Source organism: Oryctolagus cuniculus, chromosome 2, assembly GCF_964237555.1.
Source record: "Oryctolagus cuniculus chromosome 2, mOryCun1.1, whole genome shotgun sequence".
NCBI classification, from domain to species: Eukaryota; Metazoa; Chordata; class Mammalia; order Lagomorpha; family Leporidae; genus Oryctolagus; species Oryctolagus cuniculus.
The window spans coordinates 41,107,807-41,242,662 of NC_091433.1; the positions used below are offsets into that span (position 1 = coordinate 41,107,807).

Genomic DNA, 134,856 nt, shown 5'->3' on the forward strand with positions numbered 1-134,856 from the left:
CACAAGGAGGTTTGAATTCTCTCTCACATACTTGGCCACATGAATGAGGCACGAGCCAAGGGTCTAATGGTGGGTCTTCGACTTTTCCACAATAACAATAATATCTACTAGGGGTTTCCGATCGTTTGTATTCAAACCTACATTTTGGGCTACAAAGAAGAATGAAATTAGTAAACCTAATTTAAGGTTTAAAAGCAACATGAGATACAGGAAAATAAATTAAGTATACCTAGTAACATACTGTATTGTGCTCAATTAATTTTATGTTAAACAACTGTACTCCATCTTTATACTAGTAAAAAACAAAGCCTTACTAAAATAATTTCCAACCATCTAGAACAGCTTTATACAATATAATTTCCCAGGTCAGCGCCATGGTTCACTTAGTTAATCCTCCGCCTGCGGCACCAGCATCCCAGATGGGAGCCGGGTTCTAGTCCCGGTTGTTCCTCTTCCAGTCCAGCTCTCTGCTGTGGCCTGGGAGTGCAGTGGATGATGACCCAAGTGCTTGGGTCCCTGCACCTGCATGGGAGGCCAGGAGGAAGCACCTGGCTCCTGGCTTCGGATCGGTGCAGCGCCGTCCGTAGTGGCCATTTAGGGGTGAACCAACGGAAGGGAGACCTTTCTCTAACTGTCAAATAAAAAAAAATAAAAATAAAAAGCAATATAATTTCCTAAGGTGGGTGTTTTATACCTGCACTCTCCAACACAGTAGCCAGCAGCCACACATGACTAGTAAGCACCTGAAAGGTAGCTAGTGGTTATAACTAAGGAAGGAACAGAATTTTTTATAATATTTAAAAATTTAAACAGTCAAATGTGGCTAGTTGCTACACACACCTAGGATATAGCTACAAAAAGAAAGCAGTATTAGCATCATGCTAACCATTTCAACTTTATTCTTGAGGTATTCATCCCAATTTTTATAAAGCTCAATTTTTCAAAAGTTTGGTTCTATGGTTCACAAATAAATAAAACATATTAGCAAGAGTAAACAAAAGAGAGAAGACAGGTTTTAAGCAGGCAACCAGCAGCAAGGAGCATGATCAAAATACAGAACACTAAGCGGGGAATGACCTTAAAATAAAGAATATAACAATTCTCAACATTTAATATATATATATTCCAAATGTGCCAAAGCTATTCATGTTCTTGGCTAAAGCTTAAAGATACTTAACCTACAACATAAAGTAAGTTTTGATACTGGAAGCGTTAACATTCAGCTCTGGCTGAAAAGCCCATGAGAGTATTACAGGCATGGAAAGCCAAAACACTCTGGCAAAAACAAAAAAAAAAAACAAAAAAAAAAACCCTACATGAAAGATCTCCACGAGTGAGATCCCAATGAAAAGAACAGGTCATCAAAGAAGGAGGTACCTTTCTCTGAAGGGAGGAGAGAACTTCCACTTTGACCACGACCTTGTCTAAATATGATCAGAGTTGGTGAACTCAAAAGGCTTCCATAGCCTTGGCAACTCATGACAAGAGCCTAGGGTGATTACTGATGCCATAAACAAGAGTGTCAATTTGTTAAGTCAACGACAGGAGTCACTGTGCACTTACTCCTCATGTAGGATCTCTGTCCTTAGTGTGCTGTACATTGAGATTTAATGCTATAACTAGTACTCAAACAGTATTTTTCACTTTGTGTTTCTATGTGGGTGCAAACTGTTGAAATCTTTACTTAATATATGCTAAACTAATCTTCTGTATATAAAAAGAATTGAAAATGAATCTTGATGTGAATGGAAGGGGGGAGGGAGAGGGAAAGGGGAGGGTTGCGGGTGGGAGGGAAGTTATGGGGGGGGGAGCCATTGTAATCCATAAGCTGTACTTTGGAAATTTATATTCATTAAATAAAAGTTAAAAAAAAATAAAATTAATTTAATTAAGCAAAAAAAAAATTCAGCTCTATCAAAAATTCACTTGAAGATCAAAATAGATCACTTCATTCTCAAAAGATGCTGTGATCTTTTTTTTCCCTCAAAAATAATTATGTTAGTATGCTATACAAGTTTTACATCATCACTTAAATTTCTTTGATATCATAGGCAACATATTTTCAACATCCTGAGAACATGTTCTATTTCTAAAAACCACATAAATATCCAAAATAAGCAAAAGATATTCCTACTTGTAATTAAAAATCAAAAACAAAATATGTCTTATCTGGAATGAATAACTGACATTTTGTTTTAAGAGTCAAAATTCCTTTACTAAAGGAAAAACATCCACCATTCCTTTCAGCTAGTGTGGAGAGGGATTTGGACCTTGAATAAGTTATGGATGGCTAACAAGGAACTCACAACACCTTAACACGGTCCGTAAGGACTGAGACTGAACTGCTCTCGTGAGGGCCTTATGTGCAAATAGATGAGTTTTATTTAAGATAATGTAATGCCAGCTGGTGCCGTGGCTCACTAGGCTAATCTTTCGACTGCGGCGCCGGCACACCGAGTTCTAGTCCTGGTTGGGGAGCCGGATTCTGTCCCGGTTGCCCCTCTTCCAGGCCAGTTCTCTGCTGTGGCCCTGGAAGGCAGTGGAGGATGGCCCAAGTCCTTGGGCCCTGCACCCACATGGGAGCCCAGGAGGAAGCACCTGGCTCCTGGCTTTGGATCGGTGCAGCGCGGTGGTCACAACATGCTGACCATAGCGGCCACTTGCGGGGTGAAGCAACGGAAGGAAGACCTTTCTCTCTGTCTCTCTCTTACTAACTCTGCCAGTCAAAAAAAAACGATAATGTAATGCCAACAATGATATGTTGTACTGTGCTGTATCTTTTTCATAAGCAAACTATCTTAGAAGAAATATCCAGTTTTAATTTATTTCCATAAAACACCTAATTTAAAACCATAAGAATTCTAGTTTTATCTGCATAAGAATTAAACAAAAATGAGTTCTCAATCAGAAGATTAATTTACTTTCTTTCTTTAAAAATATGAAATACAGAACAAAAAGGATACTGCAAAGTTTATTAATCTTCTTCCTTTTAGATTTAGGAGAGTAGCAGTTCATTATTCTCTTTAATTGCTACTTCCCTCATCCATCGAAAAGTGGCTACTTAAAAAAGTGAGAAGAGCAAAGGTGAGAAAACATATGTGAGGTTTAAATGTCTAAAGTCAACTAGTCAGAATATTTGGTTTAATTCAGTACTAATAAACACTAAGATTCCCTCCACCAAAAGTAATATGCTTAGCAAAATCAATACGGGGGTGGGGGGGAGACTGGTACTGTGGAACAGTGGGTAAAGCTGCCACCTGCAGTGCTGGCATCCCATATGATAGTCAGATCAAGTCTCGGATGTTACACTATATTTCAAATTCTGGCTCTGTCACTTAAGAGTCAGCAAAGCCTGAACCCATTTTCAATATCCTCACTAGTAACAGGACTAGATTCTCTCAGACAGCTGAAAATTATTTTTACCAACTAGTACATTTAAAATGTCTTTAAAAACTACAGCACCACAATTTTACAAATATGTCAATATTTATGGTAATAAGAGGAAAGCCTGACATGGATCCAGGTTATGTAAGGCCTGATTCTTATACAATTTGGGGACTTTTTGTTAAGAAAAGGAATGCAGGGGCTGGCGCTGTCGCACAACAGGTTAAAGCCCCAGCCTGCAGAGCTGGCATCCCATATATGCACCAGTTAGAGACCGCGCTGCTCCACTTCCCATTCAGCTCTCTGCTATGGCCTGGGAAAGCACAGGAGAATAGCCCAAGTCCTTGCGCCCCTGCACACACATGAGAGACCCAGAAGAAGCTCCTGGTTCCTGGCTTCAGATTGGCTCAGCTCCAGCTGTTGCAGCCATGTGGGGAGTGAACCAGCCCATGGAAGACCTTTCTCTCTCTAGTCTCTCTCTAACTCTTTCAAATAAAGAGTTTTTTTTTTTTTTTTAAAAAGGAATGCAAATAAAATTACAATATTAGTTAAAAAAATTACAAAATGTGAACCCAAAGCACCTGAAGCTTATGCCTCATTACCTTGACAATCAATCTACCCCTGTGGGCTGCAAAGATGAAAAAATTTCTTACTGTTTTATTTACCACAGATATAAAATTTCTACTCTCCAACTCTTTCTGTAAATTTAACAGAAGTTTAACATCAAATAGCCACCAATAATAAGCAAAAGTAATTAAATACAAAAAAAACTAATGGAATCATATAACATACATCAAAAGGAGTTACTAGATAGGGCATCAGATACAGATATTCACAGGCCCTTATCTCTCAGTGTCCTCCCTTAAAATTTCTTTGTCCTACTGTGATGATTGCGAATCAACCTCTTACTGAAGACTAACTCAATGAGTTGAGGAAGTGGTGCCTTAGGGTAAGCTCTCCACACAGAGTCCCATATAACAAGACTCAGATGCCATTCATCTCCTATAAAGGTAACATCTTGATGTCAGGCCCAATCCTCAGGGCTTTTTGCCCTCAGATGAACCCAAATCCCTGAGCAAAAAGTAATAACCACCCGCGCCTAGCCTCCAGTCAGACTGGTGCTCACTTTACCATCACCAAAATTCCCAAAAGAATACATGGTTGGCCTATCGCAGACCAATCAAAGCAGGTCACGAGCACTGCAGATCAATGAGACCTGCACACAAACTGAACACACATCTTTCAACTCAAACTCAAACTATGAGATTTCTTATGTTTACTCTCTGCGGAAGTCAGGAACTAAGCACTTGCTCTGCACTTTGCAATAACAAATACCTATTTTCTTCTACCACCCTGGTGTCACTGATTGTCTCTTGGCGTGTCAAGTGAGCAGACCCAGATTTTAGAATTCTGCAACACTAGTAGTCTTGACACTTCAAGAACAAAACTGGGGTGAAATATTTAGATGAAAATATTAGATGATTCTTTTTTTTTTTTTTTAATTTATTTAATAAGCATAAATTTCCAAAGTACAGCTTATGGACCACAATAGCCTCCTCCCCCCACCCCGTGTCTTCCCTCCCATCCACAACACTCCCCTCTCCCACTCCCTCTTCCCTTCCCCTTCACATCATAATTAATTTTCAATTATCTTTATATACAGAAGATCAATTTACCGTATGTTAAGTAAAGATTACCACATTTTGCTCCCACACAGAAACATAAAGTGTAAAATACTATTTGAGTACTAGTTATAGCATTAATTAAACACCTAAGAGTAATTGTGTATTAATTACAGAGCTCAACCAATAGTTTTAAGTAGAATATAAATGATTCTTATACAGAGTGATACTAAAAGACATTCGAGAAGAGAAGTACCAGAATTATGAATGACTCTCAGTCACAAAGAAAAGAAACACAGTCCTTTGGGGCAACCATTTGGTACAGTACTTAAGACACTGCATGCCTTGGAGCTGACACTGGCATGGTGGGCTAAGCCTCTGCCTGCAGCACCTGCATCCCACGTGGGCACCAGTTCGTGTCCTGGCTGCTCCACTTCCCATCCAGCTCTCTGCTGTGCCCAGGAAAGCAGAAGATGATGGCCCATATGCTAGGGCCCCAGGGCACGTGTGGGAGACCCAGAAGACCCTGGCTCCTGGCTTCGGATCAGCTCAGCTCTAGACATCGCAGCTATCTGGGGCATCAACCACCGGATGAAAGACCTTTCTCTTTTTCTCTCCCTCTCTCTCTTAACTCTAGTTCTCAAATAAATAAAATCTTAAAAAAAAAAAACCTGCATTCCATAATTAAAGTGCCTAGTTCAAATCCCAGCTCCTTCACTTCTGATTTAGCTTCCTGCTAATGTGTGCCCTGGGAGGCAATATCTGATGGTTCGCCCAAGTGGGAGAAACAGATTGCGTTCTGAGTTCCTAGCGTCAGCCTGGCTCAGCCTTAGCTGTTGTGGGCATCTGGGGAACAAACCAGAGGATAAAAGATCTCTTTTCTCTCTCTCTTCCACATAAAAGGAAAACAAAAATAAAGTCCTTTACAAGAATAATTAAGGAACTGTTCGGCAGGGGAAAAAATTAAGTCTCAATGATTTATTATTTAAAGGAACTAGTAATTATAAAAATTGTGTGAACAAGATCTCATAGCCTCATAAACCAAAAGACTGAAAGCCAAACACAAAACTGGCAAAAGCAACTTACAATATACAATTTTCATTTCTCCTATAATTTATAATCCAACTAATTAGAAAAAGTTGCCAATTTGGGGAGTGAACCAGCAGATGGAAGATCTCTCTTTGTCTCTCCCTCTCCTTCTATAATTCTTTCAAATAAATAAATAAATCTTAAAAAAAAAAGTTACCAAGGCCAGGGATAATCTCTCTTTCCAAAATCATCATCCGTCAAAGAAGATACAAGAAATTGGCTGTCTTTTGCCCACTTCTGGATACAAGGCATGTGAAATATACAGAAACATCCTGAACAGCTCCAAACCTAAGACAAAGGTGCCAGAAATTAACATATATACAATGACTTTTCTTTGTTAATTCCACAATACCAAAAAATGAGCATCACACTAAATTATCTTCAAAAGCTACCTAAAGATTAACAAACAAAACTTTCCTACCAGTGTAACAGTAGAAATGTTCTTGATAAATGTGTATTTAAGAACAGAACACTTTAAAGGGAAAATATAATTAATCAATTAGATTCATTCATCTATAAATAACTATTGCTAATATTCTGGATGATCTGATTTTTATATATTATATGTAATTTACACCTTTAAAAATGAGGTTGTACTACATGACTGATGTGTGTAACTTTCTAGCTTTTCAATATATATTATAAACATTTATCCTTATCAAATATGTTGACGTAACATGGTATTTATAGACATACAGTATAATTGATATATAATTTAACTAATTTCTTATTCTTTGCAAACATAAATAACATTAAACATTAATAAGTACATATATCTATTTAGCTTTCAGTTATATAAAACCTATTCATCTAGAACTGAACAGTGCTAAATGCTAAAAATTGGGTGAGCAAAAAATAAGTATGTAACTGAAAAAGCTTAAGGAGTAATACTAAATTAATTTTTAAAACCTGCTGGTACATTGATATAACTGACAAAAAAAATTTCCCTTTTCCTTATCTTACGACCATGTGATAAATTCAGAAGTGTAGCACACTGCAAAAACTAGCCGACATCATTAAAAAAAAAAAAGAAAGTCAATTTCTTGCTTTGAGTTTCTCCCAAAGCAGTTCCTGAGATAAAAATTGGGTGTAGCACTAAGGGGACAAAATAGGGACAAGAAAAATGCCAATACATTGTTGTGCTGATGACCTCTGAGGGCCACAGAGGCTCAGTCCTGCAGGGTACCCCCTGAGGAATTAAGCAAAACAGGTTTGGATGACCCCAGCTCCACCCCTACCAATTCCCTGGGGGCAGAATGTTCCCTCACAGGGCACTAATTCCCTATGGCTTCTGCAGCACATCTTTGTACTCACTGGATTATTTCCCAAGGGAAAAAGTGTTGAGGTTAAAATAAATAAATAAATAAAATAAAATAAAAGCTCATATGCAGGAGAGTTTAAAGAAGGATGGTGTTTATACAGAGAGACAATTTACCTCTATTCAAAGCAGAGTATGCCAACCAAATGTGACTTTGGGCACCAAAGGCACCTGCCTCTGCTATACTATCCTAACCAATCTGAGCAGGTTACATTTCTGATTCACTCCACATTTAAGGTGGCCTGATTTTCCTTCTGTAGGCTATGCAGCTTTAACAGTGAATTAGAATCTAAGGTCTAAAAGTTCAATCATACGGAGTTGTCACTTCTTAATTGTTCCTTTGCTACCCTTTTTATAGATTACTTCACCACCAGGCCATAGCTCCTCTAACGACATGAGCTATGTCTAAATCTCTTTCCCCAAAGACCTTTGCCACTTCCCATGATGCCATCAATGCAGAAGAAGCTGACTAGAAAACAACAGTCATTGTCAAACTCTACTTCCTTGAAGGCAGGGACCTATGTATCTTTTTTCAAGCCCACTGTAAGTAACGCAATGTAGTATATTTTAACACTTCGTATTTGTGGGAATATACAAGGCACAAATACTAAAAAAGCCTTATCAAAGTGTACATTAAATTGGTGATACCTGCTTCAGATATTAATAATGCAAAAAATACTGGATGCTCATTTAGAGGCAACTTTCTAAAAATTAGTTACAAAATTCAGATAATCCATATAAAAATGCTTAAATTAGACATTTTAAACAAAAATAAGGAAAAGAATAATAAATGGCTAAATATTATAAATACAAAATACGTAGTTTTGAGAGATACCAATATAGATAAGGAAGAAAAACTTACTGCTTGATTTCTCTTCACTGAAGCAATACAAATTAAGCACGTCATTGCCCCTGCTTGGAAAGCTTCATTTACATATTGTTTTGTCCGTTCTAATTCACGTGTATCTCCATCTTGAAATGTCAAAATTGAAAAACTCAAGTTAAGCAATGTCTGAAAATAATACAAATTTACTAATACAAAGATTCTTCACAATGTTTGTAGAAAATGGAATTTTAAAAACATAAGTTTTTTAATAAGCATTTTTCATGAACTTTCTGAAGACCCTTCACAGCACATTGTGTGACAACAAACAATGTCAATTGCTCAAAATATAACCGAAAACCAAAAAGTTTTTTTTTTAAATAAAGTAACCAATGAGCGAGCAGTCAAGAGGTCACAAAGTCTATGCAATAAATGGTAGGTACTTAATTCAAAAACAGCACCTCAGCTTTATCTCAACATATTGCTGCACTTGCTTTTCTTTTGCTGTTACAGTCCTTAACAAATGTGGTGGGAGCAGAGCCATAGGCAAAAGTAGCAGGATATAAAATTATAAGGGAAAGGGGACGGCACTGTGGCATAGCCAGTACAGCTGCCGCCTGCAGTGCTGGCATCCCATATCGGTGCGGACTGGAGTCCCAGCTGCTCTACTTCCAATCCAGCTCTCTGAGGCCTGGGAAAAGAGTAGAAGATGTCCCAAGTCCTTGGGCCTCTGCACCCATGTGGGAGACCCAGAAGGAAGCTCCTGGCTCCTGGCTTTGGATCGGACCAGCTCCAGCCATTGCAGCCAATTGGGGAGTGAACCAGCAGATGGAAGACTTCTCTCTGCCTCTCCTTCTCTCTGTGTAACTCTTTCAAATAAATAATATTTTTAAAAAGTTTAAAAAAATAAAGTTATAAGGAAAAGCACACCAAAACAAGTAAGAAAGGAAATAAAAAGTCACATTAATTAAAGCCATTTAGTATAAGCTCAGGTATTTGCATGTGTATCTATGTGTATATCGGTGTGTGAATTTAGCATATCACATATTCTTAATAAAATTTTGTTGAATGAAAAGACATTGAGGTCATTACAGTGAATAAAACTTTGCATTAAATTATATTTCTGCTAAAAAAAGCAGCATAAACTTTTTAAAAAGAAACTACTAAACTGCACTTTCTTTAACAATTATTGAGGGCTTATTTGCTAGGCATGGCACTTATAGTATTTCTGAAGGATTAAAGGAATTATTATTTTTGCTTTATAGACGAGGAAATTGAAACAGAACAATTAAGTGACCTACCCTCTCTAAACCCAAAGCTATGCTGCAGTTAGAGCTTACTGAAAAAAAAGCCCAAGAAGTAACAGGTAAGAGCAAAATGAAATAGAGAGTAAGAGAAATAGGGCAACATGCCTGTAGTACAACAGATTATTCACAAAAGCTGAGTCTCCATGAAGAGCAGATTAAAAGCATAAACTAACTTAAGTACAGAATGTACCTTGGCAATAATCTGGTTCAAATCAAATTTAATTTATAAAAAGAAAATACACAGGACACTGGATAATTCTTTAGTTTCTAAAATCATCAATGTAAAAATAGCACCTACCAAAAAAGCTTGTCCTGCCGTAATATAAACATAAATGTAATTTACAGTATAAAGCAAGGTACATATGTAAGCACTTCCAAAACTTAAATATTATAGAATTACATAAAACAGTTTAAACATATCCTTAAGGCAGAAAGACCACAGTTAGTGTGCTTATCTGGTTTTCAAAACAGGTGGCTTTAACAAATATATAACATCTTAAATTTTGTCTAATTTAGCAGCTAACTCATATGAAACGAAATTTAAGAACAAGAATGAGCTTTTGTAAAATAAAAAACCTATATGTACAAAATTTATGTGAATTCTTTAAAATTTGTATTAAGTTTTGGCTGAATAAAGTACACAGCCCAGCATGTCACAGTAGAGAGCATAACGTCTGAAGTCATGCATTTTTAAAAAGATCACTCTGGCAACTGAAGACAAAATGATCTCGAGGCAGCCAAGGTTGGAGGCAGGAAGTAAAGTTAAAAGAAAGGAATAGTAATAAAGCAAACTATGACCTGAGGGGTTGGCGCTGTGGCATAGCGGGTAAAGCTGCCGCCAGCAGTGCCGGCATCCCATAGGGGCACCGGTTCTAGTCCTGGCTGTTCCACTTCCGATCCAGCTCTCTGCTATGGCCTGGGAAAAGTAGTAGAATATGGCCCAGGTCCTTGGGCCCCTGCACCCATATGGGAGACCCGAAGAAGCTCCTGGCTCCTGGCTTCGGATTGGTGCAGTTCCAGTCACTGCGGCCAACTGGACAATGAACCAGCGGATAGAAGACCTCTCCCTCTCCCTCTCCCTCTCCCTCTCCCTTTGCCTCTCCTTCTCTCTCTAACTCTGACTTTCAAGTAAAATAAATCTTTATAATTTAAAAAAAAAAAGACCTTGAACAAAGTTATCAAATGTGTCTCAGTTTTCTCATTTGTCAAAACCCTGCAGTCATCATATAGATTTTTAAAAAATTTTTATTAATATAAAGAGAACAGATTTACCTAAACATATTAAAGGGGCAGGCATTGTGGCATAGTGAGTTAAACAGCTGCCTACAAGACCTGCACCCCATGTGAGCACTGGTTGGAGTCCAGGCTATTCCACTTCAGATCCAGCTCCCTGCTAACATGCCTGGGAAAGCAGAGGAAAATGGCCCAAGTCCACTCAGACAATCTGGTATAGTCTCTACATGGTCACATCTGCAAAGTTTCTTTTGTTGCTTAAGGTCATATTCACAGGGCTGGCATTGTGGCACAGTGGGTTAAACTGTTACCCGTTAAACTGTTACCAGTGCTCCCATATGAGCACTGGTTCAAGTCCTGGGTGCTCTACTTGCAATCCAGCTCCCTACTAATGTGTCTGGGGAAGCAGCAGCAGATGCCCAAGTATCTGGGCCCCTACACCCAGAGTGAGAGACTTGGATGGAATTCCAGGCTCATGGCTTCATCCTGGTCCAGCCTTGGCCATTGTAGCCATTTGAGGAATGAACCAGCGAACAGATTTCTGTCTCTGTCTCTTTCTGCTTCTCTAACTCTGCCTTTCAAATAAACAGATCTTAAAAAATAAAATAATAAACAGCTGTATGGGCCTGAACAAGGTAATGATGGTATGCAGGGAGAGGGAGGGCAGATTTAAATTTAATGAACAAAATTTAGGAAGCCTTGGATGGCAATTAGAGTGTTACTTTTAAAAGCTGATGTTCTTGTCAACATGCAGAAATAAAGAGTGCGTGTTCAATGGGTTGTCTGGCAAGGGCAATGTAGGGAGCAATAGTAAATGACGACACTCATGTCATATTCATGGCATTCCTGCTCCCAGAATTCTGACACACACGGTGACTGGGAAAACTGTAGTGCTACCAACTAAGAAAGAGAAAACAGGAGAAGAAATAAGTTATCTTTCAATGTAAGTCTGATGTATCCTTAGGCCAGCAAGACAGAGAAACTCACTGAAGTTGGTCATACAGGTTTGAAATTTGAGAGAAGAATCACAAAAGGGCAAAGGTTGTGCTCAGATGAAAATGTACTCCTTGGGTAAAGACCTGCTGTGTAATTCGGTCGGCAATGTGGCTCACTTGGATAATCTTCCGCCTGCCGCGCCGGCACACCAGGTTCTAGTCCTGGTTGGGGCGCCGGATTCTGTCCTGGTTGCTCCTCTTCCAGTCCAGCTCTCTGCTGTGACCCAGAAAGGCAGTGGAGGATGGCCCAGGTCCTTGGGCCCTGCACCCGCATGGGAGACCAGGAGGAAGCACCTGGCTCCTGGGTTTGGATTGGCGCAGCACAGCACAGGCGTAGCAGCCATTTGGGGAGTGAACCAACGGAAAGAAGACCTTTCTCTCTGTCTCTCTCTTTCTCACTGTCTAACTCTGCCTGTCAAAAGAAAAAAAAAAAAAAAAAAGACCTGCTGTGTAATTCACTAATGTAAGGCAGGAGCCATCTCATTATTCTGGTATTTATTTTTCTTAAAGCAAATGATCAGATTTCTTTCCTTTGGTAAAGTGCAAAACACAAAGGAATGAGATTCAGAATAATAATGGATTTGACACAAACAACATAAGAAAAATGATCTTAACACTTTTAAGATGAAAACCAGATTAAAAATTAAAACTTAACAAATGAGAAGTTTCCTAAATTCTAAAAATATATACTGAGTTACATTACCTTATTTCCTATTTAAAAATAAAATTCTATCTCGAATAGCTTAAATGAGGACCTACGGCAACAGGAAACTTAAGGTAAGTTTCAATCTTAAATTCTAAAAAAGAAGAAACCTCAGAACCCTTCAGTTACTTTTTAATCACCTTTTACCTGGCTCAGCTGGACTTCCTAGCAAAATTTCCTAATTTTAATTATTTAGCAGCTATGGTAAATTCCTTAGAGACCTACTTAACACTCATGAGAATCCTATCAGCATAGGCAACTACCTAATCACCAAGGTCTAGAATGGAGGAAAAGACACAAATTCCATAATTAATTGTCTGCAGTCTTGACTAACTCTCATGCTCTATGAATTGCCCTTATTCCAACTCACGCTAAAACCCTGCTATGATTCTATTCTGCTGTACCAGCAGAATTGTGGCACTGCTTGCCTTACTCTTCTCAAGGAACCACAACACAATAAGCAAGGAACACATCAGTAGGAAGAAGCAAAGCAAGACCAATTGAGTAAAAATAAGAGGTCATTTTTAAAAAATAACAAGAAAAGAGAAGGAGCTATGGTAGAAAATCTCTAGTAATCAAGCTCACAAAAATACACTAAATATAGCAAACAGATGTACAGCACACAGTGTACCTATAGAGATTCATTTCACCCTAACAACTCTAGAGAATTTAATAGCATTATGTCCATTTTACAAAAAAGAAACTGAGACCCTAAAATGTTAAATAGTATGTCAAACTTCATGCAGCCAAGTAAGAGACAAGATTCAGACTTAAGAATCAATGTTCTCAACCACTGTACATGCTGCATTTCTCCACAGATAGGTACAGAGTGCCAGTCCAATCTCTCAGAATATTTCTGGTTTTACATAGAAAATGCTGCTATTCTAGTAACAGTTCAAAATTTTTTTTTTATTATTATTATTTGACAGATAGAGTTAGACAGTAAGAGCAAGACAGAGAGAAAGGTCTTCCTTCCATTGGTTCACCCCCAAATGGCCGCCATGGCCAGAGCTACGCCAATCCGAAGCCAGGAACCAGGTGCTTCCCCTTAGTCTCCCGTGCAGGTGCAGGTGCCCAAGCACTTAGGCCATCCTCCACTATCTTCCTGTGCCACAGCAGAGAGCTGGACCGGAAGAGGAGCAACTGAGACTAGAACCTGGTGCCCATATGGGATGCCAGTGCCACAGGCAGAGGATTAATCTACTGCGCCACAGTGCCGGCCCCCAAATGTTTAAACCTAGCTCTACCGTTTACTAACTGTTTAAGTCTAGGAAAGTCACTTCTCTCTAGAGTTGTTTCCTACAAATTTTCTAAGTTTTCCTCTAGTTCTAACAGGATCCTAATCTGAGAAAAAGAACTGAGCAAGAGTATAAACACATATTACTAATATCACGGCATATAAGTAATATGGTGAATATCTACAAATACATCAACAAATGTTAATAATACCTGCAAAAATGTAAAAATCACTACAAAGCTGAAACTGCAAAAAGTTTAAGAATCCCTGTATTTACATTTAAAATAATCTATTTCCACAACTTCAAGACATATTTAACATGATGAAAAAAAGGGAAAGAAACGCAGACTAGATTGAAAGGGGCATCCAAGTCCTCCAAACTCATCACATCACCGCCAGGGACAATGAGCCCCGGTGGTCTCTCAGGGGCTTTGCAGCCCTCTCCTAGCCTTCCCCGCAAGTGCACAGCAAATGCAGAAGAACTTGGAGGGCTGTGAAAGACTCCCTGCCATTCTATTTTCTTTTGAAAAGATTAAACACGTAACTCACATAGCAAAATGTATAAAAATTCAACTCTACAACAAAAAATGCTCTTTCTTATGATACAATAGCTATCCCATGTGGAGTAAAAGTGTTGTCAAAAAGTGTCAAAATATACACACTTTCATTGATGTCAAAATTTAAAAGATCAGTACCTGTCTGAGTAGTGTATGTTATAAAGGTATTAGCAACTATTTTCCCCTGTTTTCCTTCAAAATCTTCATCTCCTTCTTCTTCAGATGAGGAACTAATATGTTCTTGAACAAGTTTTTTGGCTGCAGCTTGATTAGCCTTCTTGATTTCTTCAAACTTCTTCTGAGACATTAGCTCTATTTGCAAGAAAAACAAACAGTTTGATTCTGCAAAACAATCTCTCACAAAGCAAAAAATGTTGTACTAATATACCGTTGTAAACAAATATCTGAAAGTCATCTTGGGAGCATTCTACCTTACTATACTCCACAGAAAAGTATCTCCAAATTTCTTACTGCACAACTAAAGGGAATACCACAAGAAAAGCTTTCATTTGTGTTATCTGTCCTGTTAAATGCAGTGAACTGCTACACAAAGAGTGACTAACAAATCCGGAAAATACATATATATAAAGAAATGAGAGATATCAAAAACCGCAAAATAAGGACGTTAACAAAAATTAGAACAGGTGTTTTATGAGATCTTGCACACAGTGATTCTGAAGAGGTGAGAGCACACACCTACTGGGAGCACATCAGAATTGGGGACTAGATGCTGCTTCAACTTCTTGTGAACCACAGCCCAACCTACTCCATAGAGTTCACACAGACACTATCCATTGCATACCAACTATATTTATAATCTGCTTCCTATAAAGCTCAATAAGTTTTGCCTTTATGGTGGGCTTTGTGACATTTTTGTGGTGACAAATAATAAATTTATTTAGCATTAATCTGTACAAAATGTTAACACGGAAAACATGCTTCTTACAAATTGATTCCAAAAAACATCAACCAAATTTTTTATTTGTTCTTTCTCCATTCTCTTTAGTACTGTCTGTACTTGTCTCATTTTGTTATTTGGTTAAAGAATAATGCAGAACAGAATATTTCCAGTGAGACTTCAAACTTCTTGAGAGCACGGATCATAGGAATTTTCTTCAAGCATTAAGTGTTAATAATCTCTTAAGGACAGCAACCAATTTAAGGAAGGAAAGGAACCTACTGAATTGGTGTGAATTTATGAGTGCCCAAACTGAAATTAAAATTAGCTTAAACTACTAATTTAAAATCCACTTTATATTAAAACTGAGGAGCCACTACCAAGATAACTCTCTTACTTTAGGTAGTATATTTGTACTTAAAGACATTTTATGTTGGGGCCAGTGTTGAGGTGTAGCAGGTAATATGCCGCCTGTAATGCTGACATCCTATGTGGGTGCCGCCATTTCCAATCCTGCTCCCTGCTAATGGCCAGGAAAAAGCAGCAGCAGATGACCCAAGTGTTTGGGACCCTGCCACCCACAGGGGAGACCTGGGTGAAGCTCCTAGCTTTGGCCTGGCCAGCACTGGCTACTGCAGCCATCTGAGGAGTGAACCAGTGGATGGAAGCTCGCTCTCTCATCGTTCCCTCTCTCTCTCCAATTCTCACTTTCAAAATAAATAAATAAATAAATCTTTTTATATTTTATGTCCCTCATTAAACATGTTCTTTGTCTTAATGTAACCAGTTTGGTTGGGCATTAACAACCAAAACTGTTTGATCATTTCAAGTAAAATTAGAAGGAAATGTTTACAGCGCTTAGATAGGAATCTCTGAGGTAATATCTATAATACACATGACTCAAAACTTGAACAAGAAGAGAGAATAAATGCCATTAATCTACAGAAAATGAGTACTTAAAGATATGCAAGAAAAAAGGTGGACAGAAAATAATGAAGATATTTATAACATGATAAATGTATTTATCCGTGCTCTCAAGAAGTGGGAAGTCTCACTGAAAATATTCTGTTTTGCATTATTCTTTAACCAAATAACAAAATGAGACAAGTACAGACAGTACTAAAGAGAACAGAGGAAGAACAAATCCAAAACTTGGCTGATGTTTTTTGGAATCAATTTGTAAGAAGCACGTTTTCCATGCTAACATTTTGTACAGATTAATATTAAAGAAATAGATTATTTGTCGCCATAAAAATGTCACAACGCCCACCACACAAGCCAAGAGAATACATCCAACTTTAAAACGGCCCAAGAGAAAACTCACTTAGAAGTACAATTCTGCTCACCTCCCTAAAAAACTATTCTGATCATACATTCCAAATACAAAAATACTTCAGAGCTGTGTGTAAGTGTTCTCAGCAGATATATCCAGGACAGGACAGGAGGTGGGCCAACAGGACCCACAGCGGAGGAAGGCACCACCTGCACAAGTACCCTCAAGGTACAAACAATACGGGAAGGCAGTCTGGGAAAGCTGGCTAAGGACAACTGGTCCCAGAAGCAGCGCTAGACCCACTCAGAAGGGCATTTCTGCGACTCCGGCAAGGTGAACGTGGTCACGCACAAAGGTGTTAACACCACAAAATTTTACTTAACCAAAAAAAGTTGTTCGCCAGATTTTTCTGAGATTTTTTTCAAACACAAGCAATCGCTGGCAACCAATTCGGATTTAAAGCACTCTGTTTACCAAAGGACACCATGAACTAATAACCCAGACCAGGGGGCCACAGCGTACTACTTAGGGGAGGCAAAGGAGAGGGGTAGAGTAATAAAAAGAGTAGCACGCCAACCACGATGAAAGTGAGACTCTGCCCAGCACATCGAAATAAAGCGGCTGCCTCCAAGGTTAGACACTCCCCAAGGAAGAGAAGGGCCTGACTTGGGCCAAGGGCCAGGGGAGACACCCAGGTGAGCTGGGGGACGGGCGCCGTTCTCACCGCCGGCCGCCGAAGTCTGCGGCGCCTCCGACCCCGCGGGGCTGTGCCTGCTACCTGCCGCCGCTCCTCCCGGGCTGCAGCCCGAATGGACGGCGCCCACCGACCCCTTCTCGCGGCCTCCGCCGACACCGCGGAGAGGGACTCCATTTCCAGAGGCGGGGGCAGCAGTGGCCCGTCCGCGGGCTCGGCCTCGGCCACCGGCCACCTGGCGCCAGGAAGCTTCCATCCCTGCAGAGAAAGGAGGAGGGAGAACAAGAGGATATAAGGAGCCTGAGTGCTGGGGTTACCGAGGCCGAGAGGAAAGTCGGGGTGAGGCGGGTCCCCGCAGGGCGCGGCCCTGTCCGTCCCGGAGGGCGCGTCCCGCCAAACCCCGGCTCGGGAGATGGACCGAAAAGGAAGAGGACTAGGTAGGGGTATGGACCGCGAGGGCAAGGAGCACTCAGCGCCGGAGAGGGAAAGCCGGGGAGACGGAGAGCGTCTTCTCAGCCTCAGGGCGAGCGCGGAGCGACGAGAGCGGCTGACTGACCCTGCGGCTCCCGCGGGGACCAACTGCTGTAGCAGACCCCACGGAAAGCTACGTCTCCTTACGACGGCGCCCGCCCCCAGCGACTACAACTCCCAGAAGCCCGCGCCCGTGGCCCGCGGAACGCGTGGCAGCCCTGGCCGCTTCCTCATCCGGAAGAGAGCGGGGCTCAGGAGGGCCTGACGCGCGTGCGCAGACCTGGGCCGGCCTCTGGGAACTACGACTCCCGGCGTGCTCTGGGGCGCCGGAGGCGTCGACCTCCGGGAAAAGCACGCGGGGGAGAAGTGGGCGGGCCAGGAGGCGCTCTGGACCCCCGGCTGGCCTGGGGGTTGTAGATGGCTTCCCTGAAGGCGTCGTAGTGTCCGATCCGGTCAGGGTGGCCCCAGTCAGCTCTCCACTGTGTTCAGCTGTGCCTCGGGGCTTGCGGGTGACAGGAGGATCCTCTCGGATGGGAGGAGCGCTTACCTCGAGGAGACTTGAGGGTCCGCAGGAAGGAAAGTGGGGAAGAGTTGTCAGAGAGGCGAGGGAACGAGGCGAGCGAACGCGCCCTTCTGAATTGCTAGAACAGGCTGGAGATAAATCTGAAGCGGTACCTTTGATCTGGCCCCTATGGTAGGTTTTATTAAGGAAAACAGCTGCGAGCCAAGACCTAGTTTTCCAATAAACATAAATATGTAGATTTCAAGAATTCGCTTTGACGTCCATCTGGGATTGAAAAATAAATTGATCGCCGATAGGGATTAGGTAGTCCTCGTACAACTCTTCAGTTTACTTAGTTCCCCCACATTAACTATCAGTAGCTAATACTTAAGTGGCGTTTATTAAGTGTCGTGCTCCATTGAATGTGTTTTACATAATATCTATATTGGCTAATTTGGTACGAGAACCCCATTGGTTATTCTCATTTTACAGCCAGGAGTTCTGAGTCCCCAAAAGGTTAAATAACTTGCTCTTGGTCAGACAGCTAAAAAGTGGTGAAGCCAGCAGTCAAAAGTCACCTGGTACTGGAAACCATGCTTGTAAACTCTTACACCAGAATGCTAGACTAACTATGTTGGCTAGAAGCTAAGAGGTGCGCAGCAACTCACTAAAGATTTATTTATTTATTTATTTATTTATTTATTTTAAAGGCAGAGTTAGAGCGAGCGAGCGAGCGAGAGAATGAATGAATATTTCATCCACTGGTTCACTCCCCAAGAAGCGAAAAGGGCTGGCCGCTGGCCTGAGACAGCAGCTTAACCTGCTGTGCCAGGACGCTTGCCCCAGTAAGTCAATCCGAAGTTGTATATGCACTATTGCTTTAAAGCTTGGAAAGTTTACACCGTCGGAAGTTGGTTTTTCCTACACTGGCGTTTTGAGATGCGGGAAATGAGCTGTAACAGTCTGTGAGAGAATGCAATGATCGTCACGGAGCAATGGCCGGGATACTGAGTGACTACTGATAAGGAAGAGCCTGTTTAGAACCAAGTCATATGTCAAAGATCTGAGCTAGCGTATTGTCAAAATGTCCATGTCAAACCTTCTTGAGAACCAATTTTTCCCATTTTCTTGAAGCCCATCATTCATTAAAATGCTTTTTACAAGGCAGCATGATTCAAGTTCTTTCTTTTATTCATCTAGCCTTCGCCACAACCCATGAAATATTGTCATTGAAACCATTTGTAAAATTGGAAATAAAGACATAGAAAATGTTCTTAGTCACCACCCTAACAGAGCAAGGATTGCATAGGGCACTGTGACTCCTGGCCCGTATGCTTCCCCACCATGCTATGTGATGATGCTGTAAATGTGTCTAATGTTTACCTAGAAATTCCAGAGGGCTTATCTAATCAGAATTTTCCCCTCTCAAATTACACGTGACAATTGATAATCATAAAAATTACTCTGGACTCAAAAAAAAAAATCTTAGGTGCTCTCCTGAGTGAGCAAATATTAGATCATCACTTAAAACTTTTTCAGAGGACAGCCAGTGTCGCTCCCCCATTCGCGGAGGAACGACACAGGACCCTGTGCTGTTCTTTTGTCTGCTCGGCCCTCCCCGGGTTTGCTGCTGGTCCTTCCCGGGTTGACTGCCGACCCCTCCACCTCCGTGGAAGGGCAGCTCCCCCTGCACTTTCCCCGCTTCCGCGGAGGAGCGGCACACCGCCGGCCGGCCGGCTCTCTCGGGGGCTGCACAGGTGTTCCTTCAGATGTTCCTGGTGCATGTTGTCTCTCTCCTCCTTTATAGTCCTCTTCCACCAATCCCAACTCTGCTACCCACACGCCGAGCACGCTGCTCTCCTCCAATCAGGAGCAGGATCAGCTCCTGCAGCTTGTCAAACTGATGAGGCAGCTGCATAGAGGTTGTTTGGTCTCTCTCTCTCAGCTCCATATTGTGGGAGAGCAGATGCATAGAATAAGTCTTAATTCCAGTAACTTAGTCTAGTCTCAGTTGCTCCCCACAAGCCAGTATATATCATAATGCGGAAGCATGTGTATATTGAGAATACATTTTCAAAATCTACCATTGCTGTTATTCTTACTTTCAAATTTCTGAAAACATTTGTGAGAATCAAAGGTCCTTTGTGGACTAAAGACCACAAAATATAGTTTTGCATTTATAATTTATTTTAAAATTACAAGAATAGCTAAGAACAAAAATACCAAATTTGACAAAGGAGTGCAGCAAGGGGAAATTGGTTCAAACACTTAGATTGTTAGACAGTAGCTACTAAAAACATGGTCTACAAGGCCACTGTGACCATGGAATTCCACTTCTGGATATATACCCAAAGGAAATGAATGCATAGCTCCACAAAAAACTCATGTTCATAGAAGGTGTATTCATAAGTGTCAAAAACTAGAAATATCTCTAATGCGATCAAAAGGAAATCAGAAAAATTGTGATATGTTCTTATAATAATAGAGTATTATGCAAAATGGATGAAACTCAGACATAGCATATTAAAGAACAGAAGCCAGAAACAACAAACCTTGTGTTTCTGTTTGTATGAAGTTCTTGAACAAGCACTGGAAGCCAGATTCGTACTTACATCTGGTGAGGTAGGAGAATTTTTAATGGTAATGGAAAATCAAGTGAACTCCTGCATGGTAGAAATATTCTATCTTGATCTGAATCATACCTTCACTGGTATGTGCATATGTAAAAACTCAACAAAAATGCATTTATTATGATTTCACAATTTGCTGTATGTATATTACATCTCAATTTTTGAAAAGAATTCTAAAATAAATGTAGAAAAATATGAAATATCCAAATACTCCTGTTGTCCAGACATTTGAACAATGTGATTTAATTGTATTTATTTGCCCATTACTAACATACTGTCCTGATATGGATTGTTTTTGCCACAGTATGCATATACAACTTCCCAAATACATTTATCCTTGACAAGTACACCTATAGGCAAACACTATACCACTTACCAGTTTATTGCCTCTCCACTCTAATTCACACTTGCACCGGAGTTTATTGCCTCTCCACTCTAATTCACACTTGCACCGGCGTTCTCCGTGGTCATGGGCCCAGACAACTCCACTGAGAGCAAGATGTTGCGTTTCCTCAATGGAGGGCACTAGAGAGACACTGCCAGAGGGCAGGAGCTTTCGCCGTGGCCCAAGTTGAGTCAGCAACTCCACAACCTCCTGCTTGGGGATGGACTTCCCGAGGAGCCTTCTCATTTAGCAGGTGGTCTCGAAGATCCCCTTCTCACATCCACGCCCTGGGCAGCCACTCACTTTGCTGCTGACGTTGATCACCCCACCACCCTCTCCATGCACCTGACCCTGCTCCCGCTGTAGACCTGGACACAGCTCATCTGTACCTCAGCCTGTACTCTCTGCACACCCACCTGTGGGTCAGCAGCCCACTGCTCTGCATGTCTGCACTCCAACAAGGACTGCAACCCAGCTCTGGTCAGAACACCAGGAAGCCTCTGTGCCAAACTACACCTTCTCCAATGATACCTGAACTTTAGCCTTTGGGAAGGGGGCAATCTGTCCTTCCTTGGATAGCTCCCTAGAATATTTTGTACAATTTCCTTAGAATCATGCTTTCATTAAAGTTTAGTTATTTTTTATCTTAGACTTATCCTGCTATGAGGTTTTTATTCCTGAGTGGCCCTGGGCTGATACATGCACTGCATAAATCTTACATCAGTTTTACCATGAAATACTGGTATGATGCAAGTAGACAGTGGGGGGAAGGAGGAATAATGAGGAGTAAAAAGATTAAATACATAGTGTAAATTTACCCTGAAAAATAACTCAAAAAGCTTTCCTGCAATAGGCTGGGCAGAGAAGAACGAGAAAAATTAAATTGATTGATTGATTGATTTTCCCAACCAGACTACAAGTGCATACAACTTCAAAAACTGAATCCTGTTTTGCTATGCTTAGGAATATTCAGAACTGAATAACAATATGTGATGTGAATTTCATGTGAGTAATTTAGCAAAACTGAGCTATCATTTTACATTTTTCAGAGAAAACTTCATGGCAGATAGAAAAAGCAAGCATCTGTGCATATTTACTGTCACTATTTTTTAAATATTCAGTGAAATGACCCGCCAATCAAAAAGTAACTGAGTGTGGCAGCTATCAACACTTTCAGACAGTGGACATAAATACTTAGAGGGAGGAAGGCTCACTGTGAGTAAAATGCAAGGGTGAGGATGAAGAGGTTGTCGGATACTGAAAACAGAATTATTAAGGATGGGTAAGATTTGAATAGGATGGAAAAAAGAATTCTGAATGGTATAGATAGCATGAGCCAAATGGTAAAAGTGAAAATAAGTGTAGCATGTGCTTGTACTAGAAAGGAAAAGAAGATATGGAACCCCCAAGGCAAATGTGATATGATAAACTGGGTTACAAAAGACCTCGAAAACAGAAATGGGAAAATTCGTCCCAATACTGACAGTCAGTAACACTAGGAATTTCAAGACAGGGAAAGTGACATCCAAAAAGCAATGGTTCTCAGAAAAACCAGTGTAGAAATAATATGACAAGGTGGGAAGGATCTCACAGTAGAATGGCCTCCTAGAACTAAAATTGTACAAAGTATGACTCTCAGTTTACAAACTCAGATGTGCAGGTAATCACATTTCAGAAGTCAAAGTCTCAGTCAACTTAAGCTGAGTTTTATTCCCTGGGATAGATTGGGAAATTCACTTGTTTATCAATTCATTCAATAAATATTTATTGAGACATAATATCTCGGGCATTCTCCAGGCACTGGAAATATGCTATTTAATGAAATGAAGTATCTGTCCTCATGGAACTTATGCTTTAGTGGAGGAATCAGGTTACAAGTAAGTAGTGTAGGAGATCAGAAGTCTGAATGAAGGAGCAACATTAGTCACTGGGTCGGGGGGGAATTTCCCAACAGGACCCAGAAGAGGGAACACAGTTGGTATAGTGAAGGAGGCCAATGTGATGAAAAGAGAATGAGTGTGAAGAAGAGAGGTGGGAAATTAAATCAAAGAAATCATCTGGGGCTTTTTAATGTAGGATTATGGAGAGAGGAATTAAGCTTTAATTTTTTTTTTTTTTGACAGGCAGAGTGGACAGTGAGAGAGAGAGAGAGAAAGGTCTTCCTTTTGCCATTGGTTCACCCTCCAATGGCCACCACGGCTGGAGCGCTGCGGCCGGCGCACCGCGCTGATCCGATGGCAGGAGCCAGGTACTTCTCCTGGTCTCCCATGGGGTGCAGGGCCCAAGCACTTGGGCCATCCTCCACTGCACTCCCTGGCCACAGCAGAGAGCTGGCCTGGAAGAGGGGCAACCGGGACAGAATCCGGCGCCCCGACCAGGACTAGAACCTGGTGTGCCGGCGCCACAAGGCGGAGGATTAGCCTAGTGAGCCGTGGCGCCGGCCTAAGCTTTAATTTTAAGCAAGCTGTGGTAAGAAAGAGACATGAACTGATTTTCTTATTCAATAATCGCAGTGGCTGCGATGTGGGATTATAAAATCCAAGCTGAGGCCACTGCAGTAATCCAGGTGAAGGGTGGGGCTTTAGACCAGAATTGGAAAGGGTGAATTACGGCCAGGTTCCGAACACATTTTAAAGATCAAGCAGATGACATCTTCTGACAGATTAGGTAAAGAGTAGGAGACCAAGAGCCAAGAAAAGATGACTCCAAGTTTTCCAGCTGAGAAGCTGAGTCAGTGGTGACAGCCTTTACTGTGAAAGAAAATACTGGCAAAGAAGTAGATGTGAAAAGAAAGTCATTAGTTCTGGGGCCAGAACTAGGGCGTGGTGGGTGGGGCTGCCCTGACAAGAAGTTTCAGTATAGTGATAGTAGAAAAAGGTAGCTCTAGCAAACTCAGTGAAGAAGAATCAGGGAGGAAGTCTACAAGGACAAATTCTACAAAAGTGTTTTACAGGAAAGGAGAGAAGAAAAGCAGGACATCAGCAGGAAGCAGAAACAGGGTCAAACAGTGTTCCTTTAAGATTGGAGCCAGTGCACACCCATGGAGGGTTATCCTACAGAGACGGAAAGAATGGTAACACGTGGGGATGGGAGAAATCATTGCAAGAGCAAAATTCTTGAATTCAAAAGATGGTCTGGGAACTTGGAAAATGCAGACCACAGAAAGGAACTTGCAGAAATTGTCCACTGTAGCATGCTTACCCCACCCTGATGCAACCGGGCAAGTTCCTGATGTAGGGGCTCTAGTTTTCCCCAGGTCCAGTGAGATGCCCTGGAGGAGGCCCTCTGGCTGCTGTCTTTAGAGTGCTGCTGTCTTTAGAGATCTCACGGTTCCTGCAGGTCTACTGGCTCTTTATGCAAGGCCGTGTTTGAGAATCTTTTGCAAACTGAGAAAACCAGGTCAGGAATCCAGCCTTCGCAGTGTCCTTGGCTATATCCCTGGGGTGCTGCCCTGGAACACTAAAGGAACCAACAGAGATTTCCTTCCTCCAAACCCCGAGTAAAAGTATAAGAGAAATATCTGTCTCCTTGCCTTAGTAACAGAATCCCTGGAATTACCTGGGTATGTCTACCACATAATGGATGGGTTATATGCCCCATTATAAAAATCATTTTGTTCCAGCTTCTCTTGCTGTTAGTTGCAGCCACACAAGAAAATGTTTATCCATGGATTATAAATGAAAGTGGGTATGACTTCTGAAAGGTGGTCTGAGAAGGGGGAAGAATGCCTCAGCTCCTGCAAGCCTCTTTCCTAATGTCTAAAATGTGAATGGGATGACAGGAGCTGAATTAGCCATCCCAGACCAGGAAGTGGCCTTGGGGATGGGGGCCAGACATATTGAAGCAACCAGATAGAAGAACTTCTATTCCTGAAGATTTCATCAAGTGAAATGTCATAGTAGCACTCACCTGCCTACCTCTGGACTGTACATGAGAAATAAATACAAAATCTCTCATGTTGGGGCAGGTGCTGTGGCACAGCAGGTAAAGTGCTGCCTGTGGTGCCAGCATCCCATATGGGTATAGATTCAACACCTGGTTGCTGCACTTCTGATCCAGCTCCTTGCTAATGTGCCTGGGAAAGCAGCAGATAATGGCCCAAGTGCTTGGCCCCTGCACCTACATGGGAGATGCAGAAGAAGCTCCTGGTTTCTGGCTTCATCCTGGCGCAGCCTAGGCTGTTGCTGCCATTTGAGGAGTGAACCAGGGAGTGAAAGATTCTCTCTCTCTCTCTCTCTGCCTCCACATCTCCCTATCTGTAACTCTGCCTTTCAAATAAATAAATAAATCTTTAGAAAAAACTATCATATTTAAACCATAATTCTTGATTTTCACTATCTACTGTTATTTTGGATTGTGAACCAATACAATATCCAAATAACCTAGTTTTGAAGAGAAAAGGAAGTTGATAATAAAATTTCAATGAAGTTTGTAATATAGACCTATAATCAAGTTACATTAAAAGAAAAACAAAATTATTCCGCAGAAAATGAGATTGCTGTCAGAGAATAGCTAGCTACTCTCTGCTAACAGACAACTAGAAAGAGGTGATAAATGTTCACTTCTTTGACATTTTCTGTCCCGTCTATTCTGACGGATGCCATACCCCAATAAACATTGCTACCTTGCTTACCACTGGGAAAAAATAGTATACATATGTGGGGAGCAACTGGGAGCAACTCGGACTAGACTAAGTTACTGGAATTAAGACTTATTCTATGCATCTGCTCTCCCACAATATGGCGCTGGGAGAGGAGAAAACAGCTTCTACGCAGCTGCCTCCAGTTCAACCAATAAACTGTAGGACCTACTCCTGATTGGAGGAGAGCAGCGTACTCGGCGTGTGGGCAGCCGAGTTAGGATTGGCGGAGGAGGACTATAAAGGTGGAGAGAGACGGCATGCACCAGGAACATCTAGGGGGAACACCTGTGCAGCCCCCGAGAGAGCCGGCCAGCGGTGTGCCGCTCCCCTGCGGAAGTGGGGAATGTGGCCAGGGGGAACTGCCCTTCCACGGAGGTGGAAGGGACAGTAGCCAACCCGGGAAGAACCAGCAGCAAACCCGGGGAGGGCCGAGCAGACGAAAGAACAGCGCAGGGTCCTGTGTCGTTCCTCCACGAAGAGGGGAAGCGACAGTACATACATGTCATTTTGTCAGGTATTAATCAGGTAAACTCAGCAGTAGTTAACATTACCTCTGAAGATCTTTTCCAGGCTTATTCCTAGTTTGTTCTATTGAGTTTACTTTTGCAGGGTTTGCATCATAACTACGAAGCTAGAAACATGAGAGACCCTAAGATGGGCTGGCAGTGACCCCAAACACTGCCTAACATTCCTAAAGTTATTAGAGGCATTCTTTTCCACAATTAATGTGCTCTCCTCTGGAAGAAATCCTAGTTCTGGGTAAACTCAATGACCTTGTAAAATGCTTTCCATTCATCTGTGATCTAATAAAGGACTAATGCTCTGAACACGTTGAAAGACAATCATCGAAAAGCTAGAAAAGAAACCTCTGTAATTGAGGCTGACATTCAGATATCACCTTAGAAAAACAGAACAAGCTAGGAGCAAGATAATTCAGTAGTAGGTTATAGCATCAAGAAATACTGGGGCCGGTGTCATGGCGCACTAGGTTAATCCTCCTCCTGCGGCACCAGCATCCCATATGGGCACCAGTTCTAGTCCTGGCCACTCCTCTTCCAGTTAGCTCTCTGCTGTGGCCTGGGAGGGCAGTGAAGGATGGCCCAACTCCTTGGACCCTGCACCCACATGGGAGATCAGGAGGAAGCTCCTGGCTCCTGGCCATTTGGGGAGTGAACCAACGGAAGGAAGACCTTTCTCTCTGTCTCTCTCTCTTACTGTCTGTAACTCTACCTGTCAAATAAATAAATAAAATATTTTTTAAAAAATAGTAGGAAATTACTCCAAATAAGGTGTGTTTCATTCCTAGTGCCAGCACTGTGATCAACTATCATCCTCATGCTTACATGAGGACACTTCTAGAAACCCTACTGTTGTGCATTATCCACTCCTCTCCCATGTTACATAACTTTTCTCATCTCCTATACGGGTTAAATTGAATTATTTTTTCTTTCCTGGGCAATTTTATTTCCTGTTCTCTGGAAGGGTTTTTTTTAATTGCTTATATTAACCCTATTAATTAATCATGTAATTAATTTAGTGGTTTGAAGGAAGCACTTTTCTTTAATCAAAATAAAATTGAAGAAAAAAATAGAAAGTTCCCTAGGACACGACATGTTATAAAAGAAAGAATTCTTTTGTGAAGGGCTTGTTACAGCTGTGTGTTTTCTGCATTTTTACTGTGGGTCCTAATTCAGGAAGTTGGAATGAGACTGCCCTAGGAAGAGTTCCTCTTGTTATGTTTTCAGTTCTCAGAATCATTTAGGCCCGGGTAAGGACAGCTTTCCTGGAGTTTCTGTATCACAGTATCCGCTGTGTGTCTTACAACTGCAGCATACACTAGGCAGAGTCCCAACAGTAAAGCAAATTTCGGAGTACGTGGATCACTCTACGTGTAGCCCCCAATTTGACTTCTGTACTAGATGAGTTTTCCGGTCTCTCTCTCTCTCTCTCTCTTTTTTTTTTTTTTTTTAAGATTTATTTATTTCTTTGAAAGTCAGTTACAGAGAGAGGAGAGGCAGAGAGGAGAGGTCTTCTATCCGATGGTTCATTCCCCAGTTGGCTGTAACAGCCAGAGCTGCTCTGATCCGAAGCCAGGAGCCAGGAGCTTCCTCCAGGTCTCCCACATGGGTGTAGGGGCCCAAGCACTTGGGCCATCTTCTACTGCTTTCCCATGCCATAGCAGATAGGAAGTGGAGCAGCCAGGTCCCGAACCAGCACTCATATGGGATGCCGGCCTTCAGGCCAGGGCGTTAACCCCCTGTGCCACAGCACCTGCCCCAGGGTTCTCTTTCTAATGTGAGATTTGGAATTCCTTTCCTTTTGATTATCAAAGATAGATCTGGAGTTTTCCAGCTTCCAAGAGAACTTTGTAGGGGCCAGTGTTGAAGGGTAGAGGGCAAAGACACAGCCTGCAACACTCGCATCCCATATGGGTGCTGGTTCAAGTCCCCAATACTCCACTTCCAATCCAGCTCCCTGCTAATGGCTTGGGAAAAGCAGTGGGAGATGGCCCAAGTGGTAGGCCCCGTACCCACGGAGATCGGGAAGCAGCTTCGGCCTGGCCCAGCTCCAGTCGTTGTGGCCATCTAGGGAGTGAACAAGCAGAGGGACATTCTCTCTCTGTCTCTCCCCCTCTCTCTGTAACTCTGACTTTCAAAAATAAGTAAGTCTTAGAACAAGAGCAGGAGCAAGCAAGTGAGCAAGAGAGAACTTTGTAGAGGGAGGCTCAGAGGATGTGGAGAACTAGTGAATGTTGTCTTTCCATTCTGTTAATAATGGTCTAAGTTTACTTGTGTTTTCCATTGGTTGATGTTGTTTATTTTTAAGCACTTTTTTTTTACAGTGTTTGCAGACTGGAGTCCCATGTCTGCTCTCCTGCTACCACGTGTTCCCTGTGGCAACTCTATCGGCCTAGCAGGCATTCTTTAGACCCTCTGATAAAATAATATTTGAAGGTCAGGAAACAAAACATACAATTTTCTAAGTTCAGGTGCTCCACAATTCTCTACTTAGGCAGGAAAACGTTTTCTTCCTAATGAAACCCTGTCTTTTTGTGACCTTTTTGTAATTTCTCCTTGTGAAATTACAAGCTGCCAAAGACCTCATGCAGGCCTCAGCTGCATTTGATTGTTTGGAGTCAATCATTTTAGAAGAATGATTTGAATTATGCTACCCAATTCCACCCCAGAGGAAATTATCCATAATGAATTTATGCAAGGGAGCTTTTCCCTACTGAATCTCAACCACTGATTTTAAAATCATGTTTTAAGATGCCAAGTGTGGGAGGTTGGCACTGTAGCATAGTGGGTAAAGCCACCGTCTTCAGTGCCAGCATCCCATATGGGCACCAGTTCAAGTCCCAGCTGTTCAACTTCTGATCCAGCTCTCTGCTAGAGCCTGGGAAAGCAGTGCAAGATGGTCCAAGTCCTTAGGCCCCTGTATCCACATGGGAGACCCGGAAGAAGCTCCTGGCTCCTGGCTTCAGATCGGCACAGCTCTGGCCGTTGCAGCCATTTGGGGAGTGAACCAGCAGATGGAAGACCTCTCTCTCTCTCTCTCTCTCTCTCTCTCTCTCTCTTTACCTCTGCCCCTCTGTAACTCTGCCTTTCAAATAAATAAATCTTAAAAAAATTTAAAAAGATGTCAAGTATGACCATTGCCACTGGAGTTAATACATACAGAATATATTTAAACTTACTATTTATTTATGATACCTGTACCTATATAAAGTTTGAAAATTCATCATCATCATATTTAGTCTCTTTCAAAGATTAAATAACAATGTTTACTAATATCCTTTTGTCTACAAGTCTAGTTACTGCTGAATTGATTATGAGGGATATTCAAAAAGTTAATGGAAAATGTGTAATAGGAAAAAACTATGCATGGATTTCAGAAAACTTTTGCATCAAAATAAACTTCTTTTCAGTCCATTTTCCACAAACTTTTGGAAACCACCTCCTCTTCTTCATGGCATCCTGTTTAAGAGAGTTGTACAATTTGAGGGGAGCCATCCGTGGCAGGATTCAGGGAGCAACTTCTCCACTCACCTTGCCCACATCCATGACATATACTGACATAAGTGTTTGAAGTGGTTCATCTATGTTATGTACTTTTATAAATTTTTTATTTATGCTTAACTGTTTTCTCTAAATTGTAAAAAAATTTCAAATTTCTTGATTAGTATGGAGGCCTGAGGAGCAGGCCCTCTCTTGAGGTAAAAGATGGAAATTAGGCTAGGTCCACAATGTTAAATCAAGAGATCTATATTAATAGGGTTAGTGTCAAAATCCAAATAGTTTTCTTTTTAAAAGAAGAAATACCCATTATTTCAGTTCAGTAAAAATCAATTCTTAGTTTTTCATCACCAAAGGATCATGTTCTTCTTTCATCAATGAATTGCAAATTCTCAATGGCTTTAAATATAAAAATAAAAGGAACATAATAAAAGCAAATTTTACATTGGTTTATTGTGAAATGCTTCTTTGGTAATTTATGCATTCTGTGCTCTTTGGGCATTGTCAATTTACATCTGAATGAAGCAATAGAAATACCTGCAATGTAGACCTAGTAAATATCAGCATTTTTTCACCAACTAATTAGCTGTGAGTGACTTAGAACATTTTAAAAGGAGTGAGAAAAATTACACTTCTATCCTAGAGGACTCTACAAATGATAGGCCAATGTTCATCCTTTCAACGGCATGAGCGGCTCTAACATTTTTTCTGCAGAGTAAGCAGCGAGTTCCCTGCAGGAACTCAGGGAACACCATGGATTTCTGTGCCAGGAAGCAGGCCCTTGCTCTCTGAACTAACCCAAGTAGCTTCTTGGACCAAATCCAATTGGCTGGAGCTCAATCCAGATAAAAACAAAAATGAACCTAATTGAAAAGAAGAGAATTGGCAATCTGACAAGAAATCCAATATCAACTCTTTACGAGCCAGCATTGTCAGGCTGATGAGTAATTTTGTGGCAAATTGTTATTTTCAGAATCCCATGGGGATGCAATGGTGAAAAATGCATTCATTCCCCTCTAGCCAGTCAGGAAACCCAGAGCCAGACATGAGCTGTAATTCTAGAAAGCATTGTCTCAAATTTACTCAATATGCAATCTGACTAGCTTAAAGTGGAAACATACAGATAACAGGCATGTTATCATCAAGCAGAACCCCATAAAGCACTCAACTTGGTCCATGTAGAAGGCAATCAAATATAGTCTCAAAGCAAAGTTAACACTGAACGAAGGGCCAAAAGTTCAGGCTTTGTCAATAAACCAGCTCTGTGAATTTATACTAAACTCTGCCACCATTTCTTCTTCTATTTCTGAAGTAGTTTAAATATAAAAAGAATTCTGTAGAGCAAGATACATGTGTCTGTACCCAGCTTTGTTAAATCTTAACATTTGGACTCATTTGCCTCAGATGGCTGGGTAAGTTGTCAAAGAGTGCAGACAGGGGAGGTCCTGAGTATTTCCCATCCTCCCTCCCTCCTCATTGTCCTGCATCCCCCACAGAAGTAACCACTACCCTCTTTTCTGGCACCTATCACTCCCCTGGCTGTCATTAAATTTTTCCATCACAGATACAGACCAATAAACACAGTACAAAACTGTCCTATATGTTTGCAAATTGTGTAGAGCTGATATTATGTGCACAGACAAAAGTCAGCTCAGGTGAAGAAGTAAAGATCAGAGATAACGAAGCCAAACTGTCTGGCTTCAGATAGCAGCCATGCTACTTCCTTCCGGTGGACTTTGGAAACATTACTTAAACTCTCTGCTGCTCCATGTCCTCATCTGGTAAGCAGGGAGTGTAATAGAACCTACCTTAGAAGTTGTCTTGAGGATGAATGGATTATACCTGAAGAACACCAGGGAAAATGCCTGGCACAAATGAAGTACTATGTGTTATCAGTTACTGTTGAAATGTTTTATAGTTTTCCACGGTAAAATATATTTAAATCTACTTATTTAGTCTTCTTTTGATGAACATTTAGTTGTTTCCATTTTTTTTAATATAACACATTCCTGAATATGTCTCCTTGTGCCTATAAGGCAGATTTTCTCCAGTGATTACACTAAGGACAAAATTGCTGGGTGTCAGGTCAGCCCAATCTTGGTGCTAGCAGATCTCAGCATGTTGCTCTCCAAACATGGTGAAAGTTCCTACACTCACTCAGAGTTGTTTTGCTTAATTTGAATTTGTTTATTTTAGTTTTATTTGAAATATAGAAAGAGATTAAGATAGAGATCTTCTATCCACTGGTCCATTTCCCAATGCCTGCAACAGCCAGGAATGAGCCAGGCTGAAGCCAGTGGTCTGGAACTCAATCCAGGTTATTCATGTGGGTGCCAGGGACTCAAGTATGTAATCTAGCACCTGCTGCCTCCCAGTGCATTTTCAGGAAGCTGGATTGGCAATGGAGTAACCAGGACTCAAACTAGGAACCAAAATAGGGGATGAAGCTGTCCAGTGGTGACTTCACTGATGCACCAAATGCCTGCCAAAATCCTTAACACTGTACATACTCGCCAAGTTTAGTGTTGCCCATCTTCTATACGAACAAAATGACCTCCAGTCTTTTGGCATTTTCCACGTTCTCTTTCCTTTCCTTTCCTTGAATTTCTCACTTCTTTCCTTCTCCTCTAGAGATCAACTAGTCCAGTGAGTATCTAACTATTTCATCTGAATCTAGAAGCCTGCTATTTGGCATTTTGCATTTTGAACAGTCTACACACATGGACTTACCATAATACCATTTCAGTAATCATAAAGAAGATTTTACTTAAAATGGCAATATCCTATTCAGGCTCACTTCCAATTCTGTTAAAGCAAATCAGCAGTTTCCAAAGTTTTTAAAGCAATGAACATTTTTTTAAAATGAAAATATAAATTGGCATTTAACTTAAGTGTTGTTTGCTCCTTTCCCCTATTTTTTCTTTAACATGTCTTACATGTTGGTAAGAAAAGTTTCTTGCAATTATAGTTATTCCCTTGGTAAACTTCCTGAAATGCAGAATATTTAAATACTTACATTGATCCCGTTATTTATCCATTAAAGTTACATTTTAAATTTTATTTGATCTTATTTTCATTTTACTCTGATGTATATTGATATACTAAAGTCTCTTGGAGGTATTCACATTAGAAAAAATTACCTTTTATTGCCAAAGAGCACTATAATTTCTATGGAGAAAAATATAGAGCAACCGGTGTTGAAGGTTATGATCATAGAACAACATTGACACCTACTGGTAAGAAGCTTAATTGCATAGAATTTTAAGCTATTTTAAGGTATTTTTTTAAAAATGTATGCAAAATCATGCAGCAATCTTCCTACATGACGTTACATTATAATAGAGTTGGAGAGGCAGGGTGAACCCCCATTAGACACACTGGCGAGACTAGAAGATTGGGTTTCCTTACTATTATTGTTTGAAAGGCAGAAAGAGGAAGAGTCAGAAACAAAAGAGAGATCTCCCATCCCCTGATTCTCTCTCCTCAATTGCCCACAATAGCCAGGACAGGACAGGCCAAAGCCAGGAGCCCAGAACTCAAGCTGGGTCTTCCATGAGGGTGGCAGGGGCCCAATACTTGAGCCATCACCTGCTGCCTGGAAAGGTGTGTACTAGCAGGAAGCTGGAGTGAGAAGCAGAGACAAAGCTGGGACTTCAACCCAGGCGCTCCTATATTAGATACTGGCGACCCAAGTAGCAGCTTAACCACTGTGCCAAATGCCTGTTCCCCGAGACTGGGTGTATACTCTCTCATGCCCGCCCCTTCAGAGCTCTCTCAGATAAACGTATTAAGGATCTTAGCTCCTCTCCTCCCTCTCTGTCCTTATGCCAAGCCTGCTCTTGTCCTAATGTGTAAAGATGCCTTTTTGGGCAACCAATGATAGTCTAGAATCAGCTTGAAAAATGGCTGATTTATGGATTGCTAAATGATATGATATGCCGCTTTGATATCCTCATGTACCCACTTCAACACTCTTGCTATGGGTTCCTCAAAGTCACCTTTCCCCTCCTAAAAAAATTCCCTTATAGTACTGGAACCCACCCATGGACCTCTGCATTGCACTCCAGGTATCTAAGTTGGAACTCTCAGAGTCCTTTACCTATAGGAATCATGAGAAAGGAACTAGCTACACACTCCTTACCGCAAATCTTTGAACCAAGCTTCTGCCACCTACCCAATGTAAGCATCAGAAAGAGCTACAGAGCTTTGGGCCAGAGGTCAGAGAATCAGAACCCTTGTCTTCTGTGTCTCTAACCCAGATCAGACCCAAAGCACTCACTTGCCCCTGGATGCCGGGACTGAGGTAGATGCTTCTTGGGGGCCAGCCCTGAGCCAGATGCGTATCCTACACTCATTCCTCTCTTTACCAAATCTGCCTGATATGAACACCAGTAAGCCACCTGACAGTGTCTTAGAGGATTTTATATCAGGCAAGAAAGAGCACAAAGAAAAGAAACAGTACAAATGAAAGAGAATAAATACAAAGAAAAGGAGCACTTGTCCCAGGAAGACATCACATTACATACCACACACAACACACCACTCATAGACTCCACCTCTATAGCAAAGAAATGCTTGCTGGCTGATCGTGAATGGATAGGTAAAATGCAAAAGGAAAATATAGGATGGAAAAGACACACTGTACAGTTCAATGGATACTCTCTGGGGCAGCACAGAATAAATTATGACATTGACACACTGTTCAAGGTCTGTATAAATATATGAAATGCTGCATTAAGAAGCCATGTTTGCTCATGTCCTGATAAGGATATAAATCTTATATCAATAGTGACCTGTGTTAAGAAGGATTAATTTGAACCATACCTGGGTTCAGCAGTAGAGTTGTGTGGCTGATTAACAACGTCTTCACCAGCCACACACTTACCAGATAGTTCCCTATTCTTTTCTGGAACCAACCTCCCATGACCTCTTCCTGCTTTGCAAGCTTCACTGTGGAAAGCAATCCCTCAGGAGTCTCACTGAAATGCAGATTCTGATGCCATCGATCTGGGATGGAGTCTGGGATTTTGCATGTTCCAAGAGTTGCCCATGCTGGTCCACATTACTTTCAAGTCTTGTTTTCTAACATTATGACCAATTCCCTTGACAACTGCCAATAATATTACTACCTTTATTCCTTTATCTTACTGCTGGCCAGGCAGAAACAGGAGAGTAGCTACTCTAAGTATCAGAGAATCTAAAAAATGTAACCAAAGGGATTGTACACCATTTTATAATTTTTCAGTGTTCAATTTTACACACTTCAGTCTTTATGTGTATGTGTACAAGTCATATAGTAAAGTCTGATTTATCAATTCTTCATAAGCTGTTTCTCCCACTCTCCCTGAGTCCTACATTAAAACAATGGTTATGTCCTTAAGGTGACCCTGAAGCTCTACAAGACCATGAACTCCCTACTAAGTACTCAAATAAACCACATTTCCAATAGTTGCATAATCATGTTTACTTTATTGTATTCTAATTCTTTTTAAGATTGTATCCAAACACAACGTACATGATAGTTCCCTGTTAGTCTTAATATATCTTAGTCCTCAACAGTGCAAATAGTCTGAAGGTGAGATATACTTGTGCTTTTATAAAGATTATTGCATACAAGGAACATGTGGAAAAATTGGAAGATACAGATGCAGACAGATTGATCAGTTATATCTTTTCCCATATCCATTATGAAAAATCCCACAATAGGATTGTTCTTGCATTCCAGTACCCCACAGAGAGTGTGTAGGCCTTGTGCAGTGCACCAAAGCACATGCTGCTTTTGAGAAAAATTCCTAGCTGTGTCTTCATCTTCTTCCAAATGACAGTAAACTTTACTCACATGATTAAAAGGATAATGAGACATAGCCCTGTCAGTGACAAGCTCTTCAATCCTGTGTAGAGTCTGTGGGCCCACTTTCTACTCCAGCTCCTTCAAGAGATGAAAATTCTGTCTCAATAAGTGGTTTCAGAAATTTCTCCACCTTGGTCAATCTTTGCTTCAGTTTCCGCTGCATGGACTCATACTCAGCCAGGATCCGGGCAAACCTCGTTTGCATGAGATCTACCGAGCCCTCCATTCGAGCAACCTTCTCTTCGAGATCTTTAGGGTCACTGCCAGCGTTTGCAATGTTCACATCCAGCAGGCCGTCCTTCATCAAGATCTGCTTCCCTTTCTCTTCCAGCATTTTTTTGGCATCCGGGTACTCAGTTAGAGCCTCCATGAGGTCATCTTTTGAGAGACAGAACAGGTCTGAATAGCCAATACTTTTAATATTGGCTGTTCTTCGATTGCCAGCTTTGCTGCCTTTAATGTTAAGAATGCTGATCTCACCAAAGTAGCTGCCATCACTCAGCACCACAAACTGAGTGATTCCATCATCTGCCACCACAGCGAGTTTGCCTTCCTTGATGATGTACATCTCTCGTCCAATATCCCCTTTCTTGCAAATATAATCTCCAGGACTATAGACTTGGGGCTGTAACTTCAAGACCAATTCCACCAACAGACCTGCTTCACAGTCAGCAAAAATGCGCACCTTTTTTAATGTGTCTAAGTGAACATTGATGGCGATTTCTGCTCTCAGTTTATCAGGTAGATACTTCAAGACTTCTTTTTCATCAACTGTCTTTTTGTTGGTCCACAGATAGTCAAACCACTTAATAACTCTCTTTTCCATATCCTTGCTTACGTTGCGGAAATTCATGTATTGCTTGATAGCGTCGACTCTTGCCTGAAATTCTGCCCTAGCTGCGTTCATGTTGGAAATCATAGAACCTATATTACCAACAATGGTAGCAAAAATTAACACTCCAATTAAGAAGTCAACCACCACAAAGACATACTCAGAATCCAGCACAGGAGGTGGTGTTTCACCAATGGTAGTCAGAGTCAGTGTAGACCAATACAGACTGTAGACATATTTTCTAGCCAAACGACCAAATTCAGGATCATTAACGTCAGGGTATACCCATGCATCATTTCCAAATCCAATAGCTTTCGAAATAGAGTAGTACACACATGCATTCCAGTGGATAATGATGACAATATACATGACAAGATTAGAAATTCTGAAGATGTTTGGGTAGTTTGTCCTCGTTTCTGTTCTCTGAAAGAACTCAAACATACGAGAGATCCTTAACAGCCTGTTTAATCTGATTTCTGGATAGTTCCACCCCAACTTAAAATACAGCAGATCAGTTGGTACCACTGACAGAACATCAAGTTTAAACTGCAAATTCGATTTATATTTTTCTATGAGTTTGCGCTCTTCCTTCACCAGCAGTCCTTGTTCTAGGTAACCTAAAACACAAGGAAAAAAATCAATCTAACGATTCTCGTTTTAATGTCATTATGAACTTCTCTAAAACAATTCTCAATTAACTTTGTTGAGTTCAAACCAAGAATTTATTTTCACTAAGTATGATGTTAGCAGTGTAATAAGATATTAGTACCAACCAACATAAGACTGGGAAAATATTCTGTGGTAGAAATAGAAAGTAGGGGCTGGCACCATGGCTCACTTGGTTAATCCTCCGCCTGCGGTGCCAGCATCCCATAGGGGCACCAGGTTCTAGTCCCGGTTGCTCCTCTTCCAGTCCAGCTCTCTGCTGTGGCCTGGGAGGGCAGTGGAGGATGGCCCAAGTGCTTGAGCGCCTGCACCCACGTGGAAGACCAGGAGGAAGCACCTGGCTCCTGGCTTTGGATCGGCACAGCGCTGGCCGTAGCGGCCATTTGGGGTGGGGGGAGGTGAACCAATGGAAGGAAGACCTTTATCTCTGTCTCTCTTTCTCACTGTTTATAACTCTACCTGTCAAATTTTTAAAAAAAAAAGATAAAAAATAAAACTTTGGAAGTGTAAAAATGAGAAGTTTGTATGCATACACGGATCTATTGCAAAGTCTTGTGTGTCTATTCAAATCTGTGCACAGCCAGCATCCCCAGACAGGTGAAGCCATTCCTTCGGTGGAATACTGATCACGTGATCCTGTGATATACATGTATCAAGAAGGCCTCTGTACTAATTTTCCAGGACAGAGCTCTTAAAATCTTCAGTTTTCCAAACGTTATGGGTACTAGGTGCAGGTTTTGTTCTAATGTCTGACCTTTGACCACAATCCCTGACACAGAGCTCCTAATCCCCTGCAGTTTCCCGGGTTATAAGAGTGTCTTTTGCTCCAATGAGGCCACTCTTGGTGGACTCCTGGATGGAGGCTAGTCTTAGAAAGACTAAGCCATAGGTAGAAGCTAGGAACCTTCAACCAATCCTTAGGAGATGGGGCAGGATATTGAGTCAAGAGTCTATGATGTCTACGTGATGAAGCCTTCTCTAAAAATCCCTGAACTATGGGGCTGGGAGAGTTTTTAGGCTGGCAAACATCCACATGCCAGGAAGGTGCTGAGCACCTGAATTCCACAGGGACATAGCTCCTGCTCTCATGTCCCTTCTAGACTTTGTCCTATGCGTGCATCTCTTCATCTGAGTAATCTTCTATATCCTTTATTAACCCTTTATTAATACAATACACTGAGAAATGTGCTTCCCTGAGTTCTATGAGCCATGGCAGCAAATTACTGAACCTGAGGAAGGTGTTGTGGGAACACTGATTTATAGACAGACTGTCAGAAGCCCAGGTCACAGTCTGGGGCTTATGATTGCATCTGAAGTGAGGAATGGCCTTGTGTCAATGAGTCCTTAACCTGTGAAGTCTGTACTACCTTGGGCTAGTGTCAGAATTGAGTTAACACCAGGATACACACCTGGCGTTGCAGAATTCTTTGGTGCATATCCTGCTGCCTATTTTTCATATCAATGTTTACCCCTTCAATGTGAAGCATAAGTACATCTATTTCCTTTACCCCAGTCTTTATTATTCACCTGGGATTTCCCTTCTGCACGGTCACCATGAGCCTTGGGTTTTGAACCCAGAAATTTATCACTCAGATACATGATGTTAGGGGAAGAATTTGCTTCCCCTCCTCGCTTGCTAGCTATCAAAGCTGCAAAGAGGGCACTGCCCCTAGAGCATTTCTCCAGAGCACTAACGTTTAGAGAAAGTTTGGATTTCACACAATGATTCTTAAAAAAAAAAAAAATGTTCCTACTTTGTGTGCACTAGTCTTATTGACACAAGTACAACTGTGTAGAAACTATGAGGTTATAACTACTTAATAAGAATACCTCAAATAGGATGCTATCAAATGCTTCTCCCTGGATAATTAATGCCATCCCAGGAGCCACTAAGTTAACTTAAGAGTGTTTTCTTTTAAAATTCCTAGTTTGGTTCTGCTGGATACAATGACATTTTCCCCCAGACCTCTTTAAGATATCTTCCTATTAGGTAGCAATTACCCTTTCCCCACAGAGCTGGCAGAATATTCCTGAACTTGCTATTTCTGTCGCTTAGCATGTACCTAGGGAGCAGGGTAACGGAGGAAAACCACCGACCCACATTCTCAAGGTTGCCTAGTAACGTTCTTCTGAATAAAGTGGCCCAAGCCCACTCATGGGTTTTTCTGAACCTATTTTGAAGAACACTTGAATTTGAAAATTTCAAATTATATGATGGAGATAAAAGCAAGAAATTTTAAAATATCAAAGCTGAACATATTTACCTGTCCGTGTTCGTACAAACATGTCAACAAGATAGACTATATCTGACAAGTAGTCACAAATGAGCCAATATTCTAGGTAATCAGATTGAAGTTCATCAAAACAGGCTCTGTAAAGGAAAAAGGGAATAAATAAAATGAAATGGGGCTCGATTTAAGTAAAAGTCCTCTTGGTATAATTTCTATCAGATGAAAAATACAACAAACTAAGGCTAGCAAGCATCCTTGGAATTCATTTCGGACAGAAAAATAGCAGAAGAAACGTTGAGGAAGTACATTCCCGGGGAGAGTTGGAGAGAAATCTGCAGTGGAAATTCAACAGAAGGAAGAGGGGCGCTGTGGATCAGGATGGAAGGCGCAGACACGCAGCCATGAGTGCGGCCACCATACACAACCCCGCAGCTGAAAGCTGGAGGGTACGCCAGCTTTGGAGAGCCAACTGAGAGCAGACTGCGGCAGCCTGTGCCACAGGTGATATTACCAGAGGGAGAGCCTTGTGGACCACACTGTCTTCAAGTCCAGCCTGAAGCCCTAACGGGGTGGAGGGGGTCAGAGTACCTGCCTACCCCAGCGAAAGAAAAGCACATTTCTTTCTCCCTATCATCCCGCAAGGGCACCCACAACTGGTGGGGAGAAGGCACCATTTTGACACAAGTAGAGGCTGCAGCAGCTCTCCCTCTTGCAAAAGGGATTTTAGCAGAGGGAAAAATCTGTGTTCCCAACTGGCTTTAAGTCTGGCTGGGAGGGTTGATAGGCGGCTGTACACCCACATAGGATTGTGAGGGACCCCCATCCTCTCAACATATCCCAGGCTCTGGGGCTCAAACTGCCAAGGCACAGCACCCACAGGAAGCTGGCTCTAGGAATATGTCTGCTGTCCCTGTGGATTGGACAGGCTAGTAGGCAGAGCCGATCCTCTGCATCCCATGATTATGGGAGGCTTGAGTGCTACAATGGTGGGAACTCTGACTGCACGATATGGCACAGGTGAAGTCGGGTCTCTGGGCAATCACTGTGGCACCAGAGGCTCAGAACTCCCTGACTGCCTGGGGTGGGTCCCTGCACAGGGACCCCTCCTCACACTGACAACTACACAGATCCTTTCTGTGGTTCACGTGGCAGCGCAGGTGCCTAGAGGAGATCTATCACACCCAACTTGGGTGTCACCCTGGATACTCGCCCCACACTGGAGCACTGACCAGAGCTCTCTGGCCATACCCAGAACACACCTCTGGGTATTCAATGAAAGATCAAACACTACACCAAGCCACAGAGGCACAGTTCAAAGATAAAATCTATCAGAGCGGGGCTGGCACTGTGGCACAGTCAGTTAAAACCCCAGCCTGCAGTGACAGTATCCCATATGGGTACCAGTTCAAGTCCTAGCTGCTCCACTTCTGATCTAGCTCCCTGCTAATGTGCCTGGGAAAACAGTGGAGTAAGACTCAAGTGCTTGGGTATCTGCACCCATGTGGGAGACTCAGAGAAAGCTCCTGTCTCCTGGCTTTGGATCAGCTCAGCTCCAGCCATTGCGGCCATCTGGGGAGTGAACCGGTGGATGGAAGACCTCTCTCTCTGTCTCTTCATCTCTCTGTAATTCTTTCAAGTAGTAAGTAAGATCTTTTTAAAAAAAAAAAATCCATCAGAGAAAACCAACAATTATTTCCACAAATGCCTAAGATTAAATGCAGAAGTTCAAGAAACAAAAATAAGGAAGACAACATGACTCCCACAAAGGGACACAACAACCCTTCAATATTAGAATGTGAAGATGAAGAGACTGATGAAACCCCTGAAATGGAATTCAAAAGAGTGATCATAGAATTGCTCAAAAGCAATGAGGAGCAAATTCATGAGTTAAACAAATTCATACGTGACGTGGAGGAAAAATTTTCCCATGAGATTGAGATTTTGAAGAGAAATCAAACTGAAATATTAGAAATGAAGAATTCAATATGTCAAATAAAAAATGCAGTGGGAAGCCTTAACAACAGACTTGGTGAGGCAGAAGAAAGAACACCTGAGATAGAGTGCAAATATTTGGAAACACATCACTCAGACCAAAAAAAAAATGAAGAAGAAATTATAAAAATTAAAAATACTGTTATAGATTTATTGGATACTATCAAATGACCCAACATATGGGTATTACAAGCTCTTGTAGGTGTGGAAAGAGATAATGGATTACAGGGCCTATTCAGTGGAAAAATTACAGAAAACTTTCTTAAATTGGAGAAAAAAAAAGACTTCCAAATACATGAGTCACACAGAACTTGTAATAGATATGACCAGAAAAGATCTTCACCACAACACTTTATAGTCAAACTTTCAACAGTAAAACATAAAAATTCTAAAGTGTGCATAAGAGAAATGCCAAATTACATTCAGAGGATCTCCAAATAGACTCACAGCTGATTTCTCTTCAGAAACCTGACAGGCCAGGAGAGAATGGAGAGACAGAGTTCAAGTCTTAAAAATAAGCATGAGGCCGGCGCCACGGCTCACTAGGCTAATCCTCTGCCTTGCGGCGCCGGCACACCGGGTTCTAGTCCCAGTTGGGACGCCGGATTCTGTCCCGGTTGCCCCTCTTCCAGGCCAGCTCTCTGCTGTGGCCAGGGAGTGCAGTGGAGGATGGCCCAAGTGCTTGGGCCCTGCACCCCATGGGAGACCAGGAGAAGTACCTGGCTCCTGCCATCGGATCAGCGCAGTGCGCCAGCCACAGGCGCGCCAGCCACAGCGGCCACTGGAGGGTGAACCAATGGCAAAGGAAGACCTTTCTCTCTGTCTCTCTCTCTCTCATTGTCCACTCTGCCTGTCAAAAAAAAAAAAAAAAAAAAAAAAGTAAGCATGAAACAAGTCCCCTACCTTACACTTTATACAAAAATCAACTCACAGTGGATCAAGAACCTAAATCTACAACCTGATATAACTAAATTACTAGAATAGAACATTGGGGAAACTGTGCAAGATATTAGCATAGGCAAAAACTTCTTGGAAAAGAACCTAGAAGCACAGGCAATCAAACCCAAAATAGACAAATGGGATTACATCAAGCTAAGAAGATTCTGCACTGCAAAGGAAACACTCAGCAAAGAAGACAATATTTGCAAACTATGCAACTGATAAAGGATTAATATCCAGAATCTATGAAGAGCTTAAGAAACTCAACAACAAAATAAATAATCCAGTTAAGAAATGGGCAAAGGTCTTGAACAGGCATTTTTCAAAAGAGGAAATTAAGATGGCCAGCAGACACATGAAAAATTGCTCAGCATCACTAGCCATCAGGGAAATGCAAATCAAACCTACAATGTAGTTTCTCCTCATCCCAGTTAAAATGGCTCACATACAGAAATCAACAAGTGCTGACGAGGATGTGGGGGAAAAGGTATGCTTTTTTAGGTAACTGAGATGTTTACACCCTTGGTGGTAATGTAAACTAGTACAGCCATTGTGGAAGACAGTATGGAGATATCTCAGAAAGCTGAACAGAGATACACCATTTAATTCAGTCAGCCACTCCTGGGAATTTACTCAAGGGAAATGAGATCAGCATATGAAAGATATACCTGTAACCTCATGTTTATTGCAGCTCAATTCACAATAGCTAAGATATGGAATCAACCCAGATGCCCATCAACTGATGACTGTATAAAGAAATTGTGAGATATATATATATATATATATATATATATATATATAATACTACTCAGCCATAGAAAAGAATGAAATTCTGTCTTTTGCAACAAAATGGATGCAACTGGAAACCATTATATTTAGAGAAATAAACCAGTCTCAAGAAGACAAAGACTATATGTTTTCTCTGATCTGTCATAATTAATAGAGTACAAAAAAAAGTGATGCATAGGAGTGAAATCGACACTTGAGATTTGATGGTTGTTTATAGCCCTTGTCTTTTCTGTTAAGAAACAGTGGGTTTTTTTTCCTTACAAGAAACAAAAAGAATTCAGTTCCTCAATCTTGGCTTTCCCAAATCTTTCTCTGAATAGTTGGTTTTTATTTATTCATACTTCTGAATTCTAACATTCTTTCCCATTATACCAGTTGGCTTTATAAAAACATGAACTAAGAATAAATGGCCACAAGCTAAAGCCAGAATATGTTGGATGAAACACATTAATCACCAAGTTCATATTAACTATCTGTACCCAAAGCACTTCAGGAAATTGTACTTGGTATTAGGTAACTGAGATGTTTACAATCTAAAAGATACCAAATCCTTGATCTTCTCCTATATTATCAGCATTTTTTGTTGTAGGCTGAAGAAAACACAAAGTATCTGCCTATACTTTAATTATATGAACAATAAAAACTTTTAATGTATTCCCCCTCCTGCTCCCCCTTCCTCCCAATACTGAAGATCCAAGTATACAAAGAATTAAGACATCTCTTTGGGGCCAGCGCTGTGGCACAGCAGGTTAAAGCTCTGGCCTAAAGTGCCAGCATCCTATATGGGCGCCGGTTCTAGTCCCAGCTGCTCTACTTCCTATTCAGCTTTCTGCTATGACCTGGGAAAGTAGTAGAAGATGGCCCAAATCCTTGGGCCCCCGCACCCACGTGGGAGACCTGGAAGAAGCTCTGGCTGTTGCGGCCATTTGGGGAGTGAACCAGTGGATGGAAGACCTTTCTCTTTCTCTAACTCTCTCTGTAACTCTGTCTTTCAAATAAATAAAATAAATTTAAAAAAAGATATCTCTTCTTGACCTCAGGAAAACACACTGAGAATAACTTAACTGCTCTTTATAATCTGTGATAGAGATGTGAGGTATGTTCTGAAGAGCTATGGTTCAAAATTTTTAATAACTTGGAAACTAAAAAGTAGGGATGATATCCACAAACAAATAGATACCTTGCAATAATCATAGTCCAGTTGTACATCACAGGTAAAGTGATACAAAACAGCCAGTTGTAATATGTGTTTCCTGAGGGATCAATAATCATGACTTCTTTCTTCTCCCTAGCAGCAATTAGAAATAAAAAGGAAGGTTACCAAGAGACAAAAATTTTTTATACCATATCAAATATGATGATGACTGCTACCCACAATTAATGACACAGAAGTAAACTGGATAAGCTCACTCTGCAGTGGGAAGATTAGCATGGCATAAGTGCATGAGCCATAAGACATTGGTGAGTGAAGGGACAATTAAATGACCAGTTCTACATTCAACTGTGTTAAACTTTCACAAAAGCCCTAGGGTTCCTACAAGGCAGCAGCACTTCTATGCCCTAGGCACTGACAGAGAATGACAGCATAGATCACAAAAAACTGTAACTACTCCATAGACCCTTTGGAAGGTTGTGGGTGGTAGGATAGTGATTTTGCCACTCCTCATCAAGTACAAAGTCACCAGGAACTACACTGTGAGGGAGAACTCATGGCTTCTTTCTCATCTGTAGGGAAAGAAGGATATTCTGACACTATATAATACGAAGCCCTAATAAGAATATAAGCATATATAAAGGATTCTTTAAGAGAGGCAATAGAGAGTAAGAGATAGGAATGAAGAAAATATGGTCAAATGGAAATTTTTTTTAATATTCTGGTATCAAGCCAATATTTTTAAAAACTTTTCTTCTCACACAAATTTCAAAAACTTTCAAAACAGGCAGAAATAATTGAATCTCATGTCTGAAAAAGGATTATGTTGGGGCCAGCACTGTGGCTTAGTGAGCTAAGCCTCCGCTTGTTACACCAGCATCCCATGTGTGCCCCTGTTCTAGTCCCAGCTGTACCTCTTCCAATCTAGCTCTCTGCTATGGCCTAGGAATGCAGTAAAGGATGGCCCAAGTGCTTGGGCCCCTGCACTCACATAGGAGACCTGGAGGAAGCTCCTGGCTCCTGGCTTCAGAACTGTCCACCTCTGACCATTGTGGCCATTTGGGATGGAGGACCTCCCTCTCTGTCTCTTCCACTCTCTATATGTAACTCTACCTCTCAAATAAATAAATAAAAATATTTATTAAAAAAGAATTATGTTAAGTAAATTCAGAAAACAATTTCCCTTTAATAAAAAGTAAAGGAGCATTACATGTGCCATTGGGTCTAACTCTTGTGAAATCCTAGCTCTCAAATGTTTGTTTCAAAAAGAATAGTTGGGACAAATATTTGTCCTAACAGGTCACCAGTGTCCCAAACTGGAGTGCCTAGGTTCAATCCCCCGACTCCACATTCCTTCTAATATGGACCCTCAGAAGCAGAGGTGATGGTTCAAGTACCTGGGTTCTTGCCACCCACATGGGAGATCTGGATTGAGTTCTTGGCTTCAACCCCCAGCCATTGTAGGCATTTAGAGATTGATCCAGAAGTTGTGAGTGCTCTCCTTTTCTCTGTCTCTTTTTCCCTCCCCCAGAAATAAATAAATTTTTTTAAGATTTATTTTATTTATTTGAAAGAGTTACAGAGAGATAGAGCACTTCCACCTGTTGGTTCACTCCTCAAATAGCTGCAATGGCAGGGGCTTCTTCCAGGTCTCCCAGTGGTCCAAACATTTTGACCATCTTCCACTGCTTTCCCAGGTGCATCAGCAGAAAGCTGGATTGGAAGTGGAGCAGCCGGGACTCGAACCAGCACCCATATAGAACACCAGCATCTCAGGCAGCAGCATTACCTGCTACATCAAAACGCCAGCCCTAACAAATAAACTTTCTTAAAAAATAATGCTTCAGGAGGCTGATATCTTGTTGACATTCATACCGCTCTCAAAATTAGTCACGGCTTTTACAATGAGGCCTTTTTTTCTTTGCAGTATTTGCCATATAATTTTCATTAGTCAAAATAAAATTTAAAAAATTGGATCTGTGTAGGTTGAACAAGTTGGAATACAGTATTTAGTTAACAAGCTTATTACATTTTTATTTGTTTTTAAAAATTAATAGTAATATGGTAGGAATCCAATTTTCTTTGGAATCTATTTCCCAGTGATAACTTTTACTTCCTCAATGCTTGGGGAAGAAAATTACCATACTAGTGAAAATAATTGGTGAGAAATAACTCTTGATTTTAGGGAAATTATAACAAAATTTTAATATACATTTTGCAAGAACTCGTTTAAATGTTTATCTTATACTTTTGGTTGTTTTTATTATTTGAGAGGCAGAGAGAGACACAGAGCTTCCACCTGCTGGTTCACTCTCCAAATGCCTACACTGACCTTTGGTGGGCCAGCCTAAATCACAGACTGGGAACTTAATCCAGGTCTCTTTCATAGATGGCAGGAACCCAATTCCATGAGCTATCATATGCCACCTTCAGAAAGCTGCAATCAGAAGCTGGGCCAGGACTCAAATCCAGGGGCTCCATATGGGACACAGATATCTTAACCAGTTTTGTAACTACCAGGCCAAACATCTACCACTAAATGTCTATTTTAAAATGTTCCAAAATATTTAGTCTTTACACAAGGTCTTGTTACAATAAAGCTTTTTCTTACTTCACATCATGAGAAATTAGGCTTGCAACTAAAACTCAATACAAATCCATTTCTAATTGGAATGCTAGTAAAAATACTTAACTCTTCTTTCTTTTCTTTCTTTGTCTCCTCTTTCTTTTTCTTCTCTTTCTCTTTTTCCTTCTTCTTTTTCTTCTCTGAATCCTTTTTATTTTCATTTTTATCATCTGATTTGCTGAAAAAGTTGAGTTTGTAATATTAAAATATGAAAATATTACAAGTAGAAAAACTTGGGGTCACTCGTGCCAAAGTCTAACTTACCTCTTCTTTTCTTTTTTCTTTTTCTTTTTTTCTTTTTGTTCTCTAGAGAAGAAACAATATCTCCGTCACATAATCACATTTTACTCTGACTTCCACTCTTATTTGCTTGCCTCTCCACCGAGCAAGAATTCTCAGCCTTGCATTTCTAGAGAGGCCTCAGTGCTTAGAAACACAGTACTCTAGTCTCCTAGGGGAGATGTCTGCCAGAAATGGACAATTATCCAGTTAATAAAAGAAACAAAAATACCTGGGTTAATAGACGTGGAAAACTGAAGAAAATGGAGATAAATAAAGGCATAAACCCAATGAGAGAAATTTAGCAACAAGAGACCCAAAAAAGTATGCTTCCAAAATGACAATGTATAAAAAAAGTTACTTAAAATTTAAATGTCTTGACCTCATTTATGTTTATGCTTGAATAAAAGCATCATGAATTTCAAGAAGATGCTAATCAATCTTTTCTTGAGATTTTCAAATTTTCCTGAGTAGTCAAAAAGCTCTGTAGTAATATAGTAGAATCCTAATTCCCATTATTAGAATCATTCACTAGATTTAAGACCACCTTTTTCTATGTACAATTTCCTCTTGGGAAGAGATTATGTGGTTAGAGGCTTTTTCTACAATTTTCTACAATTAGCTTTCTCTTTCAGAAGAATGGAGTCTGGAGTCAGACAGACCTAGGGCCACAATTTGTTATCCTTGTCAGCTAAGAGTTCTCAGGAAAAATTCATTATTCGGGGGTGAATGAACAGTCTGTCTCACTGCCACTAGGCTAGTCAGAGAAGGCTGTTAAAGAGAGACAGTCACAGATCTGAACCTAGGCCTCTAAATAGGGGTAAAAGTTGAGAAGAGGCAGGTTATTAAACGGAGGGATATTCTGAGTGCAAATGGAATTAGTGCGTAAGAATGACCCTGCAGAATTGGAAATCTAATGTTGAGAGGAGGGAGATAAGCCTGGGGAGGGAGATGGGGCTTGGTGTCGAGTTCCTGGAGGAGGTCTTTCCACACCAGGTGAGTTTTCTAAATGAAGAAAGTAAAGCTGAGTGATGCCCTGTGTGGATCCGGCAGAGCACAGGACCCAGGCACTCATTCCCTACCTGCCAGGAGTGTGCTTGCTGACAGCGAATAGCTGTCCCTCTCCCTTGGCTGGCCTTGGCTTATAGAAACCACCTCACTCACGTTTATGCCCCCACTTTCTAGGGCCAGCCCTTAGCCAATGACTGTGCATGGGCACAAAGGCCCAGCCCTGTTACCTATTTATGGGAAAACTCCAAACGCTGTCCTATAAGTTCTGAAGCTCAACATTGGATATCAGTTCTATTCCCTACCCAATCCTGCCCCTCCACCCACCCAGCTCCTTCCTAGAAATTGTTCCTGAGAGCATGCTCAATAAACCTCTGCACACAGACCTCTACCTCAGAGACAGTCTCCCTGGGAACTTGAATTAGAAAGCATTGGCTCAGACCAACCTCTCTCAAGTTTTTTTGTGGGAGCAGGGCTGGGGTAGGGACTAGGATTTTAATTATATTTTAATTTTGAATTAGTTTTTAACAGATTCAATTTCCTTTGCAGATACAATTCTAAGAATATAATGATATTTCCTTCCTACCTCCTCCTTTTCTACCCTCTTTCCCTCCCACCCTTATTCCTTTGCCTTTTTTTAAAGTTTTTGAGATAACATATTTTACATTACAGTAAAAAGGCATAATCCTTTAATGAAAAAGAAGCTTAACAAATAAAAAGCAAAAAGTCCCGTTTAGTGGAAAATAGAAAGTGACTATAAATAATAATTAAATAGAAAAATGACCACTTGATCCATATATAGTAATTTTTAAAGTATAATTAAAACTATAGTAGTACAATATTCTTTTTTTTTTTTCTTTTTGACAGACAGAGTTAGACAGAGAGAGAGAGAAACAGACAGACAGACAGAGAGACAGAGAGAAAGGTCTTCCTTTGCCATCGATTTACCCTCCAATGGCCGCCGCAGCCGGCGCGCCGCGCTGATCCGAAGCCAGGAGCCATGTGCTTCTCCTGGTCCCCCATGCGGGTGCAGGACCCAAGCACTTGGGCCATCCTCCACTGCCTTCCCGGGCCACAGCAGAGAGCTGGCCTGGAAGAGGGGCAACCGGGACAGAATCCGGTGCCCCGACCGGGACTAGAACCCGGTGTGCCGGCGCCGCAGGTGGAGGATTAGCCTATTGAGCCGCTGTGCCGGCCTTAACAAAGGTACTTTTAATATGGGTAGCCGCATTGTTCATCTATAAATAACCAAACAACAAAATAACAGAATATCATTGCCACTGAGTTTACCAAATGTGAGGGTACTTCAAACCATTCCTGGAAAATGGAATCAAACGATAAGTTTATCTTGGGACAAACATTTTGAAATCCATTTATATATTTTTTATAATATGCATTTTCCATTTTTTGAAAACCCGTCTAATCTGTTCCATAACAAGTTTATCCAACCTTTTTACTGGATTTCTTTAAAAAGTAAAGCTTTGGCTTTCTGTACTACATATACTTACTGGTCCTTGTTACTGCTGTTGTTAATGTTGAAAAGTGCCATGGTACCCGGCAAGTACTGCTGCCTGGGAACGAAAAACACCGCGTGAAATCACAACAGTCACAAGCTGCAGAATGTCCCTGGCAGTCTGAACAAATTCTTTTCGGCCTCATTACTAATGATTGCCCAGATGATTTTTGAAAATACAGATTCCCCCGTGAATCCTGAATTGCCAAATAAAGTACCTTAAACCAAAGTGGTTAGTAAATACCTATTGATTAAGGTTCACATTTAGCTTCCTCTTTAGCCTTGACGGAAGCAACCTGGGTATGCTAACTCCTACCCAGAGACTTAACACTGTCAGGGAGGATAAGAAAGAAGACAAGAGAAGATGAATAAAAATAGCAGGAAGGCAGGAGGTGGCTGGTGAGAAGAAAAAAAAAAGCAGGGGGATGGGGGAGGGGACGGGGAAGTAAATAAATAAACCAAAAGTGACTGTGTCCCATAGGACAGGAGCCTGTGACCCACACCTGTGCCACACTCCTGCACACCCTCAGAGCCCCACGTCTGAAGTTTCCATAACCGCTTTTTTTTCCTGCTAAGGATTGACAGCACTTCTCTTCCAGCTACTCATCCTAGCGCTCTATTTCCTGGAAGTAGGGTCAAATGGGATCAGAGCTTCAGAGAATAATTGCCTCAGGACCCAGAAAGAAGAATCAGACAGGAGCAGGGAAGAAGAGGAGCTGGGCCATAAATGTCCTAAAGGACAGACACAGGTCTCCAGGAAAATGATCAGCGAGAGTGGGTATGACTTGGAACCCCAAGCCCATGAATAAACTCCAGGCAGAGGCAGTGTCCCAGGAGAGGGAATGAGTCAGGAACACGGGAAGCAAGCTATCCCCAAGACTGCATAGTGCAGAATAGCAGGAGCACTTACCAGCCCACACTGTGGACGGAGAAGACCTAGCACCTAAGCAACTGTTTAAAAACAGGTTCTGAGGGATAGAGGGCACCGCTCACCTCTGCGGTGGTCCTTCCCTTCTGTGTGAGTTATCTCCAAAGGAACCCCTTGTGTGCAGGCTTTCATTTTCTGACTCTTCAGATACAGAGGCACTGTCATCATCTTCAGAAAAGGAGCTACAGTCCAATAGGAGGCAAGGATGAATTAGATCTCATTGTGGAGGAGTAGCCTTGTTCACTAGGGCCGCCACTGCCTCATCTCTCTTCTTTCCCTCTCAGACTAACCCATTCAACAATTCTTAATTACAGTAAGTTGAGAACTGTACAGAACGCATAGAATTATATAGAACACAAGCACATTTGAGTAAAACACGTTTAACCAAGAAACTATTTTCTAGGACTGCCACTTTCTTATCGGTTGGTGTTAATATTTACCAAACAGAAGATGTAATATCTGGGTTTTTAAGTTGTATTACAGAGTTGTATAAAGGAACTTACTGCCTAACAAATATTTCCTTCCATTAAAAAGAAATTCAACCACATTTACACATATCCTATCTATTTATAGGGTAACCACTTTAAATTACATTTTTAATTTTTAGCATAGCATTTCGTAGCCTATGGACTTTTTCACATTTGTCTATCACGATGTCACCCCTTTAGGTCTGAAATGTCCCATGAAGAATGGCCCTGCCAGCAACTGAAGAAGTATTTGGCAAGGGTGCCCAGGAGGTACTTCCAAAACAATGACAATAGTAATATTACATCCATTTGTTAGAACAGTTATGCTGTTCCAAAGTAAACATCAACTCACTCAAACTCATTGCAAAGTCCAAGAATATAAATCATGAAGTTAAATTGAAATTAAGCCCAGTTAATGGAACAACTCTGGCCAGCACTACAAACAAAGATTTACCTGCATGCTCCATTTTCCATCCTTCTTATTTCCTTTTCAATATCTGGAGCAATCACATTGGGAATGTTTATAAAGGTGCGCCGTGTATTGATAATATTTGGCTTCATGGTTAGTTTAGTATCTGAGAAGAAAGCAGCCTTATTAATGGAAAGTTTAATTTTATTACATATATCATCAAAGTTTCACTCTAACATTCTTCTCAACCCGTGATAACACTCAATTCCAGTCACACACAGAAATTACTCTTTGGTAGAATAAGATATGAGACACATACAAATTAAAAATAAATATTAAAAAAAATGGAAATGGAGGGTGGCCATTTGGCTTAGCAGCAAAGATGGCGCCTGGGAAGACTGTATCCCCATTATCAGAATGCCTGGGCTCCATTTTTGGTCTTGGCTCCTGACTCCAGCTTCTCACCAATGCAGACCCTGGGAGGCTGCAATGATTCCTGGAGCCTGCAATTATTCGACTGACTGGGTCTCTGCTGCTTCTGACTTTGGCTCTGGCCCATTGTATGTATCTGAAGAGTAAACCAGCAAATGGAAGTATATGGGAGTGTTCTCTTTCTCTCTCTAATAAATAAAAACCAAGATAAAATGGGATGGTGTGTTCTAGTTAAACAGAAAATTGGAAAGTCACATAAAGAAATTTTCATTCTTGGGCTATGCCATGAAAACAGGTTATTACTAAGGCATAAAATGATGTCTTGGCTGCAGCTCTCTGGACCATGCTGTGTCACACTTCAGTGCCTCTGCTTGTGCACTCCTTTAGGATGGAAAACACATCTCCCCTGAGTCCAAACAGGTGCCACCTATCATTCAAGTCTAAGCCACTGACTCCACATCCTTGATCAAACTTCCTTCTCTATTCTCTACTCTGCCACTGAATTGTGAGCATTTCACAATTACATTTCCCTATGCTAAATTGCTGTGTATTCTGTCTTTACAACGAGGCAACAACCTTTTCTAGGGTGAAGGTTATTGTAACCATAGTAGATTTCCAGCACATAATAGGTCCTCAAGAAATGTGTACTGAGTGAAAAAAACTTGTTCTTATGTTTTAAAAACTGCACTCACATGGATTTTCATCAGAAGTTATGAAAAGTCATTGAATTTACAATGATTTTGAAATGCTTCTTAAGGTGGTAGGTATATTGGATTGGCCCACAAAATCCTTCATTCTCTCCTTCTAACATGATTTTAGGATCTGCAAAAACTGGAAGAGCTCAAAATCCTTCATTTCTCAGACTCCTTTTCAGCTGAGATTCTTGTTGTCACTTAGATTCAGTCAATCGAATGCACTTGTACAAGAGTTAGAAAGTGGAAGTGAGGTGAAGATAACAGTTCTTCCAACAAGAACAGGCGGGAACACATTAAATTTTCTGAGAGAGCAATCCCTGCTCAGTTACTGCCTTTTGGGCGCCGAAGGCAAGGCATCCTGTATCTCCTGGAATGAATCTGCTCTCAGGTACAGTGGGGAGGAATTCCTGATCCCTGGCTCCCAGTTAAGGTAATGCATTCATGAATGAACAGTTCTAGTGTGAGCTTCCTCACTGCCCAAATTCCAGGCTGTGAAAGAAAAGGAAACTTTCATGAGGGCCAGTGCTAGTATAGCGTTCTGGGATCGTACCTGGCCCTGAGCCTGTCAGCCCTAATCTTCCAATGCCTGCTAGTTCCTGGTTCCCAAAATTAAACCTCTTGCTATGTAGAAGAGCCAGTTTCTGTTAATGAAGAGGTTCTTTTCCTTATTTTCAGTGCATGGGACACTGCAGAACATAGAAAATGATGATCAACAGGAGAAAAAGGAAGGGAAGAGAAACGTGAGAGGAGAAAAAGAAAAGGGAAAGAGGGTGGCAGAGCACGTTACGCAGACTTCTTGTTATTGGTGGCAGTATTGTTGTCTGGTGTTCTTTCTTTTTTTACTGGCATTTAAAGATCCATGTATAATAAATTCCAGAATTTACTACAAATGTTTACATTAGTTTAACTTTTCAAGACAATGACAATATTGCTTATTTAACTATATTCATGAATTTGTTGCTGAAGAGAGTGGAAATCACTGTTATGCATGCCCCAACTCATAAGCACTAGCGGAAATTTAAAAAAAAGATAAGTTAAACAATGAATGACACAGAAAAATCTTTGGGATATTTTAGGAACCTCTCACCAGATGTAGAACTGACCTGTCTAGATATAAATAATACTAAAGTTTCTCAAAATTTAAAAACTTCAATTAGCTTTGGCCATTCCCTTATGCTGTGAACATGGATAGCTTATCAGGCAGATGTGTTTGTGGTTTGTATGCACATCTTTGTTTAACCATTACTTTGTTCATGATCCCTTTACAAGGAATTTCTGACCTGCTTTTTTCTTCCAGGGAAAGTCGTATTTGTCCTTCAAAAATCAGCTCATATATCACCTCTGTGAAGACTCCAGTGATTAGTAGGGCAAAAGAATTTATCAAACTTTGCTTTGTGTTCCCATAGTTCTATGTCTACTTCTTTACACACTGGTCAACACATAGACAGTGACAGCATTGGATCAAGCTCCTGACTCCAGCCTCCCACCAGTACAGACCCTGCAAGGCAGCAGGTAATGGCTCAAGCAATTGGGTTCCTGCTACCCACATGGGAGACTTGAATTGTGTGCTCAGTTCTTGAGTCCATTTTCTGTGAGATTTATATTGATTGCTTAAAAAGAAATTTATAACATAAAAAAGAAATTGCCTGTAAAGAAGATGGTATGCAGTCAATCAATAAATAAATGAAACGTGAAGATTTTAAGAAAGATCCAGAAGCTAGAGAGAATGAGCAGTATACAGGTTACTAGGAAGAGGTAGGGGCAACCATGAGTGCTGACACCTGACAGCCTGTGCTGCCTCCTCACAAAACCTGTCTTTCCTAATGAAAGACTAAGGGAATACAGATAGAAAAGATAAAGAAATGAGAAATCAGGCTGGCACCATAGCTCAATAGGCTAATCCTCCGCCTGTGGCGCTGGCACACCGGGTTCTAGTCCCGGTCGGGGCGCTGGATTCTGTCCCAGTTGCCCCTCTTCCAGGCCAGCTCTCTGCTGTGGCCCGGGAGTGCAGTGGAGGATAGCCCAAGTGCTTGGGCCCTGCACCCGCATGGGAGACCAGAAGGAAGCACTGGCTCCTGGCTTCTGATCAGTGCAGTGCCCGCCATAGCAGCCATTTGGGGGGTGACCCAACAGAAGGAAGACCTTTCTCTCTGGCTCTCTCTCTGTCACTGTCCACTCTGCCTGTCAAAAAATAAATAAAAGAGAAATCAGCAACAACAGTTAATGACTCACACTCATCAGGGAGTAGTTGTCCTACGAAGAAAATTTCAGATTCAATTACTTCCATACTCCACTTTGGGAATTTGAGAATACTGTGGTTTGAGTGTTCATATAAGGAAAACTCTAATTTTAAATAGACTTTGCGAAAAGAAAAGCAAATCTCCATCCCTACTTCACATCAACGCAAAAATCAACCCCAGATGGACCCTAAACTCAAAGCAAAAATAACAAACTATGTTAAATCTGTTAAAAAAAAATTAAAAATTAAAAATTTAAAAAGCAGTGGTACAGTCGTAAAGGTATAAAATATTTTTAAGAATAAACAAAAATATAATGTTTTGTAAGGGAACAGTTTATTCAGGGAATCTTGGATGGTTTGCTATGAAATCATTGGTGAGCTATAAAATGACACATGTAGGTAGAAAAAAATCACGAAACACCTACAAGAAAACATGAGTGAATATCCTCATGTGCTTGGAGCAGGAAAGATGTCTTACAGAGGGCAGAGAAAAGGCTCTAAGTCCAAAAAGTTTGGGTGAATTGGATATCATCAAAATTCTAAATTTTTTAATATCAAAAAATAAGAAAATATAGAGGTAGGTCACAGACAAGCATATTCACAGCAAATTTATCTGGCAAGACTTATATGCAGACCATACTAGCTATTTATATAAATCAACAAGGAAAAGAGAAACAATCCAATAAATGTGGACCAAAAAATTCTTCGTAAAATATGCAAAAGTAGTCAATAAGTATAAGGAAATGCACCTAATACCACTAGTCATAATTTTTTTATAGACGATAAAAATTATAAACAGAATGAGATGCCATTTGACACCCAGTACAAGTTCAGGACCGACAGCTCTTAATGGTGGAAGTGAAGATCCTACAACTTCTTTGTCAAACTGTTTGGCAATTCCCTAAAAAGACAAACACACACCTGCTCTAGTAATGATTCCACTAGAGGTATTTATTCAATAAAATTAAATCATATATACAAAACACACTTGTACAATAATCCTCTTGACAGCTATATTCACAGAAGATCCACACTGGAAGCAATGCATGTTTCCTCAATAGGACAAGGAGAAACAGGCTGGTTTCCACAGTGAAATGCTTCTCAGCGGTAAGTAGAAATGAACTCCTGGTGCCTAAAACAACGTGGGTGAATCTCAGAAACACCCCGACGTGAAAGAGGCTGGATACTAGAGAACATGCTGTATGATTTCATTTATACAAAACTCGAGAATATACAAATAACTCTTTGGTGGCAGAAATCAAAGTAGCAGATGTCTAAGGGGAATGAGATTTAACTACAATCGGGCAGGTGAGAATTGTCTGGAATGAATGTGGAAGGATTACATGAGTGATCAAAAGTCACCAAAGTGTACCCTTAATATATGTGGTTTTCTGTACTTATGCAATTTTTACTTCAACTTTTTAAATGCAAAAATTAAATAGAATTTCAAGTATAAAAACTGGCCGGTATTGTGGCGTAGCTAGTTAAGCCATTGCCTGTGAGACCGACATCCTATATGGCAGGTTGAGTCCCAGCTACTCCACTTCCCATCCAGCTCCCTGCTGATGGTACTGGGAAAGTAGCAGAAGATAGTTCAAATGCTTTGGTGCCTGCACCCATGTGGGAGACCAGAGGAAGTTGGGCCTGACCCAGCCCCAGCCGTTGAGGCCATCTGGGGAGTGAACCAGCAGATGGAAAATTTGTCTCCCTTTCTATCTATAACTATGTCTTTCAAATAAATAATTTAAAAATTAGCACCCAGAAGAAATTAGAAGTTTAAAAATTAAGTATATGTAATACGATGACATTATTCTTTAATGTTATAACAAAAGTAACAATTTACCGAGTTCTTACTGTGTGCCAGGCATGAAACTTCCTATAATACTCACTATGAACTGTGAAGTATTATTCTCTGGTTCTCACAGTAGGAAACCTAAAATTCAGGAATGGCTTAATTTGTCAGAAACATATAGCCAGAAAGTACAACAAATAAATTTTCCATGTGAGCCACATACATGGTACCCAAAATCTATGCTTTTAACAACCATGTTACATTGATTCTGAATTTCTCAAAAACCTTTTGCACTGAGACACAAAAAATGTATTTAAATTTTAATAGTATAATCTTTATAATCTTAGTATATTATTTCTTTTTATTTTATTTATTTTGAATGGTAGAGAGGCGAAGAGAGAGAGAGAGAGAGAGAGAGAGAGAGAGAGAGGGAGAGAGAGAGAGAGAAAGATCTTCCATTCTCTGGTTCACTTCCCAAATTCCTGCAGCAGCTGAGGCCAGTCCAGGCCAAAGCCAGGTGCCCAGAAGTCAATGTGGGTTTTCTATGTGAGTAGTAGGGACCCAGGTAATCGAGCCATCACTGCTATTTCCCAAAGGGGGCATTAGCAGGAAGCTGGAATCGGAAACAGAGCCAGGACTCCAACCAGTGCTCTCCAATATGGAATACATACATCCCAAGCAACATCTTAACTGCTATGCCAAACACCCATCCCAGTATTCTTTTTCAATAACTTTTTAAATTTGAGGACACTGAATCTCAATGAAAAGCAAAGACATATTCTCTCTCTCTCTCTCTCTCTCTCTCTCTCTCTCTCTCTCTCTCTCTCCACACACACACACACACATACACACACACAAACAATACTAATTTAAAATCAAGAGACTTTTTGGTGCTTTTTGGCTTAGCTCCCAAGATATGAAGGCTTCTACAGGGTAGAATCATGGACCTAGAAGTCCATCACTTCAAAAGTCACTGTAACCAACCTCCCACCCAAGTCAGGAATGCCTCTGTGGCATTCCTGATAAGTTTTCACCTAATGTCTCTTTGAACATTTCTGGTTATGGAAATCTGCCTTAGGAGCAACTCACTCCATTACTGGGTGGGCAGCTTTGTTCCAGGAGATTCTTCTCACTTTCCTGAATGACATTTGCTTTGCACACTGCTGTGAGGACTGAATGAGCAAACTGCTTAGCATTATGCCTAGCACACAGCAAGAGCCAGGAAAGGGTCACTTTTTTCATAGGTTTAATGACTATAATCAATAAACACATCACAGTAGCAAATACTGTTGAGTTACAGGGAACTGCCTGTGACTCCAACCACTTGAACTTGCCCTAAGGGATTCAAGAGCAGGAATGCCCTCATCTGTCCTCAGAACTTTTCATGTCCATTCACAGGACTTTAACTTAAATGAAAGAAAGATGTGGGAAACCCGTGTAAAACATACCTAACTCTTAAAGGTAAAATCATGATTTAATAAAATGTTAAACTTCAAGTGGATAACATAGGTAATGCTTTTTATCTCACCCCAGAATTCAACAATAACTAGCAAGCTTTAGCAATAAATAGTAAATAGAGAATTTTTGTTGTGCTTCCTAATGAAAATGTTGCCCATATTTCCTTTATAATTTTTAAAAAGCTTCTACTATAGACTCTGTTTTTTATAAATTCTAGGTGCTTTCTATTGGTGTTCCTATTATTACAAAATTTTTCCCTTGACATATTGTAACTCGTGTCTTTGCTATATCAGAAAATTATTATATTCAAACCAGTTTCCTTATTGACCTTTACAAAAATTATTCCTAATCATTTTCCTTTAAATTGTTTTCAGCAATGTACTAATATTATGCAAAACAGATTCTTTTTAAAACTGTTTATTTTTATTTATTTGAAAGGCAGAGTGGCCGGCGCCGCGGCTCAGTAGGCTAATCCTCCGCCTTGCAGTGCTGGCACACTGGGTTCTAGTCCTGGTCGGGGCGCCAGATTCTGTCCCGGTTGCCCCTCTTCCAGGCCAGCTCTCTGCTGTGGCCCAGGAGTGCAGTGGAGGATGGCCCAAGTGCTTGGGTCCTGCACCCCATGGGAGACCAGGAGAAGCACCTGGCTCCTGCCTTCGGATAGGCGTGGTGCACTGGCCGCAGTGCGCCGGCCGCGGCAGCCATTGGAGGGTGAACCAAAGGCAAAGGAAGACCTTTCTCTCTGTCTCTCTCTCTCGCTGTCCACTCTGCCTGTCAAAAAAAAAAAAAAAAAAAAAAGAAAGAAAGAAAGAAAAAGAAAAAAAGAAAGAAAGGCAGAGTGACAGAGAGATCTTCACAACAGCCAGGGCTGCACCAGGTGAAGCTTGGAGCCAGGAGCTCCACCACAGTGTCCCATGTGAGTGGCAGGGACTACAGTAGCTGAGCTATAACCTGCTGCCTACCAGGGTGCGCATTAGCAGGAAGCTAGATGGAAGCAGAGCCAGGACTCAAACCCAGGCAGTCTGATACGGGATGCAGGTGTCCTAGGTGGCAGCCAACCCCTTGCACCACAATGCCTGCTTCCTTTCTGAAAGAAGCATTTAGCTCTGATGCCTAATACCCTTCGTTAAACTTCTGGAAGATAATAAATAATACTGTTGATATCCTGCTGTTAAAAAGTATCTTAATAGGTATCTACTATGGTTCTTGGCCTTATGAGAGTGATTTAGAGTTTTACTCTTTTTTAAAAAATTTTTTATTTATTTATTTGAGAGGTAGAGTTACAGACAGTGAGAGTGAGAGTGAAGAGAGAGAGAGAGAGAGAGAAAGAGAAAGGTCTTCCATCCACTGTTTCACTCCCCAAATGGCTGCCAATGGCCAGAGCTGAGCCAATCCAAAGCCAATGAAGTATCAGTGGAGTGAAGTATTTTCTTGTTCTACTTAGTACCATTGGTTGAACTCTTTACTTAATACATAATTATTTTAAGGCATTTAAATCCAGTTGAAAATTGATCCCTATTAAAAGTAATTGTGGGAATAAGAGAGGGAGGAGATGTACAGTTTGGCACACATTCCCTCGGACTTACCCCTAAGGGTAAAGCTAAAAACTTGCCGTGGGACTCCAAATCCCATTAAGTTGGCAGGTACCAATGCCATCTTACTAGTTAAAGTGATCAGTTTAAGTGCATAACTGATCATAAAGATATGAATAAGTGTCAAAAGGATCACATTAATAAGACCACATGTCTGCTAATAATAATTGATAGAATTAAAAAGGAGAGAATGATCCAACATGGGAAGCAGGCCACACAGCAGACTCATGGAATGGCAAATACCCTAAATATCACCCTGGCCTCAGAATCAGCCCTTAAGGCATTCGAATCTGGCTAGAAAGCCCATGAGAGAATTTCAGGCATGGAAAACCAAGACACTGTGACAAAAAAAATGACCTACATGAAAGATCTAGGTGAGTGAGATTTCAGTGGAAAGAAGGGGCCATCAAAGAAAGAGGTACCTTTCTCTGAAGGGAGGTGAAAACTTCTACTTTGATTATGGCCTTGTCTAAGTAATGTCGGAGTTTGTGGATTCAAGAGGCTTCCATAGCCTTGGCAGCTCATGCCAAGAGCCTCGGATGATCACTGATGTCACAAATAAGAGTGTCAATTGTTAAATCAACCACAGGAGTCACTGTGCACTTGCTTCCCCATGTCCTCTGTCCTTAATGAGTTGTACTATGAGAATTAACAGTAAATCTTATCTTCAAACAGTACTTTATACTTTGTGTGTCCGTGTGGGTGAAAAATCTTGAAATCTTTACTTAATATAGAGTTGATCTTCTGTATATAAAGATAATTAAAAATGAATCTTAATGAAGAATGGGATGGGAGAGGGAGTAGGAAGTGGGACGGGAGTTGGGGGTGGGAGGGCAGATATGGGGGGAAGAATCACTATAATCTGAAAGCTGTACCTATGAAATTCATATTTATTAAATAAAAGCTTTCTAAAAAATGGTTGATAAAATATTATGGATCACTGATGTATCATTTAAATGGAATGTGAATCTTGAATACCTGCAAGCAGTATATTCTACTGACTGAAACCATGCTTTAGCTTGGATGCACATCATGACACTACTGCTTACTGAATCAACTCAACTGAGTTTTTCAGTATCATGGAAAGTCAGTTTTCATATCTGCAAACAAAATAATATCATCTCATTTAATTGGAAAAAACTGATGTACACATGGAAAAGACTAAAACTTGGGCCCATCTCTTAGAAAAATAAACTGAAAATAGAGCAAAGACCAAAATGTAAGACATGAAACTACTGAAAGAAAACAGGGAAAACGTTTCAAGGCATGATTTTTTGGATAATACCCAAAAAACCACAGGCAACTAAAGCAAAAATAGAGCTTTTGCATAACAAATAAAACACTCAACAGAGTGAAGAGACAACCTATAGAATGAGATAAAATATTTGAAAGTTATCTATCTAAAAAACAAGTAATACCCAGCATATAGGAACAATTCAAAAACTTAACAACAATAACAGAAACCAAATTTAAAAATGGTCAAATGATCTGGATAGACATCTCTCAAAAGAAGAAATACAAGTGACCAATAAATACATCAAAATGTGCTTAATATTATTGACCATCAGGGAAATGCAAATCAAAACCACAATGAGATATCACCTCACCCCAGTTGCAATGGCTATTTTTTTTAAAGATTTATTTATTTTTATTTGAAAGTCAGAGTTACAGAGAGAGAGGAAAGGCAGAGAGAGAGAGAGAGAGAGAGAGAGGTCTTCCATCCGATGGTTTACTCCCCAATTGGCCACAATGGCCAGAGCTGCACCGATCCAAAGCCAGGAGCTGGGAGCTTCTTAAAGGTCTCTCACATGGGTGCAGGGGCCCAAGAACTTGGGCCATCTTCTACTGCTTTCCCAGGCCATAGCAGAGAGCTGGATTGGAAGTGGAGCAGCTTGGTCTGGAACTGGCATCCATATGGGATGCCGGTGCTTCAAGCCAGGGCATTAACTCACTGCGCCACAGCGCTGGCCCCAGAATGGCTAATTTTCAAACAGACAAAAATACTGGGTAAGTGTTGGATCTAGAAGTTAAGTAATCACTTGGGATGCTTGCATCCCATGTTAGACTGCTTGGGTTCAAGCCCCGATTCCAGCTTCCTGCTAACATACAGCATGACAGGCAGCAGATGATGACTCAAGTACTTGGGTCCCTGCCACCCATGTGGGAGACCTGGACTGCAAAACCAATTCCTGGCTCTGGCCCTGACCCAGCTGCAGCAGGGATTTGGGGAGTGAACTAGTGGATGGGAACTCACTTTATCTGTCTCTGTTTCTCTACCTCTCAAGTAAAATAAAAACAAATTTAAATTTTTATAGAGATAAAAATAACAAATGCTGATGAAGATGGGGAGAAAACTTACACACTATTGGGCGGAGAGAGGATATGTAACTGAGTGTAGCCATTGTAGAAAACAGTATTGAGATGCTCCAAAAAACTAAAACTACCATTTGAACTGACTATCTCATACCTGGGTATTCATTCAAGGGAAATGAAATCAGCATATCAAAGAAATACCTCCACTATCATATTTATCAAAGCATGATTCACAATAGCCAAGATACAGAATCATCCTAGATGACCATCAGTGGATGAACAGATCAAGAACATGTGGTTAAAGGTACTTCAAAGGGCTTGTGGAAAAATAAGATTGAAATGTAATGCATTTTCCATGAGATTCTTTTGAAGATCCATCATATATACATGGAATATCATTCAATCAGAGAAAAAGAATAAAATCCTCTCATTTGCAGCAAAATGGATGGAACTGGGGACATCGAAAAACAACTACTCACATAAAAATGTGTTCTCTCTCAAATGTGAAAACTAGGGGCCAGTGCTGTGGCATAGTAGGTAAAGCCATCGCCTGCAGTGCCAGCATCCCATATGGGCGCCAGTTCAAGTACCAGCTGCTCCACTTCTGATTCAGCTGTCTGCTACAGCCTGGGAAAGCAGTAGAAGATGGCCCAAGTCCTTGGGCCCCTGCACCCATGTGAGAGTCCCAGAAGAAGCTCCTGGCTCCTGCCTTCGGATCTGTCGCTCCCCCTCTTCGTGGAGGAACAACACAGGACCCTGCGCTGTTCTTTCGTCTGCTCGGCCCTTCCCGGGTTTGCTGCTGGTCCTTCCCGGGTTGGCTGCCGATCCCTCCAACCTCCGTGGAAGGGCGGCTCCCCCTGCCACTTTCCCCACTTCCACGGGGGAGCGGCACACCGCCAGCCGGCTCTCTCGGGGGCTGCTCAGATGTTCCTTCAGATAGATGTTCCTGGTGCATGTTCTCTCTCTCCTCCTTTATAGTCCTCCTCCATCAATCCCAACTCTGCTACCCACACACCGAGCACACTGCTCTCCTCCAATCAGGAGCAGGATCAGCTTCTGCAGGTCATCGCTCAAGTTGGCGAGAAGCAGCTGCGTAGAAGTTGTTTACTCCCTTCTCAGTGCCATATTGTGGGAGAGCAGATGCATAGAATAAGTCTTAATTCGAGTAACTTAGTCTAGTCCGAGTTGCTCCCCACACGGATCAGTGCAGCTCTGGTCATTGCGGCCAACTGGGGAGTGAACCAGTGAATGGAAGACCTCTCTCTCTCTGGCTTCTCTGTGTAACTCTGACTTTCAAATAAATAAGAAAATAAATCTTAAAAAAAAGTGAAAGCTTTCAAAAGATTATTTGAACATAGAACAGTGATAACTAGAGGCTGAAAGAACACAGAAAACAGGAGCTAGAAGGTGGCCGGATAAAAAGCACAAAACTAAGTTTGAAGGAATAAGTTACAGTGTTCTACAGCACAGCTTCCAACAGCCTACTGTGTATTTCATGAAAAACCAACATAAAGAAATGATAAGGAGATGGAGATGCTAATTACCCTGATTTGTTCAATAGATTCTGTATACATATGTTGAAATATTACAGTGTACCCCATAAATACATACAATTATTATATGTTAGCAAAAAATAATACAAATGAGTTTCTGTGCTTTTTGAAAAAGTAAAAATGGTCTTTATATCAAAGGGTAGAAATATATGACATGCACATACATGTACACACACAAACCCACATTTAAAATGTAGATGCTGTTCTTCAAATTTAGGGTGAATGAAAGCTCTGCAGCTTGTTTTAAATGCAGACTCCAGACTCTGTTCTCAGAATGAATGAGGTATGGTGGGGGCACATGAATCTACACTTTTACTGAGCACCATAAGTAAATCTGTGGCAAGAGGTTCCTGAATGACATTTAGAGAAACAGTACTCCAGGTTACTGGCCTTTGGTGCCTGTTAGTCTTCTCTGAATACCACAGTGGAAGGAATAAAATAATGGTCAGGAGAGGCTCCAAGGTTGCTGTCACCTCTCTGACCTATAACATTTCACACTAAAAATCTGAAATCTTTAAGCTCAATTTTTGCAAACAAAATTCACAAGCAGATATTATAACTTATAACATAAGCAACCTCATAACTTAAAATGAGAAATAGGGTTCTAGTTCTGGTCAGGGGGCCAGATTCTGTCCCGGTTGCCCCTCTTCCAGGCCAGCTCTCTGCTGTGGCCCGGGAGTGCAGTGGAGGATGGCCCAAGTCCTTGGGCCCTGCACCCCATGGGAGACCAGGAGAAGTACCTGGCTCCTGCCATCGGATCAGTGCGGTGCGCCGGCCACAGCGCGCCGGCCGCGGCGGCCATTGGAGGGTGAACCAACGGCAAAGGAAGACCTTTTTCTCTGTCTCTCTCCATCACTTTCCACTCTGCCTGTCCAAATAAATAAATAAATAAATAAATAAATAAAAATACACATGGCAAGTGAACAAAGTCTGCTGATTCAATAAAGTGAGTGTGTACCATGTGTAAAATCTTCTGCCAGGTAGATAAGGAACAATCCAAAGACAAATATGCCCCCCATAAAAGGCCTACAATTAGTAATGGGGAACAAGACAAGAGCACTAAACTGAACAAGTAGTTTAGAATTGACAAAAGAAATTAAAATAATTATTTATAAATGACAGCCATCCCTTCCCCAATTATATTTTGTTTCAAAATTAGTGAATATTTTTATGTCATATTATGAGAAAATTTTGATAGTTGGAACAGATGATATTTTGTAAATTTTAGAGAAAATTTAAAAGATAGTTTTTCTTTAAAAAAAAGCAAAAAGATCCTAGTTTAATGGGAATACATACAATGACTATAAACAACAATTGAATGGAATAATGATCATTTCAGCTATAAACAGTAAATATTTTTTTTTTTTTTTTTTTTTTTTTTTTTTATCTTTTTCTTTTATTTAATGAATATAAATTTCCAAAGTACGTCTCATGGGTTACAATGGCTTTCCCCCCCATACCGTCCCTCCCACCCACCACCCTCCCCTTTCCCACTCCCTCTCCCCTTCCATTCACATCAAGATTCATTTTCGATTATCTTAGTATACAGAAGATCAGCTTAGTATACCTTAAGTAAGGATTTCAACAGTTTGTTCCCACACAGAAACATAAAGTGAAAAATAATAGATGATTTTTTTTTAAATGATGATGAAATCAGATCAGACCTATTGTCATGTTTAATCCCAGTGAGAGTCAAGTTGGGAATTGATAGTTTCTTTTCTTTTTTTTTTTTTTTTAACAGAAGATCAGTTTAGTGTACATTAAGTAAAGATTTCAACAGTTTGCACCCCCATAGAAACACAAAGTGAAATATACTGTTTGAGTACTCGTTATAGCATTAAGCCTCAGTGTACAGCACATTAAGGACAGAGATCCTACATGAGGAGTAAGTGCACAGTGACTCCTGTTGTTGACTTTACAAATTTACACTCCTGTTTATGGCATCAGTAATCTCCCTATGCACCAGTCATGAGTTTCCAAGGCTATGGAAGCCCCTTGAGTTCTCCGACTCTTATCTTGTTTAGACAAGGTCATAGTCAAAGTGGAGGTTCTCTCCTCCCTTCAGAGAAAGGCACCTCCCTCTTTGAAGACCTAAACAGTAAATATTAAAATAATCATAGATCATTGAAACTACAGTAGTGTAACATTCTTAGTCATTGCTTTGACAAAGGTATAAAACTAAATTCTTACAAACTATATTTTCAGTAATACTGATACACACAGACATTTCCTTATTTTTCTTTTCTTTTTTTTTTTTTAATTTTAGCTCCCACATGCAAGGGAGAACAAAAAGCATGGTCTTTCAATCAGGATCCAGTTCGAAAAATGGCTTGGTTTAGCTCTACTAACACCTTTGTTACCAACTCAATAGAGGGAATGTAATACAAAGAATCAGTGGCAAAAGGGCTCCTAAAGAGAGGAAAGAACAGAAACCCAGAAATTAGCAATAGCAGAACAATCTACTGCTCCAAGAGAAGGAAGCATAGATGGAAGAGGCTGCTTATTAAACGCAAAGTCAGGGCTTCCTGGAGCACTCAGACCACAGTGAGAGGCTATCAGTTAGAAGGTGGAACCACCATGGGAGATGCCTCCCGTGCCAGAGAGTGAGGGGGACAGAGGCCCTGGCTTTACCCTTCTTGCCTCTATCTTCTCCCAGGGACTCCCATTGGCTGAATTTAAAGGGAAACCAGTTGGCAAGGGAGCCTGGAAAACACAGATGGCAGGATTAACACCGGATTAACACAGCAGGTAGGAGTGGGAATGGGTCTGACAGCAAATAGAAGATGAGGGGTATGAGTGGGTAGGATTTCTCAGGAGAAAATGCAGTAGGGAAAAATAAAAACCTTCCTCTCTGGGTTCATGGGAATTCATGAATAAAGGCATTTGGGTGGGAGGCAGGAAGCCCATCTGGAGAACAGAAGAAATTAATCTGGCTTAATTGCTTTACACGAAGAAGCAGTAAAAAACAGGTCTGTGGAAGTAAGAGCATTTTGTCAAAACAGGGACTCATTTTTCTTGCTACAGGAAATGAGATGTCCTAGAGGATTTCAAGGTAAGAGGACGACGTTATCCCAAGTGTACTTCAGGAAGGTTCATGTGGTTGTGTGCAGGAGACGGTGGAACAGATGCCCCAGGAGCACGTGTTAGGGAGCCTCAGGTTGGCCCTTAGTGTTGCTCATGACCCCTCTTCCAATATCTACAGGAGCTGACCCAAGCCTCCTCTTAGTCTCAGACCTCACTCCCATCTCTTTCACCAGGAGACACACCCTGCTTTACTAAGCTTTAGCCACACTAGTCCCTTCCTTGAGAAAAATTTCAGGAGAAATGAACCAAGTACCCTCACAGCACCTAGTGAAGTGACTTGCACAGAGAAGAAACACAGAGGAAAGTTCCTGATCTGATTTGGAGACTGGAAGAAGAGTCAGTCATTTGGAAACCAAACTCAAACAAAAGGGCATGCATTTGGCATAGTGGTTACAACACTACTTGGGATGCCCACATCCCATATTGGAGGGCCTGGTTCAAGTCCTGGCTCCTCCACTTCTCATCCAGCTTCTTGCTAATGAGCACACTGACAGGCATCAGGAAATTGTTCAAATAACTGGCCTCCCCATGGGAGATCAAGACGGAGTTCCCAGCTCCTAGTTTTGCCTTGGCTCAACCTCAGCAGTTACAGGCATCTGGGGATTGAATCATTGTATGAAATATCTCTGTGTCTGTCTTTCCTTTCCTCTCCTCCCCTGTCCCCTCCCTCCCTTCCTTGCTCTCTCTCTCGCGCTCTCTCTCCTCTCTCTCTCTTTCTCTCTCTCTCTCCCTGCCTTTCAAATAAAAAATATATTTTAAATAAAGAAAGTTTGTTTTAAAACAAGCAAATAAAAACAGTCAAGAAAACTGCTTGGTGACTCCCATCCTACTATCCTTCTCTCCTTGCATTTTCCCTCCTCTTCATCACCAAAACTATTTATCAACACCTACTAGGAAATGTTTGATGCCTTGAAAACAAAAATAAACAAACATGCTTTCTAGAAACTCATACTATAGTAATGAAGCAATAAAAAAAAAGATATGTAATAGTTAACCTCTTTCGAAGGAGGTTCTCAATCAAGATCCCAATTAAAAACAGAAGCACATGTAAAACTGGGTAATTCCAGAAGAGGCTGTTTCCAAAAAGGCAACATATTTACAAAATGTGAGTAGAAGGGAACCTCAAAGGCTCGTGCATTGGCCTGAGGTTGGACGTAGCTAAGCTGTTACCACCAATAACCTCTGAGAGTAAGAGCTGTAGGCGTCACATCCCTGGAAGGAAAGGGAGCCAAGTAATAACTACCTACGAAGTACAGTGACTTAATGCTGAAGGACACAGCCAGCCCAAGACAGGCCCACAGGAAGGACACAGCAGCTGGAGCACCCAATACCCTTGACCTCACCCTCACACAGGCATGCTGAGCTCCTGCTGGGATTCTACACTGAATGGCCCCAGCGGACACGGCCATAAAACGCAGCTGTCATCTCCCAAGAGCACAGTGAAAAGGGGTAGAAAGGGATCCAGAGAGGGCAAAAGGCCGGGATCCAGCCTTCAGATGTGGGTCAGAGCCAGGGGTGCTCTGTGAGCCGAGATGAGACACATCTAATCCCTGCAGGGAATTTGAGATTAAGCTTCCTGAAAAGGCAAAGCTAGCACAATCTTCACACAGAGCAGATACTTATCCAACCTCACTGTGGATGTGAAACAGGATTCAAGGTAGAAGTAGTTGCAGGTGCAAAGAGGGTCACATCTGAGAGAGCAAGGTGCCTCTGGGTAGCCCCAGTTGATCAGATGGTAAAAGAGTAGGTTTTTGGGAGTAAATGGCAAGAAAAGAGGTGGGGAGGAAGGCAGAGATTAATCACTGGGGTACTGAATTTATGTCATCCAAAAGAAAAGAAAAAGATTGAAGAATTTTAATTGCAGTATCGCCCATTTTCCAATGCAGTGAGAACTTAGGGAGAGAGGCACAGGTATGCAGCAGCCACCAGGGGCAACAGGAGAGAGCACACAGGAAACTGTGCAAGGGTTGCAAGGCATCAGTGGAGCCCAAGTGATGTACCAGGCACACCCTGCTGTGAGCCTGAGTGGTTTAGGTGAGAAAGAGCCTGCCCCAAAAGCAGGTATTTGGAAGGGTTCAGCATTGCTCAGCAGTGCTGACACTGAGGAGAGGCACAGCAGCTGGGATGAAAGGGCAAGGGGGTGCGGGAGATAAGGAGACGGTGAGAGCCTCAAAGGCAAATGACACGTTCTAGGTCACAGGGAGAAGGGAAGGCTGAAAAACAAGAACATAGTGGGAAATTAAAGGTCCAGGGGACAAACAGCTCAAGAAGCTTGAAGAACTGGTCTAGTGGGTGAGTAAGTGCCAGAAGCAGTCGGGGATGAGATGCTGCAGTGAAGGTCATGATCACATGGGTAAAGCATCTCTGAGCCACAAAATCAGGCGATCACAATGGAAAGTAAGAGACGATTGCCAGAGTGGAGCAAGACGAGAATTTCCAAGGCTGAGGGCTCAGCTGTCTCTCGCGCTTCACGTTTCATAGCTGGAGGGCTCGCCCTGCACGACAGGGAGATCAGGAGGAAGGGGACATCTGCGGCACATGCCGGGTTCCTTGATGAATATGGAGCAGCGATGGGACAGCAGCACATGTCCAGGATGAGGAGGAGCACGTGGAGCCAGCGGGGAAAAGAGAAGGTGTAGGGAAGGATTTAGAAGTGGCCCATGCCAACAGACACATGGAAACGTGCTCAGGATCCTTACCATCAGAAAATGCAAATCAAAACCACAACCAGGTTTCACCGCACCCCAGTTGAGAATGGCTTTCCTACAGAAATCAGCAAACAACAAATGCTGGCGAGGATGTGGGGAAAACGGTACCCTAATCCACTGTTTGTGGGAATGCAAACTAGTACATCCACTGTGGAAGATGTGAGGTATGGAGGTACCTCAGAAATCTGCATACAGACCTACCATATCACCCTGCCATTCCACTCCTGGGAATTTACCCAAAGTGACACCAGCATATGAAAGAGTTCTCTGTACCCCCATGCTTATTGCAGCTCAATTCACAATAGCTAAGATGTGGAATCAACCCAGATGCCCATCAACCAATGATTCTATAAAGAAATGTAGTAAATATACACTTTGGAATATTGTTCAGCTGTAAAAAAAAAAAAAAATGAAATCCTGTCTTTCACAACAAAATGGATACAACTGGAAACCATTATACTTAATAAAGTAAGCCAGTCCCAAAAAGACAAATACCATATGTTTTCCCTGATCTGTGATAACTAATAGAGTATAAAAAACATATTGCATAGCAGTAAAATTGACACTTCCATAATTGATTATTGTTTACAGCCCTTGTTTCGACTGTTACGGAATAGTGTTTTTTTTTTTTTTTTACTATTTATTGAATTCTTTACTTAGTAGAGGGTTAATTTTATGATTATAAAATAAGCTGAAACTATGTAATTGTAAAAATTAAATGAAAGAACAAGAGGCCGGCACCGCGGCTCACTAGGCTAATCCTCCACCTGTGGCACCGGCACCCCAGGTTCTAGTCCCGGTCGGGGCGCCGGATTCTGTCCCAGTTGCCCCTCTTCCAGGCCAGCTCTCTGCTGTGGCCTGGGAGTGCAGTGGAGGATGGCCCAAGTCCTTGGGCCCTGCACCCATATAGGAGACGAGGAGAAGCACCTGGCTCCTGCCTTCGGATCGGCACAGTGCACTGGCCGCAGCGGCCATTGGGGGGGTGAACCAACAGAAGGAAGACCTTTCTCTCTGTCTCTCTCGCTGTCCACTCTGCCTGTCAAAAAAAAAAAAAAAAAAAAAAAAACAACTAACAAGAAAGGAAGGAGGAGGAGGAGGAAGGATGGAAGCATGGGTGGGAGAGAGGGTAAGGTGGAAAGTATCACTATGCTCCTAAATCTGTATAAATGAAATGCATTAAATATGTTCACCTTACATAAATAAAACAATGTTTAAAAAAATAGAAGTGGCCAATGGGAGGCAGGAGAGTACCATCCCCTTGCTAAGTGAGTCAAGCACTTCTAGTGTGGGTATCCTCCGAATGTCCCCCAGTGCTAACCAGTGTTGCAGACTGGCAGTGAAGCCTTTCTGACAGCTTCAGGGAGAGTGCTCCTGGAAGCTGCAGTGCGTCCTTTCCACGTGTGGGGCAGATGCAGGCAGTACAGGGATATGCAGGTGAGGAAGAACTTCCAGAACATGGCCGTTCCCTGCACCCAGTGCTCCCTCTGCAGCCTTGATGGCTTCAACTCCCAGGACAAAGACAGAAAGGAAAACAATGTTTATTGAGTGCCCGCCACAGGTCAAGTACTACGTTAGGTACAGGTTAGCACACTGAATCCACACAGGAATCTGAGACGTGGGCTTTATGTTCTCTTTTTCACAGTTCATGATATAAAGCTCAAAGAAGTTAAAAGACTTGCCAAAGGTCACATGACTTTTGTCCTACAGCTGGTGTGTAAAAACAAGCTCTTCAAAGCCCAGGTCCTTTCCATGCTTTCAGAAAAGGCATGGTATGAACTCAGTCACCCATTACCCAAGTGACCATGTTTATCTTTGCCTCATTCCTATCAGCGTGATCTTTTCCACCAAAGCTGGGACTACACCATCTCTTTTGAACTAAGCAACTCTTTACAATGCAGGAACAATCATTCAAAATGTACCTCTTACAACAACAATCAAGCAAAGAGGTGGCCTTGGGGGTTTCACACGCTAATTATATCCTTAAGGATATCCAAGCCACCCCCAAATAAATATACTTTTAGAAAACAGCAGGTGCAGCACTGTGGCACAGCAGGTTAATACCCTGGCCTGAAGTGCCAGCATCCCATATAGGTGCTGGTTTTAGTCCCAGCTGCTCCTCTTCTGTCCCAGCTCTCTGCTATGGCCTGGGATAGCAGTAGAAGATGGCCTAAGTCCTTGGGCCCCTGCACCCACGTAGGAGACCCAGAAGAAGTTCCTTGGTCCTGGCTTCAGATTGGCACAGCTCCAGCCGTTGCAGCCAATTGAGGAGTGAACCAGTGGATGCAAGATCTCTGTCTCTGTCTCTACCTCTCTCTGTAACTGTGTCTTTCAAATAAATAAAATAAATCTTCAAAAGAAAAAAGAAAACAGCAGATTTGGTAAATAATTGGATACATTTAAGATACATTTCTAACCCTCACTTCTAACCAACTGGCTCCTAACTCCATCCTATGCAGAGATTCTGAATCCACTATATTCCTTAGGAAAAACACAACAGATTTTTTATAAGTTCACTAGACTGAGCCCTTTAAGAAAGTAAGTGGTTTTTGTTTGTTTTGTTTTGTGTTTCACTCCTCTCTCCTAAGCATTTGGCACTGTGCTTAGCATCTAGCAAGTACCCGCTCACGTTTGCGGGAGAAAAAATGAATATTCTGAGGCTTGAGCACTGTGGGACTACACGCAGGACCCCAACGCAGACACCGAGTGGAGGGCATCCTGCCCTCAAAGGGGAGTCTGAAAGAGTTGGGAAAGGAGGCGGCGGAGAGGAGGAACAAGTGCTCCAGCAGTCAGTGGTCAGACATATGAAGATACGCCACTGGAAGAACTGGACGGCAATGAAGATGAATTTAATGAAGTGGAAGAATGTGCTATTGAAACGTACAGGCAGCAAAGACTGGCTGAGTGGAGAGCAACTCAAGAAAAGAATAAATTTGAAGAAGTTTTAGAGATTTCAGGAAAAGATTACATCTGAGAAGTTACCAAAGCTGGTGAGGACTTCTGGGTAATCTTGCACCTTTACCAACAAAGGATTCCCCCTGTGCCCTGATAAATCAACACTCTGGTGGACTTGCCAGGAAGTTTCCTGATACGAAGTTTATCAAAACCATCTCAGCACAATTTAAACCCAATTATCCTGATAGGAATCTGCCCACAGTATTCATTTACCTTGAAGGTGAGATCAAGGCTCAGCTTATTGGTCCCCTAGTGTTGGGTGGCATGAACTTGACTCAGATAAGTTGGAGTGGAAACTGGCCGAGTCAGGGGCGATCAAGACGGACCTGCAGGAGAATCCCACGAAGCCAATCAGAGACATGTTGCTGTCCTCAGTGCGGTGTCTATCCCCAGAGCAGGGACAGCGCTTCTGAGGGTGATGGAGGCCGCAACTGCTGTCACTTGAACTTTCTGCATATCACAAATTATTTGGATATTTACTTAAAAAGAAAAGGCAAGAGTGAATCCTTTTGCCTTTTGCCTCTTAGCCTTTTATATTTATGTTTTAAATCTCCTACATTTCAGAAATGATTGTTTCTGGGAGTTTTATTAAATTATTGGGACTATCTTTTTAAATTAATGCCTACTGTTGGTATGGCAAATGTCTGTGTTTTTCTTCACGTATATATTTTAAAGAAGTCATAAAATTATTCACTATGCTTTGACATTCAACTATATAAAAAGGAATTTTTTTTAAAAAAGTTAATACATTATACAATGGAAAGATTGCCCACTAAAAAATGAATATTTTTATATGAAAAAATAGTATAAAATTATATCATCTGTATTTCTACCACCACGGTTAACTTTGACTTTAGTCATATTAGCTCCCAGTCCTTCTCTGTTAAAAAAAAATCTTTACACCTAAAGTTGAAGCTTTTTAACAAACAGCCACCTACCTCACCTCCCTAGAAGCAGCCACCTCTGTAAGTTTGCTGTGTATCTTTCCAAGTCATTCCCCATCCTTTTCATACCTATGTAAGCATCCATAACCAAAGGATAGCTTTGAACATGTCTTTTAGGTTTATGAAGCAGTATCGTCCTAGATAGAGATGTTATTATTATTACTATGGAAATATTCTACAACTTGATTTATTTCATTCAAAATTGTTTTGAAAATTATCTGCACTAATAGAGCTATTTCTTTTTTTTTTGACAGGCAGAGTGGACAGTGAGAGAGAGAGACAGAGAGAAATGTCTTCCTTTTCCGTTGGTTCACCCCACAATGGCCACTGTGGCTGGCGCACCGCGCTTATCAGAAGCCAGGAGCCAGGTACTTATCCTGGTCTCCCATGCGGGTGCAGGGCCCAAGGACTTGGACCATCCTCCACTGTACTCCCGGGCCACAGCAGAGAGCTGGCCTGGAAGAGGAGCAACCAGGATAGAATCTGGACCCTGACCGGGACTAGAACCTGGGGTACCAGTGCAACAGGCAGAGGATTAACCTAGTGAGCTATGGTGCCGGCGAGCTATTTCATTTTATAATATGGTTTGTTAATATTATGTCCTGTACACCATCTTCTCTTCCTTTTCTTTTCATTTATTTGATATGCAGAGTTTCAGAGAGGCAGAGAGAGAGAGAGAGAGAGAGAGATCGAGAAAGTGAACCTCCATCTGCTGATTCACTCCCCAAATGGCTGCAATGGCCAGAGCTGTGTTGATCTGAAGCCAGGAGCCAGGAGCTTCTTCTGGGTCTCCCACGTGGGTGCAGGGGCCCAAGGATTTGGGCCATCTTCTACTGCTTTTCCAGGCCATAGCAGAGAGCCAGATCAGAAGTGGAGCAGCCAGAACTTGAACCATTGCCCGTATGGGATGTCGGTACTGCAGGTGGCAGCTTCACCCGCTACACCACAGCACCGGTCCCTCCTTTTCTATTTTTATCCCCTTTCTATTCATGAATAATTGATTGGGCTGTTGGACCCACACAAGTAAGCATATCATTTTCCCCACATCCTCACCAACATTTTATATTGTCAAATTTTGAAGTTTCTCTCCACCCAAGGAGTGAGAAACTGCTTGCACTCTGGTCTTCAATTTGCATTCACTGGGGAAGGACAAACTCTCCTGTGTGTTAGTCATTTGGATGTCTTCCACTGTGAATTACATGTTTATATTCTTGCTCCATTTTTTTTCAGTTGTATTCTTTCATCTATACAACATTTAGACACACTTAATAAACACCTGCCAGGTGTCAGGCATTATTATCTCACAAGTAACCATGCACCACTGACCCTCTGATTATTAAGTTCATTTTAATTCTACCTTTCTAAAGTATAAAATTCTGCTATTATCACATGTGTACTTTGCTAACCCATCAACCGTGTAGATCGTACAGCACTAAATATTTGCCTACCACTTTATGACTTACATAACATTCTAACTCACATAATCTCATTCATTGTCATCACAATATGTTGTGATTCGGATTTATGAATATAACTCCAAAAGTTAAATGTTTATATGTAAATGTTTGTGTTTTCACCCAAGCAAGGAAACTGAGAACTGTACTAAGGAATCCAGACTGTAAGGCTGGCATCAAACACAGACCTCAAAACATCACCTTAAACAGGGGCAGCAATGTACTTGGTAACTCAGAACAAACATGCTACTTAAGGATTATTTGAAGGTGACCAAAGATGATCAACATCCATAAGGTTTCTTTTATGTTGCTGGTTGCTTGTGTAGTATTCTATGTGGGTGCTCCTACAGATCATTCCAAATGAAACATCTGTTGTGTATTCATTGTTCTTTCAAAATGATACTCTCTGCTCCAGTAGTTCTAACATTTTCTAAAGAAAGGTACTCCAATGCACCAAAGCAAGGGGTAAAACTCAGGCTTCACAGAAAGTGCAGAATAATATGTACTAAACTATAAACAACAGTCAACTCTACAGAGAGCACAACTACATACCTCTGTATGATTCAAATTTTATACAATGAATATGCACTATTCTATAATAAAAGGATGCATTTCAATATTTTTCTTAGAACATTATATAAAAAATGTTGATCTCATTAAGCAGTAAAAAGCACAATGCTAAATAATATTTGTAGTATCACATCACTTTTTTTTTTTTTTTGACAGGCAGAATTAGACAGTGAGAGAGAGAGAGACAGAGAAAAAGGTCTTTCTTTCCATTGGTTCACCCCCCAAATGGCCGCTACAGCCAGCGCCCTGCACCGATCCGAAGCCAGGAGCCAGGTGCTTCTTCCTGGTCTCCCACACAGGTGCAGGGCCCAAGCACCTGGGCCATCCTCCACTGCCCTTCTGGGCCACAACAGAGAGCTGGACTGGAAGAGGAGCAACCAGGACAGAATCCGGTGCCCCAACCGGGACTAGAACCTGGGGTACTGGCGCTGCAGGCAGAGGGTGAACCTAGTGAGCCGTGGTGGCAGCCTCACATCACTTTCTTAAAAACTATACATATATGCACAGAAAGATTAAGCACTTTAATGTTAAATATGTTCTTTGGCAGTGGATTATCAGTATTTTTGCTTTCTTTTTATATTAATCTGTATTTTCTCCATATTTTTTAAATGTTTTGTTACTACTGTATTTATTTGGAAGCTGATCAACAGAGAGACACAGGTAGAGAGGGAGGAAGGGAGGAAGGGAGGAAGGATCAGAGAGGAAGAGAGAGAGAGAAAGAGGGAGAGAGAGAATATGAATCTTCCATTGGCTGGTTTACTTCCCAAATGCCTACAATAGACAAGGGTGGGCCAGGCTGAGTCCGAAGTCAGGAACTCCATCGGGGTCTCCCACAGAGGTGGCTGGGGCCCAAGTACTTAAGCCATCATCTACTGCCTCGCAGGGTGTGCATCAGCAGGAAGCTGGATTGGAAAACAGAGCTGGGACTCTAACTCAGGGCCTCTGACATGGGACACAGGTGTCCCAAGCAGCAGCTTAGCAGCTACACCACAACATTTGCCCCTTAATGTATTTTTTAATAAGAAAATAAAAGTTTTTTTTTAAATGGGATTCTATTTAATAGTGAAAATCATCCACTCAGCATCTTTGCTTTTATTTTATTTTATTTTTTTAATTTATTTGACAGGTAGAGTTATAGACAGAGACAGAGACAGAGAGAAAGGTCTTCCTTCCGTTGGTTCACCCCCTAAATGGCCACTACGGCCAGCGCTGCACCAATCCGAAGCCAGGAGCCAGGTGCCTCCTTCCGGTCTCCCATGCAGGTGCAGGGCCCAAACACTTGGGCCATCCTCCACTGCCTTCCGGGGCCACAGCAGAGAGATGGACTAAAAGAGGAGCAACCAGGGCTAGAACCCGGCGCCCATATGGGATGCTGGTGCCGCAGGCGGAGGATTAACCAAGTGAGCCACGCTGGCCCCGAGCATCTTTGCTTTTAGACAATGCTGACCATTATTGGAAAGGGGACACCTGGGTCAAAGGCTACGAAGTTTCAGTTGGACAGAAGGAGTACCTTTTGGAGCTCTACTGCATAAAAGGGTGAAAATAAATCAATAAGCCATGTTTTCCACTTCTTGCCCAATCTCGGTGTTTAATTGCTAAGTCTGTTTCTTAATGTTTAACAATGCTCAGCATTGTGCAAGCACTGGGACGGGCTCAGCCTGCTCTACAGCAGAGGCAGCCACGGCCTGGGACCTGCCATCACTGCTCAGCAAGGACTCTGTCCAGCCCAGCTCTTCAGCAAGTTGCTGAGAAACCCTGACAGGGAGCTTCCTGCATCTCACTCCTCTTCTGTAAAGGGGAGGTGGAAGCACCTGTCCTGCCTGGTGTAATGAGTCTCAGTGGGGAGATGATGAAACCATACAGGCTGTGAGGTGTTATACAATGCAACTTGATACAGTCATTATATAATCTCAGAGTTCAGGAAGAAACAACCATCAGCTTCCTTAGAACACAGACAAAGAAAGCTAAAACGATTAAAACAATCTTCTTTCTATAATCTCCTCCCTCCAAACTATCACTTTGAGAAGTCAAAATTGTCAAAGCAATTATCAAAGAAAATGAGAATTATCCTTATAGGATCATAAGCCAGCTACAATTCCTTCAAACTCCCCAGAGCAGACAATACCACTGCTATATATGCCCATGCCAAGCACAAGTACTTGTCAAGCTTAAATCAACTGTTACCAATATATGAAGAAAATCCAATACTTTCTCAACAATGAACAACTTTGCCAAAGAGATTATTAGCATCATAGCCATTATCATCTTTACAATCTACAGAAAACATATACAGTATCTATCATAAAACAGAAATCTCAATCAAAAGCCAATTACTAAGTAAGTAAATATTTTTCCAGTACTCCTTTTTAAAACTAAAACATTTTACAAGATCAAAAAATATGACGGCCGGCGCCGCGGCTCAACAGGCTAATCCTCCGCCTAGCAGCACCGGCACACCAGGTTCTAGTCCCGGTCAGGGCGCCGGATTCTGTCCCGGTTGCCCCTCTTCCAGGCCAGCTCTCTGCTATGGCCTGGGAGTGCAGTGGAGGATGGCCCAAGTGCTTGGGCCCTGCACCCCTTGGGAGACCAGGATAAGTACCTGGCTCCTGCCTTTGGATCAGCACAGTGCGCCAGCCGCAGCGTGCCGGCCGCGGCGGCCATTGGAGGGTGAACCAATGGCAAAAGGAAGACCTTTCTCTCTGTCTCTCTCTCTCTCTCTCTCACTGTCCACTCTGTCAAAAAAAGAATTAAAAAAAAAATATGACAGTGTTTTAAGGTCCTGAAAACATAAGCATCATAAGAACAGGAAGTCTGTTTTGTTTACTACCATAGTCCTGGTCTGCAGAACTGGGAATATTTGTTAATAAATGTTTGTTAAATAAATATAAGGAATTGATTACAACAACAAAATAATACCTGTAATTATGACCTTAGACCATCACAAGATCCTTCATCAACAAGGAACATTTTCTTTAAAATCAATGTTGTACTAAGCAAGAGTAAGAACAAAGATCACACAATAGCTGGAGAACTTAATGTGTTATCATTCCCACAACTTCATCTTCAATGGATGAGAAAGTATTCAGAATTCTGAGTATTTGATAACAGAAATTAACAAATTCTGATTATGTAAAGTTTTTCCTGGCTTCTATGTTAGGGTGCTTGACTCCCATATCTGCTCTATAATGAAATTATGGAACAGAAATTCATGCTGCTAACAGGTGTTTTTGGCAAGTCAAGCTCAAGATTCTATCTACTATCAAATCTATTTTGATTTCACTATCTATTTTCTATTTTGCCTGTATTTTAATTCCCTCCTTTGGCACTGGTATGGTTTGAAAGTCACCTCTAAAACTCATATTGCAATTTAATTGCCACTGAAACCATATTAAGGAGTTCATTAAAGGGTCATTAGGTCACCAGGGCTCTACTCCCAAGAATAGATTAATGTCATGATGCCAAGAGTGGCTTAGTTACTGAGAGAGTGGATTCCTGATGAAAAGGGTAAGTCTGGCTCCATTTGCCCACCGCCATCTCACACATGCTTACTTGCTCTCCCTCCATGTTGTGATGCCAGCGCCAGGCTGTAGAATCTTGATATAGCAGCAGGACCCAGGCAATTAGTTATTTGCACAAACATCTATATTTACAGGTGAATGCCCCATTTTCCCAATGTTCTGTAAGCTTCTTGAGGGCAGGGAACTTACTTTGTTTTTCTCTACATCCCTGGTTACGAGCAAATACTCAGAACTCAGCACACAAAGACTGCTGGACACTAACTCCACAGAGATTCTGGTAATCACAGTCAGTACTCAACCATCAAAGTAACTTTTTTTCTACTTCTCTTACTTTATTCCAAAAGGAGTACATTTAAACTGTTGATAGCTTTACTTTCAAACAACTTTCAAGTGACATAAATCAATTGTACTTAGTTGATATTTTTACTTCTCAATATTTGTATTATAAATTCACTATTGTAAAAGCATTCACTACCATAAAAGCAATGCCCTGTAGTTTGCTGAGGAGTGATGGGGAGAAAGCAAAGTAAGAGGGGAGACGTTGCTCAAGACAGGCTTCCAATCCAGGAGTTAATAAGAGAAACCCGAAAATAATAAAAATCCAGCATGATAATACCATGTGTGCATAGGCCAATCCTGTTAGTGCTGGGACAGTCATGCAAAGATTCCCAAAGCAGGGGTTATGTAATTGGATTTTGAAGGGTGAGTAGGAGTTTGCCAGACAATAAAGTAAATAAGAGAAGAGGAGGATGAGGAAGAGGAGGAAGAAGAGAAAGAAGGAGAAGAAGGGCAGGTATTTTCTATGGCTGGTGTTATGAGCTGACTCGTATCCCCTCCAAATTCATTTTTTAAGGCCCTAACCCTTAGTATATCAGTATATGACCATATTTGGAAGTAGGACTTTTAAACAGGTGACAAAGTCAAAGTGAGGCCATTGGGGTGGGCCTAGTCTAATCTGGCAAGTGACTGGATGAGGTCCACCCTAATGCAAGTAGTGGACTCTTTAGCTAGCCTTTCCAAAACACCTAATGTCATTTCAGAACACACAGAGACCCCTGAGGGATGTATGCGCACACAGGAAAGATCATTCAAGGAGAGGGCTAGGCTATGGCCAAGTGTAAGCCAAGACAGAGGTCTCAGAAGAAACCCAACCTGCTGGCGCCTCTACCTGCAACTTGCAGCTTCCAAAACCATGGGAAATAATGCTCTCTTGTTTAAGCTGCTCAGCCTGTGACAGGCTGTTATGGCAGCCCTGGCAGACTAAGACAGCTAGAATTAGGATGGCCACATGCTTGTGACTCCTCCTCAACGTCCACAGAAAGTAGCAAACTCATCACCCATGCACCAACCCATTATGTGATTATGATCCATTCGTGTCAGTGTCTCTCCCACCAGACTTGAAAGGAACTACCAAGGAGCTTTAAATTGTACATTTCCCAGTGCTTGGCTCATAACATTCAACTAACATATTTTCTTTTACTTTGGTTATGTATTTTATTGCACTACTACTATATGTGTATTTCATCAAAATACATACATCTACACTTATCACTTTTATGACTGCATTTAAGTGACCATTTATTCTTATTTAAGAATGACTTGTTTCTATGACAGGACAACATATACATTTATGAATGTGGGTTCCTTTTAGGATAATCTTATCAAATTCCTAAGAAAATTCATAATCTACTATAAAAAAATTTTATTAAATTTATGAATTTGGAAGAATCAACAATGTTAACATAGTAAGTTTTTATCACATGACAAAGGATACTTCTACATTTTTTTAAAGATCTGTTTTTATTTATTTGAAAGGCAGAGTTCCAGAGAGAGAGAGAGAGTGGTAGACACAGAGAGAGATCTTCCCTCTGCTGGTTCACTCCCCAGATGACCACAATGGCCAATTCTGGGCTAGATAAAAACCACTGTGCTAAGAAAGCTTTCTCTTATTACTAATTCACTATTTTATCAAGAAAACATGATAAATTTTATCAATTGTCTTTTCATCAATTAAAGTTAATGAAGTGTTAAAGCTCAGATTGATCTGTACTTTGGAATGGTGACATCTGCAAACTCTAAGATGCAATTTTATGCACCTGTCCCAATCTATAGAGTACCTGTGTTATCATAGTTCAAAATCCTGGTTGTCTTTATGTTTCTGTGTGGGAGCAAACTGTTGAAATCTTTACTTAATGTATGCTAAACTGATCTTCTGTATATAAAGAGAATCGAAAATGAATCTTGATATGAATGGAAGGGGAGAGGGAGTGGGAAAGGGGAGGGTTGCGGGTGGCAGGGACGTTATGGGGGGGAAGCCATTGTAATCCATAAGCTGTACTTTGGAAATTTATATTCATTAAATAAAAGCTAAAAAAAAATCCTGGTTGTCTGCTGCTGGAATGGCACATTACATTTCCCCTTTAAGGATGAGCTGTGGAAAGTCCGGTTAGAGTCATAGCCAAAATTTGAATATGGAAGCCCACTCCCTGCACATGATCACCGGAAGTAAAGGGCAGCAGTACCGTGTGCACTTACTGCTTTCACGTGTTAGTGGGTAGCAACAGGGAAAAGGCCTAGGACACTGTCTGGCATTGTAGTAGGCACTAAAAATGTATTTGTTAGATTAATTACTAAGTAGAAAATATGTACAGTGCAGGGACTTTTTCGCAGGTTGTTCTTGGACACCTGATTCTATATGGTCTGTAATTTTTAGTCAACTTAATTTTTACCTAAGTTCAGACATCTGTCTTTGTAGAAAATGAGCTGTCTCACCCAGGCTTTTTAGTTTTTAGCACACATTTACTTTACAACTTAAAAAAGAGAAAGAGAACTATCTGAAATAACTGTTTTGTTGTTTTTTTCAACTAAAAACCTATTTGAGAAGTGAGTATTTAGCCTAGTGAGTGAGACAACAGGTAAGACTGCCTGTTCCCCTCTGGGAGTATCTGGGTTTGATAGCATGGACTCCATCTTACGTGACAGGGTTCTTGCCACCCACATGGGAGAAGTGAGTTCCTGGCCCAGGCTCTGCTGTTCCTGGAATTTGTGGAGTAAACCAATAGACAGGTACTCTCTGTCTGCCCCTTTCCATCTCTTTGTTTCTCCAAATAAAAACAAAACCAACAACCCTCCTTGAGGTTTCTTTTCCATTCCTTTAAAAAAAAATTTACTTCTAAGGGGTCAATCTTTAATTTATACTTTTCTTGTTAATATCTAACTTTATTTGACTATAGTCTTATAATGCAGCCTATATCCTTTTTGCTCTACTGAATTACTTTATTTATAAATGTTCCCAGAAAGGAGGAAAGAAAGTATATTCTCTATAAGGTACAAAAGATAACTATTAGATGTTTGAATTATATGTACACCCTGATGCTACACTCTTTTGTTTGCCAGCTTGATGTAACAATGGCATAGGTAAACAGTGTTTATGGATGTTAGATGAGTGAAAGAACAAATGTAATAAAACAAATTGATTAAGAGATATATAAATAAAAAGGTCAAATGTAAAAAGCTATTATAAGACCAATCTTTAACAAGAGGAACATTTTTAAAGCTTTATTTAAATATGTCCATCTTCCAATATAGAATGAAATCACTAATATTTAGAAAATGTAATTGTAACATTAAAATTATGAATAGTAACAAACATTTTTCAATTTTTAAAAATTTCTGTTTAACAATTTTACTTATTTGAAAGGCAGAGAGAGAGATCCCATTCACTGATTCATTCCCAAATGCCCACAACAGCCAGAGGCTGGGCCAGGCGGAAAGGAGGGATTGGGAACTCAATCCAGGTCTCCCGTGTGGGTAGCAAGGACTGAATCACTTGAGCTATAATCTACCATATCTGAGAGAGTGCATTAGTAGGAAGCTGGAATCAGGAAAAGAGCCAAGATTCAAGCGCAGGTACTCTAACATGGCACGCACGTGTCCCAGACTGGCTTCTTAACCACTACGCCAAATGCCAACCCATAGTAGTTTTTAAATTTATAAATATAAAACATGACGCTAATTGATAATAGTTTCTAATTAAAATACACGTGCCTTTCACAGAGAATTCAAAGGCATGGTGTTTTACAATCTGGCTCCATCACAGAGCAGTAACATATACAGCCTTGGGTGAGCCACTTCATCTCTTCAGACCACCTATCCATCTTTGAAAAGAGGGATGCAGGTTGCTATAAAAATGCTTACCTTACCACTTAAGAAGTCCCCAGGGAGCTAGAGTTCATATTTTCAGGAGTTAATTAGTTTTATTACAATCTATATGAATGTGTTTTATCTTCAAATAATTTAAGGAGAAAGAAAAAAGTTAATAAAAAACAGAATTGAAAGATAAGCTTATTTTGGTGCCAAAAAGTTGGATAGCCATGCATGTAATGTGTCTATAAAAAGTTCATGGAAGTGAACATGATGAAAAAACTATGCAGGGATTCAAAAAAATGTTTACACCAAGGCAAATTCATCTTGTAATTCCATTTTTCCATGAACTTTTTGAAATGTCCTTGCATACAATGCTTCCTCTGGTGAAAGACACAACTGCTAAAGTCATTGCTTTTGACATCTAAAAATGGAATTAAAATTTTCAGAGGGGCTGGCACAGTGGTATAGTAGGCTAGGCCTCTGCCTGTGGAACCAGCATCCCATATGGACACCAGTTCATGTCCTAGCTGCTCTTCTTCTGATCCAGCTCTCTGCTTATGGCCTAGAAAAGTCATGGAAGATGGCCTAAGTGCTTGGCCTCTTGTACTAGCGTGGGAGACCAGGAGGAATCTCAAGCTCCTGGCTTTGAATCAGCCCAGCTCCGGCCATTGCAGCCATTTGGGGAGTGAACAAGCAGATGGAGGACCTTTCTCTGTCTCTCCCTCTCTCTGTCTGTAACTCTGCTTCTCAAATAAATAAATAAGTAAAATATTTTTTAAAAATTCAGAAAGCAAGCAACATTTATTACAATACCCAGATCAGCAGAATCATAATGCCAGGTATTTATTTATTGTTATTTATAACTAAAATTACATTTTAGTAGAATATTCACTTATCTGCCAAAAATGCAGAAAAGTCAATAAAGACCATCAACAGCATCTAGAAAGCACATAACATGGGAAGCAAAGCAAAACTGAATAATCAATCAAACAGAAGTATAAGCATATGTCAAAATATAACTGCAATTAACCTGGGTTCTTACCTTTGGTTGTTAAAGTGATAATCTGTGTCTTTTAGGAGCAGATGTCAGTGGTATATCCAATACAAACAGGAATATACTGTAAATCTTGACATTGTTGAAATCCAGATTCTAATTTTTTAGATAATAAATATGTTGATTTTTTTGCTTTCCTTACATGGGCACAAATGGCTGGTTTTCCTAGTCATTCCCAGGGAAAGAAACAATTCGTGGCATTGACAAAGGAGGATTTTCATGACTCAGTATTGGATTTACGGATTTATACAAGGATGAAAATAACAGCAACCAAATCATCATTATCCTGTACTTGAACCTGAGCTTATTAATATGTATGAGAGTTGGAGATAAAAGGGGTTTCTCAAAGCTATGCCTTTTAACAAATTTGAAAATAACTAAAGGTCATATTTCTTGGTAAGCTTTATAAAAACTGTACTTCCAATTTTATCCATGGCTTCAATCTTGAAAATACTGTCTAGGTTTTTACAAAGAATAATTAATTTTTAAAAAACTAGTAACATATAGATAGTGCGTACTTCATTACTCACTGATTTTTTAATTGTATATTTTATGGAAAATGACAAATTTTAAACATATCTGATCAATAAGTAAAATAGGATGAAGCTGAACCTCTTTTAAGAATAATTAATTCTTCAGATGTGCAGAAACCATTACGATATGACAGTTAATGTCTAAATGTTACTGGATGACCTAAAAGTTAATTTCCCTAAGAATTTTTTTATAGGACAGTTGACAGCTTAAATACACACATGAAATAAATGCTGTCTGTTTTAATCAAAACTGCCTTTATTTAAATCTATCCGATGCAATAATGGGTCATTCTTTCTCCAGTACTTGCAGTATTTGCCTCCTGATTAACCATTGAAAACCCAGGTTACAGTTATTACCTCAGTTAAATGGAGGCTCTCAAAAAAGAGAAAATGCCCAAAAGAAAATAGAGTGGTACTGAGTACCTTAAGAAATTTGGTTTCTGGGTTCCAGAATTTTAAAAATAGTTTTCTAATTTTAATCACAAAATAAACCAGGCACCATAAAATTTTGATATGATGGAAAGGAAAAAATAAAACTAAAACATAGTTTTACCATTTTGGGATAACTAAAATTGATACCTTTCATATCTACCATTGTATCTTTTTAAATAAAATCATTCTGATTCATACTTCACATATTATGATAATTTTCATATTACTAAGTTTCTATTTAAAGCAATCATTTAAATATTGCATATTTATCATAGTCTATTCTATGACTTGTTGATTGATTTTCCTATTGATTTTTTCTCTGAACAATTTGAAAATTAATTTTCATTTTCAAAAGTCAATATATTCATCTCTGATTATTTAGTGTTTTCTTAGAAATGAGGTTGTTAGAATGCATTAACATTGCCATGACCCTAAATTCATACTGCCAATATAACTCAAAAAAATGTGTGCTTACCTCTGACTTTTATTTTATTGCCTTTTTTCAGCACGCTGATCAATCAATATTCTACGAAATATATCATTTTTTAAAACATGTTATGTCATTTGTATTTAAACACACCCTTTAAGCAGCTAATACAAGTGTTTTTGACAAATCCATCTCTCTGATAAACTTCCCCCAAAAAACCTAGCAATGTAGCCACATGTGTATGCTAAACTGTTACTGTGTCAGTCCCTTTTATTATGTCCTCTCTAAGAAAAGCTACATAATCTACTTTGGAAAATAAGCTCCTGGCCTTGAATGACACGGTAGTATCTCAAACCTGTCTGCATAAAGCTAATTGTATGCATTTCAAAAGGCATGAAATGAGAATACATGTTCTGGGTATTAAGGTAAAAATAAGTAATGAGTAGACACACTGAGAGAAAGCCCCAAGAGAGGAAGGCAGTGTCCCAAAGCCTCAACAGTCGTGCGAGGCACACTGTAGGTTCTTCATTTTTATGGAGGAAGAGAGGCTACAAGCAGAAGTGATCAGCCCAGGGTTACAATGGCATTGTGTCCAAATTAGCTTGAGTTCACACCCAGATAGGGCTGTCAGATGTAACACATGGAAAGTAGGTGTCAAATAGCACATGGAATTCAAGGTTAAATTGGTGTTCTGTGTTTCATCTCACTCGCTATACCCAGGCTTCTCTAACTCTAGAGCACCACCTTTACCAGATGGACAGTAAAACAAGAAAGATTAATTCAAGTCGCCTAGCTCAGCAACAGACCTCTAGTCGTGACACCAAGAATACTGTACGTACTTGAGGAAATGTTGTTTTTCACCGCTGTAATTGCTTCTTCATCTGTAAGTTGGATACACTTGTAATCTCACATAGCACCTGAGCATAAATGCAAAAAATAGTTGCATTATTATTTTTCATAATTTCATTACATGCTTCACATGTAAAAAATTTTCTCCTTGAAATATTTTTAATGTCTCTTAATTACCTGACTTGAATCTTTTTATTATTGAAAGTACTCAGACCATCTGTGGACCTCCTTAATATTTTCAGTTTGATACTTTTTCTTGAAGACTTTGCATTTTCAGAAAATGACTATCTGTTGTCACAAGTGGAAGCCTTCTTGTTTTTAAATCGAATTGCACTTTGTCTCAGCCTATGCCAAGGACTGCCAACCACTTTCAGGGAGCTTTCTATGAGGGTATGCCGGGCTTCAATACACAGGTTTTGGAGGCACAAGACTGAGTTGGAATCTCACCCTACTGCTCATTACTTCTGGGATTTGGAGCACAATAATGAACGATGAGTTTCAGTTTTCATGGTATAGGTGTGATCATATCATATAGGTTTGCTATAAGGATTGATTTTAGTAATGTTAAGAATGTTTTATCATTCCTAAAGCATAAGGGACTGTTATAATTTTTTTTTTTTAAGTAAAGAAACAAAAAGAGAGCTCCCATCTGCTGGTTCATTCCCCAACTGCCCACAGTGACCTGGACTGGCCCAGGCCAAAGCAGGAGCTGCGAACAAGATGCATGTCTCCCACATGGGAGGCAAGGACCCAACTACTACTGAACCACCACCTGCTGCCTCCCAGGGTCTGTGCTGTCAGGAGTCTGGAATTGGGAACTGGAGGTGAGCTGAAATCCATGCACTGTGAACTGGAAACAAGCATCTTATCATACGCCTTAATCACTAGGTCAAATGCTCACGGCTACTATAATTTCTTCTTCTTCTGGTTTTTTTTTTTTTTTTTTTTTTTTTTTTTTTTTTTTTTTACAGACAGAGTGGACAGTGAGAGAGACAGAGAGAAAGGTCTTCCTTTCCCATTGGTTCACCCTCCAATGGCCGCTGTGGCCAGCGCGCTGCGCTGATCTGAAGCCAGGAGCCAGGTGCTTCTCCTGGTCTCCCATGCAGGTGTAGGGCCCAAGGACTTGGGCCATCCTCCACTGCACTCCCGGGCCATAGCAGAGAGCTGGACTGGAAGAGGAGCGACCGGGACAGAATCCGACGCCCCGACCAGGACTAGAACCCGGTGTGCCGGCACCGCAGAAGGAGGATTAGCCTAGTGAGCTGCAGCACCGGCCAACTGCTACTATAATTTCAAAAAGACAAATATCAAAGTAAAGATTCTTTTCACAATAATTAATTGCATTGCCACAAATTTTCCTAGTTTCTTTTTAAAGTTTTGGAGTTATCTCTCTGTTTCTCTCTCTCTCACTGTCTAACTCTGCCTGTCAAAAAAATAAATAAAAAAATATTGGAGTTAGCTAGAATAATGTAACAGAAGTAAATACACCTAGAAACTGAACAAGATACTGATTGGCAATGTGCTCCCATATATAGCCATGGAATGCTCACTTTCTCATGATTTGCTTGTAATTTGAAAACTTTTAAAACTGATTTTAATGAGCTAAGTAAAATGGTTGGAGTAATAAGTCTAGTAAATCTCCTTCTGCCTACTTAATTCCCAGCTGACATCATAAAACTTCATGCTAGTGGCCATCATAAAATAGCTCTTCCCCAGTGAATCACACACACGTGCACAAAATTCATTACATATTTGCAATGACTCATGTGTTTTATCTCAAAGGTTCCTTCCTTTACTAGCTTTCACATTTCCTTCAAGCAACTTTCCCCTTCCAAAACTATAATCGATGATGAACTTCGTATTTCTGATTCTTGAGAAAGTGGGTATTAGAAGTGTGGTCTGAGAAAATTACTTAACCTTTCTGAACCTTAATTTCTTTATTCATAAAATGGAAATATCATACCTAATTCATCAGGCTTTTGTGAGTATAAATGGAACAAGATTACAGCATACTGTGCACTGGGGGTACAAGAGAGTACTCAATAAATAAATGTGCTCTCTTCCTCTCCCTTTCCTCTAAGCTGGTGGATAGCACCTAAACTGGAGTTTTGCAACACACTGCTTAGGCTCCCAATATCCAACATGTTGCAATGGAACTTCTGATAGCCAAATGCTTGTGACTGTTAAGCAATTAGCTTATGTAAAGATGCCAAGTCATTGTTTATACATTGCTTCTAAATAACTTGTCAAATAATTCTAGCAAAATGTGACCAAAGAAAATAATTCATCTCTTGTGTTTTAAGTGAAAATCTGCATCCTATTTGTATGTGTGTAGCATGTTTAATAATGCAAAATAATACATCTTAAAAAGTCATGAAATTCATGCAAGTGTTTATTCATTAGTTCAATACATAATTCCTGAGCACCAGCAACCTGCTGGGCACTGCTCCAAGATCTATGAGCACACACAAGTGTTCTCCTCAGGAACCAGGCAGAGGAGGGAGGCAGGCAGGAGCAGAGATGACCAAAGTTCAGTGTAACAGACAGCTGAGGGAGCACTCACAGGAGCCTGCAATGTGGGCAAGAAAAAGATTGGATTGGAAGGCTTGGGTAGAGGGGTGGGGGAGTCAGTATTCCTTTGTTGAAACTGAAGGCAATAGGAATTTTGTCTGCATACATAAAACATACAACCAAAATGTTTTTCGAACTTAAAAGTGTAAGAATGCTATGCTTTGTTTTCCTCCCCAAAGTGTCATTAGCTTGACCAAGTCTATCTGCCACTGGGTTTCTTTTCCTGGGACCTGCAGTAACCTTGACTGAAAGAAAGAACTAAGCCACATTGGATTAGCTGTTTAGTAGGCTCCTTTTAATCTGGTTCTCTGTCCTGCTTTGTCAGCTGCCTCTAAACCTTTATAATCTTATTTAAACTACCTCTAAGTATAGATGCTCATTTGCATGACATTGATTCTTTATATTTCTGTTTCAAAAATTACACAATTTGTGGGATTCTGTCTCTTGGCCCTAAATTATTAAATATTTGATAGTCTGTCTTCCAAACATCAAGAACTGTCGCTCCCCCTCTTCGTGGAGGAACGACACTGAACCCTGCCTAGGCTTCATATCCGAGTCACGGCACCATTATGTCGCTCCCCCTCTTCGTGGAGGAACGACACAGGACCCTGCGCTGTTCTTTCGTCTGCTCGGCCCTCCCCGGGTTTGCTGCTGGTTCTTCCCGGGTTGGCTACTGTCCCTTCCACCTCCGTGGAAGGGCAGTCCCCCCTGGCCACATTCCCCACTTCCGCAGGGGAGCGGCACACCGCCGGCCGGCTCTCTCGGGGGCTGCACAGGTGTTCCCCTTAGGTGTTCCCCTTAGATGTTCCTCGTGCATGCTGTCTCTCTCCTCCTTTATAGTCCTCCTCTGCCAATCCCAACTCGGCTGCCCACACGCCGAGTACACTGCTCTCCTCCAATCAGGAGCAAGTCCTACAGTTTATTGGTTGAACTGGAGGCACCTGTGTAGAAGCTGTTTTCTTCTCTCCCAGCGCCATATTGTGGGAGAGCAGATGCATAGAATAAGTCTTAATTCCAGTAACTCAGTCTAGTCCGGGTTGCTCCCCACAGATCCCCCTTTCTTTTTATTTTTTGGCATTGATACGCGCCTGTCTTCGGTGTCCCGCGGCACACACTCTGCTCTACTTGCTAGAGTTGCCACAGGTTCTTACAAGTCCTATCAATCAGGCAAACCGAATCCGGGTCCTCTCTTCGCCATGTTGTGAGGAGGTTTTTAGGCGCTGATGCGTGCCTGTGTTCGGTGCCCTGCAGCGCATGCTCTGCTCTGCCTGCAGGGGCTTACAAGCCCTGACAATCAGGCAAACCGAATCCAAGCTCTCTCATTGCTGTGTTGTGGGGAGGCCTTATTTCTCTCATTGCTGTGTTGTGGGGAGGCCTTATTGGTGTTGATAGCGTGCCTGTCTTCGGTGACCTGCGGCGCATAAGCTGCTAGCCGCCCGCAGGTGCTCATCGCCTCACTTAATCAGGCAGACCGAATCCAAGCTCTCACATTGCAGTGTTGTGGGGAGGCCTTTCTATTTCTCTACTTCTCTATCTCCGGGCATTCCTATTTCTCCCATTTTACTTCTATCTTCCAGCATTCCTATTTCTCTCATTTTACTTCTAAACTTCTGTTTCTCTTATCCCCGCAGCTTCCCGCTCTCATTTTACTTCTAAACTTCTGTTTCTCTTATCCCCGCGGCTTCCCGGCTCCCGCCCCGCGGCAGCTTCACGGCTCCGCGCGGCTTCCCGGTGCCTCGCCCCGCCGGCGGGCTCCCGGCTCTGCGCGGCTCGGCTTCGCGCGCACACTCCGCGGTCTCTCACTAGCCCTTTCGCGTCTGAACCACGGCCTCGCGCCAGCCCCGCGTTCCCTATCTATTCACGCCCCGTGCTCTCTCTGCACGCGGCGGCTTCCGCGAGTCACACAGCGTAGCTTGCGTCTCCACCACTAGCATTCAATCCAAGTTCCCCGGGCTAGCCTGGCGAATTCAACCCAGCTTACGTCTCCGCCCCACAGTTTGGCTTCCCGTCCTTTGCTCCCCGGGCTAATCAGACGGATCCCAACCAGGCTTACGTTTCCGCTTCTGGTTTTAACTTTTCGCCCCCTATTCCCGGGCTAACTTGAGAATCCAAAAGTGGCTTTCGTTTCCGCCTCGGCCTGCCCCCCGCGGCTTCAATTTCCCTAACATTTTTCTCTACCCGGTATGTTTCCCCAAGCTTTCCTCCAACAATATTCCTCCCTCATTTCTCCTGGCCTCTCCCCACAGTCCGTATCCGAGTCTGTTTGTTCTAGCTTTCACTTTCGCTTTCGACCTTAGAGATTTCTCCCAGCTTCCCCCCGTAGTCCGTAGTCCGTATCTGAGTCTATGCCTAGGCTTTCAATAGCTTCTTCCGGCACCTTTTTCGTCCGGCTTTTCCCTAGGCTGTTTGCTAGTCTCTCTCTCTGGTATTTTCCACTTCTTCCCTCCTAGGTTTCCTATCCGTCCTAGATTTCCTATCCATCCTAGGTTTCCTATCCGAGTCACGGCACCATTATGTCGCTCCCCCTCTTCATGGAGGAACGACACTGAACCCTGCCTAGGCTTCATATCCGAGTCACGGCACCATTATGTCGCTCCCCCTCTTCGTGGAGGAACGACACAGGACCCTGCGCTGTTCTTTCGTCTGCTCGGCCCTCCCCGGGTTTGCTGCTGGTTCTTCCCGGGTTGGCTACTGTCCCTTCCACCTCCGTGGAAGGGCAGTCCCCCCTGGCCACATTCCCCACTTCCGCAGGGGAGCGGCACACCGCCGGCCGGCTCTCTCGGGGGCTGCACAGGTGTTCCCCTTAGGTGTTCCCCTTAGATGTTCCTCGTGCATGCTGTCTCTCTCCTCCTTTATAGTCCTCCTCTGCCAATCCCAACTCGGCTGCCCACACGCCGAGTACGCTGCTCTCCTCCAATCAGGAGCAAGTCCTACAGTTTATTGGTTGAACTGGAGGCACCTGTGTAGAAGCTGTTTTCTTCTCTCCCAGCGCCATATTGTGGGAGAGCAGATGCATAGAATAAGTCTTAATTCCAGTAACTCAGTCTAGTCCGGGTTGCTCCCCACAAGAACTTTAGTTGGAACTGTCAATGATGTATCTGTGGTGTTTATAATCACAATAATTAAATATTACATAATTAATTATGAAATACCTTTCTCCCTGTAAGAATTGTAAATGTGGGCCAGCATTGTGGAGTAGCAGGTTAAGTCGCCACCTGAGATACCAGCATCTCAATTAGGCACTGGTTGGTGTCTGTCTGCTGCACTTCCAATCCAGCTCCCTGGCTCAACACTAGCCATTGTGGCCACCTAGGGAGTGAACAAGCGGATGGAAGATCTCTCTCTCTCTCACTGTCTTTCCCTCTTTCTTTGTCACTCTTTCAAATAAATAAATCTTTAAAAGAACTGTAAATGTCATGCAGTCAAGGACAGTGTCTATGCTGTCCATTGCATCTCTAGTATATGACTTAATGTCATGCACAGTTATTCATTCAACAAATATTTAGTAAATACAAGGCTCTCTTCTAAGAACTAGGGATTCAACAGTTAACAAAATCAAGGTTCCATCCTGTGAAACATGCTTCTTAAGGGGGTGGGAAAGACAATAAACAAAATAGCAACTACATAAGAAATCAGGTAGTGATCAGTGATACGACAAAGGAGAACATCAAGGTAAAGGGGTAGACTATGATACAGGGTGGGACAGGTTGCCTTGGCTGGATCTTCAGGGAAGGTCTCATTTAGCAGAGACTTGAATACAGTGACAAAGCTCACCCTGCCCATGGGAAGTACCTGCCGAGCAAGAAAACATGTGTAAAGACAGGACTGTGCTTGAGTGTTTAAAGAAAAGCAGGGAGACCAGTGTGCCGAAGTGAGAGCAGTAAGGTCTTACAAGACAGATCACGTAGGGAACAGTTAAAAGGCAATTCTATTAATTCAGAAAGAGGTGACAGTGATTCACACCAGGATGGTAGAAGTGGAAGTGGAAAGAAGATTCTGGATACATTTTTTTTGTTGTTGACAGGCAGAGTGGACAGTGAGAGAGAGAGACAGAGAGAAAGGTCTTCCTTTGCCATTGGTTCACCCTCCAATGGCCGCCACGGCTGGCGCGCTGCGGCCGGCGCACCTCGCTGATCCGAAGCCAGGAGCCAGGTGCTTCTCCTGGTCTCCCATGTGGATGCAGGGCCCAAGTACTTGGGCCATCCTCCACTGCACTCCCTGGCCACAGCAAAGAGCTGGCCTGGAAGAGGGGTAACCGGGACAGAATCCAGTGCCCCGACCGGGACTAGAACCCAGTGTGCCGGCGCCACAAGTTGGAGGATTAGCCTAGTGAGCCGCAGCGCCGGCCTGGATACATTTTTAAAACAGAGGCAATAAGATTTGCTGACTGACTGACTGAGGTATGAATGAAAAAGAAAAGTCAAGGATGACTTGATCACTTGATTTTGATAATTTCTTAGAATAATGAAATTTTTAGAAGTATGTATTTATTTGAAAGGCAAAGTTACAGAGAGAGGAAGAGACAGAAAGAGTGAGAGATCTTCCATCCACTGGTTCACTCCCCAAATGGTTGCAATGGCTAGGGCTGGGCCAGGCCAAAGCCAGAAGCCAGGAGTCAGGAGCTTCATCCAGGTCTCTCATGAGGGTGCAGGGGCCCCAGCACTTGGGCCATCTTTTGCTGCTTTCCCAGGCCATTAGCAATGAGCTAGATTGGAAGTGCAGCCAGAATATGAACCAGAGCCCAAATGGGATGCCAGCATTGCAGGTGCTGGCTCAATCCTGCTATGCCTTAGCTCTGGCCCTAGAATATTGGGAATAATGTGGGTAAAATGCTAGGCCACAAAACAAATCTCAATAAATTTCCCAGACTGCCATTATACATAATATGTTCTGCATCCAAAACAAATTAATCAGAAAGATATCTGGGAAATTCCCAAATACTTGAAATCAAGCAATGCACTCCTAAATAACTCATGGCCTAAAGAAGAACTCACAAGGGAAAATTTTAAAACATTTGAATGAAATCTGAGTGAAAACACAACATATCAAAATTCAGAGTACTAAAGCAGTCTTTGGAGGTAAATGTTAGCTTTAAATGCATATATTGTAAGAGAATAAAGGTTTAAAATTAATCATCTAAGTTTTCATAGTGGAAACCAGTAAAAGAATAGCAAACTAAATGCAAAGCAGGGGGGCCATGGGGCCAGCACTGTGGCGTAGCCAATTTGAGTCCTGGCTGCTCCATTTCCAATCCAGCTCTCTGCTATGGCCTGGGAAAACAGAAGATGGCCCAAGCCCTTGGGCCCCTGCACTTGCAGGGGAGACCCAGAGGAAGCTCCTGGCTCCTGGCTTTGGATCAGCCCAGCTCTGGCCATTGGGGCCATTTGCGGAATGAATCAGCAGATGAAAGACCTCTGTCTCTCTGTCTCTACCCTCTTTGAAACTCTGTCTTTCAAATAAATAAAATTTTTAAAAATGCAAAGTAGAAGGAAGAAATAAATAAAAGAGCAGAAATTAATAAAATGTTTAAAATCAATGAAAGTAAGAGTTGGTTCATGAAAGTACTAACAAAATTGATAACCCCCATAACTAGACTGATTGAAAAACAAGGAAGCACAAATTACCAAACAGTAGGCTAGGAATGATGCTGGGCAGGATTGTAACATTTCTGCAAATAGTCCCTCCCCAACTACCACTCCTCCTGCCAGGAACCTCAGACCCTGCCACATGCAGCCAGCTGAGGGTTTGAGGCTTCACTCAGACCTGGCCGAGCTCAAAGTTAATAATTTTGCTCATCACCACTTGGTCTAGGTAACCTAGGACAAAGCCCAAGACCAGAGCTGACATTGTAAAAGGTTTCATTCATTAACACACTCTGAGTGTTGAATTAGAAAAAGAATTTTCCAAGAATCATACAAGGAGCTATTTGGAGTTTTTTTTAAATGCTCTTCTTTTAGTTAAAACAACAAGCTTTTTATTGGGAATAATAAAAAAAACCTCCAACAGTAAATCACTCAGAACATTCTATGCTGTTATAACTTTATAATATCCAAAGTCATCTGGAATAGGCACAGAAGAAACACACGTGAATTTTTGCTAAGCAACATCGACACTGGGAAGGCTAATCTTATACAGGTGTTTCTCTGTTTATTTTCAGAACTGAAAAACAAGAATCACAACAAAGTGCCTCCAACCTCAAATAGACCTTAATGTGAAACTGGAATTTAATTTTTCTAAAAAAAAAAATCCATCTCAAAGGCACACTTTTGGGTAAGAGAACAGACTCAGTGCCGGCTTTTCTTGCTCAGCATGTCACCTCGACACCTGCTATCTGTGACCCAGGCAAGTCACTTCGTCCCAGTTCTCAGTTCCTCGGTTCCACAGCAGGGAAGACACCACCATCCACCTTGAAGAAGCTCAGTGGGATTCTCAAAGCAAATAACTACCAAGTGCTTACAACTAATGGTGCTTGCCGTATAGTAAACACCACGTGTCTGCTAAATAAGTGTCAGAAACACCTTAGGCTACATTTACTGTACTCATCAGTCTTTGGTAAAGGCAAAATTCAAGCCTAATGGTCAAAGAAAATACTTAAATAGAAGTCTAAGTTTTAAGACTTGTCCTAGGGCCAGCATTGTGCTGTACTGGGTTATGCAATGCCCAAATCCCATTTGGATCCCGGTTGGAGTCCTGGCTGCTCCACTTCCAATCCAACTCCCTGCTAATGCACCTGGAAAAACAGCAGAGGATGGTCCAAGTGCTTGGGCCTTTGTACCCACGTGGGAGACCTGGAGGAAGCTCCTGGCTCCTGGCTTCTGGCCCAACCCTAAACTTTGGGGCCATCTGGGGAATGAACCAGTGGATGAAAGATTTCTCTCCCTCTCTCTTTGTAACTCTGCCTTTCAAATAAACAAAATAATTTTTTAAAAAGAAAAAGTCCAAAATTGGCATAAGTCCCCCTCCTTTCAGCTTCCACTTATTCCTTTTCAGGGCCATGCGCACGTACAAGTACGAGCCTCGGGTTGTTATGTTGACTCATTTGAGCTTAACTTTTCTCCCATCAGCCTAAGAACAAGACAAGCAAGACTGACGCCTCGCAAGTATTGGAGCGCACGGCACAGTTCACGCCTACCCAGAGCAAGAGCAAGGTGAGAGCTACAGGAGCATTTTCCTCAGTGTGAAGCAACAAAGGCACCCACGGCATGCCCAATTCATGGTACACGAAGACCTGCTAAAACCCAGCTCACCGTGGGTCAGATGAGCACGTGTGCTTAGGTTATTTCACCTCCTTTACCTCCGACCCCTCATCCGTACACTGGAGGGCAATACACTATGCAGTGAGATTTAACTACAGCATACCTATAAAAGGCTTGCAGGTGTGTGATACGGTACAGAGCTATGAAATAACCCCTAGCTGGTTTTCTTGGTGGGAATAGGGTATTCCGTTTGGGCATTGCTTCTCGCGTAGGGGCTGATTGCTATCAACTGTGTAATTCAAAGTAAGGGCAGAGGGGTCTGGGGTCGGGGGGGGGGGCAGAGGAGCAGAGGGGCAGCCAGAGAAACAAAACAGCACAGAAGCGCCACATCGGTTCCAATAACAGAATAAACTCAGCGCAGAACCCCAGGGACCAGCAACTTCCGCGCCATGCAGCTAACTCCGAACGGCTTCCGAAACCTGCAGGGCCCCGAGTCCAGCAGGGGCGACCCTTCTGTGCGAGGAGCCTCCGCCCAACTCCGTCCCGGAGCTGCCAGGGCGGCCTCCGCTCTCCGAGAGACGCCGCAGCCCCGCGACGCGTGCCAGTGTCTCTCGATCGTGCGACTTCTCGAAGGCGTGCTGAGGGGCAGTCGCCCTCCCACGCGACCAGGGTCAGCCGCCGAAGCCCGAAGGCACCGAGAATTCGCACCGGATTCCCCGGGTGCGTGGCCGCGGCTTGCCTGCAGGCCACACCCCGCTCTCCCCATTGGCCGAGGTCGCCCCGGGGGCGGGGTCAGCGCTCGCAGGTCCCAGGCTGCTAAGCTCCGCCCCAGCGCGAGTCCATGGGGACTCGAATCCCAGGTGGGAGAGGAGTGAGCGCGTGCGCCCGCGAAGCCCCGTCTGGGGGCCATGGGGGTACAGGTGAGGCTGCCGCCCGGAGAGCCCTGCCGAGAAGGTGAGTGCGAGCCGGGGCACCTGTCGCCTGGGTGGCGAAGAGACCAGGTGGGCGGTCCCCGGTTACTTAGGGGCAAGAGGAGAGGGATGCGATGACTGAACTTAGTCGTTCACGTAGTCGTTCATTCATTCATTCGGTCGGGCAGCCGTCCAGCTGGTCACCGTGGGAGGGAGGCTCCGGGGGTCGCGGCGGAGGACGCGGCCGAGGACGCGGCCCCCCCTCCGTCCGGCTGAAGACGCCCGCGAGCCCGACTGGGCGCGGCAGCCTGAGGCGGGCGGGAGCGGGGGCCTGGGCGCGGGCACGCGCGTGTGGGTGGGATTCCAGCCCCGCCCCGAGCCCGGCGGCCCCTTGCCCTCCGCCGGCGGGCACACGCCCTGGCAGCCCCCAGCCCCAGACTCCACGCGGGAGGGAAAGGGAAGGCGGGGGCGAGGGGAGCGGCGGCCTCCCGGCGTCCCAGCGAGAGCACCTTGGCAGTGGCAGAAAAGAGGAGGGGGCGGATTGGAGAACGACGCCAAGGCTGAGGGGCTGGCGACCTTCTCCGCGTTTGCCCTCTTTTTGGGCTCTTCCAGTTTGTTGGGGGAAGATTTCAAAATGAAAAGCAAAAAAAAAAAGAAAAAAATTGTAAGCACCCAGCGAATTCTTCCATACGGTACCAGCAAGAGACAGAAGGGGAAGAGAGCGAGAGAGCCTAAACAATTCACAAACTATTCAAAAACTAGGATTTTTGAGATGGTTCCTAAAGGCGGCCCGGGTAGGATGATTTCCTAGATAGTCAGCTTCTGTGCCCTTTTTCTAAATAATTCCTAAGCCGGTAAGTCAAACGGTTACTAATACATCCACCCTTGTTTACCTAAGGGTGTGTGGATTACACCCACCTGTTTGAACTTCCGGGTGTTTTTCCTGCGTTGCTCATGCATTTAGTTCCAACAAGAAATATTCATGTGCATTGCTTACCACTTGTGATTGTTAATTGTGCGGGAATCTGGCAGGGAAGACTTCAGAGAAACCAGATGCCGTATTATCAGTAGTGGGAAGAGAGTCGGTTTGGGCGGCAGACGGGACTCTAAGGTGTAATTTAGCTTCCTGGAGCCTTTCTTGACCTGTAAATTGGGAAACATTCCTACGGGTTTATAGCTGTGAGGTGCAGGTGCAGGTGGAACTGAAGCACAAAATTCAGAGGCTGACAGAGTACCGAGAGGCTCAATTTTTCATGAATTGAATGAATAACAAGTTCCTGTGCCAGGCACTGGTCCATGTGCTAAGATAGACAGATTTGCCAGACAGCCTGGTCCTAGACTGTAGGCCTAGGTCTCTGATCTCATGCAGCCTACTGACCAGAGGGCAGAAAATGTGCAAGACACAAATTCATAAGGTCATTACAGTAGAGGTGAGTGTCATGGATAATGGGCTGACAATATCAGGGATATTTGCTTTGGGTACCTAAAGAAAGTGATCCTTAGCTGAAACCAAAATCAAAGGAATCCATCATGAGATCTGAAGACAGAGCATTCCAATTGGACTTCAGTGAAGGAAAATGTTAATCTTGTACTTTGACTTCTGGTTTCTAAAGGCCTGCTAACCCAAAATTACCTTAACAAAAAAAACAAAAGTTAAACATATAAATGTTGGAGTTTTTTTTTTTTTAGTTTTTCAGTATTATATCACATATTCTACATACTTCAGTAGAAACCAATGCCAATGGAGCTTTATTCATGTGACAGTAATGACACTATGAAAATATTAATGTGGGAAATATTGCAGTCACCTGTGAAGCACTGACTGCATGAGGATTATGTGCCAGGGCCTGTACAGAAACAAAGAAATAAAAGAAACAGGACAGACTGAGCTCCAAAGAGGACAAACGTACAACCCTGGGTATCTTCTTAACAGTTCCGGTATGGGTTGGGCTTAGGATACTAAGGAGGAGAGGAACCAAATAGTTCTCAAAGTTTTCTTTGATGGAGTAGGCCATTGTTACAGTCTACGCCAGCCACCAGAGAGAAAATGGTTCAGTTGGTCTCTAGAGCTCATTCAACCTGTCTTCCTGGCTGAACTAGTCTCAGTTTAGAAAAGAGGAAATTAAGAAATTCCAACTCTGAGAATTGGCTGTATCCCTCTCCATATGACTAGTATATGTCACACATTCATGTAGGTAATAGTCTTAATTTTCAAAAGATGGCCACATAAAATGTATCCGTTTATCCTCACACATAATTAAATTCTGTGTTTTATTAGATAAGAGAGCACTAGAAAACATTCTAATAAAATTAGAAGTTTATTTTGGTGCAAATTTTTAAATTCTTGAATATTTTTTCATAATATGCTTATTTCATAAATGTGTCAAAGACCCCTAAGTCAGCATGGATTTAAATTTTTGGCACTAAACTTTTTTTTAATTTTTCTTTTTCAAAGATTTATTTATTTATTTATTTATTTAAAAGGCAGAGCAGCAGAGAGGGAAAGGAAAGGGAGAGAACTTCCATCCACTGGTTCACTCCCCAAATGCCTGCAACAGCCAGATCTGTACCAGGACAAGTCTGGAGCCAGGAACTCCATCCTGGTCTCTCACATGGTTGCAAGGGGCCACACACTTGGGCCATTTTCCACTGTTTTCCCAGGTGCAATAGCAGGGAGCTGGGTCAGAAGTACAACAGCTGAGACTTGAACCAGTACTCAGTATGGGATGCCAGTGTCACAGGCTGTGGCTTAACCCACCATGTCACAAAGCTGGCCCCTACATTTCCTTTAATTTCATTTCTCAAACATTTTGAAGTATTTGCATAGACATTATCTCAATTTTACAGATGAAGAGAACTGGAGAAGTGAATATGGCTTTGTAATTAGTGATCAAGCCAAGCAAAAAAATTATTAGGACCTTTGTTTTTCCTATAGGTTTCTAGAATGTATTGAATGGTTTTCCCTCCACCCAAATTCATATGTTGGAACCCTAATCCCAATGTAATGGTATTGCAGGTGAGATCTCTGGGAAGTAATTAGGTTGTGATGGAAGGGGAGCTTTCTTTTTTTAATTTATTTAGAGGCAGAATTACAGACAGAGACAGAGAGGTCTTGCACCTGCTGATTTACTCCCCCAAATGACCAAAGAGTGCCAATCGGAAGCCAGGAAGCAAAAGCTTCTTCTGGGTCTCCCCCATGGGTGCAGGGGCCCAAGGACTTGGGCCATCTTCCACTGCTTTCTTAGGTCATTAGCAGAGAACTGGCTCAGAAGAGGAGCAGCCAGGACATGAACCAGTGCCCAAGTGAGATGCCGATGCCCCTGGCAGAGGCTTAACCTGTTATACCACAGTACTGGCCCCAGGAGGAGGACACCATGTGAACAGACAGCTGGAAGAGAAGTATCACCAAGAATCTGACGCTGTTGGCACCATCATCTTAGATTCCCATCTTCAAGAACTGTGAGAAATAAATGTATTGTTTAAACCACCCAGTTAGAGGAAGACATTTGGCCTGGTAGATAGACCAACAGGATGCTCGCATCCCCTCTCTGAGTTTCTGGGTTTGAGTCTCAGTTCTGCTCTGATTCCAGTTTGCTGCTAATGCAGACCCTCCTAGCCACAAGGTGACAGCTCGAACTCAAGTGGTGGAGTCCCTGCCACCCATGTGGGAGATTTGAATTGACCAGCTTTGACCTGGCCCAGCCCCAGATGTTGCAGTGAACAGTGGATCAGCGCTCTGTGTGTCTGTATTTCTCTCTTTCTCTCCCTCTCTCTCTCTCCCTCTCCCTCACTTTCACTCTCATTTTCTCTGTCACTCCGCCTTTCAAATAAAGTAAATCTTTAAAAAAACAAACCAAGAAATCTTCAAAGTGAGAAAGTACTTAGCCTATGGAATAAACAACAACCACAAAAAAAAACAAGAGTTGGGAATGAGGTTAGGTAGTTATTTTTGGGAAGGATTCTGAGGGGCCTTGTGCACTGTGGTGGGGATTTAGGTATTTTTGAAGAGAAGGGAGGCCAATGTAGAATTTTGGGAGGAAGGACAAGATTGGGCCTACTTTTCAAAAGGCTCATTTCACCTGATCTCCCTTGCTACTATTCTGAGACATCTCAAACATCTCTCTGCTGTCACCCTCGCCAGCCTAGCTGATTGCAGTTCCTTCACCCTTCAAGTCTTTACCTTTAATCTTGTCGTTAAAATATATTCATTTATCAGGCCAACGCCGCGGCTCACTAGGCTAATCCTCCACCTTGCAGCGCCGGCACACCGGGTTCTAGTCCCAGTCGGGGCGCCGGATTCTATCCCGGTTGCCCCTCTTCCAGGCCAGCTCTCTGCTGTGGCCCCGGAAGGCAGTGGAGGATGGCCCAAGTGCTTGGGCCCTGCACCCCATGGGAGACCAGGAGAAGTACCTGGCTCCTGCCATCGAATCAGCACAGTGCGCCGGCCGCAGCGGCCATTGGAGGGTGAACCAACGGCAAAGGAAGACCTTTCTCTCTGTCTCTCTCTCTCTCTCTCACTGCCCACTCTGCCTGTCAAAAATATATATATATATATTCATTTATCCTGTTTTTATGGCTTCCCATGGCACTCTTTCCAAATTATACAACTGTTAATTCATTTGTTCTATCCCTCCCCCCACTAGAATATAAGAGCAGGCGTTTTGTTGTATCCTCTGTTATATCCTCAGCTTCTAGAAAATGCCTGACAGGTTGTAGACACTTCATAAATTCTTGTTGAATAAATGAATGAAAAGATGAGTTGTGTTTCAGAGTTGGGTGAGAAAGAGGGTGATGCAGTCTAATGTCAGGGGTAAGCAAGCTGCAGAGCATGGAAGCCCTTAAAGTTCAGGGTTCATCAGCACTTGAGTTTTTGTTATAATTGGAATTAAAAAACCGTCATGAGGGAGCAGGGAGATTAAGCAGGGAAATGACATGATCCAATTCACACTAGCTGATGTTTAGCAAATAAAGCGTGACGAACATCAAGAGGCTGCGTTCAGTCTTTCCTATGCCAATATGAGTAGGTAGTATATCATCTCTTATTGCTTCTGTGTCTGTAGGTCCACAGGGGATTGAATGATCTAGACGAGGCTCACCTGTGTGTGTCTGCGCAGACTACATGTCACCTGGGCTTGGCTCCTTCATGTGAGATGCACCCAGATCTGCTCCACATGGGTCCATGCTGCGGCTCAGGTGAAGGGCCAGCAGCTCATCAGATAATTACAAAATACAAGAGGGTGAACTCAACCATAAAAGTAAATCTGAAGCCTCTCCTCAGATCATCCCCATTTGGCCACCAAGTCTCTTCCAGACTGACATCAGAATATTCTTGTTTGGGGACAAATAAGGAAGTAAAAATGCTGAATAATAATGTATCATGGCTGGCGCTGCGGCTCACTAGGCTAATCCTCCGCCTGCAGCGCCGGCACACCGGGTTCTAGTCCCAGTCGGGGCGCCAATTCTGTCCCGGTTGCCCCTCTTCCAGGCCAGCTCTCTGCTGTGGCCCGGGAAGGCAGTGGAGGATGGGCCAAGTGCTTGGGCCCTGCACCCCATGGGAGACCAGGAGAAGCACCTGGCTCCTGCCTTCAGATCAGCGCGGTGCCCCGGCCGCAGCGCACCAGCAGTGGCGGCCTTTGGAGGGTTAACCAACGGCAAAAGGAAGACCTTTCTGTCTCTCTCTCTCACTATCCACTCTGCCTGCAAAAAAAAAAAAAAAGTATCACAGCAGAATAGGTGATGAGACAATGACTTCTTCAACTTGGAAAGATCTTGCCGTGGTTTAAAAAAAATGTACTCTGATGCAATCACAGACTACCTAGAAACCAGATATTCTGTTCCATGTAACTGGAAATTTCAGTTGTTAGCCTCTATGGCCAAATAGCACTTGAAAAATAAAAGCACTTCATCTTTGTATAAGATTTAGTAATATTTTTCAACTGCTTTATTGTACTTTGTGTTTTAAATTTTCTTAAATAGAAAACTAACCTGGAAATTGAGTTGCTTGGCCCTGGTTTTGACAGATATTTTGGCTAATCACTTAATATCATGGCATCAACATCTTTCAAATGCCTTCTAGAAGTCCATCTGCAAACACAAGCCACCAGGATCATATGCAACTCTGGTTAACAAAGGCAGATTATGATCAAACCACAAAATTATAGAAGATACCTTTAGAATGACTGAGTAAACCTCCTGCATTTTAGAGATGAAGAAACCAAAACAGGGTGATTACTCAACTTGCCTGTGATGACAGTAGTAGAACTTAAGGTGGGAAAGCTATAACCTGTCCAACGTCTAACTTGGTTTCTAGATTTTAAAGAAATGTGTGTGTTTATCAAATATCAAACCTGGAGCTGACGCTGTGGCATAGCAGGTGAAGCCTCCGCCTGCAGCACCAGCATCCCGTATGAGCACTGGTTCATGTCTGGGCTCTCCTCTTCTGATCCCGCTCTCTGCTATGGCCTGGAAGGCAGAGGAAGATGGCCCAAGTGTTTGGGTCCCCACACCCATGTGGGAGACCTGGAAGAAACTCCTGGATCCTGGCTTTAGGTCGGCCCAGCTCCGGCCGTTTTGGCCGTTTGGGGAGTGAACCAGTGATGAAAAATAGCTCTCTCTCTTTCTCTCTCTGCCTCTCCCTCTGTGTAACTCTTTCAAATAAATAAATCATCTTTTTTAAAAAAGATTTTATTTATTTATTTGAGAGGTGGAGTTACAGACAGTGAGAGGGAGAGACAGAGAAAAAGATCTTCCTTCTGTAGGTTCACTTCCCAAATGGCCGCAATGGCCGGCGCTGTGCTGATCCAAAGCCAGGAGCCAGGTGCTTCTTCCCAGGCTCCCATGTGGATGCAGGGGTCCAAGCACTTGGGCCATCTTCTACTGCTTTTCCAGGCCATAGCAGAAAGCTGGATTGGAAGAAGAGTAGCCAGGACTAGAACCGGCGCCCATATGGGATGCGGGCACTGCAGGGGGAGGATTAAGCTACTGTGCCACGGCGCCAGCCCCAATAAATCAGTCTTTAAAAAGCAAGTCACCCAAGAATATATTCTGTATGATTACATTTTTCTAAGATACAAAAAGAGGCTAAACAAAACTATTATTTATAAATGGACTTACTTAGAGAAAATAATTTTTAAATTTATTTATTTGAAATACAAGTGACAGAGACAGAGAAAGATCTTCCATCCACTGGTTCATTCTCCAAATAATTGCAACAGTCAGGGCTGGGAGATCCAGTAACTCCATCCAGGTCTCCCAGATGGGTGTCAGGGGCCCAAGTACTTGGGTCATCATCTACTGCCTTCCCAGACACATTAGCAGGAAGCTGGATTGGAAGCAGAGGGACCAGCATTCAGTTATGGGATGCTGGCATCACAGGCAACAGCTTAACCTTCTGTGCCAAATGCACACTCTGAAGAATTTTTTTTTAAGCAAAGAAATGTTGATGAGAAAACGACAGGATGGTTGTTAGCTTGTGTGGGGAGCAACCCAGACTGGACTGAGTTACTGGAATTAAGACTTATTCTATGCATCTGCTCTCCCACAATATGGCGCTGAGAAGGGAGAAACAGCTTCTACGCAGCTGCCTCCAGTTCAACCAGTAAACAGCAGGACCTGCTCCTGATTGGAGGAGAGCAGCGTACTCGGCGTGTGGGTAGCAGAGTTGGGATTGGTGGAAGAGGACTATAAAGGAGGAGAGAGACAACATGCACCAGGAACATCTAAGGGGAACATCTATCTGAATAACACCTGAGCAGCCCCCGAGAGAGCCGGCCGGTGGTGTGCCGCTCCCCTGCGGAAGTGGGGAAAGTGGCAGGGGGAACCGCCCTTCCACGGAGGTGGAAGGGACAGTAGCCAACCCGGGAAGAACCAGCAGCAAACCCGGGGAGGGCCGAGCAGACAAAAGAACACCGCAGGGTCCTGTGTCGTTCCTCCATGAAGAGGGGGAGCAACAGCTTGGAGGGGTAATATTTTCTTTCTTAGATCAGATGGTTTATATATCAGTGTATATTCAATTATTTTTCTTAACTAGCATGTATTTAAGTATTCATTATATAGTAACAATATCAAAAAAGTAATGTGTGCTAACATGAGAATAAGGGACTTGCAGTAATGGATTTTCTGTGTTGAACAAAGTCTGAATTAACCTCCCTGCATAATTACTTTGCTTACTTGGATCTCGAGAAGCCAACTCTGACTTGCGCTTTGATTCCTCTAAAACACTGTGGAGTCCCTGCCCACACACCCTGCTCCCTCATCTCTCCCTTGGGCCCCCACATCACTCTACGCTCAAGCACAGGTTCTGCCCTCCCGCTCCCCTCCCTTTGCCCTGTCTCCTTCAGTCATATCTGCCACAGGCTTTCTCCCTCACACACTCCCAAAACATAAAACAATGTAAGTTCTAAGGTCAACACTCAGGCAAGATTTTTATTATTTTCTTCTGCCATAAACTTGCAGCCACTTACAACGGCCACTTAGAACAAGAACTTGTAAAAGGCAACCAAGATTATGTGCTCCCTCATTTATGATCCCCTGCCCCCACACCCCCTAAAATGTCGGAAACATTTTGCTATGTCAACATCTTAGAAGAAATACTGTTTCACTGGAATGAGATCTGCCCACACTGATTTCAGAGATGAAGTTTTGGAATGGTTATGTTAACTACATAGTAAATGACACAAATGCAGCCATGGAATCCACTGGAAAGTCAAATTAGGTGTTATGTCAGGAATGAATGTAACACAAATTTTTACTAACAAAAATAAACACAGTGACTTTCCATTTGGATGGAATGAATAGTGCATGGAACATGATTGCTTGATTGCAGATTTGTCGCTGTTCTTACCAAAAACAACCTGCCTGAAAACTTCCCACAAGTCTGGAATTCTAGTAATATAGGTCTCCTTGGAAATTTTGGAAGATTTTCTGGAAATCTTGGGAAATTCAGAAGAATTTTATTCTTTATCTTTTGGGGGGGAAAGTTAATTCATTTTCAAGTTATAGACAAAAGTGAAATAAGAGTCATGGAAACTCTGAATTCATTATTTCACCATTTGATGGTTGCTTGTTAACTTAGTATTTGGTAAAATTTGGTAACTTCATAATACTAAACCAAGGATGCATAGATGCATTTGGGAAATTTCTTGCTAAGACATTTGTTCACACTTTTTTATGTAGTTCATATGCCTTCTTAAAATATTTGATATATAAAGCTGAATTTTTTCACTGGATTTTTCCTTTCCCATTTTATTTTGTTAGTTTGGTTTTTTTGGTTGTTTAGGGTAATTCATAGAGGGAGAATTTGCCTTTTTCTCTAGGAAAACAGTGATGAGAGAACATCTAGTCATAGTGTCACCTTGTTGGTGGCTTTTCAAGTGAAGAAAAGAATATAAAAAATTTCTTATCTATGTAAAATGTCTTGTGTTTTAGTGTTTAACCCCAAAATTCCAAGGCGCTTATGATTCAGTGGATATACATGCTTATTTGAATCTTATTCTTAAGCCTACTGATGCTTGATTCATTTATTAGATTCTATTTTATTTAGAAAAAGGTGGATTGGTAGACCTGAAAAATCATTTTCTTTATGGAAAAGTGGTACAGGAAACTGAACCCACCTGTAATCCTTTTTTTTTTTTTTTTTTTGAAAGGCATAGTTCATAACCCTACCAAGTAGACTCACTCAATTTCCTGTTACACAGTGATTTCTAGGCAGATGGGGTTGCTGTGCCCTTTCCCCACAATCAGGTGTCATAACCCTGCTTTCCAGGAGACAGGCTAATAATGTGAAGGCCTGAGGTGGATGGGGAGATGAGGGTGGGGCTGTGATGAGAATTAGTGAGCACCAGATAGGTCTAAATAGTCCCTGCTCCAGCAGGTGGTTGTTTTGCCAGAAGGCTCAAGTACTGCCATAACTTCCAGTTTGGATGAGGAATTCAGACTTTTCGTGTAAAACCTTTCAGTTTAAATGCTGACCATGAAAGTATTTAAAGTCATCTATTAAGAACCTATGCTGGGGCCAGCACTGTGGCACAGCGGGTAAAGCCTCCACCTGCAGTGCTGGCATCCCATGCGGGTGCTGGTTCGAGTCCCGGCTGCTCCATTTCTGATCCAGCTCTCTGCTATGGCCTGGGAAGGCAGTGGAAGATGGCCCAAGTCCTTGGGCCCCTGCACTTGTGTGGGAAACCCAGAAGAAGCTCCTGGCTTCAGATCGGCCCAGCTCTGGCTTTTGAGGCCAATTGGGGAGTGAACCAAAGGACAGAAGACCTCTGTCCGTCTCTGCCTCTCCTTCTCTCTCTTTGTAACTCTGACTTTCAAATAAATAAATAAATCTTTAAAAAAAAAAAAAAAAGAAGAAGAAGAAGAAGAAGAACCTATGCAAACCAAACTGAAAATGTCTGTAGACCCAGGGACCACCTGTTAGGGGGTTTCCTGCGTACAGTAAAAAAGTGTTTGAGTACCATCCGCTCAAGCCTGTTTCTTGCACAAGGGGGATAAGCATTGTATAGCTCCTTTGAGTTCTTGCCATTTCCTTCTTTCTTTTTTTCCAGGCCACGTGCTGTCTCTTGTCTGTCCGAACTCCTTCCAAGCTTGGTGTGAGATCACGAATGTGTCACAGCTGCTGGTTTCTCCTGGCCTCTACATGGATCTGAATACCAGCACAACCAACTTGAGCATTTCTGCAAATGTGGAAAACAAGTACAGTCTTTACGTGGGCTTGGTCCTGGCAGTAAGTTCCAGTATTTTTATTGGCTCCAGCTTCATATTGAAAAAGAAGGGCCTCTTGGAACTGGCCAACAAGGGCATTACGAGAGCTGGTAAGAAACCTGCAACTAATGAATTCAAGTTTCCAACTGCAGAAAAGGCATTATTGTCAGACCACATGCTTTACAGCCATCACAGTTGACTTATCTCTGTTTATCTCAGCCTCTGTCTTCCTCATTGAGCCAGCTGCATGTCCCACCAACTCTGACCTACATGGAATGGTCCCTGCCACCTCACCTGCGTCCTCCTGTGCTACTCTCCGGTCACCTGCTTTACTCTTGTTCCTGGAATAGACTGATTTTCTGTCCATGAAGTCTTCTCCCTTTGCCAGGAACTCTCTTCTTGTTGCCCTTCCTTCAGATGACTCATCCTTCAGCTGAAGTTCCATCCTTGACCCATCCTCTCTGCAGGTCTCCGCCACCCCCAGCCCCTGTTATTCTCTGTCATGACACTCGGGGTTTCCTTCATAGTGCCTGGAATAATCTGTACTGGTAAACTTACTGTTTATTTAATTGTGGTCAACAGGTTTGTTTGTTTATCAGTTATGGATTCACAAGAGCAGGGACCTTCCCTGTCATGGTGTTTGGCACTCAAAAACATTTGTTAAATTAGTAAACATGTAGCAATGTAAATAGGCTACTACTTATAGTGATATTTTAGATGCTGAGTAGCTCTGCCTGTCTTTCATTAGACATGAATTCTCTATTCATTTTTATCAAGTATAATATGGTTGAAAACCTAAATATTTTTCTAGAGTCCATATGGAAAAAATAAATGACTACGAATAATGCAAACAAGCTTATTAAAGAGTACTGTTGAGGAAAGACATGCCCCATCACAAAACAAAATGTACCATTAAAATAGACAAAATAATAAAGAGAATTGTAAACTTAAGTGTTACTACAGGTAACACTTTAATATATGATTTTTAAAAGTTTCATTTCAAAACAGTAGAGAGAGGATGAATTATTATTTAAAAATACTGAGACAAATGGAAAATACTAGAGGAGAAAATAAGAGTTCTATTTTAAGCCATTCAGCAAAAGAAATTTCAGATAGCTTCAAGTCAAATTTAGAATTATTTTATTTAAAAAAAAAGATCTAAAAGAAGTCCTTTCTAAGAATAAGGTAAAGGAAGAGTCTGTTCTCTATAAGGAAATTTTCTGGATTGACAAAAAAGGTATATGTGGAAACACTTTAACAGAAATTAAAAACCAAATGTATATTGGAGCGAAAATTATGAAACACTAATTATGACAGAAGGTAGTTAAATTTCTTAATATATAAAGAGCAACAGCAGTCAATAAGAAAATATTAGTACCCTAACAGAAAATAAGCAAAGCACATAAACAAGAAATAGATAAAATTAAAAATGCAAACGGTCAATAAGCATACATCATAAGTTCCAACTTTGTAGTAAGACTCCAGGTTAGTCATTTACAAATTTTATAAAGAGAACATCCTAAATAAACATAGTTAACTACTTTGCAAGATAATCTTCACAGTTTATACACCCTGTTTAGACTAACTATAACAAAAATATATAGGTCAAGTTTAGGGGATTTGTTGTATTAAAATTGATGAGACGTTTAATAAATAAAAAGCAAAATATCCCAGTGTAGGGAGAATATAGACAATAGTTATAAACAATAATTGAATGAAAAAAATGACCATTTCACCCATATATACAGTAAATTTTAAAGTAATCGCAGATCATTAAAACTATAGTAGTATAACATTTAGACATTGGTTTCACAAAGATATAAAACAAAGTTTTACAAAACTATATTTGCAAGAGTACTTGTTAAACTTCTTATTCTGTAAAGTATTAAACCTTTTTACTGTAATATAAATTTAAAGCATGTTATCTCAAAGACTTAAAAAGAAGAAAGGAAGGAAGAAGGAGGGTAGGAGGGAAGAGAGGGAAGGAGTGAGGAAAGAAAGGAGCATCATTATGTTCTTAGAATTGTGTCTACAAAGTGCACTGAATCTTAAAAACTAATTAAAAATAGAAATAAATCGATGAGAAATTTTTCTGTTGGAAACACCAATAATAAGGTCACATAACTCTGAATTCCATAGGCAAGCTTTTTGTCCTTTTCAGTTCTGGACAGAAACTCGAATTCATCATGCCAAAGTAGCAAGTGAGTAGAGTTCAACTGTCTGATGCTCATTATTCTCCAATCGACTAATATAAAATCTCAAAAGCTTTATGTCAACCATACTGTCCCCTCTGAAGTTCTTATTATAAGACACCAGTGTAATTCATGTTCTATGGTTTTCCATTTTTAATTTGAACCATGACTGAAACAAAGTATTCAGGGCTTATAATATTCTATGTGCAAGCCCCTGACTTACATAAAATTTTCTGCAAAGTAAACTTATTTATATAGAAATCACAAGGTGACATACTAGAAAACTTTAGATTTCTGGAAATCACAAAGCAAATAAGCTCAAGGACTAATTTGACCTTAAGCCTTGCCCTTTCTCAACATAATCCAGTATGTTTCCTAGAAGTCAGTTCTTCAAGCCTCATTCCTTGAATTTAGAACTTAATTTTTATTCCTGTTATTTTCCTAGGACAAGGTGGACATTCTTACCTCAAGGAATGGTTGTGGTGGGCAGGATTACTGTCAAGTAAGTGCTTAAAATGAGAACAGTGTGTGCTGATAAAATGATAGATTACATAAGGAGTTTAACATTTTTCTTCCTGTCAAGGATATAACTTAAGTCTAAACATGTTTGTGTGGGTGGAATAAGTTGTCATCTAACAATACATGTGTGTGTATGTATACACATATGTGTGTGCATTGTCACTCTTTGCTCCTCCTACTTCCTCAGTACTATCCTGCAACGTAAGACGAACGTTGATATTTAAGATGCTGTCTTTTCTCACAAACTTCCCCTTCTTGTGTTTTTTTCATCATAACAACTGAGGAAAGTTCTTCCCTCCCAATGTTTTCTCGGCTCATAATTTGAATCTGTGACCATCCTAGCTGCATGTCTTTTCAGGAATGGGTACATTTTCCTTGCCAGGACCAAAACATGGATAAAATAAAGGATTCTTTGGTGGCTTACGTGGCAAATAAATGGGAAAATCTAAGCTGTCAGCATTCACCCCCCCCCTCCGACTTACTCCACAGGTTAAATGAGACCAGGACATGTGGGCATTTTCTAAATGCTAATGTGACGTCCAAATAAAAGGCAGGAAGTCTGCCTCAGCTGCTTTGACTGGTGTTGGTCTCCCTCTTAACTCCTCTGGACTTTCTAAAACCCCATGCCTGAAAACTCCAAAACAGGGACATGATTAGTTGTAATTTCACACCACTTGCAAATCATTTCTCTCTGCAATCAGAAGTCTTAAAGCTTCCTTGTGTTTTTCCAAACCAAGTAACACAGTTCAGTATCTGTGAGATCCTGTTAAAAGAAGGAACTGGGTACCCTTCTTTAATAAATGGATTCTAAAATATTGAAGAAAAAGAAAGATGAAAATTTATATAGCCCTTTGAGTTTTTATTTATTTTAAAGAGTTACAGAGAGAGGGAGAGAGAGAGAAAGAGAAAGATTATCTTCCATCTACTGGTTCACTACCCAGATGGCTACAATGGTCTGGGCTGGGCCGTGCTAATGCCAGGAGCTTCTTCCAGGTCTCCCACGTGGGTGCAAGGGTCTGAGCACTTGGACCATCTTCCCATGTAATTTTTACTATATAAAAAAGTAGGTGCAGGTATTGTGGTGTAGCAGGTTAAGCTGCCACTTGGGATGCCCACATCCCATATCAAAGTGTCAGTTCATGTCCCAGCTACTCACTTGCAATCCATCTTCCTGCTAATGCACCTAGGAGGCAGTAAATGACGACTCAACTGCTTAGGAACCTGTCACTCACAGGGGAGAGCTGGGTGGAACTTTGCCTGTTGACATGAGCATCAGATAGCTGAAGCATGTTTTTTTCTCTCTCTCTCTCTGTCATTCTGCCTTCCAAGTGGAGAACAAAAAAACTTTTTAACAAGTTTATGCCGGTGGGCCGGCGCTGTTGCACAGGGGGTTAAAGCCCCAGTCTGCAGCGCTGGCGTCCCATATGGGCGCTGGTTTGAGTTCCAGCTGCGCTCTTCTGATCCAGCTCTCTGCTATGGCCTGGGAAAGCAGTAGAAGATGGCTCAAGTCCTTGGGCCCCTTCACCTACATGGGAGACCTGGAAGAAGCTCCTGGCTCCTGGCTCCTGGCTTCGGATCAGCTCAGCTCTGGTCGTTGCAGTCATTTGGGAGTGAACCAGCAGAATCAAAGACCTCTCTCTCTCTGGCTGTACCTCTCTGTAACTCTGTCTTTCAAATAAAATAATTCTAAAAAAAAGAAAAAAGTTTATGCTAGTATTGAGGAGAGAGAAGTGCACATTGGAGCCTTTTGTAATGGTTCATTATTTATTTATTTGAAAGCCAGAGTGACAGAGAAAGAGAAATCTTCCATCTGGTTCATTCCACAAATGGATGTAACAGCTGAGGCTGATCCAAGCCAAAGCCAGGAACCAGGAATGGCATCCAAGTCTCCCAAATGGATGGCAGGGGTCCAAGCTCTTGGACCTTCCTCAACTGCTTTCCCAGACACATTAGCAGGGAAATGGATTGGAAGTGAGCAACTGGGACTGGAACCAGTGTAGGACGCCGGAAACTGGCTATGCCACAATGCCAGCTGTCAGGAGATTTTTATGTAATGACAAATACACAGTGCTTTAATCATGAAGTCAGTGCTCTCCTTGAAAGCTGTCAACAAAAAGATAGGGGCCAGCGCTGTGGTGTAGTGGGTTAAACTGCTGCTTGTGACACTGGCATTCTACACAGGTGCTGGTTCAAGTCCCAGCTGCTTCACTGCCGATCCAGCTCCCTGCTGATGGCCTGGGAGAGCTGCAGAAGATGGCCCAAGTCAGTAGGCCCTGTACCCATGTGGGAGACCCAGAAGAAGCTTCTGGCTCCTGGCTTTGTTCTGGCCCAGGCTGGCTGTTGGTGGCCATTTGGGGAGTAAGCCAGCACATGGAGGTGTGCTCTCATGCACTGTTGCTCTCTCTTGCTCTCGCTCACTCTGTGTGTGTGTGTGTGTGTGTGTCCCTCTGTAACTCTGACTGCCAAAGAAATAAATCTTTAAAAAAATAAAAAAGATAATATGAAGTATTGATTGAAAGCTTAATATTCTAAGAAGACTTCCATGGTTCTTTGAGAGGATTCTCTTAACTATTCTGTAAGATTATATTTGGAGTTTCTAGCATTGGGAAAATATAACGAATATAATCTTACAGAATAGTTGAGACTCTTTGGTAGAGAAAATAGCATAGCAGCCAAAGAAAGCAGGAAAAAATATGCTGTGTCCTTTTCTCTCTCAAAAGCAGCATTAGCCTGGCAGAGTTTGTCAGCATGAAACATTGCATTCTGTGGGCAAGTGTCCAGTTGTGATCTGTGAGATGAATTTGGCCCCAGCACCAGAGCCCAGCTCTTGGAGGGATTTCCCTCATTCTAGAAGTTATCTGTGTAGTGGGCCATCAAAGGAGGTACCTTTCTCTGAAGGGAGGAGAGAACTTCCACTTTGACTATGGCATTGTCTAAATAAGGTCAGAGTTTGTGAACTCAAGAGACTTCCATAGCCTTGGCAGCTCATGACAAGAGCCTCGGGTGATTACTGACGTCATAAATAAGAGTGTCAATTGTTAAATCAACAATGGGAGTCACTGTACACTTGTTCCCCATGTAGGATCTCTGTTGTTGTACTATGAGAATTAATGGTAAAGCTAGTACTCAAACAGTATTTTATACTTTGTGTGTCTGTGTGCAAGTGCAAACTGCTGGAATCTTTACTTAGTATATACCAAGTTGATCTTCTATATATAAAGATAATTGAAAATGAATCTTGATGAAGAATGGGATGGGAGAGGGAGTGAGAGATGGGATGATTGCTGGGAGGAGGGGGATTATGGGGGGAAAAGCCGCTATAATCCAAAAGTTGTACTTTTGAAAATTATATTTATTAAATAAAAGTTTTAAAAAAAGTTATCTGTGTAGTTCTAGCTAATCAACATCTTGTGTTCCTCAGGTAAGAAAAAAGATTACATTTAGGAGTACATCATTGCAATTGTATAACCACTGTTTGGATCCCTTTGAGCCACTGAGATACTGGTACTGGTAGACCATCTGCAATTCAAAGATCTCTGACCTCATGGGCCTGTGGTAGGCATTCTGGCTGTCCCCTACCTACACATCAGATCTCTACAAGGCATTCTAATTTTATAGATTGCTGTTGCTGTTTGCAAAACAGCAGGTATTTCTGCGCAAACGCAGTCAATCTCTGCTTACTCCAAAGCTTCCTCTGCTAGATTTCATCAAAGTGAGCAAGTGTGTTTTTAGTATTGAAGTAACAAAATCTATTGAAATTCATTTAAACTGTTAAATGACTTTGTCCTTGGTCAAGTTTGTATCACCAGGTGTATTGGTCCATTTTTTGGTTACTACAACAAAATACTAGACGCTGGATACTTGTGAAGAAAAGAGATTGGTTTAGCTCACAGGTCTGGAGTCTGAAAGTCTAAGGTTGGGAGGCCCCATTGGTCAGCATCTGGTGAGGGCCAAAAGCAGATGCTGTCATGGTAGGAGCAGGTGCCAGAGGAAGGGTCACACAGAGACAGGAGGTCAGAGAGTGAGAAGAGGCTGCACCTGCTCTTGTATAACAAAGCCTCTCAAAAGAACTAACTAGAGTGCCCAGAGGACTCCTGCAGTCCCTTCTGAGGTAGTGTCCCCAGTGACCTAATGAACTCTCCACTAAACCCCACCTCTTAAAGGTTCCACCACCTCTCAGATGGCCACACTGGAGACCAAGCTTCTAACACATGAACTCTTCAATACATGAATACACTCAAACCATGTCCAAACCTTAGCTCCAGGTAATTACAGTTTATCTGTATCCCTTAATACCAGCCTTTTCCCACCTTCCATGTAAAAAGTTAAGTCATTTCATTCAGCTTGATCTTTCAGTGTCTTTGGGTTAAAAGTCCACTGCTTTGCAGGGGTCATTCGTTTTTCTGGTAAGTAGGTCCACCTTGTATGTTAACACTTTTGCTTGCTTCTAGTGGGAGCAGGAGAGGCTGTCAATTTTGCAGCTTATGCTTTCGCACCCGCCACCTTGGTCACCCCACTGGGCGCCCTGAGTGTTCTGATAAGGTATGTAAGCAATAAGAAGCTTGGCTTCTACTGGTGCTTTCATACTATGAAAACCTTAAACCATAAAAAACAGATTACTAAATCCATCTGGAAAAAACAAGTCTAGACCAGCCTAGGTTGTTAAAGCATAGAAGGCCCTGAGAAGCTTGAGACGAGTCACAGAGCTCCAGCTGCCTCATTAATAAACATGGGGATAACAGTACTTTAGTTGCCTTAAGCAATCGCCAAAACAGTTTGACTACAAAATAAATATCAATAGAAGTAGGAAAAGGATTGTTACGTTATTGTTCAGAAAACGTGTGGTAGAGTACACTTGGTTTCCTGTCGCTCCCCCTCTTCGCAGAGGAACGACACAGGACCCTGCCCTGTTCTTTTGTCTGCTCGGCCCTCCCCGGGTTTGCTGCTGGTTCTTCCCGGGTTGGCTACCAACCCTTCCACCTCCGTGGAAGGGCGGTTCCCCCTGGCCACTTTACCCACTTCCACGGGGGAGCGGCACACCACCGGCCGGCTCTCTCGGGGGCTGCTCAGGTGTTCCTTCAGATAGATGTTCCTGGTGCATGTTGTCTCTCTCCTCCTTTATAGTCCTCTTCCACCAATCCCAACTCTGCTACCCACACGCCGAGTACGCTGCTCTCCTCCAATCAGGAGCAAGATCAGCTCCTGCAGGTCATCACTCAAGTTGGCGAGAGGCAGCTGCGTAGAAGCTGTTTACTCCCTTCTCAGCACCATATTGTGGGAGAGCAGATGTATAGAATAAGTCTTAATTCGAGTAACTTAGTCTAGTCCAAGTTGCTCCCCACAGTTTCCCATTAAAGTAATTGTGTTATATTTGTGATGATTCAATGAAACCTCACAGGTTGTTTTTTTTAGCTGTGACCCAAACAAATGGCCACCAGAATCCTTTTCATTTTTTCTGTTGTAATAGTAGTTAATGACTGTAATCAATGGAGGACTTTAAAAAGCATATTGTGTTAAATTTCAACTCTTGTCAAAATTCTTATATTGTCTGCTGGGTTCTTCTGTTTGGAGACCCCATGGTACTGAAAACAGGAATAATTTTCCTGTTTCATACAATGTGAATCTGATTTTTCTGAGCTGGTCTTTATTACAATATCAAATGAATGTGTTCAGAGAGCTCACCAAAGTCATATTTCGTAGCTAATCTACTGTTTTCTTTTTTGCTCTTTCCTTGCCATTCATCAGCCTCTGGTAGTTTGTGGTTGATCCTGCCCACTTCTTTTCACCCTCTTACAGGACTCTTGCAAGAACTGGATGAGTTAGCACACACAGCACTTAGTGCACTTGTCAGGCAGTGAATAGCAGGAGTAGTACTTGTGTTTTCACCGAGGCAGCAGTTCTTCACCTGGCAAAGGCAACTCTGGGAAAGCACCAGGTAGTTGATTGCAGCCTTGAGGGCAGATGGGCACTGATAACCGGCCTGAGGGAAGTAGAGCATCAGAGGAAGGGGGCCCGGGCGCAGGAGATAAAGACAGCAGGCCTGCTGGTCAAGCTGCAGGATGCCATACCCTGCTGTCTATGATAGGGCCAATCTGGGGCTTCCTGGGTCACAACAACCGAAGCATCGGGAGCACTGGACGGGTGACAGTGTCAGTAGCAGGAAGTAGGGAGTAGTTTAATATTTTGACAATCTGTATGGTTACACTAGTGTATAGTAGCTAAATATCAGCCCTGAGCAGTAATTCTTTAGTTATGTATCTTTCTTTGAAACTTTCATGAGTGCATTTATTCTAAATGTACAGTTGAACATCCCTAAAAATCCAAGATCTAAAATCTGAAAATTCCACACCTGAACTCATGTGATGGGTCATAATCAAAACACAGGTACACTAAAATTCTATAAAATTATCTTCAGACTACGTGTATAAGATGTATATGAAGCATCAATGAATTACATATTTAGATTTGGATCCGCTCCCGATGATATTATGTACATCCTCATTATGTACATGCAAATATTCTAAAATTTTTAAAAACTAAAACCCAAAATATTCTGGTCCCAACCATTTCAAATAAGGGAGACTCAACCTGTATCATGCCAGTGAAGTGTAGAAGAGCTTTCATTTTGCTTGGGTTTATAGGAGAAGACAGAAAATGAAGTGAGTAGGAGCTCTTGGGAAAGTTTACGGGATAATGAGAGGAGTGTGGAATGTCTATTATAGCTCCTCAGTGATTAAAGCAATGAAGCAGATCTGACTGACCATGATTTCTGAGTTTAATATTAATCCAGGGATGGAGAGAGGGTGGTGAAATGGGTACGGGGTACAGAGGGATGGGAAGAATAACTTCTAATGCAGTGTTGCAGTAGGATAAATGTGGAAGTCAACAATTACACTATTTCAAAAATAGTTATAGAGTATTCTGAATATTTTCAACACAAAGAAATGATAACTGTTGTAGGTTACAGATAGGCCCATTACCCTTACATCATTACATATTATACACATGTATTGAAATGTCACATAATACCCTGTAAATATATACAACATATTAATTTAAATTTTTCAATATATTAAACTAATCTAGGTTTTCAGCGTCACATAGTACATGCAGGACAGCTCACTAGCATACAGAGTAGCCTTCCCACAGGGTGACTTCTGAGCTCCTGTGGAATCAAAAGGTAATTGAACCACAGTGATTTTATTTTTTTCTCTTCCAACAGTGCAATATTGTCTTCCTATTTTTTAAATGAGCACTTGAACATCCATGGGAAAATAGGCTGCATATTAAGTATATTGGGGTCAACTGTGATGGTTATCCATGCCCCACAAGAAGACGAAGTCACTTCTTTGCATGAAATGGAAATGAAATTGAGAGACCCAGGTCTGTGATTGAGCTGAAAGAAATACTCAAGTTTTCCACTTTGTTTCCTCATCAAATGATGTTTGTAATAACATCGTAATAGGCTTCCTTGGAGCCCAGTTGCAGATTGAGACATGTAGAGTTACTGAGTGCTATAAGTCTTCTGAAAAGGTGGCAGAACTTATTTTAGAGTTTCTGCTTTCCCTCTACATAATGAAAGGGAGAGACTGAGGATAAAAGAGGCAAAAAAAAAAAAAATCCAACCCAAAATTTTGCCACTTCATCCCTAAAATCAAAGTAAATCTGACACCATCTGCCCTCAGTAGGTTTGAAAGATATATTTGTGAAAATCTATTGTCAAATATTGAGAACTTTGCAATAGAATATTGTTTTTCATTTAATCTCCTTTCTTTTTCTAAAACACCTATGCTCTTAACATTATGACTAATGAGACTTTTTAAAGGCATAATGCACTAGCATTTTCTAAAGTCGGATTCTTTTCTCTTCCTCACAGGATTTATTTCTTTTGCCACAGTCGTAATTGTGATCTCACTGGTGCTGATTTTGATTGTGGCTCCCAAGAAAGGACAGACCAACATACTGGTCTACATTTCAATCTGCTCTTTGATTGGCGCATTTTCAGTTTCTTCTGTCAAGGGCCTGGGAATTGCCATTAAGGAGCTGTTAGAACGGAAACCAGTGCACAAGAATCCGCTGGTCTTTGTTTTGCTGGCTGTACTTGTGCTTTCAGTGACTACACAGATTAACTATCTCAACAAGGCCCTGGACACCTTTAATACATCCCTCGTGACTCCCATTTATTACGTCTTCTTCACGTCCATGGTAGTGACCTGCTCCGTCATCTTATTCCAGGAGTGGTACAGCATGAGTGCTGGAGATATCATTGGGACCTTGAGTGGGTTCTGCACTATCATCAATGGCATCTTCCTTCTACATGCTTTCAAAAACACCGACATTACCTGGAGCGAGCTGACCTCCGCCACTAAGAAAGAAGTCCTCTCTCCAAACAGCAATGAGAACAACTACGTTTTGCTAGAGAATGTAGACTGTTCAACCCCAGGATATGAGGATGATGTTACCTTGTTTAGCAGGACTGATGATCAAAGTCTGTGTAAACTCTGAATTTCAATCCATGTAAAACACTTGGAGAAGAGAACTATTTGCTTCTTGGAAGAACTTCTAAGAAAGCTAATAGTTTCTGTTCTAACTGTAACTTAGATTGATGCTATGTAAAAATGACTTCATTTGGGCCATCAAATTTGAAAATCAAGTTTTGATTCTTCTCCAGAGGACCTATTCATCTTTTGACCTCTGCAAACAAAGCATCAAAGAAGCCAAAACGTTCCATATGTCCCCTAATAACCTCTTTCTTCTGATCACATTGTATTTGGCTCTGCCAGATGGCTCTTAATTTCATTGGTGGCCATTCTTGGACTCATGATAACTCATAAAGTTATCTGTGTTCTGATAAGCAGAGTATCAGTCACCAGTCTTTGATGAGTCCAATTTCACATTATTAAAACTGAGAAGTGAGATCACTGGTGCTTAGCCCTCCCTTCCACATCTTCCTTCTATTTAAACTCTATTGCTGTTGGGTAAAGTGTTAAAAAAAAAAATAGGCCTATTCTGCAGATTGATTCATTCCTTAGTGCACTGGAAGGCACAAGACACACCCACAGATGAAGAGTTGGTGGATCGTAACTCATTGGCCATCATAGGAGTTTATTGCCAATTAAAGATGGAGAATAGAAGATGGAGAAAAATATTTTAAACCTCCAGTAAAGAAAACAAGTTCTTGTTTTTCTTTTCACAGACACATAAATGTGTTGACAGGTTCTTTTTCACTCAGTCCGGCTGACAGACAGACAACATGGGGTTTTTGGAGCAGCCCATGTGAATCCAGCTTTAGAGTTACTTATCTTCCTTTTCTTTCTTTTACTATTATCCCAAAGATTGTTTTTCTTGTTGATGTGGAGGGTCTGGTGGAATAACTGCTGCCTTATTTCAGGATTATATTGTACACTTCAATTTCTTGCAAATGTTTTTATCCCTAAAGGGGTCAGGAGTAAAAGATGCCACAGATTGTTTAGAAACAGTGAGAAAAGCCTTTGTGAAAAAATGAACAAATTGTCATCACGGTTCTCTTGATAGTTACTACTTTCTCCTTTGTTTAAGGAAATCACAAATAGTAACCTTACAAAGCAGGTACATCCCTCTGCCGTAAGTGGCAGATTGCCCATTTCTGTTAAATGTTAACATCCAATGTGATCTTGGTTTTTGGTTTTCAGCTAGCTTAAGATATCCAGGGCATTCGCAGTAAACGCTGGTATTCAGAATTCTGCTCCATTGACTTCAGCATTTCCTCAGTCCTGTTGAAGTCAACTGCTGCTCGCGGGATGACCTAAGATAGCTGCCAAGTCTGAAGCGCTACTGTTCTCTGCAGCCCGGGTCAGTGTGGAGTACAAGTCAGTGCATCCTCAAGTTTCGAAAGTTGAGAATCCGTGGAAGATCGATGTCAATTCGTGTTCACTCGGTGGACTGCTGTTTCACTTGACTCGCCAATCAGATAATATAAGCTATGAACACACGTTTTTAGGAAACGTGTCTTCTGAAAAGGTAGCATTTGAAAACTGTAAAAATCCTTTCAACATTTGTTTTCGTAGTTTTGAGGGCTCCGTTTCTCCTGCACACTTTCTTGGTGAGGAAATCAGTGACATTGTTTGACCTCCAACCCGAGTCTGTGTTGCTTCTCTAGTGAATTAAAGGTTCAGGTGTGTCTTAATGCCACCTGTTACAAAGTTGTTGCCCTTGTAACATTTTGCCCAGGTCAGAGGATCCTAGAATAGGAGCAGTGTGTAACCTGGACTGGAAAATGAACTGGTGCTGACATATGCAGCCAGGAGGAAAGCTGAGAAAGATTTAAGGAATAGTATCTTGAGAAACAATGAAATATTTGAAAAACTGTTTACAAACACCAACAGTAGGCACAGGTATTAAGAAAAAATGTTTTCGTAAGTCTTAACATTAAAATTTTTTCCCAAGTAAAAATTCTTGTTTAAGCAAGAATAAAATGCTGGATTCCTATGTTCAGGTAAATATTAGTCTTAACTGATAGTTTCATATATGTATATATTTTAATGAATATACTTTGTGTATCATCATATATAGATATCTTATGTGAATATTTGTATATGTGTCATTAAGGATTACAAAGTTGGGCTCACATAGGACAAATTGAAAGCCTATTCTAGTTCTGTAAAGATAACAGTTATTTTACTATTAGGTCAATGGTTAATGGTTAATGATTCCATTTTTAGTTCAGATTACAAAATGTTAATAAACCTTTTATATTCAACACCATAAAATTAACACCTACTTTTAGAAGTATTAATTCATGTTAGTCATAAGCCAGACATGTGGTAGGCACTTAATAAAATTAGGTTCTCTTTGAATCAACTTGATTTTTACAATCTTATTAGTAGAGCGGTGAGGACCATTGAGTGCCATATTTCCTTTGTTCTTCATCTTTTCTCATTTCATCTCATATTAGCTCATTTAAAACAACCCAAGTGAAAGTGATTCTATTATTCTATCAATACCAATGAAAGTTATTTTTAAAATATTTTTCTTAATGAAACCAGCAAAACTTAACATTATTTTTACTTTCCAACAAAACTATGGGAAAATAATATGAATACATGTGAAATGTTCTCAAATATTTAACAAACTGTTCATGAAATTTTATAGTTTTGAAATGTTTGTAAATGCTGTTTTAGGGAGTTTACAAATTTTGAATAAATGTATATTTTTTGTATGAAATAAAATAAGGTGCTTTAATCATGCTTTGTGGAGTTAAGTTTTTGTTTATAGAAGTTATGTCATGGCAAAAATTTCCCCATTTTGTTTTGAGATTAAAAAAAGTTTCAAGGTGAAAAGTCTGCAGCCAAGTTAGTTATGCTTCTTCGTTTTCACTGAAGTTTGTTTTCAGAAGAAGGCTCTCCACAGAACCATCTGCCGTACGACAGCTGATTTGGCACTTCAAAAGGAACCATCTTATCCTTCAATTATTTTACTGAACAAGAGAGCAACTCAAAGCAGTCAATACAATAAAATCTGCCCTTAGTTCAAGTAATCTTAAAAAGAGGAGGAAAGTACAGTCATCCCTCCATATCCATAGAGGATTGGTGCCAGGAGCTCAGACAGGCATCAAAATCGGAAGATGGAAAATGTGTTGTATTTATATATAACCTATGTACATCCTCCCCTATACTTCAGATCATCTCTAGATTACTAATAATACCAATTGCAGTAGAAAAGGTATATCAACAATTGTTCCTCCCCTTGAAATAAATTCATGTTTGAGCACAACTCCCTGTTTACAATTCATAGAAATGAAGGAAGCCATACTCAGAGAGAAACAACCTCTTCTTACCCCTGTCCCTCCTTTCTTTTCCCTCTAGCTTATAAATGAGGAAGCCTAACATGCTATTCCTGAAATCAGTTACTTAGCGCCAGAATGTGGACCAACATCCAAGCCTCCCAACCACTCGATGCCAGAGGCAGACACTGTAAGGAGAGCGTCACAGAATCTGCTGGACCTAAGAACAGCAGTCCACAGCAGAGTTAGACAGACCCCAGTTTTCCTTAGCAAGTGTTTTGTGTACACTAAGCATTGGAGCAGGCTAGTGCTGCATAAAGGAAGCCTCAGAGAGGTACGCAGGTTACAGGTTCTTAAATCTTACTGTAAAAATGAGTAACACAGAAGAGTGCTCCCAAAGTTCCATGGGAAACTGAAAGATAAGTTCAGAGAGGGCATTGGTCTAGTGGTCTAGTGTCTGGGCTTGAGTCCTGGCTTTGCTTTTGATTCCAGCTTCTTGCTCAGCCCCAGTCCACCAGGAACTCTGCCTGCTTCTCAAAATGTCTAAAGCCAAAAAGTGTTCAAGTAGGTGTTAAAAAAAAAAAACAGAGCCGGCGCCGTGGCTCAATAGGCTAATCTTCCGCCTAGTGGCGCCGGCACACCTGGTTCTAGTCCTGGTCGGGGCGCAAGATTCTGTCCGGTTGCTCCTCTTCCAGGCCAGCTCTATGCTGTGGCCAGGGAGTGCAGTGGAGGATGGCCCAAGTACTTGGGCCCTGCACCCCATGGGAGACCAGGAGAAGCACCTGGCTCCTGCCTTTGGATCAGCACGGTGCGCCAGCCGCATTGCGCCAGCCGCGGTGGCCATTGGAGGATGAACCAACGGCAAAGGAAGACCTTTCTCTCTGTCTCTCTCTCACTGTCCACTCTGCCTGCCAAAAAAAATAATAAAATAAAAAAATTTTAAAAAGCTATATTTAAAAGGCAGATTTACACATGGGGAGAGACAGATCTTCCATCCAGTGGTTCACTCCCCAAATGACCTTGGGCTGGGCCAGGCTGAAGCCAGTATCCAGGAGCCAGAAACTCCATCTGGGTGGCAAGAACTCAAATTCTTAGGCTGTCATCTGCTGTTTTTCAGGCACATTAGCAGAAAGCTGGATCAGAAGTAGCCAGGACTTCAACCAGCACTCGGATACAACAACATCACAAGTAGCAGTTTAACCTGCTACGTCACAATGCTGCCCAAATGTTTTAATACATTTATTTTGATGCAAAATATCGAAATTGTATAGAGGAGGAGTCTTTAAAATCTTTGTGGGAAATGTGTATCATGAAAACTGGAAAATTTTTTACACCAAAGCAAACATCTTTTAACTAATTTTCCATGAATTTTTGGAGGTGCCCCCTTTATTTTTCTCAATTTAAAATTTTGGTTGCAGAAAAACAAAAGTAAAACCTTTCTGAGAGACCAGACTACCTGGGCCACCCTCCTTCACCTTCTATTACAAATGATGAGAAGTGTTTCTCCTTGAGGAAGTTCTAAATCTCTCTCTAAACCCATCAGCATAGGAGAACATTTAAAGGCTTGTTAGCTTTGATATGTAGAACATCTGTGACAATGGAGGGCGCAGGGTATCCCCACCTTGCTGCAGGCCGCACTCTTCCCAGGAGCAGCCACTTTGGCATCTGCTGCAGAGTTCTCAGCTCCTACACTCCCCAGTGCTTGTCCAGACTTCAGGAGACAAGGTCTCACACCCGCTTTCTCCGTGGGGACACTCGCTACACCATGGCAAGGTCCCCTGCCCATCCAGCCACCAACTACTTGACAGGGGGAAGCAGATCAGCAAGGTTGGTAGTGGAGAAAAGGGAACCATACCCTGATGGCCCTGTTCCCACAATTCCCTGCCACATGCGGCCTTTAGAATGTCCCAGTCACTGGACTGTCAGTAAACAGCGTGTCCTCAGCTTAACCCAAAAGCTTGTGGGCTAACACGTGAATGCCTTCTAGAAGAAAAATGCCCACAGAATTCAACTGCAGGCCTGCGGTTGTTAGTTTCCATGGAGAAAGATCACAGATCATCCCTGGAATGGACCCAGGGTAATGATAGTGCTTCCTGCATGAGTTAATTGTGCCTAACAGTCAGGCAGAACATGAACTCAAGGACATCTTATTGCCCACAGCCAATAAAACAGTGTTTCATTGACAGGAATAGGCAAAATAGCTCTGAGCTCAGACATGCTCTCTCTCCATTAGCTTTGCCTTTATTTTCCATGGTTAACATTTCATATCATGAAAAGAGTTTTAAATAAAATGGTATTTCAAGAAAAGATCCCTCTTCATCTTAACCCATGGAACCATAAAGTGGGTTATAATGGGCAAGACTTGAAGGAAACAAAATTAATTCCTCTGGGCCAAATGAAATGGGGCTTTATTTATTGCCATTACCTTGCTTGAACTTAATTCCTTGTGAGTAATCTTGCATGCACAGGAAAAAGGCCAAGGCTTTCCACCAGTTGGGAGTCTGCTTTTAGGGTCACAGGATATGAATTTAATTCAGTGATTCAGTTTTTTGAGTAAGCACCGAGACAGACACTTAGCAAAGACGGGCTACTGGATTGAGTTTATCTGGACAAAAAGGAGGATTAATACCAGGGCAATGAATTTGTTGTCTCACTGTGAGGACCAAACTGGTTTAGAATCAGACCTAAAGAATGCAGTGCAAGTCAGGTTCAACACAACAGCCCCACTTCTTGTGGGGAGGTGCCTGCTGATTGAAGATTAGCCTGCAGCAAAAAGGAAAAATAAAAAGTGTGGAGGAACTGGTCAAACGAGATCAAGCCTTATACTATTTATTTTGCTGAACAGAGTAGCTGGGGCTGGTGCAACAAGTACTCACAATATGAACACGTGGTCTATTTTCACAATATCTGAACCATCCTCAGTGCAACAGTGAAGATTAACCACCCACCATCAAACACGTGTGTCTAGTGTCTCTGATGGTGACATGAATGGGAACAAAAAGACTGAAATGCAAATGATGCCAATAAGCAGAAACGTGTTCCTCTGTTACCTAGCAGACAATAAAGTAAGGCTGACTTCATTCAGAAATAAACTTACCTGACTTCCGTTTCTGTAATCAACTAGCAAGCTTTTCGAAATAAGCAGTATAAATTCTCCTTTAAAATACAGGGACTGGGGCTGGTCCTGGGGTGTAGCAGGTAAAGCCGCCACCTGCAGTGCCAGCATCCCATATGGGTGCCAGTTCGAGTCCCGGTTGTTCCATTTCCCATCCACCTGTCTGCTATGGCCTGGGAAAGCAGGAGAAGATGGCATAAGTGGCCCCTGCACCCACATGGGAGACCCGGAAAAAGCTCCTGACTCCTGCCTTTGGATCTGCACAGTTCTGGCCATTGCGGCCATCTGGGGAGTGAACCAGCAGATGGAAGACCTCTCTCTCTCTTTCTCTCTCTCTGCCTTCCAAATAAATAAATAAATCTTTTTAAAACCTGTGGCTCTTTTCTTGAGGTTTCATGGAATTCTGCATGTGTCATAGTCCTCAATGAAATAGCACAGAATTCTACCGGTTATTTCACACCTTTGCTCAGAGACCTGGGACTAATGAACCAAGTGAGGAGAAGCTGCAAGCTCCCTGGCTCGTCTCTGGCCCTTTAGAACACAGTATTTCCTCTGCTCTGCTCAGGTTTAATTCCAGGCTGGTGCCCAGCTTTTAGCCTTGTCTGCCAGTAAACTATCAGCTGAAACACATGGTGAGTTAACCAGAGGTAGCCTGAGCAAACCCCAGGAGTCACCAAGCGCTGATGGAATCAGCTTACTCACATTGCTCCACTTCTTAATGAACCTCACAAGAAGCCTCAGGTTTACCCAGGGTAAACACAGCTCTGTGCGCTTGAAGTATTTCATCTACAGCAATGGTTCTGGTTTGACAGCGGTCAAATATCTGTAATGGAGACAGATTTCTTTTATTTTTGTTTTTAATAAAAGATTTGGTTATTTCACAGAGCAGTAGAGAGAGAAGGAAAGATCTTCCACTTGCTGGTTCCCTCCCCACATGACCACAACAGCTAGGGCTGAGCCAGGCCAAAGCCAGGAGCCAGGAACTCCACCTGGGTCTCCTACCTGGGTGGCTTGGGCCATCAGCAGCCTCTTTCCCAGGCTTTAGCAGGGAGCTGAATCAGAAGCAGAGTAGCCAGGATTCAAACTTGTTCTCTGACACGGGACGCTGGGGTAGCAAGCAACAGCTTAACTCCTGTGCCACAATGCAGCCCTTGGAGTCCAACTCGATTACCACAAATATGGTACAAATACTCCTTGGGGCATACGTCAAGTTTATTTATTATTTACCTGAGATTCAAATGTAACTGGATTTCCTGCATTTTTACTGGCTATATTTGGCAACCCTACCCATGAGATAGAAAGAGCCAGAGTGCCTTCTAGCATTGTTGAGCTGAGGCACCAACTCTGTGTGTTTCCAGACTTTTTATTAGAGACAAATGAACCTCTGTTTCCTGAAGCAACCATTGGTAGTGTTCCATTAGTTTTGTTTTTTTGTTTTTTTTTTTTTCCAGTAAAAAAGCCTGAGTGTCCCTTTCTTTGGTGCTGGCTCTAAGATCAACCACACAAGCCCCAACCTCTTCGCAAAACTGCATGGTTGCCGGCGCCGTGGCTCAATAGGCTAATCCTCCACCTTGCGGCGCCGGCACACCGGGTTCTAGTCCCGGTCGGGGCGCCGGATTCTGTCCCGGTTGCCCCTCTTCCAGGCCAGCTCTCTGCTATGGCCAGGGAGTGCAGTGGAGGATGGCCCAGGTGCTTGGGCCCTGCACCCCATGGGAGACCAGGAAAAGCACCTGGCTCCTGGCTCCTGCCATCGGATCAGCGCGGTGCGCCGGCTGCAGCGGCGGCCATTGGAGGGTGAACCAACGGCAAAGGAAGACCTTTCTCTCTCTGTCTCTCTCTCTCACTGTCCACTCTGCCTGTCAAAAATAAAAATAAAAAAAAAAAAAAAACCTGCATGGTGGTCTCCCCTCCCTGCTCTCTCAAGCTCTCAGACCTGCTAGGAGCCTGCCCTGCTCTTGCCAGAAAATGTCATTATTTGAGCAGTAAACCTTTTGATGTGTTAACGGCACCAATGGTCTCAACACCTGGAGCATGTGTGGTACAGGGGGTCCATCCGTCCTGGAGAATGACCACAGGTGGCAAGCCATCACTACAGCTATGCAATCCGAAGTTCAGGTTGACGAGCAACTCCTGTGTGATTTGGCAGCACTCTCCACAGGCCTTCATCTTCACACCTGTTGTCTCTGAGCCCCAGCTGGATGCTGTGCCTCCAAGTCTCAAAGCCACATGCCAAGCAGGAAGAGGCAGAAAGTTTTCCTTTTAATCAGGCTTGGATTTTTTATCTGGACCGGAAAGCCCTCCCTGAGCACATTTGTCTACATCTTATTAAGTGGAACGTTCCCCTGTGGGTATCATTACTGCAAAACGGAGCATTGCAGCATCCACAGGGGGAGGAATGAAGCATTGCAGCTGGCTTTTGGAAGATAAGCCCAGCATCCACCAGGAAGCTGTCTGTTGCCAAAAGAAATGCATGAGACATTGGTAAACACTGCCAGTCACCTGTCAGCCAGTTTCTCCTTGATCTGGTTTAGCCAGAGTGGTGGAGGAAGGAACACATGTGGTTCTGGGAATAAAGACATGATCCCAAGTACCAGCACCTTCGTTATCACTTGGAGCTTGCAGCTGGTGAGAATACCGAATGGGAGGCCCCCTCCCAGACTTTCTGACTACAGTCTGCATGCTAGCAAGGTCCCCAGGGGACTCCATGTACATTTCAGCTTGAGAAGACCTGGCCTACAATAACCCTGCTTCTCACAGTGGGCTGCCATTGGAATAGCCCTAGCAGTATTTACAAATCCCAGTGCCCACCCTAGAGATCATTAACCTACCAAGGTGTGGCGTGAGCCTCAGGAGTTTTAAGAGCTCCCCACATGATCCTAATAAGCAGTGGAGCTTGAGACCACTTTGCCTGGAACAGTGGCTCTCAGCACTAGTGGCCCATGGGAATCACTTGGGATGCTTGGAACCCCTTGGAGCAGTGAAATGAGAGGTGGGTGGTGGTGAGATGGGATGTAGACAACAGTGTCTTTGAAAAGCTCTTGGATCATTCTAAAAGTGAAAACCATGCCAGGAAGCGGAAGTGAAAAGTATACAGGAATCCTGTCGCCAAGTGGTTTGTGGGCAGAAGAGTTGTGTTAGTGGGTTGAAGGTGCAGCTGAGGTAGGAGACCTGGGGGGTGGGGACTGGCAAAGAGGGCAGGGCAGGGAAGGGAACTTTCAGTATGGACAGGATCCAGATGTTCCCACGTGTGCTCACAGTAACCAAGACAGCAGTACACCTGCTCAGGAAGCAACTGAGTTGAGAGCCAAAGCACTCTCATAGCACCCCTCCCCCATTCAAGGGAAAAGTGACTTGCAGCCTCCAGGGAGCCCAGACTGAGGGGCAAATACAGAAGCTAAACAGGCCTACAAGGCCAGCATGAGCTGCAGCAAGGTCAAGTCAACCGAGGAGAGCTTCTGTGCCCTGGCCAGGTCGGAAAAGACCAGCCCACACCAGTCACCAGCTCAGTGTGCAAACACCAGCAGGGTGTGCAGCAATCGGGATAAGAAATGTTGTTGGGAGACCAGAGGTGCCAGGGGACACGGCTCCAATACAAACAGCACTCGCCCTTCACTAAAGCAAAGTCACCTTGCCAGGTCGGGTCACAGGTGGTCGGTCACATTGCAGTCAGAGGGGCGGAGCTAATTGCTGGCAGTCAGCATCCATTCCAGCTGCTCTGTGCCTGTGCCAATTCAGTTGCTAAGGATTCTGAACACCTCTGGATAAAGTCACTCCTCCCCATCTACACCCAGATGCTACTGTGGGCAGAAACAGAGCGAAGGAGGGGGGACATCTGAGAAATCATCCACTTTACCCAAGGAGAGTTTTCATTATTGCACTAAAGTTTTAGGGTTAAATTAAGTCAGATCTCCCTCGCCCCAGCTAGTAGGGGCACATGAGGACATCAGAACAGTTACAGGCAAAATAAAGTAGTTACAGATTGCTTCAGATCCAGGAGTTGTATGCAGAAAATTCTATACCTGCTGTAGACATAAGGGTAATCTGCTTCTTCTACTATGTTTTTGTTAATCTATAAAACATGGGTTCTGCCGGCGCCGCAGCTCACTAGGCTAATCCTCCGCCTTGCGGCGCTGGCACAGAGGGTTCTAGTCCCGGTTGGGGCGCCGGATTCTGTCCCGATTGCTCCTCTTCCAGGCCAGCTCTCTGCTGTGGCCAGGGAGTGCAGTGGAGGATGGCCCAAGTGCTTGGGCCCTGCACCCCATGGGAGACCAGGAGAAGTACCTGGCTCTTGGCTTCGGATCAGCGCGGTGCACCGGCTGCAGCGGCCGTTGGGGGGTGAACCAACGGAAAAGGAAGACCTTTCTCTCTCTCTCTCTCTCTCACTGTCCACTCTGCCTGTCAAAAAAATTAAAAAAAAAAAAAAAAAAAAAAAAAAACATGGGTTCCCATTTCTTCGTACATGATTCAGGTGTAACTTTCCTATCAATTCAACATGATTAACAGAAGTTCTTCTCCTCTATTTAAACAGGGAAAAGGAGCTACATGAGATTATGTGTAAACCAAATTGTTTGGGGGTGGGAGGAAGACAGGCAATAGCAAAGATGCCACTTGAGAGGTTTGCATCCCTGGGTTCAAGTCCTGCCTCTGTTTCCTATCCAGCTCCCTGCTAACACACACCCTGGGAGACAGCAGGTGATGGGTCAAGCACCTAGGTTCTTGCCGTGCACATGGGAGACCCAGATGAAGTTCTTGGCTCCTGGATCCTGGCTTCTGCCTGGCCCAGCCCTGGCTGTTGTGCACATTTGGGAAGTGAATAAGTAGAGGGAAGATTTCTGTTTGTCTCCGTCTGTGTGCATTTAAAAGACATAAAAAGTAAGACTTTTTAAAAATTGCTCTGGAAAAAGCAAGATCTATACCAAAAAAGGACTATTGACCACCTGAGGTAGTTAAGTGGAACCAGATGGAAAACCAGCCCATAGCAACAGGGAGAAGCAATGGACTAGCTCAGAATCCCAAGAGGAAAGCTGCTTTTGAAACTGAATAACCCTCCTCCGAGAGATGAAGCTCCTGGGAGCCCCCACCACCTTTATTTCACAGGATCGTTTCAGGAATATTTGCTTAACTCAGTTCTGTCAGGCCCCTGTGCTAGAACATGGGAATACAACAGTAACCAAAAGACAGCAGTACACCTGCCCTCATGAGTATTACCACTGCAGGAGACAGGGTGAAGGCCAGACCACGCAACAAATAAATAAGTAAAAAATAGGATTTAATGTTATGAACTATGTACAAGAAATGGAGCCAGTGAGTAGGCTGCAGTTTTGCTTCTTTTTTAAAGATTTATTTATTTTTTTATTTTTATTTTTTGACATGCAGAGTGGACAGTGAGAGAGAGAGACAGAGAGAAAGGTCTTCCTTTTGCCGTTGGTTCACCCTCCAATGGCCGCCGCGGCCGGCGCACTGCGCTGATCCGATGGCAGGAGCCAGGTACTTACCCTGGTCTCCCATGGGGTGCAGGGCCCAAGCACTTGGGCCATCCTCCACTGCACTCCATGGCCACAGCAGAGAGCTGGCCTGGAAGAGGGGCAACCGGGACAGAATCCGGCGCCCCAACCGGGACTAGAACCCGCTGTGCCAGCGCCGCAAGGCGGAGGATTAGCCTAGTGAGCCGCGGCGCTGGCCCTGAAGATTTATTTATTTATAAGTCAGAGTTAAACAGAAAGAGAAGGAGAGGCAGAGAGAGAGATGTGGAGAGAGGTCTTCCATCCTCTGGTTCACTCCCCAATTAGCCATAACAGATGGAGCTGCACTGATCCAAAGCCAGAAGCCAGGAGCTTCTTCCAGGTCTCCCACACGGGTGCAGGGGCCCAAGGACTTGGGCCATCTTCCACTGCCTTCCCAGGCCATAGCAGAGAGCTGGATCAGAAATGGAGCAGCTGGGACTCGAACTGGCACCCATATGGGATGCTGGCATTGCAGGCAGTGGCTTTACCTGCTACGCCACAGCATCGGCCCCTGGGCCACAGTTTTAAACAGAGTGGTCAGAAAAAAACTCAAGAAGAGGTTGACATTTGAGCACAACCCGGAGATGGGGAAGCAAGCCATGTAGCTTCCCGGAAGTGCTATCAGCAAAGGAAATCCGGCCTGGGATGAGCAAGGAGCAGCAAGGAGGGCAGGTGCAGGCTGAGGGAGAGGGGGGGCAGCAAGGAGGGCAGGTGCAGGCTGAGGGAGAGGGGGAGCAGCAGGAGACGGGGCCAGTGAGGCACAGGTTCAGGGTTGGGAGGAAACAGCGCACCATTTCGATCCAAGCAAGCTCTTCAGCTGCAAGTTCAGCTTCCCAGACCGCTCACTGCAGAGAAGCCACCAGAAAAACGCCCTTCCCCACACACTGCATAGGATTTTCAGCTTTTTTTTTTAAAGATTTATTTATTTATTTGAAAGTCAGAGTTACATAGAGAGAGGAGAGGCAGAGAGAGAGAGAGGTCTTCCATCCGGTGGTTCACTCCCCAATTGGCCACAACGGCCGGAGCTGTGCTGATCCAAAGCCAGGAGCCAGGAGCTTTTGCCAGGTCCCCCATGTGGGTGCAGGGGCCCAAGGACTTGGGCCATCTTCTACTGCTTTCCCAGGCCACAGCAGAGAATTAGATCGGAAGAGGGGCAGTCAGGTCTCGAACCAGCACCTATATGGGATGTCGGCGCTTCAGGCCAGGGCATTAACCCGTTGTGCCATAGCGCCAGCCCCTTCAGCTCTTTCTTAAGACACTCAGATTCTGTTAAGTCTTTTGAATTCTCAGTTAACCCCAGATCACTTCGAAACATTAACGTGAAGGAGAAAAGCCAGCCTGACACATTGGTACTTAATTTGGACAATATGACCAGCCACGCTTGAGCTAATTTGCCTGAAGAAACAGGGGTCCTAGCGGAGTGGCTCCAAGTTGCTACTAGAGAAGATGGGCAGGTACCTGGGAAGTGGCCAGGAAGCAGGACAGGACGGGAAGAGGAGAACACTGGGCCTTGGTTGTTACCATTCCAGCGTCCATTGTTGCTCCTCCCTGAGCTTCCCAACAGCTCTCAGTGTCCCTTTTCAAGGACAATACACTTCCAGGTAAACAGATTCCACCCTCAGCTCATGACCAAGGCCAAGCCAATCAAAGCGTCCATGCCCCCCTGGCTACAGAGATTTGTTCCAGGAGGGCCTGTGGATCTGACCAAGTCACAGAACACCAGGGCTCTGGGGGAAACGCTGGGACAAAGATGTTCTATCCCTGTGAATGGCAAAGCACATGACTCCAACATCCACTTCTTGTCTGGGAGGGATGTGTCTTCGTCTGTTTAATACCCGAGACTGGGCAGTTTATAAAGAACAGACGTGCAACTCTTACAGTTCCGGAGACCGGGAAGTCCACACCTGCTTGAGGGCCCTCTTGCTGGGTCACTGCATGGCAGAAGACTGAAGGTCAAGAACGGATGGGATGCAGGCATGTGAGAGGAAGAGAGGGAGGCGGTGAGGGAGGGGGAGAGAAGGAGAAGGGAAGGAGGCTGGAACCATCTTTTAACCAGGAACCCACCATGAAGGTAACTAACCCACTCCTGTGACAATGACATTGATCGGTTCATGAAGGCAGAGCCCTCGTGACCGCATCACCTCTTAAAGGTGCCGCCTCTCGACAGTGTTGTTTGGAGAGTAAGTTCAAAACACATAAACTTTGGGAGACAAAATTCAAGTCATCTCAGGCTGGAAGAGGAGGCAGAAGAAAACTATGGAAACCAGGACCATGACAGCACGGTGGATGGCTGCACCCCGAACTCCACCGACATGGGCTCTCTAACAGCCTTTTCCCTCTCAGCACTGTTGACAATGGGCTGGATAATTCTTTGTTGTGAGGGTGCGCTGTACATGGCAGGATGTTTACAAGCATCTTTGATCTCTACCCAGATGCCCGGAGCACCCCTTCCTGCGGGTGACAGTCAGAGACTCCAACCTGCACTGAGTCTCTGCTCTGTTTGGCTTCTTGTTTTGAAAGTACGTGGAGGCACCCTGGCCTCCAGAGACACATGATTCCCCCGCCTTCTCTTCCTCTGGCTGGCCAAGTATGGGGGCTCCGGAGAAGCTGAGATGCCAATCTGGAGATGGACTGCAGGCCAATCGGAGGAAGCAGTTGGTGTCCAGCCTGCCCGCCCCTCTCTCTTCCCAATCCTGGGGACAGTTGAGGCTCCACTCATCACAGCTTGGATCCCACCATAGCGGACCCAAGATAGGTGGCAAAGGGGATGTGCAAATCAGAACCAAGGACCAGTCCTGAAAATGAGGAGTCTTCGAAACCATGGGAAATGTATATCATGAAAAAACTATGCCTGGATTTCAGATACATTTTGCACCAAAACATCCTTTAATTCCATTTTCTCACAAATTTTTTGAAGTACCCTTGTCCAAGGCAAGGGGTAAACACAGCTTGGAGGGGGAGAAGGGCTGGGATTGGATGTGTACCTTGGGGAACAGTCTGCAGGACTGCCCCAAACAAAATCATCATGGGATGGCCTTTACCCCAATGGCAGGAAGCTGACTGGCTGTGTGCAGCCTAGCAGATACCCCTTCCAACTCAGAAATCCTGTTCCATTCGGGAGTTTTTCATCTTTTTTATACTAAAGACCCATTTTGGGAAGTCTCATGAAGCTTTTCTATTCTTTCTTTGGAAAAAGTTTTTAAATGTATAAAATAGAAATACACAAAAATAAAAAGCCAATTATATTGATATAGTTATCAAAATGTTTAAACACAAACATATACCTTCGCAATGTCTTTTTTATCGTGTCCAATGACACGATAGTTCTAGCAGCAGTTCTAAAACCCACTGTGACTTTAAAGTGGTGATGAATGTGAATTTGATCTCAAGAAAGCTGAAATATTCCCCGCATGACGTGAAAATAATGGTTTTTCCTATTTTGACAAAGTTACAAAAACTGCTCATGTCAAGTACAAGAGTTTACTTGTTTCCCTACATTTAGAGTGGTAGGAAGTATTCAACTTTAGTTGAGTGTAATTTCTTTTCCCATCCAAGTTCATGGCCCTCTATAAACCCACGTCAAGAATCATTTGTAAGGAAACCAGTGGTTCTCTGCCAGGAGTGACTTTGCCTCCCGGGGGAAGTTGGCAGTGTTCTAGAGACACATCCAGTGGTCACTCCTGGGGAGGGGTGCTGTTGGCTTCCAGTGGGCAAGGCCAAAGAGGCTGCTGACCTTCCCAGAACACAGTCTCCACAGCCAAGACTTACCCAGCCCCGAATGGGCACTGTGCGAGGCTGAGAAACCTTGAGCTTGAGGGAGAATGTTTGCTCCTAGAGAAGCTGAAGTCAGGATGGAGCAAGTTCTCCAAAGGAATTTGGGAAGTCTTTCCCTTGCCCAAAGCATACACCCCATCCTCAGGTAGCAAGAGAAAGCACACAATCCTCACCTTCGCCCAACAGTTGTCCGGAAGATCCCAGCGCAGCCACACAGATCAAGGCAGACACAGGAAAGAGCACGGGCACAAGGCAGGCAAAGGAGCAGCATGCGTTATTAAAGGAAAAGCAACAAACTGACAAAAAGACACTTAGTTCAATTGGGCTTTCTACCAGACTCTGATCAGAGAAGAATGAAGGCTCTCCTTTCCCCTCCTCAACCTGGGAGAGAGAGGAAGGGTTGTGATT

At 42.4% G+C, this 134,856-nt stretch overlaps 3 protein-coding genes and 1 pseudogene across 7 annotated transcripts in view; 2 read left to right on the forward strand and 2 right to left on the reverse strand.

The window, feature by feature from the left end:
* The window catches only part of NFXL1 (nuclear transcription factor, X-box binding like 1), a 55,784-nt gene extending 37,957 nt beyond the window's left edge, over positions 1-17,827 (reverse strand). The window contains exons 1-6 of one of the 2 annotated variants that reach the window (XM_008248592.4): positions 17,690-17,827; positions 17,164-17,391; positions 14,407-14,580; positions 8,276-8,385; positions 6,253-6,383; positions 1-149 (exon numbers count right to left, since the gene is read on the reverse strand). The exon at positions 1-149 is cut by the window's left edge and continues 30 nt beyond it. In XM_008248592.4, the coding sequence (XP_008246814.1) occupies positions 1-149; positions 6,253-6,383; positions 8,276-8,385; positions 14,407-14,580; positions 17,164-17,389 (790 nt within the window). In that variant the 5' untranslated portion in view covers positions 17,390-17,391; positions 17,690-17,827. Of the gene's footprint in view, positions 150-6,252; positions 6,384-8,275; positions 8,386-14,406; positions 14,581-17,163; positions 17,392-17,584 lie in introns of both variants that reach the window. The other variant, XM_051842509.2, reaches the window with a different exon arrangement.
* Positions 17,828-35,217: 17,390 nt separating this feature from the next.
* On the reverse strand, positions 35,218-85,569 carry CNGA1 (cyclic nucleotide gated channel subunit alpha 1). 3 transcript variants are annotated; one of them, XM_070069644.1, is made up of 10 exons: positions 85,404-85,569; positions 83,952-84,128; positions 51,508-51,628; positions 50,652-50,768; positions 49,654-49,716; positions 47,123-47,164; positions 46,926-47,036; positions 44,260-44,367; positions 39,393-39,499; positions 35,218-37,079 (listed from the first exon to the last, which is right to left on the reverse strand). In XM_070069644.1, the coding sequence occupies exons 3-10, from the start codon at positions 51,612-51,614 to the stop codon at positions 35,665-35,667; spliced, it is 2,070 nt and encodes a 689-aa protein (XP_069925745.1). In that variant the 5' UTR covers positions 51,615-51,628; positions 83,952-84,128; positions 85,404-85,569; the 3' UTR covers positions 35,218-35,664. The 3 variants fall into 3 exon arrangements, with proteins under 3 accessions (XP_069925745.1, XP_069925747.1, XP_008246828.1); XM_070069646.1 differs by lacking the exon at positions 85,404-85,569 and adding an exon at positions 72,491-72,603 and having other exon boundaries at positions 83,952-84,194; XM_008248606.4 differs by lacking the exon at positions 85,404-85,569 and having other exon boundaries at positions 83,952-84,193.
* Positions 69,416-95,956, forward strand: LOC100356609 (phosducin-like protein 3; annotated as a pseudogene).
* An 818-nt stretch (positions 95,957-96,774) lies between these two features.
* Positions 96,775-121,519, forward strand: NIPAL1 (NIPA like domain containing 1). 2 transcript variants are annotated; one of them, XM_051842512.2, is made up of 6 exons: positions 96,775-96,925; positions 107,427-107,693; positions 110,221-110,277; positions 114,746-114,836; positions 117,517-117,677; positions 118,171-121,519. In XM_051842512.2, the coding sequence occupies exons 1-6, from the start codon at positions 96,880-96,882 to the stop codon at positions 118,797-118,799; spliced, it is 1,251 nt and encodes a 416-aa protein (XP_051698472.1). In that variant the 5' UTR covers positions 96,775-96,879; the 3' UTR covers positions 118,800-121,519. The 2 variants fall into 2 exon arrangements, with proteins under 2 accessions (XP_051698472.1, XP_069925748.1); XM_070069647.1 differs by lacking the exon at positions 96,775-96,925 and adding an exon at positions 104,359-104,843.
* The last annotated feature ends 13,337 nt before the right edge of the window (positions 121,520-134,856 follow it).

Bases quoted from the DNA above. Each gene is read 5' to 3' on its own strand.
- CNGA1 (XM_070069644.1), bottom strand. From the start codon at position 51,614: ATGAAGCCAAATATTATCAATACACGGCGCACCTTTATAAACATTCCC. The intron at 49,717-50,651 runs GTGAGCGGTGCC...TTTCGTTCCCAG, and splicing joins AGGGAAGGACCACCGCAGAG to GCAGCAGTACTTGCCGGGTA. The intron at 47,165-49,653 runs GTAAGTATATGT...TTTCTTCTCTAG, and splicing joins AACAGCAGTAACAAGGACCA to AGAACAAAAAGAAAAAAAGA.
- NIPAL1 (XM_051842512.2), top strand. From the start codon at position 96,880: ATGGGGGTACAGGTGAGGCTGCCGCCCGGAGAGCCCTGCCGAGAAG. The intron at 96,926-107,426 runs GTGAGTGCGAGC...CTTTTTTTCCAG, and splicing joins CGGAGAGCCCTGCCGAGAAG to GCCACGTGCTGTCTCTTGTC. The intron at 114,837-117,516 runs GTATGTAAGCAA...CTCTTCCAACAG, and splicing joins GCCCTGAGTGTTCTGATAAG to TGCAATATTGTCTTCCTATT.